At 49.3% G+C, this 140,989-nt stretch overlaps 3 protein-coding genes and 2 long non-coding RNA genes across 14 annotated transcripts; 2 read left to right on the forward strand and 3 right to left on the reverse strand.

Moving 5' to 3' along the window:
• Positions 1–10,836: 10,836 nt before the first annotated feature.
• Positions 10,837–19,686, reverse strand: LOC147999969 (uncharacterized). Of its 2 annotated transcripts, none has more exons than XR_015641435.1 (2): positions 19,424–19,686; positions 10,837–11,912 (listed from the first exon to the last, which is right to left on the reverse strand). It is a non-coding gene; the product is annotated as an uncharacterized LOC147999969 (long non-coding RNA). The 2 variants fall into 2 exon arrangements; XR_015641434.1 differs by lacking the exon at positions 19,424–19,686 and adding an exon at positions 14,935–15,164.
• Il9 (interleukin 9) lies at positions 14,731–17,861 on the forward strand. Its single transcript, NM_001105747.1, has 5 exons — positions 14,731–14,872; positions 14,962–14,997; positions 15,081–15,113; positions 16,349–16,480; positions 17,642–17,861. Exons 1-5 carry the CDS (start codon positions 14,759–14,761, stop codon positions 17,759–17,761), a joined length of 435 nt encoding a protein of 144 aa, NP_001099217.1. The 5' UTR covers positions 14,731–14,758; the 3' UTR covers positions 17,762–17,861.
• Positions 19,687–22,881: 3,195 nt separating the features above from the next.
• Positions 22,882–63,725, reverse strand: Slc25a48 (solute carrier family 25, member 48). 5 transcript variants are annotated; one of them, NM_001432294.1, is given in 8 exon segments: positions 22,882–24,900; positions 26,337–26,467; positions 32,092–32,225; positions 34,205–34,447; positions 50,407–50,665; positions 52,571–52,642; positions 59,627–59,670; positions 63,549–63,725. In NM_001432294.1, coding segments are annotated over 7 exon segments (921 nt in total). In that variant the 5' UTR covers positions 63,595–63,725; the 3' UTR covers positions 22,882–24,900; positions 26,337–26,344.
• A 5,240-nt stretch (positions 63,726–68,965) lies between these two features.
• Gm3045l (predicted gene 3045 like) lies at positions 68,966–76,057 on the reverse strand. Of its 5 annotated transcripts, none has more exons than XM_087591300.1 (5): positions 75,818–76,057; positions 73,691–74,113; positions 72,759–73,118; positions 69,997–70,151; positions 68,966–69,460 (listed from the first exon to the last, which is right to left on the reverse strand). In XM_087591300.1, the coding sequence occupies exons 2-3, from the start codon at positions 74,108–74,110 to the stop codon at positions 72,897–72,899; spliced, it is 642 nt and encodes a 213-aa protein (XP_087447426.1). In that variant the 5' UTR covers positions 74,111–74,113; positions 75,818–76,057; the 3' UTR covers positions 68,966–69,460; positions 69,997–70,151; positions 72,759–72,896.
• A 47,635-nt stretch (positions 76,058–123,692) lies between these two features.
• LOC108348502 (uncharacterized) lies at positions 123,693–138,213 on the forward strand. The gene is made up of 5 exons (XR_015641436.1): positions 123,693–123,952; positions 128,701–128,904; positions 129,825–129,931; positions 133,704–134,640; positions 135,846–138,213. It is a non-coding gene; the product is annotated as an uncharacterized LOC108348502 (long non-coding RNA).
• The last annotated feature ends 2,776 nt before the right edge of the window (positions 138,214–140,989 follow it).

The raw sequence follows: 140,989 nt of genomic DNA on the forward strand, positions 1-140,989 counted from the left end.
TAACATAGTATATATATAATATTTAAGTCAAGGGCTAGTTTATAGGAAAGATTAAAGGAACTATTACTGAACAGCAGAGTGAATGCTTTTTATTTTAAATTTTAGGGGCTGGTGGGCTGGCTTCACAATTAGAGCACTTGCTGCTCCTCCAAAAGACACCGGCTCAGTTCTCAACGCCCAAGTAACACAAGGTCTGGTGCACACCGTAGACTCTAGAGCTCACGAGGCAGAGGCTGGCCTTGTGAATCTGAGGCCAGCCTGGTCTACATAGTGAGTTCAGGCTAGCCAGGGCTACATAGTCAGATCCTGTCTCAAAAGATAAACCGGGGCTGGGGATTTAGCTCAGTGGTAGAGCGCTTACCTAGGAAGCGCAAGGCCCTGGGTTCGGTCCCCAGCTCCGAAAAAAAGAACCAAAAAAAAAAAAAAAAAAAAAAAAGATAAACCAATTGAGTGAGTAGAGCTTAGAATGTAAAAAGATTTTAGATTTTTAAAGTTTTTATTTACTCACAGGGGGTCAGCTGGTGGCACACACCATGGCGGGTTTGTGGAAGCGAGTTCCCTCCTTCTACCACGTGACTCCCAGGGACCCAACTCAGGTCATCAGGCTTGTAGGTACGAGCCTTTACTAACTCAGCCATGTCACCAGCCCAGGCATTTTCCACTTGAAGTCCTCTGTATATTTCCAACTTTTGAAAAAGCCCTAATTTCAAGCTCATCATATTGTGTACCAAGTCACTTGTTTGCGTGCATTCCTTCCTTGCAGCCCAGACCTTTCCGGAAGAAACAGATACCGCCGCCTAGGCGTGTGGTAGTCTCACCTTAACGCTAGTGGTCAGATTCCTAAGACTTGCATCAGCCTTTTGCTTGTCACACACTTGCGGAGCCCTCCCATCGGGAGTCTGCGATAAACACAGTAACAGGATGCTCTCCCTCTCTGCGACCGGTCATAGGTGACCGTGCTACCTGCTAGCGGATACTCACTAAGGCACTTCAACCTGCACACTGTGATAAAGCCAGTTGCCACACTAGAGATGTTGCCATTTCTTCTAGGCTCCGCCCCACAGTTACCTGGCAACGGCCAGGTGTGCCTGACTAAACCACGTGAGAAGCTGTGATGGGGCTCAGATGACCCTGCAGCCAACAGCCAGGGAGGACTCAGTGCGCTCAGTTATGGGGAACCAAATCCACCCACATCAGCTAGCAGAGTCAGGCCCTGCTTCCAGAGGAACCTTCGGGACCGTACTCCTTTGTTGACTCCCGATGCAGAAAAACACACCATACAGCTGAGCCAAGCCTGCCTGCTCTCTGAGAAACTATGTGACCGGAAACAAATATTGCTTTAAACTTCTAGTGTTGTTTGTTACACAGTCACAATAACTAAAAGAGCCGCCGTGTCCCAGCCTCGCTGGTGTAAGGGTCGGGGTTAGAGTCAAACCGTGAGCCATGTCACCTCCCCACCAGCAGCCCAGTAATACTGTCAGGCTGTGAGGAGGTGAGTGAGGAGCAGAAACAAAGTTCAGTGCGTTTGACTCTTCCACCTCAAGTACCCAAAGAAGGTACTGGAGGCTGAGCAGAACCGGGCCATCAAACGTGCCCATGAGCTAGGTCAAAGGGCAGCCAGTCCTCTGGGAAAAGGAGGATTCTGTGAGATCAGAAATGACCCGGTGCCACCTAGTGAGAACTGCTGAATCAACCCCCAACTTGTACAGAAGCAGGTGACAACTGACAGGAGGAGCTCTCAGATCGTACAACCCCCTCCTGAGTCTCTAAGCTGCTAAGGTACACCTAGGGCCCCCAAGACTGACGACTTGGTTCAGTCCCACAGCCCACCACAGGATGGAAGAATCAACTTTCAAAAGTTTTGTCTCTTGAGTTCTACGTGTCAGGGCATGAACAGCCATTCACACACAAATGGGGGAGGCAGGGGGATTTTAAACACACATGTAAATGACCCTCTGTCTTTGTTAAGGATGAGGAGGTTATACTGGAAACATGAAGAGAAATTATATTGATTTACATAATCCCAGCTGGAGATTGTCTCAGCTACTAATACTGGTTTTATTATCTTACTGAGCAAAAACCTATTTGCATTAATGGAATAAAAACATTACCAGACGCATAAAATACTCAGCAGTTTAAATGGATCGTTCAGTGCAAATGACTCTCACTGTAAAGGCTCTTCCTAAGGGGCAGCCCCCATTTATTTCCTTTGCTAATTATAATTCTTGCTGTTACTTTGTATCAATATGGTGAGAGCAGGTTGTTAGGGAACTGAAAACATGTTTAAAAAAGTATCACTGGAGACAAGTCTCAGTGGGATGCTAACCGCGAACGAACCGCAATGAGCAACCCTGGCACCGTCTTCACGCCTCATGCCATTTCTCTGTAAAAGGAACATTCTGTAGAGAAGTGGAAGCTTCTAGGACTGGGGAAGAGTAGGCAGTCTGAGCCTGGAGTATCTCAAGGCAAAAGAAAGAGGGCGAAGGGGAAGAAAAGGAGGGGGGAGGGGAGAAAAGGGAAGAGAGGAAACAAGGAGAGAGGGAAGGAGGGAAGATGTTTCCCTCCCAATACTAAGTTTAAAAAGCCATGCTGATGAACTCAAAGGGAACACCAACGGTCACCTCGACAGGCTCCTGGTGGTCAAACTTGGAACCATGTGAACCATAAGTAAGGCATCGACAAACTAGGAGATGAAATATACTCTAGCCGCAAACGTGTCTTGGTAAATACTTTATTTGATACATCTGGAGACCAATATCCCATGTGGCACCAATATCCCTCCATGGCTGTGCCATCGAGGAGGCAGGGCACAGCCGGTGATGACCTCAGTAAAGCCGGTGTGCAGTGGTTTTCTCCAAAGAACATCTCATGGGAGAGGAGGGGAAGAGTCACCTCAGCACAGAGAAGCAGCAGGACCGACCACCTCAGCTGAGCCATCACGGCAACACAAGGGGTGAAAGGGTTGGCAGTCTATGCCGTAGACATCAAAACACCAAAAAGTCTGTTTTAAAAAAAACACCGAAGTAGGGAATGTGATCTTGAGATTAAATGAGCCAACTACGTGCTGGTCAGGAATAGCAAGGACAGCCGTAACTAGACACTGACTGCATGTTTCTGAATTTCTGTAGGGATAGTCGTGCAGATGGGAAGAATCAGGGTGTTTCCTGAAGAGAGGAAACAACAGTAACTTCCCCAGAGGACAGACAGAATTGAAGAGAGAGACTTTGAACATTACCCTGAGGGGCCAGAGCTGGCTCAGTGGTTAAAAGTGCCTGCTGCTCTTCCAAGGGACTGGAGTTTGATTCTCAGCATTCATGTCTGGCTTCCAAGGGGGTCTGCACACACGTCAGACATCTACCTACCTACACATACACACACACACACACACACGCGCGCGTGCGCGCGCACACACACACACACATGCACACACACATGCACACACATACACACACACATGCACACACACACACACACTGTGAGATCCCATCCAAAGTCCTTTTCAAGCTCCCATTTTCTCATCTTCAGACAATGGTATCAACCACTTCCATGGTGGTAAGTTGTGGACTGATGTCTATATGCAGGCGAGGGTGGGACCAAGATAAGGCAAGGCCTGTGATTGGGCAGTGAAAAAGTAAGGCGGGCACAGAGTTTTGGAGAGAGGAGGGAGAGAAGGAAGAAGAAGAACCAAGACGGGGGGGGGGGGGCCAGAGATGGATGACCAAGATGCATGTGGCCTTAAATGGCCACAGGGAGCTATGAAAATCCTCTAAGGGATGGATTATTACAGGAGAGTTTGTCTTATCTAGGTGAGCAGTTTATGTCATTATCAGTTGGTTGCGACTATAACCACAGGGGATGGATGATGGGAATTTGAGCGGAGTTCGCAGCAGGGAGTTCCAAGATGGCAGCTTCTGGGGACAGAGAGTAGCTTGCAGGGACAGCGTGGGATGGAAATTGGAGACTTAGCAAGTTGGGTTGAGACACTTTGCTGATTGAGATGAAAGTGCCCCGCAGATGCCATGTGGCCCGCTGGAGTTGGCAATAACGCGGGTTGGTGCATTCAATTATTTTTTATTTACCACAGTAAGTGGGTCCCTCACTGTCATGAGGACTTTATATGCATGAATCATTAGTCCTCTCCCTTTGATGGGACTCAGTGGGGACACAGATTCTAACACCATCCCCTTCTACAGATGAGGAAATTAAAGCAGAATTGATACGCATAAAATCACCTTTATACAAAAGCAGCGGAGGCTCTCTGGCTCTGGTTTATACCTATAGCCGCCATGCTTCAAAGGCCCCCTATGATGCCTCACAGGAAGCTATGAGGACTCGGCAGAACGTGTTTTAAATGTGTGGCTGTACCTGCCAAAAGATCAATCGTAGATACTGTTTGTGTAGAAAGCAAAACAAACATGCAATCTACAGAGCTGAAAAAGAAATGGTTAAAAAAAATTAAATCAAATAGATAATAAGGGAGAGACAAAGTATCAAATTATTGTGGTAGTTTGAATAAGAATAGGCCTCAACAGACTCATATGCTTGAATACACGGGGCTCAGTTCGTGGAACTGCTTGGGAAGGACTAGGAGGTGTGGCCTTGTTGGAGGAGGTGTGTCACTAGGGGCAGGCTTTGAGGTTTCAAAAGCCTCACACACTCCCAGTGCCTCTCTGCCCCTCTCTTATGGAGACATGAGCACTGAGCCTCTGCTCCAGCACTATGGCCGTGTGCCAGCCTGCCTGCTGCTGTGCTCCCGTCGTGACGGCCATAACACGCTGAAACAGTTATCTCCCAAATAAACGGCTTCCTCTGTAAGCTGCCTTGGTCATGGTGCCTTATCACAGCAAAAGAAAAAGCAACTAAGAAAACTAAGACGGGAGTTGTCACCGGGGAATAAGCTATTGCTGTGATAATCCTGACTGAGCTTTTTTTGAATGTGGGAACCTTTGGGGTTCTGGATTAGGAAAGCGGTCGGGATGCCGTGAGATAGTCTTAATGGGCCATTCCAGGAGGATCTTGGCAGCAGCAGATCTGAGAGGAATGTGGACCAGGGAGATGCAGAGATGGACTAGAAGAGGTTTCAGAGGGGAAGAATACTAGCAACTGGGCTAGAGATCAGACTTGCGATATTTTGGCAAAGAATCTTATGGCTGCTTTCTGCTTTTTGTCCTAAAAATTTGACTAAGGTTAAATTGAGAAGTATTGGGTTAATTTCCTTAGCAGGGGAAAACTCAAGACAGCCTAACATTGACTCTGTCTCATTGTTACTAGTAGTCACTCTCATGCAGGTATACAGTGAAAATTAAGAAGGTTGAAAAGGAAAGAAAAGAAAAGAAAAGAAAAGAAGAGGAGAAGAAAAGAAAAGAAAGGGAAGGAAAAGAAAGGAGTTGGATGGTGGTGACACACATCTTTAATCCCAGCACCTGGGAGGCAGAGGCAAATGGGTCTCTGTAAGTTCAAGGCCAGCCTGGTCTACAGAGCAAGCTCCAGGACGGTCAAGGTTAAACAGCCTTGAGATGTCTTAAAAAACAAAACAAAACAAAACAACAACAACAAAATCCTCTTAAATTTCTGTAAAGTACAAACTATGTTTTACAAAGTTTTATTAAAGAGAAAAATTGGTATAGTGTGTAATTTGTTAATTTTTATTTTCAACAAATCCCAGGTCATGTGTTGAGGTTTGGTCTATGTTATGTGTTATAATGCTAACTGTGGACCCCAAAGTTTGGTTGTCCCAGAGAGAGAGTCCACACACAGACTCAAGTGATGTTGTGTGACCTTGCTCCCAAATTATTTCTGATTAGCCAATAGAGATGCCTACAGCCAATCGCTGGGGAGAATTGAGAAAGGCAGGGGTGGGGTTCCCAGGTTTGGAGTCAGAGAAGATCAGGAGGGAAGGGAGAGGGTGAGGAAGAAAGAAGACACCGTGGTTAGGAGTCAAGAAAGTATGGCCTTAAGGACCAAGTAGAGTTAAGAGCAGCCCAGATGAAACATAGTAATAACTTAGAGTTATCGATAGGAAATAGATTTTAATAGCATAGAGAGTAGGTATCTGCCCAGCTCTAGTGCTGATTAAGGCTTATAAATATAAAGAATGTGTGTGTCTTTACCCAGGAAATAAATGCTCAAAGGCAAGGTAGAAGGCCACTGATCGAGATTAAATATTCTCTACAACAGTCATGTTCTAGGGAAATGAACATTTAGAAAATTAAGAAGTGGGAGGGCTGGTGGCTAGGAGATAACATGCTAACACTTTTCTGTTGCGGCAGGCTGCATTTGGCTCTAACTCCACTCCTCTCCCATACCCGTGCTTTCTGCTGCGTCATCTTCCAGAGTTCTGAGCAGGGGTCCCCGTCAGTCATTGATCAGCTGTATGACTCACTTCGGCTCTGCAGATTTGGCAGATGTGATTAGCACAGAGCTCGGTGTGACTCTGAGGTTTGAGCTTGATAGACTTACCCTGTTACCGTGGGAAGTACAACCAGCCAGTCTCAGGCCTGTGAGCAGCAAGGACTTCACTCAGTGCACACAAGCTCTACAGATCTTTATAGGAAAACCCAGCTGAGCCCCACAGATGTGTGTAAAACGAATGGATGGCATTAGAATCTGGTGAAGTATGGGGGTTGCTTGTTACATAGCCAAAGCTAACTGCTGTATTTAAGCATCAGAAATAACAAGTTGGAAGACACACACACACCCAGACAGGCACACACACACACACAAGCTCACACTATATGTACTGAAGTAGAAAACACTTCATCTTGTGCTTATACTTTAATACTTAGATATTCTATAAGGCCCACAAATGCTCAGTAAGGCACATCGCACTAAAGCATTCAAAATAAAATATGTTTTGCCACAAGCCCTACACCCTGATCCTGCAACATTCTTTATCCAGCTGACAACCACCCCCATCAACTTCCCTGGTAAAGGCCTTTTGGGTTTTCTCTCCCTTTCCCTTTCCCTCTCCCCCCTCCCTCTCCCTTCCCCCTCTCCCTCATCCCTCTCCCCCTCCCCCTTTCCCTCCCTCTCCCTTTGCCCCTTCCCCTCCCTCTCCTTCTCCTCTCTCTCCCCTCCCCCTCTCCCCTCCCCCTCCCCCTCACCAACTCCACCAAGAGATTCTGGGTTTGATGCTAGTTGTCATGTGCTATCCACAGGCTTCCATTGTGTCTCGCATGACTAATCTCAACAACATCCTAACTGACCTGTGCCTGTAAAACGATCTGGTCTTCTATCCTTGTGTCTCTTGCCTCAGCTATTCACCATGCAACATCCAAAGGGGCCTTCCTAAGTATAGACCAGTTCGTATCATGTCCTTCCCTAGGCCTACTGCTCACCGGGGCTCCAACCTTCCTCAGGGTGGAGTCTGGAATCCACCTTTCCTGCTTGTAGGGCTCATGTTTGCCCTTTTGCCTCAACCACGAGTATCCCCAACCCTTTGCATTAATCTATAGAAACACTGGCTACCTCACTGTCAGCCCCTCTAGCATGGTAGGCACCCTGGAACCATGAGGCCTTTGTGTCACCCATCCTGTTCCTCCTCAGCCAGGAATGCTCTTTCACAAGCTGTGCGTGACTCATTTGCTTTCTTCCAGCCTCTGCCCAAATCACCATCGCTGGAGAGCCTTTCACTGGGAACACAATAGGCCGCAGCTCTGCTCTTCTCCCATCGCCCCTGCCTCTTTATTGGCTTTTGTCTTCCTGGGCACAGCTCGCCACTTGACATAGTACCAGTGTGGTTGCTTCCATTTGTTTCTCATTGTCTTTCTGTGCTTTCTACAACAGAGGCTGCGTGAACCAGGAACTTGGTTTTTGTTCCCTTCTGAAGAGGCCAGAACAATGCTCAGGATATAAGTCCTCAGTAAATACTGTTGAGCAAGTGGGTGAACCTGGGAAGAAACTTTGTAAAAATGCATGGAAGTCATATTAAAAATAACAATAAACCTATAAAATTTAATTGAGGGAGATAGAAAAACACACTCAAATATATAGTAATAACTAAGCTTTAGGAAGAGAGGCCCAATACATGAAAGAGATAATTTCTTCTCAAATACATTTGAATTGGACACATTCCCACATAGTATTTAGTGGAGGGATCATCAAATAGATTTTTAAGGACAATTTAGAAATGTGAATGTTTGCAACTATCTAACTGCTCTGCAGGAATGAAAAGTAAATGCTGGAGATATGTTCGCTCACCAGGTGCAAGGACCTGGGCTGGGTCCTTAGCACAGAAAATAAAAAGGTAGCCATGTGTTCTCTATCATCCATTAAGACATTTAGAAAACCGCAGAAATAAGGTTTTGGCAACACTGGTGTGAGCAAACATTTCATTGGAACAGACTATAGTCCAGAAACAGACCTCTGATCATCAATATTTATTTTCAACTTGAGATTTAGATTCATCTAGACAAACCTCTAGACATGTCTGTGAGGAAGTTCCTAGATTGCATCAACTAACATTGGAATGCCCACACTAAATGTGGGTGGCTCCATTCCCTAGGCTCCGATCCTGGTCTAAATCAAAAGAGAGCAGGCTGGGTATTAGCAGACACTGCTCTCTACTTTCTGACTGTGGATGCAATATAACCAGACACCTGTTCCGGCCCCCATGCCTTCCTTCCATGACTGACTGTAACCCCAAACTGGGAGGTGAAATCAATCCTTCTTCCAAGTTGCTACAATGTTGCAATGGCAATTTGGGACAGTAACACAATTAATCTCTCTAGAATCTGCCTCCATGTATTAGTTACTGGCCTTACTGTGGCCAAACACCTGGAAAAGTAACTTAAAGAAAAAAAGATTTTATTTTGCTTATAGCAGCGGGGGATACAGTCCATCCTGATGGCAGCATGACTGCAGGGGCAAGAAGCCAGCTAGTCACACTGAGGCCACAGCTACAAGTGATGGCTCCTTGTGCCCAGCTCTCTTCCTCGTTTTTAAAAGCATTTTAAAACTTACTTTAATGTGTATGGGTATTTAGCCTGCATGTGTGTCTGTATACCACACTCAAGATTGGCACCCACAGAGGCCAAAGAGGCCTTCAGATCCCCTGGGACTAAAGTTACAGATAGTTGTGAGCCACCATGTGGGTGCTGGGAACTAAACTCCGATCCTCTGGAAGAGCAGCCAGTGATCTTAACATCCATATCTCCAAACCCATTTTCTTCTCTCTATTCAGTCCAGGATCCCCAACTCATGGAATAAGGCGGTTCTTCTCATCTCAGTTAACCCAGATAATTCCTCAAAGACATACCTAGAGGCTTATCTCTCCAGTGATTCTAGGTTCTGTCAAGTTGACAGTACTAACCATCATACCCCATCCCCCATCCACCTTCCACCATCCACCATCCTCCTTGTATGCCATACACAGTGTGCCATACACTTTGGTTACACTGACTTTCTGATTATATTAAGTAGTCTTGGGATATGGAATGCATGGGGTGGGTCAGTACAAATGGAGATTGACTCCTGGCACTGTCCACAAGCACACAAGCTTTGAGACTTGCTGCATTCTGTTCAAGCTGTGAGTTCTGGGACTAAGACATGCCTTTCTGTACCTTGGCACCTATTTCCACATAAATTTATCTGTTTTTCCATATAGAAGAGTTTTTTTTTTTTAAAGAAAAAGGTTAGAGACCCCACTGTGAGTAAATACAGAAGGGTGCTTACTATGAACATTTAACTGACTCTAGGATTTCCTACGTGGCCACAAGAATCAGCAGCTTTTCTGAGCTATAGGGACATCAATAAATCAACCAGAGCAAAGGGGACCCTGCAGCTAAGAGACACAAGTTTCAAGCGGTGATAGACTGTGCTGGCAGTGGAGTGTGAGAATTTCCATCTACGAAGATGGGCTGGGCAGTTGTTAAGTAGGGGTTGGATCTGAGAAAGGAGAAAAGAGTCCTGGGTCTCAGGCCAGTCAACAGGGAACAGTGTCCCCCTGTCAGGCAAAGAAGAATTGGCTTAGAAGAGATTCTGGGGAGCGGCCTACGGTGTCCAGTTAAAAAGCACCCTCCTTTGGAGAAAAGTGTATCCAGAGGGGTTTACCCCCAGATAGCTGATGAGAAATATTGACCTAAGAATAACTATTTGACAAAGAAATTAGTGCTGAAAGATTCGTGGAACTCGTTATCTCTCTACCGTTTAGAGTAAAATGTGGAATGGTTCTGCGCTTGGAAATTTAGCTATTTAAAACAAAAATTTTGGGGGGTCATTTTGTGTTGTGACTTCCTAGAATAAATGGCCATTTTGTTGTAGAAACAATCCATGACACATTAGCCTTTTAATCACAAAATAAGTGTGTTGAGCTTTATCTTTGGAAATAAATGGCTGATTATTGTCTCCTGTCATTTATTGCGAAAGATACTATCTGCACTCGATCTCGGCCTGCATCGTGCGCTCAGCTCCCCAGCCTCCCTGTGGTGATGTCAGTGAGTCATTTTGAAGTTTGGGTTATTTCCTGCCAGCATTTGCATGCATACTTGCATTCTGATGCTGAGAAAAAAATCCTAGAAGCAGAGCTTCGAAAGTTGCACGGGGCTTGGACAGTGCCTGCTGTCTCAATGGTGCGTTCAACTGCAGGGTTTTCCTCTCCTCCTGCCCCTTACTCTGCTCCATTTGCATAAGTGAGTGCGTGGGGGGCACAGGATGGGGGTCCCCACCCCACAGCCCTTCCTTGGGCAGCCTCGATGACAGCAAGCCCAGCACCAAGGGCTCAGAACACAGTCACCTTCTCATTCCTCAAATGCTTCCATGGTCGGCTTCTCGAATGCTTCATCATCTGCTGGAATGATGTGTTGGTTATGTCTAAATTTTATACATGTTTTATAGTAATTTATAGTAATACTTGTTTTTTATTATAGCAATTCTGAGTGGAATGAGATATCAAGTAAAACACGCGCGCGCGTGCACACACACACACACCCCCACACACACACACACGAGTATAACAAGAGCAAATTTATCGATCATTTAGTCAGTGGTTGCTGAGCACTTAATGAATTTAGAATCTGTGTTCCGCCTATTTCTGTAAGAATGACTTTGGTATTTGGATGGAAATTGCATTAAACCTATAAACTACTTTGGGTAGTGTAGACATTTTAAATACATTCATTTTCTCAGTGCACAGGCATACGCGGCGGTTTCCCTTGTGTGTACACAGGGCGTCTTTGGTTTCTGTTATCGGTGGTTTGTAATTTTCACTTCAGGACTTGATGTTATTTCTTCGGTTGAATTTGTTTCTAGCCTCTGGGGCTTCGTGTGTTGCTGGCCCTGAATGGTTGCACCATCTTGTCCTCTCGGCATCCCAGGTAGCAGGCACTAGGGATTTGCACTGCCACTCCTGGCTCATCCCGGGGCATTTATCTTGTCTTCTTTAACCTTACTTTTGCTGCAGTTGTGAATAGATAGAATGCCTCTCATATCTTCCGAGGAAGTTCATTATCAGTGTATAAAATACGGCTGGCTTTTATGTTGGATTATGAAGGATTTTTATATCCTCCAGTTTCACTGAATTCCTTTACCTGGGTCTTTTGGTGGAGTTTGTAGAGTTCTGATTTTTTAAGTCTATACATCATGTCATTTCATAACAGGTGATTGAATTCCTTCTCTTCCTATTTGTATGCCTCTGATTTCCTTTACTTGATAATCTCATCCCATTCAAAACTGCTATTATTTTTTTTAAGTAGTAAATGTTGACTGGTGAGAGGCGGGTAGAACTTGGGCGCCATTGGTGGGAAAGCAGATCAGTACAGAGAGCTTAGTGTCAACATTTCGAAGGATGAAGATCAGACTGGCCAGAGAATTTACAATCCCACTCCTGGTTCTGCTGAAAGGAAATGACTAGATGCATACAGCGAGCAGAGGATGGCGCTAGTACAACGACTCAGATGTGGCATCAACGTCCAAGTCTGTGACAGAAAAAGAGAAAAAAAGAAAATGTCTGCGCTTGTACATGTGCGCATATGAGCATATGCGCGTGCACAATGACATAACACTGAAATTCTGCCACCTGTGGTACCACGGACACAACTGGGAGACAATATGGTGAAATAGGTCACACAGAAAAGCAAGAAGCTCCCACTCATGGAAACCAAAAACATTGGTCTTAGAGCAGACAAGAGTAGAATAATATAATCCTGGAAGGTAGGAAAGGCTGAGGAGACGAGGAATTAAAAGATGTTGGATAACAGGTACCAAGACACAGCTGGATGGAAGGAGGCCCGGGTACCAGCACATGATAGCCTATCAGGAGGAGATAGTATTTCCCCAAAGCACCAGAACTCAGGGGTTCCAAATATGGGGATATAGAGATGACTCAGAGGTTGAGAGCATTGGCTTCTCTGGCAGAGGACCTGGGTTTGAGTCCCAGGACTCACACGGCGTCTCACAACCATCTGTATCTCCAGTTCCAGGGCATCTGATGCCCTTTTGGGGCACTGCGTACATGCAGCAAATTTACACACATGTAGTCACATATATAAAACAAAAGTTCTGTTAATAAAATGGCTTTAAGGGGCTGGGGATTTAGCTCAGTGGTAGAGCGCTTACCTAGGAAGTGCAAGGCCCTGGGTTCGGTCCCCAGCTCCGAAAAAAAAAAAAAAAGAACCAAAAAAAAAAATAATAATAAAATGGCTTTAAGTGTACGCATGGGGTAGGAGGTAGAAAGTGAGTTGTCTTGGTTGCCAAGGACACATTGTAGTCACCCCCTGAAATTCCAGCACCAGGTGTCCCACAGTTCACAATCAGTATGTATCGATTTTAAGGAGATCTAGATACACGCAGTTACAATAATTCCTGTGCTCAGGGAAAGCCTGGAGAATGAGAGCAGGCCCTGTAGGAGAGAGCTGAGGAGGGCCAGCCAGGCAGAGCTCAACAAGGTTAAGGGCAACAAGACAGAGACAGCAACATGTCTTGAGGGGGGTGAGTGCCTGGTGAGACGGGCCCACATCAGACCAAACGCCCAATCCGTGGCTAACTGCTGGACAAATATTCCAAATCGAATGTGTTTCTGGGAGGAATCCCCGAATGGATGATGCCCTGCCCTGATTCCGTGGGACTGGAAAAGTTAGGTGACCAGCCTGAGAGGCACCCCTGGGTAAGGGTGCCATCTATGCACCATCTCTTCTTGGTGGTGGCTGGATGGTGACCCAAGGACGATGGGTCAGGGCAGAACTTTCCTAGGTGATGTAAGTAGCCGGGATTAAAGTGAGATCCCGCTGCAGCAAAAATGTGAGGAAAAAATAGGTCTTTACCTAGCTGTATTGCCACACCAAACTCTCCCGAGTCCTGTCAGAGAGAGATGTGGATCTGAAGTGGAAACTTAAGGGTTCCTTGGGGACTCAGTTGTGATGGATGGTGTTTTGTTGGGACAAACACGTGAAGGAGTGTTTTCCTGAAGTGGACACAGGTGAGAGGATGTTTTGCTAAAGCAAACAGGTGAAGGAACGTTTCTTGAAGCAGACACAGGAGAGGATGTTCTGCTAAAGCAAGCACGTGAAAGGACACGTGATGAAGGATGCTTCTCTAAGAACATGCATGTAATGGTCCGCCTTACATTGCATAGTTGAGCTCCATTTGTTTGGATTCTATAGAGAGAAACACACACACACACACACACACACACACACACACACACACACACACACACATCAAAAACAAAAACAAAAACTTCTGGTGGCCTGCTGCTTCCCAAAAACCTGCACTTGGAACTTTCAATTCAGAACCTACATAAAGATTCCTAGATGTATAACCTTGGGCCAGCTACTTGCTTCTCTGTGCCTCAGTTTCCCTACATATATAATCCTGAGGATAATTATAGCATTTACATTACAGAGGTCTGCTTTCTGGTCATAGTGAGGACTATAACCACACTAGAGGGCCTGGCAGCTAAAATGTATCCAGTGACTTAAGGGGTCGAGAATGAGAATGGCAACTTAGTATCCACTGGCAACTTAGTTTCCACTCATGGGGTGTTAATTCACATAGAGCACCTGGGACGCGCTGAGAGATGCTGTAAGTGCTCTAGGTGCTAAATGGTACCCTGTTTTAGTTCTGAGCTTTGGTTTGTTTTTTACCCAAGTTGCCCAGTACTTATACACAGTCTGTAAAGAGCCCAAGGACCCTCAAGGCCAAAGCTAACAAGTACAGCCCCAGCATCCGTGAGCTTACAGAGGACAGCCCCTCATATGCTCGCATAGAGTGACCCTCAGAGGTGTATGTGTGAGGTAGAACTTTTGTTCCTACGCCTGACACACTGTGAGTATCTAGCAATCAAGTAAACTGAGGCTCCAATAGGCAGAGGAAAACCCCAGTGAGTGGAAGGTGAGCCTTGACTTCCCCTGGTATCCCCAGGGTGACCCCTTCATTACCATCCCTCTAACTCACCCTCAATCAGCACTTCTGCAAATGCGAAGGGGAAAACACAGACCTGGGCCTTCATGGAAAGTGTTTTCAACCTCACAACCAGAATTCCTGCCTTTAGTGGGGTTTGGGCTAGATCTTTAACTTTTCCTTTAGTATTTCAGAACCCCACCATTTGAAAAGCATCTTTTCTGAGGAATGGTATTTCCTGGCATAAGACAGCCTTTGTCGAGTGACTCAGACTGATTTCTTTTCACTATCATTTGGCCCCAACTTACAGAGAAAAAGTGGGCACTGGGTATCAGTTTGATGTCAGGGTTTTTCCAGGTTTGAAGAGCTTTAAATACAGCTAGACTGGAAGATGCTGGCAGGCTGAGCTACAGACCCTGTCAACATGTTTGTGACATACGTCCTTGCCTCTGCTTTGCTCTTTGGGTCTGTCCTGGGCCAGAGATGCAGCACCTCCTGGGGCATCCAACACACCTCTTACCTTATTGAAAACCTGAAGGTAGATTTTGGGGGGCTAGGAAGAGCCATTCGCTGGGGAATGACAAAGGGGACGAAACTCACTGTGGGTTATCTCTTTGCCTACTGTAGGACGACCCATCATCAAAATGCAGCTGCAGTGCCAACGTGAGTGAATAACCTTAAGAACCTTCCAGACTTCTCTCTGTGTTCACAGCCAGAATGCTCATGCTGTGCTTTCTCTCTTGCAGGTGACCAGCTGCTTGTGCCTCCCCATCCCATCTGTAAGTACAGTCGGGAAAGGTCACAGGACATGGCTTATGCTTTGGAAAAAAAAAAAAAGAACACAGTTTACTTGACATTCTAAATTCTAAATGTTTGTTTAAGTGGAACTGCTAGAGTATAGACCCCACCTTTAAAACTTTTATTTATATATACACATTATACACATCCATATGTCTTAAGTTAGTGTCATACCCTTAAGACATCTGGATATTTTTTCAGAGTCTAAAATTTATTGACTATCTTCTGAGATAAATGGTCATGTACAAAATGAAAAAAAAAATGAATATTGCTTGCTGATTCGTCTGCTGGTGAGTCCAGATTTGTGGAACAAACAAAATAGCAGCATCAGGCATGGCCTATCTAGAAGTCTCTGTCTCTGTCTCTCTGTCTCTGTCTCTGTCTCTGTCTCTGTCTCTCTCTCTCTCTCTCTCTCTCTCTCACACACACACACACACACACACACACACACCCCTCCTTTCTCTGGCATCTTCCTACTCTTTCCCCCTCCCCTTCTTCGTCTCTTTCTCCTTCTCCATTCTCCTGCCGGTCTTCAGTGGCTGCTGAATGATTCCAGCTGCCCTTTGGGAAGGCAATATCTAAGTGCGGTGCCCTGTCAGTGAGGGGAAGGCAGGGAGGCTCTGGTGCTATTCTAACTCCTAGTTCTGATGAGGGAGCAGTCACTCAGACCTGTAGCCACTGCAGGGCTCAGCCCCCCAATTTGGACTGGGGAAAAGTTGAGCTTAAAACCCTGTGAAAGTCGGAAGCCCCAATTCTTTGGGGTCCTATGGCTAGGGAAGGGTCCGATCTATCCCCTCCTTTCTCAATGCAGGATTGTAGCTTGTGGGAAACATGAGCCCTGTGCAATGGCTTGTCCCATCAGCTGGCGTGAGAAAATGCTTTTCCTTTCCCGGGCTTTCAAACTCACAGCCACTGGACCTGGACGGGGCTGCCAGGGGCAAGGCAAGTGCAGCACGGCCTTGCTAGCACACCAGGCCCACATTTCCTGTGTGGAATCTCCTCTAGGAGCGTCCCTGGGAAATTGACCTCACCTCCAATTAATTAATTAAGATCGTTTCCTAGGGTGGCAAGGAAGAGATCTAAAAACAGTAGCACAAGTTTGAGTGGCATCGGTTAAATTAATTTGTCCTTTAAAGTCCTGTTGGTGGTTCTTTCTGAAAGCAGTCCTAGGCAGGTTTTTAATAAATCCTCTTCATATGTCCTTGTTATTTGCCAGGATGATTGTACCACACCGTGCTTCCAGGAGGGAATGTCACAGGTGACCAATGCCACCCAGCAATCAAAATTCTCACCTTTTTTCTTTCGGGTGAAAAGGATAGTTGAAACCCTAAAGAGCAACAAGTGTCAGGTGAGTTTTGTGTCTGCATGTGACACGTGATTTCTGAGTGCATGATGTCAGCAAATGGGGAGGGTCTTTGGGTCAGAGACTGTAGCAGAGAAACTTGAGAGCAATGACTGTCTGCTCATCTCTAAGCAAAGGAGAAAGGATGGGAAAGTTAGCGTAGGTAGGCCCAGGCTGGAAGTGGGGCAGGTAAGAAATTAACCAGGAACAAAATCACTGGAGTAGGTCAGATGTGCTCTGGAGTCTGCAGCTCCCTTGGTTAAATGGAGACCGTTGACACCCAGGTGGCCAATTTCTTCTCTCTGCTTGTTGGATAATGAAAGAATTCACCTTATTGTAAGCAAAAGCTGGACTCTGAAGAGTCAGACTGTAGCTCATGCAGCAGTAAGTCATCCTAGAATTCACTTTACTAACCAAGGATGTGGTAGCCCCTAAGTCAGGGTTTTTGTTGGTTTGCTGAATGACTGAAAAGGTTTGTAGAATTAAAGACATCAAGGTCAAGATAAGTATTTCCACCTGCCCTACCCACTATCAGCATGTACCATGGTTCCTGGGGCAGTGGCCAGCCACTGTCCTACTTCCCTATGCTTAGTGTTCATAGGAGAGCACCAGCTAAGTGCTATGGCTGGCCCGTCTAGACACAGGTATCTGTCCCCAGTGGCACCTGCCTGTCTATGTTACGGGTGCCGTTACGCTGAGCACCAGCCTTAGAGGCCAGTTTCAGTGCTGTACACCAGCTCTATAAGGAGGGAAGCGATACCCAGGAAAGTCTTTTTTTCTGATGCTATTGTATTTAACAAGAGCCGAGGTTGGGACTTAAACATTGGTCTGTGTGAATCCAAAGTCTTACTCAGAATTTCCGTGTTACAATGTTACCTTGAAAAGACATGTGTGTGTGTGTGTGTGTGTGTGTGTGTGTGTGTGTGTGTGTGTGTACATAGACTCCTGGAATCGTGACCCCCCCAAATTAACACGTGCAGAGTCTTACCCAATGCTAGTTAGCCCAGGATTACCCTTCTTGTTTTCTTCCCATCTCACACCTCTCTCTCCCCTGACCATCAACTGGTCCCCAGGTTTGAGGGAAGATGGTTCTAGGCTGCAGGGTGTACACTGCTGCAGAATGAGCTGGAGGTGCTCACCCTGTCCTGTCCACTTCTCTCGCTGCAGTTTTTCTCCTGTGAAAAGCCGTGCAACCAGACCACAGCAGGCAACACCGTGTCATTTCTGAAGAGTCTCCTGAAGACCTTCCAGAAGACAGAGGTGCAAGTGCAGAGAAGCAGGGCGTGAAGACAGATACTATTTATTCTATTTATTGAATTTACAAAACCTTTTCTCCCTAATTGTTTTAATTGTTACAATGAAGAAATAAACTAAGCTATTCTAGATTAGAACCTGTTTGTGTTCTTTTGTTTCACAGTTTCTTTCGGAATAAAGAGCCATTCCATGGGGAGGGAGAAATACAAGGGGACTGGGCTTTCTCCCTGCCTATTCATCCTGTTGCTCAGAGCAGGTAAAGTGTCCAACGTTCAAAGACTTGGTAATAAACAGTGTCATAAGCCTGAGCCCAGAACTGGAGGCTTGAGCCTTGACTGGTTTGGAGGCGAGCAGCTATGGGGGGCACAACCTGAAAGACAACAGCAGCAAAGGCTAAGAACAGCATGAGGGACACAGGGCACCACCAAGTTCCCAAGGGTTTGCTCCTGTGAAGCAAACTGTGGCCCCCAAAGCAGAAAGGACCATTGTTTGGTGAGTCCAAGGGCTGAGAGAAGGTGAGTACGGAAGCTGGAGAGATGACTCAGTGGTTAAGAGCACTTGCTGCTCTCACAGAGGACTCAAGTTCAGTTCCCAACGCCTTTGTCAGGAGGCTCCCAACCATCTGTAACTCCAGCTCCAGGGGATCTGATACCTCTGCCTTCCAAGGGCACCTGCAGTCATGTGGACATGCCCACATACAGATCAACACACCTACACACAATTTTTAAAAAATAAACGTGGGCATGGTTTACATAAGGGTACAAAGGCAGCAGGTCTGGAGATGGGTCTCAGAGCAGGGCCCTTCAGGTGAGAGCTTGAAGCAGGAAAGTGTGAGGTCAACGTGGCCTATTTACCTGGAACCTGCTCAGGGACCGTCCACCATGTGCCAGCCAACAAAATCCAACAGCGCAAGCCCCAGGAGGTCCTTGAATCATACTGCATGACTGGCAGACTGTGGATGTAGCCATTCCCCTCAGCCTAACACTCTACATGCCCCACCCCAATGCCCACTCCTGGTCTCACGATGCTCACAGCCTTCCAAGCATGCCTGCTTCTCTCTCCAGATCACACCCCAGCTCTCCAGGGACCAGCTCTGTTCACTCTTGTACTAGCACTGAGCTGGCCTGCAGCAGGTGCCGTGTGGATGTGGTCTGAATGGATGGTTGGTCTCCAGGGTGCAGGGGCACAACTGGAACTGAGTTGAGAATATGCATGTCTGGCAGATAGATTGGACCCAGAACATTCTGTGGGTGTCTCTGCAACACCCCCAGGCAGGTCAAGGGTTAGTTTATACTACCTGCCTATCCAGTATGGAAGACTTCAGGCCTTCCGTTTGGCCCCTTCAGCCTTGACTGATGGACAGGCAGACACAAGGTCAAAGATAGGGTAGGAGTCTTTGGCAGAGAAAATGGCCCTCTCCCCTTCCACCTGCTGATACAAGAGGGGTGGGGACTGGGGGACAGAAGCCCTGGAATCTGTCTTCATGCATGAAGTTTCCAGAACTAGGCTCCTACACAGCGCCTTGAATAGGGAGGGTGTCTGAGTCTGTGTTGTACCTGATTCATGTCTAGTCTGTGGACCCCCCCAAATGTGGCATCTTGCCCCACCCCTTCCAAACCTACCATTCAAAGTGTGGCACACAGGAGAGGCTGAGGGAGACACCCATTTGCAATCGTCATCAGATCAAACACTTACATTCTGCCTTGCTTCTGTTTGTACCAAGGGGCAGAACCCCCTTCAGTGGCTCACGACTGACAGGAAGTAGACGCTGGTGTTTCGTTTCTATAAGCGTGAAAGTCGAAGCTTTCTAGGTTGGAGATGTTCCCAAGATCCTTCAGCTGGGGAAAACTTAGGAGCAGAGAGCCACTTCCAGCTGGTTCTGTTTGCCACGCCATCCATCCTTCTGCCTACCCTGCTCCGTTGCTCTCCTATCTGTGTAAGATTTCTACACTACTTCCTCTGACAGCCCGAGGGTCAAATGGGTTCACCACAGCCCCAGGGCACAGTCACTTATCCAGCAAGCAAAGGTCAGAAAGGGTTCAGATTTCAGGCTCTTTTGTCCTTTCAAAAGTTAATGCACAATTCACGCGCCACTCCTTACATAACACAAACAGCAGGACCCAGGGCGAAAATTCTGTAATTAAACACATCAATATTCTGCTGCAGAACCCAAGAACATTCACACGGATAGGCCGGGGTTTACAGCCCAACGAGTCACAACAACCTTGAGTTGGCTGAGCTGTTTGGGTTTCGGGATGGAGATAAGGGATTGGGGAACTGTGTGAACAAAACAGCTTTGCTCTGACTTGGGGCTCACTTACGGTCCCTCTGGCTCTGGGTCATCTCCAGGAGGAACAGAGGCGTCTGCAGCTCCCTGACTGGCTGGCTACATGGCAACCTGGGTGGTTTCCCCTCCATCTGGGTTTTCTGAGTCTGACTACTCACTGTGGTTTGCTGACTGCATTCATTCAGGATCTCAGGGAGGGGCGGATGCTGGTGGTTGGGGTGGTCTCAGAAGACAACACTAGCTACTGCTAGGGGGAGGGGCCAAGCAATAGAAACTGAGGCTTGCTGCCACATCAAAACCACCTGCCAGCCTGGTGCTTTCCCTGGCCTGACTGTAAAGTTGAGTAAGAAAAGATTCACTCCTGCAGACACAGTTCAAGAATGGCACACCTGAGGTGAGGAGGGCACACCTGGGGTGAGGAGGGTACACCTGGGGTGAGGAGGGTACACCTGGGGTGAAGAGGACACACCTGGAGTGAGGTGGGCTCACCTGGGGTGAGGAGGGCACACCTGGGATAAGGAGGGCACACCTGGGGTGAGGAGGGCACACCTGGGGTGAGGAGGGTACACCTGGGGCGAGGAGGGCACACCTGGGGTGAGAAGGGCACACCTTGGGTGAGGAGAGCTCACCTGGAGCACTTGTTCCTCTTTCCTGGGCATCAGGCAGAAATAAGAGTGACTTGTAGGATAGTGAGTTGGATCCTCACGTTGACCTCCTGAGGTACCCACTAACAGTTGTGTATACTTCTCACTGCATAAATGAGAACTGAGGCCCAGAAGCACATTGTTCAAATGGATCAGATGCTACCCTGTGCAGGGGGCTAAGCCCCTGGGCAGATTTGTTGCAGGAACCCAGAGAATACAGCAGGGTATCCCGGTCTCAGAATCTCAAGTCACCTCCAGGGGTAAAGGGGCCATCTCGAGTTGACCATTTCACTCAGGATGCCTAAATTTTCCCCAGAAGTGGCAAAATCACACCCGAGACCCACTCCTGGCTATTGGATAGAATGGGGCTTGGTGGGGGAAGGAGAAGTGGCGCGGGCTGGGGGGAGGGGAAGGACAGTTAAATTTAGGTAGAAAATGAAAACAGTTGCACCTGTGTCCCCAGCGCCCAAGGACACGGTTTGATGACTCAGCAACCATAATAAGCATGCAGGGGAAGGTAGAACTGAGGCAGGAGCGCGGAACACCGATCTTTTAAGACTTGGGTTACCTAACCCAGTGGGCCCCTCCATGCCCAGGGGAATCAAGCCCAGTGGGCCCTTTCTATGCTCAGCCAGTGGCCAGAAGCCATACTTCTCTGGATGTACAGCTCCCTGGACTTCACAACTGAATCACGTGCTTCCGGAATCTTCTTTGACAACAGCTTAGCAGAGAGGATTCTGGGAGTTAGAACACGGACCAATAGCCCATCCTGTGTCCGGAGCATGCGAAGATCTATTCAGTATCGGCATCTATCCCATTCCAAAGCATGCTTATGAAGACACAAAGGAGCAGTTATGATGCTCAGAGTTTCACATGGTCCGGGCCCAGGGTACACAGACCCAGCCACCCTTTGTCAACCTCCAGACAAAAGCTAACAGCCCCGGATCAGAGAGGAAGACTGTGGGGTTTTTTTTACAGACGAGGAGAACTGAAGCCCAAGCAGCAGAACGTGTCGAGATCATGCAGATAGGCACCGAGGTTGAAACCCAAGGGAAGGACCACACCCTGGGGCACCGAGAACAAAGATAGGGAGGGAAGTGCCCAGGACCCAAGCTCTCCCAGAACAGTCACCAGCTAGCAGGCACCTCAGGATTTAGTTGACACTCTGCTGCCATCAAGTGGCGATTCTATGGCATATCAGCCAAACAGGCTTTTGAGAAATAATGTTTCCGGTCCTCAAAGCGACCGGCCAGACTGAAAACTAACTTCCAATGACTCTAAGATACCACCTTCCTCTCCACTCTCGTTTTCTCATGAGCACACGGGTTTTCCCAAGGACTGTACAGCACGTGATGTCACAGACAAGCAGAAGGGCTTCCAACTGCCCCCTAGTCATTCGCTACAGAGGTGTGAACTCTCTGCCTAGCCAGGAGTGCACAATGGGAGATCCTGATTGGCCTCTGAAAATACCATTCTTCCAACCCAACTGTGCAGCCTAGGCAGGCACTAGTGCATGCCTGCTTGACACATCCTGGCATGGGATAGAGGAGGCACTCTGGGTCCATCCTGTAACATACCAGGAGCACAGCACCTCACCAAGACCCTCAGTACCTGCCCGTGATGCTGAAGTGGGGGTTGGGCCAGCCTCTTCCTGTTAAGGAGTCTAGTAAACTAGCACGAAAGCTTTGCCGGAGCTCCTCCACTCTTCCCTTCAGTCGGTGCCTGCACACGGCAGGGGCTCAACACAGGTGATCACTAAGTGACCACAAGCCCATCGGCTCAGATCTACCCAAGGGACTTTGAGCTTCAAGAGCTGTGAAGGGTGGGCTTGGAGAGCATTCTGAGGAAGCGCCTATGGTCTACACTGAAAATGGTCATGTCGGCCTCTAGGGGGCAGTTGTGATTTGGTGCTTGGTTTGGGGCAAACCAAGGAAGATCTTAAAACGTTTGTTTTTTACATGGCTGTGAAGACAGTTCCCTCACTGGGGTTTAAGACCACCCTGGACCACATTTCTGCTTGGCTGGTGGCGACTGCGCAGGTGACAATGTGAGGCAGGACTCTGAAGCCACATTCAGCAGTGTGCTGAGAGGGGCTCTGGGGTGCAGTAGGCGTGGCTGCTGCAGGCGCAGAGCCAGAAATGACATCATGGACGCGCGCCACGGAAGAGCAAGGTTATCTCCTATGTGGCTCCCATAGGTGGTAAGGTAGAAGCACAAAGTCACACTGGGAAGCAGACTGCATTTTATTGGGATTTCCACGTAGAAGTTACGCCCACAGAACACCTGCCCCTGCGAGCTCTGGTTGCCATCTGCGGCTCACGCATGACACCAACACATCACCCGCTCAGGCTTGGGAGCGAATCTTTGGATTTTCCTCTCCTGTATATTCCTTTCCAGACACTGAACCCTCCCTTCCCAACTTGAGGACCACGAAGAAAATGACACATGCTAACCTCCCCACCCCTCTTAGTTCAGCTGGTTTCTCTGGCAGCATCTCCAAAGACCTAAACTGAAGAGAGAGGAGGGTGACCAAGGTCTCTTAGAAGTCAGGTAGGGCACTACGTATACAGAAACAACCCTAAGGACTTTTCTGTGCTTTTGATTGAGGAGTGCAAGTCTATGCTGGGTTTCTATCATCCGTGGGCACAGAATGTTTTTGCCTCTCTTTCTCAGGTTCTAACCCAGAGCTGAAAGAGATGATGGCTGCCTGACCCATGTATGGTCTGCTGTTTCCCACCAGCACTTGGACTCGGGAGAGAAAGTCTGCAGTCATGAAGGAAGTGACTCGAAGCTCGGGATGATGGCTGTGTCCCACCTGGCACCGGACGAAGACGGCTGGGTCTTCCTACTCTCCAGTAATGCACCCTTGCTGGCTCTACGGGCGCTGCAATCGCAGCCTGCAGCGGGGTGAGGCCTGCTCAGATTACGGTGGCGCAGAGAGGAGAGAGGGTGCATAAAGAATGCTCTTTTTGAGTTGTGGCCAGCAGGATCTAGGCTTGGACACACCCACATGGAGATGGGTCTTGTGCCACAGTCGGTCAGGAAGGCTGTCTGGGATTGTTTGTAAATGCTCAAACGAGGTGTCACGGGAAGAACGCATCTCCTTTCTTTGGTTATGAAGCGCCTTGTAAACAGAAAGTAGGCTCCCAGGTCTGGAGTACACACACCAGGTCAGAGGATAGAACAGCTCTGTTCTAGGAGGGTTCTGGTACCAGGATCCTGAAGGGGAAGGGACTGATGACTCGATACTCACGAGGAAACCTGAGGACAGCTTACGAGTGACTGCGACCTTCTTCCTCAAGCCATCCCCATGACAAAATAACCGCCCCACAGGGTTCTCACCGAGTTTCACCTCTCTGCTATGAGTACCACAGAAGGAAACAAAACTAGGGGCAGATGGGAAGGAAGGTGCCGCCTCCCCAAACCTCTAGGGAACTGTGCCCTCCATGCTAGGCATATATTTTGAAAGGATTTTTATTGACCCTTGTGCCTGGGCCTCTGGAGACAGTCCTCATCCCACCATTTCTTAGGGCCTGCTGTGAGTGTTCCAGGGTTATCTGAGATACACTGCCTCCTCCATTTGGGGGACCAGATGAGAAGGCTGGCATTGTTGTTCACGTCTTCAGAGAGTTCGTGACTCTGCCACATAGACTGTGGCCTGCTCCAAACCTTTGTAAGTTAAAAGCCAGGCTTGCTAGAGGACCTGGGGTCCATGGCTCCTGGTTAGAGCAGGATATTAAACACCTTGTTCCAGACAATGCTGCTGGGGTCACTCCTTCCCAACTGAGGTAGCGTCTTCCTATTCCCCAACCCCATTACTGCCCTTAGAGGGATTTTTTGGTTTGTTTTTGGTTGTTTCCTAAGGAGACGTGTTTCCCAGCCCTTTGCAAGAGAAAAGACATTCAGAAAGCAAAGTTCTGGCGGGCTCAGCTACAGCTCTCAGATGCCACGAGTTGGCTCTCTGGTAACTTCCCCCAGCCTCCTTAAAGAGCCAGTGGCCAAGAGCGGCCTAGTACGACAGCTAGGACAAGTGCCCAGTCACTCCGGGATCTGAGGTCTGTGTTCCAAAGCCATTTTGTAGCTGAAGAGTTAACCACGGGACGTGGACGTGGTTCTGGGCCATTAGGCAGGATGGCGGTGGCTGTCCTGTACAAAGCCAGCTCTGGGTTTCAGGCTGCAGCTGGACCTTACGGTGAACACAGGGATTCTTGCTTTACTCTTTCTGTTGTTTCTGTGTTTTCCTACAATACAAACATACATTGGCTTTGTTACAGGATTTAAAACATTGATCTTTTTCCCCTTGTTGGCTTTGGGGGGGGGGGCAGGGAATGTCTGGGCACAGCATTAGGCATGAAACTGTGGTCCTGCTCAGCCCTGCCTTGTCCCAGACTTCATCCAAAACCAAGGGTGCTCCACCGAGAGCTTTAATTTTGCGAAACATGTTACTACTCCCTTTTAATTTTATATAAAGGGGGCAAAGAGCCGGGGAAGCTGTGAGTAGTGGAATCCTAGTGCAAAGCCACAGAGGTTTATTTAAGGTTAGCTTCTAGGTCCCCTGTGGTCAGCCCAGCTGACGGCCCTCTATGCTTGCAACTAGGACCTGGCGTGTTGTGCTGCACTTCCCAGCAGCCCCTGGGGCATGGGGTTGGAAGGCAGTACTCAGGCCTCTAGGCTTCCCTGATGGTGGCCTTCCTCCTCAGTAGAATTGGTTATCACAGAGGCAGAGTAACAGGCTTTCTGCCTGATATGAAAGTCCAGTGACTGATCCTTCCATTTTCTGAGGTTGGCAAGGGACAAGTCTGAGCCCAGGAAGGAGCAGCAGCAGCAGGAGGGAAGGGCAGCATCGCCATCAGGAAAAGGGTGGAGAGTGGAGACCTACTGTGTGGGGACATCCACTGGGAAGAACAGAGGGCAACCAAGGCAGCTAGGGGGCCTGTAGTGGGCAGAACACATCTCAGCGAAGAAATCAAGCTGCCTTCCTGGAGGAGGAGACCTACGAGTAGCCTTGGAGGACAAACAGCTAGCGTCACCAAGACCAAGACAGAGTTGGCTCAAGGCACCATGGGAACACACAGGGAACAGGGGGTGAAGGGAGAAGGAGAAGGGGGTGTTCAGGATGAGGGGAGGCTAGCTGGAGGATGAGGTGGCAACATGGATTGATTCCCAAGAACTGCTGAGAGCATCTGAACAAGATGTCGGCTGTGCAGAGCTATACTGATCCTTCCCTGTGAGAAAGGAAAAGAGAAGACCTGTGTTGTAAGTGGCCTGTCCTTCAGAGCTTTGTAAAGGAGTAAATCAGGCTTAGTCAGAAGTTGGGAGACGGCCTTGTGTAGGCACGGGGTGGCATGGGGTCAGTGTCCGCAGATCAGACATCACTATAATAAAGAAAGAAGCTAAACACACTTCTCTCCAAGGTTTGGAAGCTGCGAAGGGGACCCAGAGCAGGCGAACTGGCTGTGAAAACGCCGTTGAGTTAGACCCAGCTTAGTCACTGGGGGCCCATACACCATGTCAACCATAGCTATGTCAGAATTGCAACATGCGGGTGAGAGGGCAGGCCTCTTCACTCCTAGACTTACCACAGGGGACAGAGGGGCACTTTAGAGAACTCATAATGGTTTGACCAGGAAGAATAGAGGCCCAGCTTCAACCCTGGCTAGGAAGAAAGCACACTGACCTGATCGCTCATTTGTTTCTTACGGTGTGGTCGCCACGGAGTGCCTTCAGTGAGAGCTCGTACCCGAGGAACATGGCCGCACTCATGGGAAAGCCACGTACAGCATTCACAGTGATGCCCCTGAAAAAGACCTTTGTGGGGTAGGGGTGGGGCGTTATTCCAGGGTTGACCCTCCAAGCGCCAACCCACGTTCTCGACAACACTGCTTCTGAGGGTGAGGGAGATGATCGCAAGTGCAGGGAGCCCATTGCTGGCCTGACTGGAGCCCAAAGATCTGAATGTGGAAAGATGCTGGCGTGTTTCCAACCCACGACACCTGAGATGTCGCTTGTTGTCATAGGCTCTGAGGTGCATCCACAGACGGCTTCAGCAAACTGAGGTCCAAGCAGATCTATACTGGTATGTCTATATGCACTTATATTTGTTCTGTCTCTCTGTGTGTGTGTCTCTGTCTCTGTCTGTCTCTGTCTCTCTGTCTCTGTCTCTGTCTGTCTGTCTCTGTCTCTCTGTCTCTGTCTCTGTCTGTCTCTCTCTGTCTCTTTGTCTCTGTCTGTCTCTCTCTGTCTCTGTCTCTTTGTCTCTGTCTCTCTTTGTCTCTGTCTCTCTTTGTCTCTGTCTCTTTGTCTCTGTCTCTTTGTCTCTGTCTCTGTCTGTCTGTCTCTCTCTGTCTCTGTCTCTCTCTGTCCCTCTCTCTGTCTCTTTGTCTCTGTCTGTCTGTCTCTCTCTGTCTCTGTCTCTCTCTGTCCCTTTCTCTGTCTCTTTGTCTCTGTCTCTTTGTCTCTCTTTGTCTCTGTCTCTGTCTGTCTGTCTCTCTCTGTCTCTGTCTCTCTCTGTCCCTCTCTCTGTCTCTTTGTCTCTGTCTCTTTGTCTCTCTTTGTCTCTGTCTGTCTGTCTCTCTCTGTCTCTTTGTCTCTGTCTCTCTGTCTCTGTCTGTCTGTCTCTCTCTGTCTCTTTGTCTCTGTCTCTCTGTCTCTCTGTCTCTGTCTCTTTGTCTCTATTTCTCTCTGTCTCTGTCTCTCTCTGTCTCTGTTGCTCTCTCTTCCTTCTCCTTCCTTCCTCCCTCTTCCCTCCCCCAGGGTTCTGGAAGCTGATAAAAAGCACCCAGCCACACATAATGATGGTGACAGGTGCTTCCTGAAAGATCCCCAAAGGGGTAGAGGACAGATCAAGGACAATGCTTAAGATCGTAGGCATGGATAAGGTGACACTGTGGGTAGGTGACAACATCTTTATAGGCATGGATAAGGTTACAGCACAGGTAGGTGACAGCATCTCTAATTATAGATTGTAGAGAGAATCTTGCACTGTGCAGAAGCATCACCTGTCAATAAAACGCCATTGGCCTATTAGCATAGTCAGGAAATAGGGAGGTGGAAGTTCCGGTACTGAGAGAGGATTCTGGGAGATAGTCAGGGCAGGAGATTCACCCCAAACTCTGGGGAGGAGACAGATACATGAAACTGAGAAGAAAGTACCAAGTCATGTGGCACACTTAGAATCAACTGGATTACTGAGATATGCACTACGCAGGGAACAGAGCCAAAGCTACCGGACTAAGCATATATTTATCTATCAGAAGTCTTGGAATCATTACTTTGGGCAACAACGTGGACAAGTGGAAAAACACGAGGGTTACAAGTGTATTTAACTACAATAGTGGCAGCACTGGGCTGCTAAAGGGTATTCTAGAGAACAACCCAGTCAACACTTAATAAAGCCTTTCCTAGTGCCCATTGATCCAGAGGGCACCCAGTGACTGCTCAACACCTGGTCTGAATGGAGTAGCTGCTAGCCCCTGCGTCTGTCGTGACCAATCACATGTGTTTGATCTTCTATCCCTAAGTAATGCCCCCCCCCCGAGTTCCTTGTGCCCCGCATCTTTCTGCTTCATGCCAGGTAGACTCAGAGAAACATGGGCAACTGATAGCCTCTTAGATAAGCGCAGTTGGGAACAATGGCAATATTACCAGGCAATGATAGGAACAGAGAGGGGTCTTTGGAACCTCCCTCTTAAGGCCTTCTCTGACAACTGCATGCTCAAAAGGCAAACCCTACCCAAAGCAAGATCAGAGGGCTGTCAGGATATGAACTGAACCTTCACAGAACCATTTCAAAGTTCAAGACACAGAGTGGCTCATTTTCAGAAAGAGGCAAAGGTCATGTATGTGACCAGGTCTGGGGGACACTGGCAGCCATAGGATACAGCTTGGCCTAGGAGAAGGGTTGATAGAACACATCCTGGAGTCACTCAGGCAGACCCACATGGGATGTGGGTAATATCGGCACTCCTTCCTAAATGCCTAACCATCTTGGAATTCCTCAGGCTCACTCAGAGTGATTTAGGAATAGCAAGGAACTGAGTCCAGCTCCAAGGGGGAAATTCCATGCTGGTGCCAAGACTCCCTGTAACCTTGGCTTGACTCTACTCCAAGGCAGTACCCAAGTGGGCCCAGCCCTAGAGCATAGCTTGCTTCATAAAACAACATTCAAGACGTCGGGGCCAAGATACTCCTCACAAAGCCTCCATGGCTACCTGCTACTGGGACATGTCTATACTCTTGCACCAGTCTTGTATGCTGAATGTCTGTCCCATCTACCTCTTTAGGCCACCTCTGGTCTCCTCTGCTTTGAATGTTCTCCAGACCTGCTTATAGCCTCTGTCTATCCAATCATGGCCACCCCAGAGACAACAGCACCTTCCTAATCACAGGATGTTCCTCATGGACTAGGACTCAGTAGACCCTGACAGGGTAAGGAACACAGTCTGTGGGTGTGGTTTCCCCTGGTCTTGGCACTCATGGGGTTCTCAGTCCTGAGTAGACCTTCTATAACTGCTTGTTAAGTGAGTCTCTGAAAGATGAGGAAGTGAATGGATGACAAGGATGAGTGAGTGTATGAATGAATGACGAAGATGAACAAGTGAGTGGGTGAGAAGGATGAGCAAGTGAATGGATGACCAAAGAACAGCCAGTGCTGAGGGAGTCCAGGCGGTGGTAGCTCTGAATGTTTGAGTAGGGTTAGGACCTCAGACCCCTAAGGGTCAGGACCACCAGGCAAACGACCCTGGCTCCTCATGAAGCTTGACTACCACAAATTCTCCTCACCAGCCATGTTCCAGCTTCACCACACCACTAGGAATCCAGGGCTCAACTTCAGCCTCCTCAGTTCAGGGAATAAAGTCTTCCTTCAGGAGACAGCACATATGGCCCAAGACAACCCTTGGAGTGGGCAGAGAATGGGACCAAAGTATCAGATATTACTTTGGTTGTAACTTAGTGGTTGGTTCCTAAACTATGGGCTTCTGGGTTTCTCCTTTGAAATATGAAGACCAGATCACCTGGTTGCATGAGTCCTTTATGAATCCTTAACTAATAACCCTGAAGCTTAACAGTCCTAAAGCTCCAGTCAGTGAATGGCTCAATTTCTAGTCACCTGTGTGCTTTAGAAGCCCCATCAGTATACTTAACCCACAGGTGTATCCTTCCAGCTGTTGATTACTACCCAGGAGGCCTTCAAACTACAGACAGGGGCTCAGGGCTGCATTTGCTTCTCACATTGCCAACGTATGCAGGTGAGAGCTTCTAGCACAGTGGTTCTCAACCTTCTCAATCCTTTAGTACAGTTCCTCATGTTGTAGTGACCCTCCAATCATAAAATTATTTTCATTGCTACTTTATAACTGTAATTTTGCTACTGTTATAAACCACAATGTAAATTTCTGATATGCGTGATATCTGATATGTGACCCCTGTGAAAGGGTCAGTCAACCTCCAAAGGGGTTGTGACCTACAAGTTGAGAACCACTGACTTATCTATTGCCATCCCAGGGGGTACAGTCTGGGGAGTTTTTAGAAGAATGAGGCAACCTGACCTGTCCACAGACTATAAAGCTAAATATAGACAGCAGAGGGCTCTGGTGTGTGTGTACACACACACACACACACACACAGACAGAGCAAAATAAAGACAGCTCTAGTAGCCAAGAAACGCTCAACTAACATAGGGTAAGCAACAATATAAACCATAGGAAAGACAAGTTCCCAAGTTCAACTAGCCCTCACTTCCATGCACAAAACTGCAATGTCCAGTGTTTACAGACCATCGGGGCAGCACCACAGAAGATATGCAGGACTACTGCACACAGAGGGGATAAAAGACAGGCTCCATAAGAGAGCTTTGGAAAATAATAAGTGACAGAAAAGAACAGATGAAGAAAGGAGAGCTAGGAGAGAATCCATCGTGTCCAACACAGTGAACCAGCAAAACCCCCATGACTAATGAGGGAAACACAAAAGAACAGACAATAAGCCAACCAATCAGAAAAATAACAACAAGATGACAGGAGTCATTAAGCTCCTCTAAATATTAGCCTTAAATGTAAATGCCATCAACCCATGAATATAGAAATTCAGACTGTCGGACTGAACTAAAAGATCAGCCCAGCTGTATGTTGTCTGCAAGAAACACAGGACACCCAGAGTCTAAAGGTGGAGGACAAACACTAGCTGGCATAGAATGGAAGATAAAAATCAGCTGTTCTGACATCTGATAAAGTAGATAAGACTATAATGCTGAGGTCACTGCATTATAAAGGAAGGGGATAGTTCATCAAGAAGACATCGCAATTGTAAATACAGATGCACCACATGGTACACAATCTCTAAACAGGAAATTACAGGTCATGCAGATTTTGATAGTGGGTAACTTAAGTAGCCCACTCTCAGCTAAAGATGAACCGCCAACCTAAAAGTAAACAAACAAAAACCCTTCACCTTAAATTACAAGATAGATTCAATGGATTTAACAGATATCAATGATCCAACAGATATAGAATATATATTCTTCTAAAGAGCCTGAGGAACCTTCTCTAAAAGAAAAGGAAGACATACCACCAAATTCACCCTACAGAAGCAGCACGGCCCTGATACCAGCAGTGGCTAAAGACAACCAAGAAGAAATTATAGATATAAAAATTCTCTATAAAACTCTTGCAAACTTAATTAAAGAACAAGATGAGCTCATACACCACGACCAGGTTGGCTTCATTCCAAGGACGGCTTGATTCAACACATGTGAATAGACAGAAATCACATGACCATCTCAATAGATCCAGGAAAGGCCTTCCCAAAGTTTAACATCCCTTCATGATAACAGCCATGAAGTCTTCCTTAGAGGAAACTTCGGGAAAAGGAGCACACATCAGCACACTAAAGGGTATATACCACAAGCCTGTAGCCAATCACATCAAATCAGAGGAAACTGAGGACGTTTCTCTAAAATCTACAAGGAGACAAGGGTGTCCACTCTCTCCTCTCCTGTTCAATGCAGCACTTGAAGTCTTCACTGAAATAATATGAGAAGAGAGGAAATAAAAAGAACACAAATAGAAAAGAGAAGAAGTCAAGCCGTCCCTATTTGCAGATTAGCATGATCTTAAAAACCTAAGTACTTTATCCCAAAACTTGATCCATATTTTCAAACAAAATATCAGGGTACAAAATCAACGTACAAAATCCAGTAACGTTTTCATATATTAATAATAAACTTGCTGATAAAGAAATCAGGATGTGGGGGGTGAGGAAGTCTCATCCACAATTGCCTCATAAAACATGAAACACTGAGGAATAAATGTAACCAAGGACAGGCTGGTAACCTCCAGCACCTGCTCTCCCAGTCCCCTCCTCCAGCCAAACCACCAAAGGTCTAAACCCTCTGCCAGGCTGCTGCTGACCCAGGACGGCTGTGTGGAGCTTACCTTAAAGCCTTCTTGCTGGTAACTCTGGGAGATGCAGTCCAGGACTCCCCTGTATTTGTTTAAATAGACCCCATCAGCTTGGATTCGGCTTTTCACGACATCCATCGGTGTTGCTGTCCCCCAGGAAATTGCCCCTGCGTAGTCAGGGAAACCAAACATGTCAGAGCTGGCTGTCTTGGGTCTTCAAGGCCTGGCTTCTTGAGGGTGCTGTACTCCAATGCCCCCTGCTCCCCTTCCCCCTCCCCATCCCTTAAGTGGTGGGGGAAGTAGGCCCGCCAGGACTTCTGATCCCTTCTCTCCAACCACTCATGGACCTAGCAGAATCCTCCCACGCCTCCTCTGGAAACGGGGCATCAGTGCTGTGTTTATGAGGCCTGGGAGAGCCTGGAGCAGGAGACCGGACCATGGCGGCGCTCACACAGCTACATTATCAGCGTGTGGCTAGCAACTGCTTCACAGGACACCGTGGTCTCCCAAGCAGGCAGAGAGCAAAGGTGAGACCTGTGACCAAAGGCTTGCCTGTGGCTGGGTTTAATTTGAGTCTAGGGGCGCTGAACGAAGCCTGTCTATCACAAAGACTGATCGCTGGGGAAGGGCCAGCGTGGGAAGATGGGGCACGGGCTTTTTCTGAGTAAAATCTACTAAGTCTGTGGCATGAAACTGATGAAACTGAGAGATCACGTAAAGGGGTCATCCTCGCTGGATCAGCCTCAAAAAATTCCAGTTTGAGCATTTGTGCGACTTTAAAGGATTGGGGAAATTGGGGTGGTTTGTTTTTGCTTGTTTTTTGTTTTCTGTTTCGGGGTTTTTTATTTTATTTTATTTATTTATTTTTTGCTTTTTGTTGTTGTTTTGTTTTGTTTTTTGTTTTTTTGTTTTGTTTTGTTTTGTTTTGTTTTTGGTTCTTTTTTTTCGGAGCTGGGGACCAAACCCAGGGCCTTGCGCTTCCTAGGCAAGCGCTCTACCACTGAGCTAAATCCCCAACCCCTTGTTTTGTTTTTTACTAACACAGGAATTGGCACGTTCTTGGCTGGGGAGAGACAACAATGCAATATCAAAGCCCAGGGCGCTTGGCTTGCTAGGTTTTGGAGCTGCTGCCTGGCAGCTCACCAAGGAGACTTCAGCACACCCTGGTCCCTCTGCCCGTGCAGGCCTCCAACGCCCTAGCTTTCTGCCCTGGCCTCTGACTGGGTGTTCACTCTCTTGTCTTTGCCAGGGCCGCTGGCTACTTCTCCACATGTGCCTGGGATACTTATCCCTCGGTCACAGTGAGAATGTCACGAACTAAGGTTAGCAAGCCCTTGGTACATGTTCTCTAAGTGAGTGTAGATGGAACTTGGGGGGGCTCTCCCTGGGAATGGCTCCAAGGATGAGCCTCAGACATGCAGGGCCCATGAGCAGACCACTATTGTTTGACTGAGGCATGGGCTTTGTGTACGTTTGCTATGAGCTTAGAACATAGATAGCTTGGAGGAAGAGAAGGGAGAGAAAGAGGAGGAGGAAGAAGAGGAGGGGGAGGAAGAGGAAGATGCCTGAGAGGCAGTAGAGAGCCACATCAAAGTGTGCAAAGCACTTAGTGCACACGGATGTCCCTCTGAGTGAACTGGGGTTGTGGTGCAGCATAGGAGGTAACAAAATGAACAAGTGTGGCTAGCCTTATATTTTTGTGACTGCCGTGCCCCTAGGTATCTCAGGGCAGTGTGGAGACTGACTCCCCCTCCCATACCTAACGAAGCCCAACATTTAGTGAAAGTGAACAGAGACAACAGTTTCTCCCAACGCTCAGCAATGCCTGCCACGGAGAACATGCTAGAATGCACCCATTGCCTCAGAGTCCCAGCAAATTCACACAGGGATTCTCATGGCCCTGGAGGGAAGGACATGAGCCATCAAAGGGTCATTCTCTTCACTAGGTGTAATCCAAGGTCAGTGAAAAGAAGGCCCTGCATATCTGGCTGGATGAGGCCTGTCTCCTCAGGACTGGGAAGGTTATGGTGGCGGCCTCTGTGCTTTACCGTTGCTGTGGCAGGCCCAGAACCCAGGGATGGGACTTCTACAGACGGGGGGGGGGGGGGGGGGGGGGGGCAGGGGATGGGGGAAGTGGGGTGCTTACCAGCAATGCCTCCTGCCAGCCACACTCCATAGGGGCTGGGCCCCGTGCAGGCTTCAGGTGTGATCCAGTCGCTTAGGAACACATAGGGAATAAAGTAGAAGCAATATCCTGGGATGTCCCTTAACAGCATGGCGCTGGCTCCCCGGTACAGTCCTGTCAGGCCCTCTGTCCGCACAATGGTTGCAAAGCAGTGCACCGGTCCCTGGTAAGCTGCCACTGCCCTGGACTTCAATCCGTGGCTGGCTGAAAAGACAGGAGGGAGAAGGTGCCAAGTGACCAGGCAGGTAAGAGACTGGCCAGCCCCTGGCACCACAGCTGGTGCGGCCCATTGACAGTTCCTACTGACATGGCTCGTTCATGTTTACCACACTGTCTGTCACCCTTGGCAACTTACACCAGAATGCCGAGGCTCCAGGAAGGAGCCCTGGCAACCTGTATACCAGGCTAGAGACAATACAAGCCCAAGTTGCCCTGGGATTCTTGGAGCCTTCTGGTCAACCTTCACTGTGCATTTCTAAGTGGCTATGGTTGAAGACTGCTTGGGATCATTGAAGACAGTCAAGTCAGGCTCTCTCTTGATGGGGGACTGATAGTCTTTCTTATTCTATCTATCTATCTATCTATCTATCTATCTATCCATCCATCTATATATCTATCTGTCTATCTATCTATCTATCTATCATCTATCTATCAATCATCTATCTATCTACCTCTGTCTCCCCAAAACTGTGTGTGTGTGTGTGTGTGTGTGTGTGTGTGTGTAAATGAGAGAGAGAGAGAGACAGACAGACAGACAGACAGGGGTGGGGCGAGAGGAAGAGAGAGAATGAGAATGAGAATGTACCCAGTGTGGTAAATTAAAATTTTATTTGAAATCAGTCTGTCATGGATGCAAACCCTCCTCCCCCACTTAGCAAATGTCGGCATTTTCTGCTCTTGTTTTCAAATTCAAAAGACAAGGCAGGTAACATGCCAAGTCCTTGGTGTGGCGACTGGAATAGTGTGGGCTTCAGTAAGTTAGCCCATGGTCATTGATGGGGTCCACTGGCTGGCTAGAGGATGAACATGCCCTGACCCATGCCAGCTCTGACTTTGGCTGTGCCCTAAAACAGCTGTAAGGCAGCATCAATGACCCTCAACGTCAAGGGCCCTGGATTCTATCTCCTTTTGTAACAGGCCCCAGATCTTAGCACAACCTGATTCCATGATGGAAAAGCCATTCAGGCTGCAAAACTCAGCACGTAGGCAGCACCGCCTGCCAAAATGAAAACAAAGACCCAATCCATCAAAGTCCACAGCTTTGGGGAAGTCCTTACATGTATTAACCTTGATGTTTGTCATCGATAGTTCTGCTTCTGGCTGACTGTTCTCGTTAGCTGAAGTATGTCAACCCAAGAGAAGGGTTTTGTGCTTAAAATCTCACCCTGAGAAAGGCTCGGGCTTCAGGAATCTCCCAAACACCGAGTGTAGTCACCAGAGGCTAATAAAGACTTCCTGTTGGCTTAAACCCATGCCTAAGCAGTCTTCTCTGGTGGATCCCCCATGACACTTTCAGGCCTGGGGGTTTATGCTGCCTGGCTGTGGTCTGCTCTCTCTTAGCATGTCTAGGGGTATAGAGAACAGCAGAGCCTTACTTGCTCTGCCAGCCGATCCTCCCAGAGGCTACCCATCATCCTCCCTTGTGGCTTATGGTCAGAAAAGCCTTCATGTACAGACCCAGTGGCGCTCAGTGTTACTTCTGAAGAGCCCTACTAACATGATGTGTTCGGGATGGATTATGAGACCCAGTCACAACCACAACACTGTCTGAGCCAGGATTCAACCCCTGATCCCGGCATCTGATTGGGTCTTATTGCACACTGTAGACAGGAAGCAACCTGTCATCCTGGGAGCTCTCTCCCAAGTCAACATTCTCATCTCTCTCCTGCGAGCATTCAACCTCATAGGCTGTGTAGTTGGGGTTAGAGCGAAGGATGCAGACTTTAACTCACCCTCAGATATCCTTAAGAGCGAGGGGAGGCTACACTGGCCTGAGAAACCTGTCTGAGCAAACTCCTGTGAATGCATTTCCCCCTGTGCGGAGGAAGGAAATTGGAGGGGGTGAGAAAGAGCAGACATTGTGGCCCTTGAGAGGCCCCAAGAGATGGTTCTTTCCCCAAACCATGACGACATGTTATCGTGGGAATTTTGCCTGAGACCAAACAGGTGTCGCTGTCTGGCTATGGAAACACTGGCTGAGTATGCCCTTCTCTAGGCAAGGCTGATCCTGACCCAGGAGTCAAGGCTCCTCTAAATCAGCTTCCACAGGGTGGCTCTCCGGAGTTACTGACTGAAAGGCGGTGTCCAGATAATGATCTGCTAGTTTGGCAGATCAGCCAGCTAGCCCTGTCTGTCAGTAAACCCTTCCAGTTACCCTCTTTCCTCCCCTGAGTTAGCAATAAGAAAATCCTCTTCGTCTCCTAGGCGCTATAACACAAGCAGTGGTTATTGGTTTATAATACTCATTTGTGGCTATTAAAGCAATATATGAGCCAGTAAAACATAGACCACACTAGAAGTTATGACAGGAGTGAAGACAACCACCAGATGCTGACACCCCAACCCAAACTCCAACTATGAACACTTGCTGACTTGGCAGTACTGTAACAAAATACCGGAGGTGATTAACCTCTGAAAAGGTTTACTTTGTCTCAAAGTGTGGAGGTGGGTGGGGGTCTCTCAATGACTTGTTAGCCTCACAGTTCGAGACCTATAGCAAGGCAGTGAGTGCATCTCGGTTACATAAGACAACTTCATGCAAGTGTGTGACATCCTTTGAGCATGCTAGCCCCGTGCCCTGCTGTCCGCCCCTCTCACCTCTTCACTCCATTTTCCCTTACTCAGCCTTACTTCCTGCATGCCATGCTTGATTGTATGCACCTGTATAAAGTAGGAGAGCCACAACGGAGAGAAAACATGGAATCGTTTTTTTCCTGAAACTGACTTAATTTACTTACTAGATTATATCCAGTTGATTCAACTGTCCTGTAAACAACATAACTTTATTCTTTGCAGCTCAAACTATTCTACTGCACAACCAACTACACTTCCTTTGTGTACCCTGCTGTGGCAATCTGGGCTGACCCGGAAGCTCAGCCACGTTGGCCATGTTGCAATAAGCACTGGTGTGCAGGTGGTCCTGTCGGGTGTTCACTTAGTGCTCTAGGCAAACACCCAGGAGTGGTTCAGCTGCCTGGCTTTTAGTTTGTGAGAAACCTCCACAGTGATTTCCACAGTGGTTAGGCTAATTTATGTTTCTATCGAAAACCAACATCTTCTCCAAAACCAACATCCTCTCCAGCCTTTCTTTTTGTTTTGTTTTGTTTCTTTTTGTTTCACTTGTTTGGTTGGTTTTTTGAAACATGGTTTCTCTGTGTAGCCCTGGCAGTCCTGGAACTCTCTCTGTAGACCAGGCTGGCCTTGAACTCAGAGACCCACCTGCCTCTACCTCCCAAGTACTGGAATTAAAGGCGTGCACCATCTGACAAGCTGCCCAGCTATTGTTTTCTTAACACTTGCCTTTCCAACCGGAGCTAGAATTTCAATGTACTTTAATTGGTGTTTCTCTGATGGGTGGATGTTTTCATATGTTTATTGGCCATGTATTTGGCAAGTGTCTACTCATTTCACCAGGCCATTTATTGAGTAGGTTGCTTGATTTATTATCGAGACCTTTTTATAACCCAAGTATTAACCCTCTGTTAGATATCTAGCCATCAAGGATCCACTCCGTTTCTGTGGGCTGTCTCGACACTCAGCTGTTTCCTTGTTTACAGAAACTTTTTAATTTCAGGAAAACTTGCTTGTCAATTGTTAGCATTAATCCCTGAGTGATCAGAGTCCCATCCTGAACGTCTTCCATAGGCCAGCGAGATGGCTCAGTGGGTAGAGATGCTTACTGCCTAGGCTGATGGCCTGGGTTGGATCTCCTAGGACCAACAGAATGGAAAACAGTTCTCATAACTCCTCACGAGTGTGGTATGGCATGTGTCTCTTCCAACTCTAAACAAATATTTAAAAATCAGAAAGTCCTTGCCCATGTTGATATCTTAAAGTGTTAAGAGTTTTCCCTCTAATGCTCCATCTGGAGTTGATCCTTGAATGATATATACATATATACATATATATATATACATACATATACATATATATATATGGAGAGAGAGAGAGAGAGAGAGAGAGAGAGAGAGAGAGAGAGAGATCAGAATTCAGTTTCATTCTCCTAAATGTGGCTATCCAGTTTACCAGCACCATTTGTTGAAGAGGCTATGCTTTTCTCCAGTATTTTTGGTATCTTTGTCAAAAATCAATTGTCCATAGCTGTGAGAGTCTACAGATGGGTCCTCTGTTCTGTTGTTCTTCTGGTCTGTTCTGGTCTGGTTCTATGGGTTTACATAGGTTTTGTTGTTGTTCTTACGACTCTGTGGTACAACTTGAAATCAAGTTTGTTGATTATCTCCAGGGTTTTCTGGTTGGTTGGTTGGTTTTTGGTTTGGGGTTTTTTTTTGTTGTTTATTTGTTTTTGTTTTGTTTTTCCCTTAGTAGTATTTGGCACTCTGGAGTCTTGTGCCTCCATGGGTATCTTTTTGCGTGTGTGTGTGCTTCTCTCAGCTTTGAATATTTTCTGTGCTCTCTTGGTTTAGTGTTGTAGCTGAAATGTGAAGTCAGTTGGTTCTTTTCTGGTCTTGTCTGCTTAGTATTCTAAATGCCTCCTGGTTCTATGGTCGTCTGTTTCTCTGTATTTGGGGACTTGGAGCTGTGGTTTTGTTGAATACATTGTATAAACCTTTAGATTGAAGGTCTAGCACCCACGACTTACGGTTTTTTCATAACTTCTACATTTCATCTTTTAACGGTGTCCAATAGATTTCATGTGTTCTGTCCGTGTTTTATTACTTTATCTTTGTCAATGTCTGGATGTTCTAACATCTGTCTTCCACCCCTGATAGTCTGCCTTCTATTTGATCCATTCTGCTGGTGGGGCTGTATAAAGAGAGGGTTTTTGTTGGGTTGGTTTGTTCTGTTTTTTGACTTAGTAAAACCTCCATTTCTTAAATTTTAATATACCACCGAGTTCCAACATCAACTCCTGTCTGACTCTTTCTTCATTTATTTATCTGGAGTCTATTTCAGTTCATTTGATAGTTTACTTGTATTCCCTGATTTCATTAAACATGTTTACAATTCTTTCGTGCTCCTTACATAGCCTGTGCTAGGACTCAGGCATCTGGGCTTTTGTGAGTTTGTTAGATGTTATCAGCTCGATTATTTCTGCGGAATTAACTGCAATGTTCAAAGTGGGGCCAGAGTATGGTGGGGCGAGTGTGTAATTTAGCAGTTAAACCCTCAATCCATGCACATAAGGCACCAGGCAGCCTCTATTACTCCGAGAGCGTGAGCCGCAACAGCGGGATAGGACCACGTCACACACGTTACAGTGGCAGGTTGAAAAGAGCCATCCATTTGACTTCAATAATAATTGAGGGATGAGAAACAAGGGCCGTGCGGCATCTGCAAGAGCCCTGGTTGCTGAGATCAGCAGTGGAGGGAAGTGGGCTGGGAGCGGAATCTCATCAGCTGAGAAGAAAGTTGAAGCAGCGGCCAAGGAAAGGGAGCTGGGGTAAGTTTAGGGTACACTGAGCTCAAAGATCATTAAAGCCATGGAAGGCTTGAATTAAGACGTGAGGGGAGAAAGCTCAGGGGCGGGGGCTGAGAGAGAAGAAATGACACAGGAATGGAGGAGAGCAATAGCTACTCTCAGAAAGAACCGTGGAGCACTGACAGGAGAGCAGGTGGAAAAACACACAACAGTCATAAAACCTGACCAAGCCGTAATCAAACCCAAACCAGAGGACGGAGACAGAATCGCAGAAACATCAGGATTATACATTAACAAGGCTAAAGGAAACAAAGAAAAAAAAATAAAAACACATCGCCTCAGAAAGTCCAGATCAAAAATCAGTCAGTCCTCCTTCCTTGGCTGGGGTGGGTTTTAAATTCTGTCCCTGCTGTGGTGTTTCGGGGTGGGGGGGGATTGCTAATAGGAGGAATCGCAGTCTGCAAGGATGGTTCAAAGCTGTAAAACTAGGGTTTAGGGTAGGCGTTGAACCAGGACAGTTTAGACAGGCGCCCTGCCACAGTGAGTTTCACGTGCAACTGTGAGGCTGGTGGATCATGGCGGTCTCCGTCTGCCGCTCTCTGGCTCCTGCTCTCACTCTGCAGCTGCAGCAGCAGCACAGGAGTGCGCAAAGGAGAGGGATGCAACTTCTGCCTCAGGTCTGTGTTCACCACCGTCCCCACCCCCATCTATACTCCTAGCACAGCCTTGGGACCCAGGACTTCACAGCCAGGACTGATGTCCTAGACCTTCTACCCATGGTGCATCTGGTCCTTAGTCCCACCACATACAGAGCACTTCTCTCTGGCCGCATGACTTTATCTTTGTGACCTCTTTCAGGGGGGCTGTATGCACTGAATGTGTAACCCTAAACACTTCTCTCGTGCTAAGGGTTGAGACGGTCATCTTGCTAGCCTTAGTAATCGGGTTCACTTGACACTGATTATGCCCTTATCTAATCTATCATCTTTGACGAGGCTGCCGTTTGACCTCTTGATATCCCTGATAGCGTGTTTCTCCTCCACAAAGGTCTTTCCATCTATGACATTCTCATGACGCCGATGGTCTGGAGGAAACAGCTTCTTGCTATAGGACCATCCTCATCCAGGGTGTGTCTGGGGCTCCTTGTTCTTTTAGTGAGGTGTTTGGCTCCTGGTTTCTTCATGTTTTTAACCTTCTTTCCCTGAGTCCCAGTCCGTGCCTCCTCAAGCCTTCTGCCCTTGTTCAGTTTGATTCTAGATTTACACTCAAGAAAAAGCTTAGCTCTTATGACAGTCGCACCCGCCTAGAGAGCCACACCTACCATGATGTTCCACAGCCTGCAATGCTCTCCTAAGGTTAAAGAACACCACAGTGTCATCAAGGAAGTGCTCAAGGGGCAGGAAACCACCTCTGGGGTGGCGCCTGTTTAGCATCCACCTGCACAGGTTCAAGGGCTTTAACACATCAGGACCACAAAAATGTGTCATCACCTGATGACACTGCAGTTTTAGGCCTATTCGAAAACATCACAATACCCACAATTCCCAGGCCAAGGGAGGCTATAAAAGGATGGAGACCGTGCATTTTATTTATCAACTCAGCAGCAATGGTAGGAGCCGGGGAAAACGACGCCAGGTCAATACTCAGCTGCTGGGTAGCTTCTGGGATTTTCTTCCAGGAAACAACAAGAGTTCCAAAAAGTTGACCCTGCAGTACCCTGAGCTTTAGACCTTGACCCCGAGGGTGTGGCCTGGAGTCCCCACCACTGGCTGCAGGAAAGCCCTGGGTGAGAGTCCTCTGTAGCTCGCACGGACTAACTATGGTTGGTGAAGGCGAAATGTGAATGATTCTTATAGGCTGGCTTGAGGTATGATGGGGAAATGGTTCTCGGAAATAACAAGTGCTCGAATTTCCTGGACCGCCATGCTGTCTGCCCAAGGTGGCTAAGGAAAGATTCAGGATGCTGAATCCGTTGCTCAGCTCAGTAAACTACTGATGCCCCACCAACATCTTGAGCCTCCCACGGTTGGTCCTGGGGTAGGAGTTGGGGGGTCCATGTAGATGGAAGGATTAACATTTAACAATATTTTTTTCTAAAATACTTTAATATCTCTGACCATGCTTTTTTACAGTGAGAATATACATTAAAAAAACAACTTCTGATCATTTCTTATCATGAATGCTTCGTCCCTGAGACGAAGCCGCTGAAACTGATACTCTAAGTTAAAAACATGTTACTTTCCCTCTAAGTGGACCTTCCTCTAATTGGTATAGATTATAGATCTCAGAAGGCCCACAGCCCCATTAGCATCAACTCAAAGTCCCCTACACCACTGGTTTCAACCTTCCTGATGCTGCCAACTTTTCATGCTGGGGTGACCACCAACCATAACATTTTTTTTCCTCACTGCTACTTCATAACTGTGAGTTTTGCCACTGTTATGAATTGTAATGGAACGGTCTGACATGTGGGAGGTCTGATAGGCAACCCCCAAAGGAGTCATGACCCAGGTTGAGAACTGCTGCCCTATGCAGAGACTGGCAGGATGTTTGAAACAAGAGAAAGGACCCTTCTGCTACATCCATTTCACCCAAGGTTGGGAGACTCACATTAATCTACAGGTCTACATCATCAGTTTGGCCTGTCATGACTGCTTTGACAGAAGGCTGTGGCTAACTGGTCCTACGGCTCTTCCGGAAGTGTCCTGTTTGCTGGCTTCATCTCTGGCCATCCCTTCTCTGGTCTCTCTCATGCCTCTAAAGGATGCTTTCTGTTTTGCTTGTTTTGTTTTGAGGGGGCCAGATATCTGCATTTGACACTTCTATTTCCCTGTATGCTGTCTTCTCCTTGGGGATGGTTACTTTTTCATTGTCTGTCTGTCAAATTGACACAGGCTGGAGCCGTCTCGTAAGAGGGGTTCTGGATTGAGAAAATGACTCCATCAAATTGCCTGAGGGACAATCTTGATTAACAACTGATATGGAAACGGCCTAGCCCACCATGAGTGGTGGCGGACCTGGTCTGAGGTGGTATAAAGTCGAGCTGAGCAAGCCATGGAGAGTGTGCTAGCCCCTCTTAGGTCAACCTGACACACAAGATAGAGTTATCTGAAAGGAAAGAACCTTAATTGAGAAAATGTCTCCATAAGATCCAGCTGTGAGACATTTTCTAATTGGTTATTGATGAGGGAGGGCCCAGCCCATTGTGGGTGGGGCCGCCCCTGGGCAGTCCGGGGTCCTATAAGAAAGCAGGCTGACCAAGTCATGGGAAGCAAGCCAGTAAGCAGCACCCCTCTATGGCCTCTGCATCAGCTCCTGCCTCCAGGCATCTGCCCTGCTTGAGTTCCTGTCCTGACTTCCCCTAGTAATGGACTCCAAGCTGGAGTGTAAACTGAATAAGCCCTTTCCTCCCCAACTTACTTTTGGTCATGGTGGTTTGCTGAGTAATAGAAACCCTAAAAGACAGAGAGCAAGCCGGTGCTCCTCCCTGGGTCTTCTTCAGTCCCTGCGTACAGTTCCTGTTGTGAAGTTTCTAGCCTCCTGACTAACCTTCATGATGGAATGTAAGAGACGAGAGGAAATAAACGCTTTTCCCCACAAGTTGCTTCGGGTTATTACATTATCATAGCAACAGAAAGCAAACACCCTTTCTGGGACAGGCGGCTTCCTCTTGGTAGGAAGCTGTGGTCTGGGACCCTGAGCACTTCAGCTTCATTCCATACACACGAGACTGGCAGACCTGGGCAGGTCCCCACACCAAGGCCACGGGTTCATCCGCTTGGCGTTCAACAAAAATTGGCTCTGATCTTGGCCTGAGGCTTGAAACACTAGAAATCCCCCGCGTCATGTTCTTATCCACGGGTCTAAGGTAACAGAGGCATCCCACAGGTTCTCTGGACAGACAAACTGCCTTTACCCCGTCTTGGTGTTGGGTTTGGGTAGGAGCAGCTGGCAGACCCCTCAGATCACATGCCAGGAACTTCTCGGCTGGGAAGCCCTTCACTAGCTATTGTCTCTCAAGAGTCCAGTTTCCCCAGGACCTGGGGGTTCTAAGAGAGTCAGGAGCTTCAGCAGAAAGAACCCTGCATTAAAACCACACCAGCATGCCCACTCCTGTTCGGTTATTGCTTCCTGAACAACCATGTTCAAGAGACCAGACTCCATAGGCCTTTGTTTCTTCATCTATAAAGAGGGGACAGAGATGAATGAACTGCTCCGTTCCTTGGCTTAATGACAGAAAGAGCGTTACAGACACACTTCACTGAAGTGAGTGTTCTGAGAACGCACTGTGCTCAAGGGAAACAGTGGGGCCACTCCCACATTTATTGTCCTGTCCTGATAGGAATCTGGATTCTGAAAGGATACACCTGTCAACTTCACCACCTAAATCAAGACGCTGATAACTATCTGGGAACAAGAACGTTCAAGGCCAGCGTCAAGACTCAGGACAACACTTAGTCTTGTCCGTCAATTTCAAAACAGCAGCAGCAAACGCCACGATGTACCTCTGACACATGCAACTTTAACTAAGGTGTTAATGCTCAGTGCACAGCCTCTTAGACCTCCTTCTTCTACTTCTAGGCTGCCAGTGCCCCAGCCCCCACTTCCTGTTGGCATCTCAGAGCCTCCTGGAGAAGCCCAGCCAGACTATCAAGGGTGGAATGTGTCTGGGGTTTTTAAGTCTCCTATGTTCCCAGAGCTCCTGACTTTGCACATTGTTTCCTTATTTAGGAAGTGAGTGAAGGAGCTATCATTAATGAGTTCTCACTTAATAAATCTTAAAACATCTGCTGCACCTCCCAGCTGGAGAAGAGTAGAGTATGTGCGGTGTGCATGTGTGTGTACATGTGTGTATGTGCATGGTGTGCATGTGTGCGTATGTACATGTCTGTGCATGTATTGCGTGTGTTGGCATGTGTGTGTACTGTGGTGTGTCTGTGTGTATACATGTGTTGGCATGTGTGTGTGCACACATGTGTGTACATGTGTGGTATGCATGTGTGTCCATGTGTAGTGAACATGTGTTGTGTGCATGTGTGTGCACCTGCATGTACATGTGTGGTGGGCACATGTTATACATGTGTGTTGGCACGTGTGTGCATGTGTGGTATGCATTGTATATACATGTGTGTTGGCATGTGTGTGCATGTGTGGTATGCATTGTGCATACATGTGTGTTGGCATGTGTGTGTATGTGTGATGTGCTTTCTCGGTGTGCATGTATGGTGTATATGTGCATGTTCACATGTGTAGTGTGCATCTGTGCATGTGTGGTGTGCATATGAGGTGTGCACATGTGCGTATGTGGTATATTTGGTAGCCACACATGTGTACAGCAGCAATCCAGCTATTCTGTGAAAGAGAAGCTGATGTACCCAGGAGTACAGAAGCATCAGATTTGTCTTACTCCAACTGGGGACCTCTGAGGACCCAGTGAAGCAAGAAAACAGGTCTCTTCCCATCTCTGTTGCTACACAGATCTTGTGTTCTAGAATGCCCAAACTGCCTGGGTCCAGTTCTCAGGTGCCCTTCTCTTCTGCTCACTGTTCATCCCCTACTGGCATGAAAGGGCCCTAGCTGTATTCTGGCCCCTGGTCCAGCTCGGTCCCTGTGATGGCACCGAGTCCAGCACACCCTCCGCATCCTTCTTCTCACCCTCAAAGTCTATTTCCTCCTCCCCTCCCAACTTGGAGGAGAAAGTCTTTCCCTTCTCAACTCCATCTCTTCCTCAAATGTCAATCCCCCCAAGGACATGTCCCACTACCACCGTACATCCCCAGAGTCTCAGGAATCTGCTCCTAGATGCCAAGCGTAGCACAGCTGAGTTAATTACCGGTGTCATCTCAAACATCTGGGGAAACACAAGTGAGTCCCACAATCCAAGCACCTGCACCCAATGCTGTGAGATCAGCTGTCCTGTGGCACAGCTCTGGTGGGCTCGCTCTGCCGCCCAAGCTGCTTCACTGAGGGGCAGCATCTCACTCAACCTTGGCTAAGAAGCTCTTCCCAACTCACCCCATGTCTCCCAGAGCTCCTACTCTCCAGATTACTCACCTCGCCACAACACACTAGTTCCTGCTGCTGACCATTGCTCCACACTGCCCCCTCAATGGGAGACACTCCCACCCCAGATCTTAAATGTTATTCAGTACTCGGACAGTACTCATCATGCCTGCTGCCTCTCGAATGCCTTCCTGATCCACACAGCCAGAGTCCAGGGTTCCAGTGAGGGCCCTTGACACATACATGTGTGACTTCCCCAGGACTGACTTCCACATCTCTTCTTTACCTACTCTGAGGGGCTCAGAGGGGCCCAGGAAGTGATTATGAAGGAAGGATTGAGTCCCAAAGTAAATGCCAACGGGCAGAACACAGCACAGTGGACTCCAGCTGGGCCTGCAGATGACTGGGATCATGGCCAATACTGAGTCCCCTCACGTCTGTCAACCTCCTTCTGCTACATATGGGCCTTGAGAGCCTTCAGGGTTTTAGTGGGTGTACAGACCCAAGAGCTTCCAGGTGGAGGAGAGCATCACTGGCCATCTGCTTCTGGGATACAACATGACAGGGCAACAGGGCGACTGAGGGCTTCAACACCCAGCTCCAATTTCCAGTCAGGTCCAATAGGGCCCCCAGGTGGGCTCATTCATGCCACTAATAGTGCTGACAGGAAGGCAGGTTTCTCCATTGTGAGGAGCACGTCTGAGAGAACCCAAGCCATTCCTACTTGCATACCAATGGGCAGGAGCCCCAGAAGACTAGCACGGAGAGATTGAAGAGTCTAGAGGAGGTTGTGGGGCATGCCTGGAGAAGTGTGGAGTGTGTGTAGTGTGTATGTGTGTATGTGAATGTGTGTGCATGGACATGTGTGTGCATGTGTACATGCATGTGTGTGCTTGTGTACATGTGTGTATGTGTGCATTCATGTGAACATGTGTACATGTGTGTGCGTGTGTGAGTGTGTGCATGTGTACATGCATGTGCATGTGCATGTGTGTATGTATGAGAGTGATGTGTGTGTGCATGTGTGTGAATGTGTGTGCATGTGTGTATGTATGCATGTGTGTGTGCATGTGAGTATGTATACATGTGTGTGAATATGTGTGTGTGCATGTGAGTGTGTGTACATGTGTGTGAATATGTGTGTGTAAGTATGAAAGTGTGTGTGTAAGTATGAAAGTATGTGTGTGTGCATGTATGTGTTTGTCTATGTGAGTGTGTATGCATGTGTGTACATGTGTGTGAATATATGTGCCTGTATATGTGAGTGTGACTGTGAGCCTGTATGAATGTGTATGCATTGTACATGCATGTGCATGTGTGTATGTGTGTGTATGTGAGTGTGCATGTGTGAGTGTTGTGTTTGTATGCACGTGCATATGTGTGGTGTGTTTGGTAGCCACACATCTGTACAGTAGCAATCCCTTTCAACTTCAGCAACTGCCAGTGCAATGTGACAAGGCCCTTCTGCGTAAGTTTTACAGTGTGTGCCAAGAATCTTAAAAATGGCCACACCCTTGGTCCCACTCATGAGCCAAAGAGCCCACGCGCTGAGGGAACTAGCCCCAGTGAAGGAGCTGCTTTATAAAGGAGTTGGCTGATAACCTCACCGTTTGGGTCGAAGACAAACAGCAAACCGGCTAAATGGTCACCAGCAAGGAGCGTTTTCAATAGTACGGTTACCAAGCACACAGGTGACGGTTACTTCACAATTTCAACATGCCAGATGCTGTGCCGAGAGCCCCATGGACCTCCAGTCTGTCCTTGCAGTGAGGTGACACAGCTGAAGCTCAGTGGCACCAGGTGAGTCAGGCTAACGGTCTCAGTTTAGGCGAAGATAGGATTGCTGGCAACCTAACTCCAGAAATGGGATTCTTTCCAGAGGGTACTGACTGGCCCTGTCGGTGTGCATGTGCAAGTGCATGTGTGCTCACATGTGTGTGTGTGCACACACGTGTATACATGCATGCATGTGATTGAGAGAACAGTACACATCTATTTAAAGTACCATACCTATTTAAAATAAATGGGAATGACATGTGACACATTTGAATGACATAGAAAGTGTGTCTGTGTCCAAGGGGAGTATGAGAGGGTGTAGGAGCATGTACGTAGTCTGGGTGAATCCTCCTAAAATCCTGAACCTAAGAAAGATTATCAAAAGGAGGCACCTTAAATGAGTCCCAGCTTGTGTCTACTGCAGGTCATGTAGGGACATTTCCACTGTTCTGATCAGCTTTCAGCCATGAAACACCAGCAACATACATTCAGGAGGAAGTCACTGGCTCTCCCAAAAGAGAAGACCAAGCCACCCAACGGACCTCCAGGCCCATCTGTCACATGTCCTAAAGTAGATGACACAGAGTCATCTGGCGGTTAGCTTCAGAACACCCAGCTGCCTCTCCCAACACGTGAGCATTAACCTGGAAGTGGACTGGCCGTCAGGAATGAAAGCCACAAAGCAAGGGGGTCCCAAGTGCTGCTCACACTGTCTGGAAATGCAGCAAAGTGATCAGTCCCGAGGGCCTGGCCTGAAGCAGAGACTGCACACTCCAAGTCAGCCCCAATCCTGTTCTGTCCAGTCCCCATATCGGGCCACATGGTTGTCTCTTAAAGCTTATGTACTTAAAGTACATGACAATTTTCACCTGTGATAGCTTATAGGAAGGTCCATTTTTCCATCTTGTCTTTAAAAACTAGAGTCTCCAGACACATCTGGCTGCAGGAGAGCAGCCATGAGGAAAAAGTGTCCTGGTTATATCATTGGAAGGACACTGCCAAGGTCACCACAACCCTGCTACCCCACCCCCCCTACCCCCCAGCTTTCAGATATGGGTGCCACCCCCTTTTGCCTGGGCTGTAGTTTTCTACCAGCAGAGTGAGGCACGCAATGAGGTATGTCCTGGGTTTGTGTCTTAGTCAGCAAAGGAAAACTGAAAGCGGAATAAGATTGTGTATCATCAAAATGGGAGACGGCATACTTCCGAGGACCTCTGCTGACTGGGGTTACCGCCTTCAGTGCAATCGTGTGACATCTCTCCCTCCTCGCTTGCTTTCAATGCCTGGGATAAGGCCAGATGGGCCTGCCCTATAGCTCCCTGTGTCTCGGTTGTGAATCTGTATCCCTTCCACCCTTCTATATTGCAGACAGACAGACATCCTCAGAGCAGTTGGGCTCCACACCCTCCCTGTGATGTGGGGAGCATCAGCCTCATGCTCAGAGGATTCGGGGCCTGTACGAGACACTACCATGACAGGGGGCTCATGGATTTGGGCCAGGATGCTCTTGAGTGAGCTTGTGGGTCTCCTGTTGTGTTCCACAGTGAACCCCAGCCTTAGTGTGCAGAGGGATCCCACAGCAATCATTCTGAAGGCTGCCAGCAGGGGCAGAGGGCTCATCAAACATGTAATATGACAGGGAAGACCAGCGATCCAGCCCCTCCATTCTCTAGACATGGAGACTGGGGCCGGAAGAGACCAGCACTTCACTGGGATAGAAGAAAAACTGGGAACGAACCACGAACAAAAGCCGAGGTATTGCAATACGCCTCCTTCAGCACCCAACTCCGCCAATACCGACACACAGCCTGTGCCCCTCTCCTTCCCTTCCCCCACCAAAGCTGACACACAGCCTGTGCCCCTCTCCTTCCCTTCCCCCACCAAAGCTGACACACAGCCTGTGCCCCTCTCCTTCCCTTCCCCCACCAAAGCTGACACACAGCCTGTGCCCCTCTCTTTCCCTTCCCCCACCAAAGCTGACACACAGCCTGTGCCCCTCTCCCTCCCTTCCCCCACCAAAGCTGACACACAGCCTGTGCCCCTCTCCTTCCCTTCCCCCACCAAAGCTGACACACAGCCTGTGCCCCTCTCCTTCCCTTCCCCCACCAAAGCTGACACACAGCCTGTGCCCCTCTCCTTCCCTTCCCCCACCAAAGCTGACACACAGCCTGTGCCCCTCTCCTTTCCTTCCCCCACCAAAGCTGACACACAGCCTGTGCCCCTCTCCTTCCCTTCCCCCACCAAAGCTGACACACAGCCTGTGCCCCTCTCCTTCCCTTCCCCCACCAAAGCTGACACACAGCCTGTGCCCCTCTCCTTCCCTTCCCCCACCAAAGCTGACACACAGCCTGTGCCCCTCTCCTTTCCTTCCCCCACCAAAGCTGACACACAGCCTGTGCCCCTCTCCTTTCCTTCCCCCACCAAAGCTGACACACAGCCTGTGCCCCTCTCCTTTCCTTCCCCCACCAAAGCTGACACACAGCCTGTGCCCCTCTCCTTTCCTTCCCCCACCAAAGCTGACACACAGTGTGTGCCCCTCTCCTTTCCTTCCCCCACCAAAGCTGACACACAGCCTGTGCCCCTCTCCTTCCTCCTCTGCCAAAGCCACTTTCAAGAGCAGCACAGAAAACCCCCAAGCAGAGAAAATGAGACGATCACTGTAGTGGACAGGGAAGAGGGCGGTCTTGCTCACTAATAGGCTATGACCAATTGTACCCCAGATCCAGACAATTGGGAAAGGGCCACAGATCCCCAGACACCAGATTTCTCTCCATTGGCCTCTTACCTTCCTGAAATGGCTGTGTTTGCATCTGCAGTCTGATCTTGATGAGGTCCACGGGCCCGCCCAGACCAACAGAGACCATACCAGTCACCATGCTAGCCAGGAGCAGATCAGACAGACTTCGGCCAGGGCAATCCTCCAATTCCCTACAGTGGTACTGGCTAAGGAACCGCTGAGTGTTGCTGAAGACCCCGAACACCACCGAGTTATAGATGGCAACGCTGGCCAGGGGGAAGGACATGCCCTTGAAGAAGCCGAAAACCTGTGACAAGGGTAGCCAATGGGAGGAAGTGTGAGGCCAAACCACTCCTCAGGGTTTCTCTCTGCATACCAGGTATGGGACCTCGACCCCCCCTAGGGTGCCACAGAAGAGCCCCCAACAAGGGTCTAGATGACACAGAAAAGACAGAGGAGGGAGACCACATACAACTCAGATAGTCATCCTAGCCCTAAAGATGAGCCTCCTGCATAACAGAGCCTTGGCCTCAGATGTATGCATGCCCCAAATGCACGCAGTGTCAGAGCCATAAAAAAAAAAAAAAAAAAAAATCAGGCTGTGGCTGCGGATGTCTTAGGAGCCCTGAGGAATAGTGGAGCTGTCAAGTACCAGCACATCTCCTCACTAGCTGCTCAAGGAAAGCGCTCCCCACCCCCACCCCCTGGTTACTTTCCATGAGTCAAACCAATAACAAAACAGTGTTCACCCTCACTGAGTTCATGGTCTTGGGGTAGGGCAGATGAGGACAGAATGGGGGGTTTGGACAAACGGACAGGTGACACTGTCTAAGTCTATGGTGATGGGCTAAGAAAAGGACTTTCAAAGAGTACCAAGGACAGCACCTCAGCATGGGACCCCCTCCATATAAACACATGTGCGTGCACACACACATACACACATGCGTGCATGCAGGTATGCACACACATACACATACACACAGGTAGAGAGGGAAAAAAGGGGGGAGCGAGGGATGGGGAAGGCAAGAAGCAATGTTTCCAGCAGGGTCAGAATCTCCTCTATAACCGAGTTCTCAGTAAGACCACAGGTGCTCTAAGGGAAAGTGGAAAATTCCACAGCCACCGGGAGAGCTGACACGGTACACATGTGCCAACAATGAGCAAGTTCTAAGAAGCCACGTCACAAAGCAAAAATGTAGAAAGCTATGCCACAAACGGGTGATCGTGACGGGAGAGGACACCACACAAACCTGTGGGTGCACACAGGCACATGCACATGCGCAAACGCCTTGTTTCAGCCTCTTCCTCCATTAACTTGAAACACTGAGCTACATTGTCTCAGAAGTAACACCTGAAGTCCCCACCGGAGTCCTGGCACGGGGACACTGGCTGGCACGTACTGCAGGGAATGTGGGCCAAAAAAAATCAATGTCAATCTTTCAGGAGACTGGGGAATCACAGCCATTTACCGAGTATAAGGTTGGCACTACTCACCCTGACTTCAGAGTAGCCAATCAAGAGTTAAAGCCACACTGGCATTCAAGATGAACTCGTCTATTGACAAGCTTGGTACTTGCAGGAGGCCGTACAAGCCTAGGACGTTTGTTACAATGTGGCAGCCACAGTCTCAACTGGCACATTTCCAGGACTCAGGGAAACTACAGAGCCGCCATGAACTGTTTGACTGTTTCTTTAATTTGGACCATTTCTATCCTAAATGTAACTTTTAAAACTGTAGATTCCCCCAAAGTAACCTGCTAAGTCTTAAGAAGGGAGAGGGTGTTGCAAAATATCAGTCCATTTCCTATTTGAAACTCAGCACCTCAGTCATGTCTTGGGGGTGGGGTGGGGGTGGGGATTCCCACTGCATCCAGATAGAGGGAGGCTGCAGAGGGTCGGCTTCCCAGCAATCATTGTATTGGGAAACCAACGGTCCACCTTATTTGTGCAGGAACTTTCCATTCTGTGGTTCTAAATTCCTCAGAGCTTCTCCAGAGAGTTCCTACAAGACTCCTTTCTTCCAGCAACGTACTAGGTGACCAGGGGTAAGCTGAGGTAAGGTAGCACTTGCCATGTGGTACAAGATGAGAAGAAATAGGGAAGCAGCAGGAGGAACAAGCTGCCTCGAGTCTGTGGCAGTGGTATGTGGCCTGGTCCCTGAGGACCAAGGGAGACCCTGGCAGGCACCCTCCACCCAGCCCAGGGTACTTACACTCTCCCTCTTGTACACCATGCGGATGCAGTTGAAGGTGTTTGCATAGCCGACACCAGCCTGCAGGCGAGTCTGCGGAGAGAGGCAAGGGCAGGGAGCCACTCAGAGATAGGTCACAAGCCCCAAAGACACCCTACCCAAGAGACCCACCCAGGGAGGAGGCCCAGGCTCAATCCTAGCCAGCCAGATGCTACATGATCGTCAGGGACACTTACTCTGATATCCATCCAGCCCAGTCTCATGCAGCAGATGGCTGCTTTGAATCAGAGGATGACCCAGATCGGTTGTCTATGTATGGATGATGGTTGCTGGACTCAGGAGGTCTGCCTCTTAGGTCCAAAACAGACCTGGGCTCTGTCCCTTTTGCTGCTGTCTCTCACTTCACCCTTCTAGATGCCTCTGGTGACACCTGCTCGCTTTTCCCAGCAGGCATCTTTCTAGTCTTTACCCCTTTCTCATCAGAGCACAGCCTTAGCCCTAGTGTCTCCCTCTCGCCTCCAGCCCCTCTAATGCCACAGCCAGGCTGATTTTTCTCAAAATCATTGAAATCATGTCACTCTGTTTAAGACTCTCCAGGGCCTCCTATCAAATGCCTCCTATGATTGGCCTGCCTGTTATCCCCCAAGTCATTTCCTCCAGTGGCATCCTGCCTCCATGACAACAGCATCTACACTTCCTGCCTCCAACCTCCATTCTGGTTTGTCCCTGCTCTCCTGTTGGGTCTGTGCCTACACAGGGTAAGCAGATTTTATATTAGATTGCCCCATGGGGCAGGGCCACCCATAGATCTCTCCTCTTGCCCTTGCCTAGAGTTTGGCACAGCCTTGGCACATCTCTTTGTGACTTGTGAGAGGTTACACAGGAAAAGCAGATGGCATGTTCTGAGGAAGTCTGAGTCAGGAGATGACAGGCACAGAACAGTGAGGAAGCTTTCTAAGGTTGTTCAGAATAATGTCTGTCCTGGACTCTGTGAGTTCTGCTTTTCTTTCAATTCTATCACCTGACATTTTCCCCAAGATGCTTTCTCAGTCCTTATATCCTGCACTGTCTGTAAGGAGCTGTGAGAGCCCCACTGAGGTCCTGTCCCCTGCAGTATCCAGTGTGAAGCAAGGTATGAAGACCCTAGAAACAGGCCACCAAGGTGGCAGTCTTCTGGACGGCATCTTTCTGCAGCCCCAACCTTCCATGATATGCAGGGGTATCTTTTAATACATCCAGGTTTTTTTTTTTTTTTTTTTTTGGTTCTTTTTTTCGGAGCTGGGGACCGAACCCAGGGCCTTGCGCTTCCTAGGTAAGCGCTCTACCACTGAGCTAAATCCCCAGCCCAATACATCCAGTTTTAAAGGTAACTCTAAGCGTGCAACTAACAAGGGAGTGCATTATGTCGGTAAGTCTAATTGTAAGTCCAGAGCCTCCTCTGACCCACCATCCTGTCCTACTCGCCTGCCTCTCAACAACAGCATGGCCACTAGCATGGCCGAGGATTTGATTGGCATCCATTAGTAGCCACAGATAATGGAGGGGAAGCGCTATTGTGCTGTCTACAGGTGTTGGGTTTATAACCGGGAAGATAAGTTAACCACTCTGTCGGACATTCTGTTAAACATTGCGAATCCAAATCTGTTCCAAACCTCAGCAGATTCAGCAATAAAGACAGCAAAATCTCAGCCCTCATGGATAACACAGCTTAGTGAGGTTGGGAAAAAGGAGATGGGCTAAAAGGAAAAGAGGGACTGGAGAGGCTCAGGGCTTAAGAGCACTTGCTGTTCTTGCAGAGGACCTGGGTTCAGTCCCTAACACCCATAACATAGCAAGTTCACAACTGCCGGTTAGCTCCAGATCTGAGGGATCCGAGGCCCTCCTTCTGGCCTCTGAGGGCACTGTGTACACACGATTCACAGACACACATCCTGGCAAAAATGCTCATACGCATAAAACCTAAAAAAGAAAAATTAGAGCTAACACAGAGAAGGATGGGGTAGTAAGGTCAGGTGGTTCTGGGAGGAGCTGAGACAGGGGAGTAAATGTGTTCAAAATACATTGTATTTTGTATTCGAAGAATAAATAAACCATGGCTTTTTTAAAAATCATGGCAAAATTGGAATATATAGCAGATAGTGAACCTCAATGCTTTGAGAGGTAATAATTCCAAAATGAAATATATCTGGTAGCTGAATGTTTTATACGTGTGTGTGTGTGTGTGTGTGTGTGTGTGTGTGTGTGTGTTTTAAGAAGTATTAAGAAGGGCTGGGTGGGAGACACACCCTAGAATGTGCAGTGTGGGACTGAGCCCTTGTGTTTGTGTTAAGCCCAGCCAGACAAGTTAACCCTGGGATAGGGACTTCCCAGCCAGGACAATGACAAGGACTATGGGAAGTGTCTGTATCCTATGTATCCCTCACTGGCCCCAGATCTGCCAGAGTGGTGGATGACCATGGAGGAACAAGTCCCCCAAAAGACTGAGGAAGGAAAGCACTGAAGCCCACGAGCATTGAGAGTCTCTTCAGGGCCGTGAGCGAAGTTCAACCAGACACGCTCAGCCCTTGGCTGCAGACGCTGAGGTCAGCCGCCAAGCCAAGGCTCCTGATCCTGGTTCCCCCAGGATCTGGTGACTACAGACTGCATACGGGCATCAGGGAGCCCTTTGCCACACCTTGCAGATGAAGAACTCTGCTGGTTTTAGTTTCCCTCCTTGCATAGCAGCTTGAAGCAGGACAGCATATTGTCTCACAGCTCTAGGAATCAGACATCCCAGTTCCTCACCACTGAGTAGCCAGTAGCCCAGGGCAGGGGAAGGAGCCTTTGCCTGAGGCCAGCAGCCCAGGGCCTGGTGATCAAGGTGCTCTGAGGATGAGTCTTAAGCCCTCAGTCAGGCCCCTGCCTTACCTCTCCTACCCCTCCAAGTTGTCAGGGCAGGTGTGAATCACTCCCTGCTCTGTCTTTGGCACCTCCTTGGACAATCTTCGTATCCACCTCAATCCAGGGAGGTGCCATTTACCCATTATCCAGACAAGAAAATGAGGAAGGTTCAGTACCAGGAATGGGTGTGTCTTGGTTACTTTTCTATTACTGTGAGGGGAAAAAAAAATACGACCAAGGCAACTTATAAAAGAAAATATTAAGCGTGGGGCCATACAGTTCCACCACAGGCATGGGGCCAGTGATGTAAGCTGACCCAGAAGACTGAGTCACAGGGAATCTAACTGGGAAAGGTGTGGGCTTGATTGATATCTGTGGATTGATAACCTATATGCAGGTAAGGACAGGCACAAGATAAGGCAAGCCTGTGATGGGGCAGTGAAAAAGAAAGGTGGGGGCAGAGTTTTTGAAAGGCAGGAGAGAGAGGAGGAGAGGAATAGAAGATGGAGGAGGAAAAGGAAAAGGAGGAGGAGGAAGAGGAAGAGGAAAAGGAGGAGGAGGAAGAGGAGGAGGACCAACCCCCTCTTGTGGCTTTAACTAGCCACAGGTAGCTATGAATTTCTTATAAGGGATGGATTTATACAGGACAATTTGTCTTATCTAGGTGGGCAGTTTATATCACCAGTTGGTGGTGAGTTTATTGTGTGGACATTTGTGGAGTGAGAATTTACTGATATAAATCTGATTGATAGAGTACAAGCTTTAAGAGTTTTGATTTTACGGGCTTGCTGGGAATATGAACAGAGTCCACAACAAGAGAGCTGCAGCGAGATGGGTGGCCATGGGGCCTGGTGCCCTGAATCATATTATTGTATCTTTTCTTTTCTTTTTTTTTTTTTTTTTTCCCGGAGCTGGGGACCAAACCCAGGGCTTTGCGTTTGCTAGGCAAGCGCTCTACCACTGAGCTAAATCCCCAACCCCCTGAATCATATTTTTATTATTTATCACAACAACTGCCAGTGACACACTTCCTCCAACTGGGCCACACCTCTTAATCCTTCCCAAACAGTCCCACCAACTGGGGACCAAGTATTTAACCATGAGGCCTATGGGAGCCATTCTCACCCAACCCCCCCCACACACACACACACACAGAGCAAGTGTTGTGGCCAAGACTGGATTCTTTTATTGTTGTGTTTGTGTTGTACATGGTGGTACATGTGCATGCATGCCTGTGAAGGCCAGAAGACAATCTTGGAGGTCATCTTCATGGACTGAAGGAGTCTTAGAAAAGAAAAGGCAGCTCATACGAACTTCCTTTGAAATGGGGTCTCTCACTGTTCCAGAACTCACCAATTAGGTAAGACTGGCTGGAGAGTGGATCCTCCTGTCTCCCCAAACTCTGGTGCTGTGATTCCAAGTGTGTCCAACCATGCCTGGCATTTTTTAACATGGGTCCTGGAAATCAAACCCAGGTCCCTGCGCTTGCTAGGCAAGTCCTTCGCTAACTGAGCCATCTCACCGGACTGGACACCTATTTAAGACTTGCCCAAGCCTTTTTCAGTTGGCAGGGAATCTAGAGACAATGTTCACCAGAAGGAAAGAGGATGTTCCAGGGCAATCAAGAGCCCAAGGTTAGATCCAGGGCAGACCACGTGAGCCCATTACCATACTGCTGTGTCAGCAAGGGACTCTCAAGCTCGGTCAACACACCTGGATCTTCTCACAGGAAGAAGGGTTTTTCCCAAGATGCAAAACAGAATGGGAAGAAGGTGGTGCCGGCCTTTTCAGGTGTGTGTGTGTTATGAATTAAAGGGCAGGCTTGACTAGACAGGAAGCAAAGGTACTCATTTCCCTAATGGCGTGAATCCAGTGTCTCGTGTCCTTGGAAAGGAGAAAAATCTTTGGCACAGGCCATACGACGGTAAAGGTGGAGTTGGAGTTAAAGTGGTAAAGCCGTGGTCAGAACGACAGCAACAGAACAAGCCAGAGGAAGGAACGGGGCCGAGCCCCACTGAGGCTTCCAGAAGGGTCCAACCCCTTGACTTTGTTTTCTGCTTCCTGACTGCAAGAGTATCTTGTTTGTTTGTTTGTTTGTTTGTTTTTAAGATGTGTTTATTTTGAACTATGTGTACAGGTGTTTTGTCTGCACGCTTGCCTGAGCACCATGTGTAAGCAGTTACTGGGCCTGGAGAGGGGGTCAGATCTGCTGGAACTAGAGTGACAGATGGCTGTGTGCCACCTAATATGACTGCTAGAGGTTTGAACCCAGGTCCTTTAGAAGAGCAGTCAGTGCTCTTAACCATTGAGCCATCTCTCCAGTACCAATTTCTGCTATCTCAAAACAGCCAGTTGGTGGTAATTTACTCTAGCAACCCAAGAAACTAAGACCCCAATCATCTTTTTAAAGGTCAGGTCTTCACACCCCCCCCCCCCCCCCGTTCAATGATAATGTCTTAAGAATCCCCTTTGATCTGGCCAACTAGAGAAACAATGGCACATGGCTGTGTTCTGGTACAGAGGTACAGACATTACGAGCAATCCATGGGCAGTCCCACTGAGGAAGCCACTTCAGAGGAGGACTTTCGAGGTGTCTCCATATTGCCTTCAAAGAGAAATGTGTGCGTGCGCGCGCGTGCGTGCATGCAGGTGTGTGTGTGTGTGTGTGTGTGTGTGTGTGTGTGTGTGTGTGTGTTGTTCACATTGGAGACCTTAAAACACATTCTCTGAATCTGGCTAAAATGATGTAAGAACTGGGGAGATGATCAATTTACATTGATGATATTAAGCTGACATTTCCTAGTTGTAATACCTACTGGCCTACTGGGTATTAAGAACAGCTTTCCCACTGTTAGCCTGCAAGGCAGAGTAAATTAAGCCCTGCTTAACACACTTTGCAAGTAGGAACTGCCCCAGCCAGGGTCTAGACCCACGGCCCCTGCAGTTCCACAGCTCACGATTTCTGGTTTGAACTGTGGTGAGCAATTGATGATTGTCTGTCAGGGGAGCCTCTGGTGCAGGTAGACTGGGAAGGAATTTGGGGAGTCTAAGTGGGGCAGCAGGGGTAGCCATTATCCTCCTGACAAAGCTAAGGATGATAGCTAGGCCCCACCTTGGAGGAGAGCATGTAGACAGCATGCGGATAGTAAACTAGGCCCTAACCTAGGAGGGCCCATTGTCACATGCCGAGGAAGACAGGCAGAAAGGAAATTGCAGACACCTGAGTCAGACCTCCGAGCTGCTTCTGTACAGTCCCAGCATTTTTAGCAAAGGCAAGAACGGTTCAGTGGTCATATTTCTTGGGCTTGGCTGGATCCTGCTCACCACAGATGGGTGGCGGGTGGCAGGGACTCAGAATGTCCTTTTCTGGTATCTTATCCCTTCATCTGTTTTTCATGGTAGGACCTAGGACACGCCCTCCTACTCCTTCAGGGGTACCAATGGCTGTCAGGATGGCTCTGCTGGCTCCAGAGTCCCCTACCCTATGTGCCTTTTTCAGGTTATTCCAACCTAGGTTGAAATCGCCAACCGGACATCCAAGCTCCCCGAGGACTGAGGCCTGACCTGCCGAGATTTGGGTCCACAGCTGTAACACAGAATCAGAAAAACTGGTCCTGCTGGCCTTTCCCAAGCACAGTCCCTACCTGGGGTCCCTGCTTCAGCCCCCTTTCCCATGCTGTCTGTCCCCTAAGCCTGACATGTCTTCTCCAATGACTGGAAACCCACTCCCACACTTCAAGCTCAGACTCCACCTCACATTCCAAACCTTTCCTGATTGTTCAGCTCCCCAGGGACCTGGAGGTGGAGGAGGAAGAAGAGGGGGAGGAGGAAGAGGAGGAGGAGGAGGAGGAAGAGGAGGAAGAAGAGGAAGAAGAAGAGGAGGAGGAAGAGGAAGAAGAGGAGGAAGAAGAGGGGAAGGAGGAGGGGGAGGAGGAGGAGGAGTTGGGGAAGGAGGATGGGGAGGAGGAGGATCAGGAGAGCCCTAGCTCCTTTCTCACCAGCTCATAAGCTCCTGCAGGCATTCAGGAGAGGACAATGGAAACAAAGTCTCCTAACCCACATCACCCCTGGACCACAGAGGGCCTGCCCTGGAGAGTCTGGCTGGAGGGTCTCTAGGAGATCAGAGTGAGTCACCGTCCCAGGAAAGACCCATGTGAGGTACCTCCCCAAGAGGTCATGAAAACGCAGCTACTGTACCTTGACTGTGTCCAGAGGGTAGCCAACAATGACACTGGCTACACCTGTAGGTCAAAGAAGAACACCTGGTCACCCAAACTCTGGACTCCTGGTTTGGCCCTGCCAGCTCCTAGAAGTCAGAGACCTAAGGCACAGCAGGCACCAGTCAGTGAGTCACTAGAGAGCGGTCTTCCAGTGCACAAGGCCTGGTCCAGTTACTGAGGAAGGCAGAGAGAGGAGAGTCAAACCTGGGCCTACTCCAAAATAGGAATTAGTGATATCCTAAGACAACTGGATAACCACATGTTGGAAGAACAGATTTAGTCCCTTGCCCCATACTACCTAGAAAAGGTAATCCAAAATAGACCAAAGGCTTATAACTATAAAGACTCAAGCATGTGGGATATACTTTACAAGCCTGGTTTTGTAACATTTGTAGTTAGAGTAAACACACACACACACACACACCCAAGCACAAGCAACAAAAGAACAAAAGTAGATAGCACAATAGATATTATCATGAAAGTAAAGACAAATCGCTTAAAAAATATAGATATCATTTACAAATCACATTATCCACTAAAGGTCCAGAGTACCCCAAGAACTCTTCCAGATGAAAGAGTGTTTAATGGCCAAAATAGACATCCCTCTGAAAGACATGCCAATGGTCAACAGTACACAAACACACTCAACATCATTAGGTACTAGGGAAATGTAAATCAAAACAATAATAAAATTTCCCTTCCTATCCACCAGGATGGCTGCAACTTTCTAAAGGCAAACAATAAGCATTGACCAAGATATAAAGTAATTAATTTTTAAAAAAAAAATGAATTTACTTATGTGAACGAATGTTTGCTGGCATGTATGCATGCGCCCCCCCTCCCCGCCATTCGTGCAGTGCCCGTAGAGGCTGGAAGTGAGCGTTTCTTCCCAGCAACTGTACCTGTAGATGGTTGCGAGTATGCGTTTGCTTGGAACTGCACTGAAGAGAAGTACTTGACTCTTAGCTTCTGAGCTGTAACTCTAGCCCTGAGACATTAGAACTCTCGTATGTTGTTGAGGAAAACAGAGCCTTTGCTCCAGAAAACTGGTTATTCTTCAAAAAGAGTTGAACACAGAATAACGGCATGACTCAGCATTTCCAATCCTAAGAGCTGAAAGCAAGAACTCAAGCAAAACAAGCACACTCATGGTCAGCTCGGCGTTCACCACATGCCACAAAGGTTGGGAACAGACCCAATGTTCATTAACTGACATACAATGAATAAACATGGTGAATAAAAATGGACTGTTATTTAGCTGCAAGTAGAACTATGTAGCCATTTCCTCCAAATGGAAACATTATATCTTGGAGGATCCTTAATACTCAGGAAGTAAAACTCACAAGTCTCAGAACTACCTGAAACTTATGAGATTTACAGGATTCTTTTCTCAATGTTACATAAACAGTAAGTGCTTCTGGAGAGAGGAGACGGTGTACTGAGAACACGTATGCAGCAGTTTTCAGGAGCCATCAGCCATGCTCGGATGTGTGTCACAGCAGCTGCCTGTGAGTCACCCAGACTCCTGTAACTAACCCTTTGCCTATGCCTCTCTGTATGTAACTCCAGTAACTCACTGACTTGTTAAGCTTTGGTCTGTCACCCATGCTCTGTCTGGGGTCACAAAACAGGTAGGAGTGTAGTATTGAACCCTACTACAATGTGGGCAAACTTTAAAAAAAAAAATAGTATGCTAAGCAAGAGAGGCCAGACACAAAATGCGGACATGCTGTGCAACTTTATTTAAATGAATTATGTGGACTAGGCAAAGCCACGAGACAGAAAACCGATAAAGAGGTTCCAGGCTATAGGGAGGGGAATTAGAAGTGACCACTGAATGGATATGGGCTCTTCTTTGGTTATGTTCAACAGTAAACTATAAAACATTTGTTTAACAAACAGTGAAATAGATAGCTTCAAAGCAGGAGTGAGTGAGAGTGTGTGTGTGTGTGTGTGTGTGTGAAAGAGGGAGAGAGAGAGAGAGAGAGAGAGAGAGAGAGAGAGAGAGAGAAGACAGAAAGACACAGAGAGACAGAGACAGAACCTGGCTACACACATCCTGGTGTAAAATAGTCCCAGATCTAGATAAGAAGCCTCTGTAGTGCCCAGATTTCTCTGGAACAAATCCCTCCACCACACTGAACCATGAGAAGCGGGCTTAACAAGCGGGGCCCACAGGGACACACGTTACTCCGCCTAGAACCTCCTGTCTTCTTCAACCCCCATACCCTGAACTGAGCAGCACAGAGGTGAACAGAAGCAGACAACACCTCACACTGTCCGGCAGGGAGGGAGGAGCTCAACTCCTCAGGGTACCCTGTCTCCCAGCCCACAGCAGGGCAGGCATCCTCAGGTCCAGAGCAGTAGCTGAGAATCAAGTGCAGAGAATCAACCCTGCTCCACTCACCACCTACCGGAAACCAGAGGTGCAAAGTAAAAAGATAGGATGCTGGGGCAGTCATTTCCAAAGCTTGGAGCTTCAAACAAATATGGAGGGCATTGTAGTGAAATGTTGTGGCATGGTGTCATTAAGGAAGATGACGGCTATAGGCAAGTTTGGGGGTTCAAGGACTCTCAAGGCCCTAGGCAGACCCTTAGTGCCCTGTTGCCTGGATTAGACTCCTAAGTGTCAGTAGATGCCCACCTCAGGAAAATCACCCAACTGCTCTACTTCCTCGTCCTATCCGCTAAGTGAGGCTGTAAAGGCAGCTATTCCCCTGCGGTTGCTATGTAATGAGGAAATGGGTATTAGCACAGCGAAGTGTACACACTGCAGGATCCAATACACAATAGCCAAGAAAAGCAAACAGTGGCTGTTCTGAGAGGTGGGGGCCCAACTGAGTGGCAGGGAAGATGAGGCATGGCTAAAAATACTCCGCAACTTATAGGGGTGTTTTACCTCTTGGTGGAGTTACTAAAAGTCATCAAATCATACACTCGGGCTGCAGGTATCTTTAATGTGAAACACAAACCTTTGAAGACACAGCACCGGCACTTCAGCCTACCTGGAACCTGCTAAGAGTCCTGTTCATGGGTTGGTTGCAGGTGACTGGCTATGGGACCCAGCTTGCGGTGAGCCCTAGGCGGAGACTCAGGCTCTCAGCCTCTGAGCCTCTGACCTGGCAGAGACCTCAGGACACAGCAAGCCCCAGCTGGACTTTATTCAGAAACTGTTACTTTGTTAACTACTCCCAGCTTGGTGGCGAATGAAGTAACACCTGAGGTGGTAGAGTGGGGGACCAAAAGGTCCGGAAGAGCTGGAGATGGCCCCGGGGGTGGGGGGTGGGTAGGAGGGCGAGAGCTGATGGCTGACAGCGGCCAGACAGGGATTCCTCTCAGCTGTCTAGAAAGACCTATATCACAACTCTCTACTCCCTGCCCTGCGGGCTCCTCTCCCTTCAGGAGCAACGCCCTTAAGACAAGCTGATCTTGAAGTCCAAGTTCTTGGCCACCCTGAGACCGGGATTCAGCAGCCAAGCCAGGCGCCAACCCGAGCACAAGATACTTGGAGATATGTCACCAAACCCAGGTGAGCCCCGGGGTCACTGAAGGGTGTGCGCGCATTGGGGTGGCATCATTGGTTGTCTGCTCTGACCAGCGGTTTAATCATTATGGGACCCAAGTTCATTAGGGCCTAAGTTGAGGCAAATCAGAGGCTAGAGGAAATCAATGTGAATCTTAAGAGCTTGGCTTCACAGACTGGGAGGGACCTCAGGACCAGCCAAGCGGACTGGGCTAAGGACGCCCGGTGCTGCAGGCGTTGCTCACTCTGGGATGGGATGCGTGATGAACCCCGCAATGCAAAGCGTGCTAACTGAGCACACCGGGCGCAAACAGCTGACAGGGCACCGCCAGGCAGTTTGCCCTGTGGTGCGGGGGGCTTTCGCAAGCACACTCACCTCCGATCCAGCCTGCCGCGAAGTCTTCCAGCTGGAAGCTGCCCATGGCTGACGCGGTGTGCGCCTCGGCCTCCCGCAGCCGGCGCTACGCTCAGTGTGTGTCAGGCATGGCCCCAGGGGACCAAGTGCACAGCAGGGGAGCGACACGGTCACTCTGCAGGTTCTTCTCTAAACTCTGAGTTCCATCCACCCGCGCTCGGGCTGTCAGCGAATGAGGGCGGGTAGCTGACAACCCGCCCCCAGAGGATCTTAAAGGCACCGCACTTCGATGAGGTGTGATCCGGGAGGCGGGCCCCAGTCCCCAAAGGGAAATCCCTTGGTTCTTCCGGCCACATCCTCTCCCCAACAACACAGCCTCAGAGCCTTCCAGGTGAAAGTGCCAGCCGGAGGAGCTTAGGATTTATTTGCAAAGTTGATCAAAAGAGGGAAGGAGAGAAGCTTTAAAAACACCAAAAGTTGTCTGCAATAGAACTCACCTGGGAAGACTCAACTGCGTTAAGGGCAAACAGCCCTGCAATAACTAATTGAAGGTTTGGGGAGATGGATTAGTGGGAAAGATCACCTGCTGTGCAAGCATGAGGACCTGAGTTCGGTTCCCAGAACCCATATAAATGGCAGACATGCCTGGAACTTCAGAGTTGGGGGCGGGGTCTGCAGAGACAGGATTACTGGGGGCTCACTTGACAGACAGCCTAGTGGGAGACAGAGTAGGAGACTTAAGGTTCTCTTCACACACACACACACACACACACACACACACACACACACAGGCACACACACATGCAAAAGCACATGTGTGCCTACATGCAAATCACATGTGCATGCACACATATAAACACTCACTCACATGCACATACATACATATGCATACATACACACACACCACATGTGGGCATGCATATACATGCACATGTACACACACCCACACGTGTGTATGTACATATACATGCAAGCACACACGAGCGCACACACATACATATGCACGCAAACACAAATTCACGTGTGCACATGCATATATGTACACATATACACACTCACATGTGTGTGCATGCATGCATATACACACATATACACAGGCAAGCACACATGTATACACGTGTGCATGCATATACACACTCATAGACATATGCATACACATGCATGCACTGACACACGTGCACAAAAATTGTAACTGAAAAGTATCTACTAACTTGAATTCTCGGTGCTTTGACAGGCTGACTGGAAGCCACGGATGGTTCCCCTGTAAGATGCACACAATTTCCCAGGCCACTTAGAGACTCCCTCACCCCCTCCAGGCCACACAACGTCTGCATGCCCTGGATTGAGAGTCCCATCTACAAGTGAGATACTGAATAAGGTGGTGGGAGGCACCACACCCAGAAATCAGTGTCAAGCCAGCTCCAAAGAAATACAGCTCTGAATGATTTCAAGGTTATCCTGAGCTTAGCCAACACCTCCTCCCTGGCCTGGCGCTTACCCTTTCCAGCAAGTCTGGGAATCCCACTCCACAAGCCAGGAAAGCCTACCGGTATGCTTAAAGTATATAATCTGTGTGCGTCTCACACAGAGATGGTAATCCTTCAGAAAAGTGGCCAGAGCAGAGGATGGACCAGATCTCGGTCTGAACAGATTCCAAATTTTTCCCCTAACCCTGGCTCCCACAGGGAAAAGGCCAGGGATAAGCCCTACCCAGAAGGAAACTCCTGCATGCCCCCTGATGTGGGCACACAGCCCCTTCTTGTGGATAGGTCTAGCCTGAATGGCAGCCCCTGTGTTGGGAGCCTTCTCACTAGAAAGAGAGCAAACATTTCCAGCAGGCAGGCTACGGGAGAGCAAGCCAGCACCGCTACAGGCTAGGGCACTCTCTGATGCCTTGGATTTTATGTCGGTAGAAGCCAGCGGTCTCAACGAATTCCAGATGTTTTATCGGTTATTGTCAGAGGGATGCTAGTCAGATACAGACGACGAAAGACAATTGAAGGAGCAGGAAGATAGCCTTGGCTCTCAGTTCGCAGCATCCCAACCCTCTACAACCACAACATCGGATCACTCAGTAGCTCAGCAGAACCTTCCGTATAGATGACACTTTCCCAGAGAACTTCATGCCCTGGAGGCCTCAGCACGCCCTGGCCAGCCTTCCGAACGACAAGGACAAGGCTGGAGACTCACTCCAGGACTTACCAGGAACTAAGGTGATACAGCTGGCTAGCATTTCCCCCTGCTAAGCAGCTGCCAGAACGGAAGCCACAGATAGCCACGTTCTTCTCAGCCAGAATTCTGAGGCAGGCACCTCTCTACTTTGGGGAAGCCTGCAGGCCCCATGTCCTGATTTCTCAGCTTGGCAGAAACACTCCTTACCCACCCACCCCAAAGCACACCCTATTCCCTGTATTTATGTGCTCTAGAATATCTATACATTGCCACTGTTGCCCCATCCCCATCCTGAGATGGCACTTGGTGGGTGTTATATTGCCCTGGGCTGACCTGACAATGTGATTCCTGTCAACTGTGGCCCTTCCTCTAGCCACGTCCTCTCAGAGAACCCAGTGGTCTGAAGTCTCTCAGGCATAATTGGGGGTTCAGTAGCAGGAGATCCCCACCAGATTCTGTCTCAACCTACATTACCCCAGCCAAAAGATGGTCCTCTCTGCCTCTGATTGCCTCTGTTAGCAGACCACACACTCAGTACTCCCCTGCCTCTGTGGGTGACCCTGTGTTCAGCAGGGTCCAGCTAGCTTCCAGCAGGGATGCAGCACAGGGTCCCAGGCACAGCGCTCCAGGGTAGCAGGAGTGACGGACAATGACTGAAGGAAGAGCTTCTGTTGATCTGCTTTTGTCCCAGGATGGCAGTTTTGGGTCAGTGTGTAGGAGCAACTGGCCAGGCTTCTTTCCCAAGACTCTGACCACTGACCCCTGCTATAGGGTCTGCTGAGGAGTGAGGCTCAGGGTCCTCCCGTAGCCCTATCCCCTTCCCCCATGGGATGTGTACAGAGTTCACTTATAGATTCCAGAGCCAGAGCTGCCCGTCTGAGTGCAGGGTAAAGCAGGAAGCAGGGGTTGGGAAGGGGAGTCTTGCAACATCCTAGGGAAGGGTGAAAAGCCACAGCCCATGGTTGAGGTCACTTCATATGCACATAGTGACCCACTTAGCCACATGGTCATCACTAGCACTACACTCCAAGCTGTACTCTGCTACGCCCATGACCTAAGCCTGGAACCTTTGGGGAGGTGTGAGGTCTGCAATGGGGGACCCTTTGGTGAGTTTACTGTTGGAGTCCGTGCAATGTGAAGCCAGCCAGTTCCCAAAGCCACTCTTGTAGGACCACCTAGTACTTCCTGGCAGATGGCCAACTCCTCAGTCCTGGGTCAGCACCATTAGGGTGGCCTTGAGTTGGTGGGCATCGTTGGTGGCAGATAAGACAGCCTCCCTGGCCCAGGGTACTGCTGTTCTGATTGCCAATGAGAAGAGTTGAAGCCCTCACAGTCCTGACTGCATGCATGAAGCTGTCCTCGAAACGCATCGCAAGAAGGACTGAGAGAGCCTTATATCATGAGGCAGTGTAGAGCAGGGCCCTCAGAGTCCTGAGCCACTGCGGCATGGGACCCAGCAGAACACTGGATCCAGGAGGAGGACCAAAACTGTTGCCCTTTCTGGATTTGCCTCTAGCTGTCCTCTTGGTTGGGACACAGGCAACCAGCTCACAGAGGAACCAGGGTTCTGAGCTAACCTCTTAAGAGATTCATAGAGAAACTGAGAGACTTGTCAGAGACAGAGCAAAATTCCATTCCATGTCTCCCTCAGTTCTTCCACACAGGGAACCAGCAGTGTCATCTGCACAGTAGGGGCAAGTGGGGGGTGGCCCTGGAATCCTTGGATAATGGGGCCCAATTCTGGTTTCTCACTATCTCCTTCAAGGGCAACAAAAGCCAGTCTTTGCTTCTGAGAAAGCAGCTAAGGAACTGACGGTTTGCCTGGGATGCAACAGGGAAGCCACTGTGAAGCCCTGGAGGAGTGCTCTTTCCGGAAGTCAGGAAAGGCTCTCTCCAGCCTGGCATCTCCTCATTGTGCCCGGAATCTACTCAGCCAATGGCTCTGCCTTGGTACCCAAGGACTCAGCCCCTTCCTGTGAGCATCATGTACACCTGAGGCAGCTGCTGACCAGCTGTGCTGAGGGCCTGCATGTGGCCTTATTCACCCCTCCTTTGTTTCCTGCCCTTATGTAGATATGGGGTTCCTTGGAGCTCTGACGGAACCTTCCTGAATTTCCACCCTTGTCTCTCCACTCTCAATCCTCTACTTGACCCCAGGCTTCACTTCTGAGCACAGGACCTCTGCTTTTCTAAAGCCTCCACCCAGGAGACTGATACCTCAGGCACATCCAAGAGAACTCTAACTCCTCCCTCTGCTACCCCCAACCCCTCCCAAGCTGCCTCTTCTATACCCCTCAACTTGGGAAACTGCACCTCCACTAAGCTGCTATGTTCCTCTCTCTCCCCAAGTGCCTCATCCTGCCAGCCGGGAATTCCTGGTGTTCTCCCTTCTCCAACGTCCACTGCCCTCTGACAGTCCGGCCTCTGGCTGTGGCCGTCGCCACCTGAATATGGTGAACATAGGTTCTTTGTTCCCTCTGACCTGGTCCTGGGCCCCATCTCCCAATGGCTGCTACAGCAGGCTTCTGAGGCTTACGTGGCCTCTGCTCTGGCCACCTCTGTGCAGTGCCCTCCGGGGACTCTGTGGCCTTGACTGTACTCGCTAATTCCCTATTAAGGCGTGTGCAGGTCTGCGAGACAGAGTCCAGTGGCCCTTCTGCTCCTTCTACCACCTCGCTTTGTCCAGCTGGAGTCCAGCCAGGCAATGTGGCCTTCACACCCCACATTCCTTCCCTGTGTGGGACTCTATGTACTGGTTCCTTGTACAGATGCCTCCCCCCACCCCACCCCCACCACGCTCTCTGGCTAACCCCGGTGCCTAACTCCTTTGTGATTCTGCTTGGCTGCCACCTTCCCCCCCTCCCCCACCCCCCCACCCCCGCCAGGTCTTTGCTGAAGTGCACACTAAGACATTCTGCCTTGTCTGTGCTGAACGGTCTGTGTGGCTGCCTGTCCACTCGGGCTTGTAGTCTGTCTGCCTTGTCCTGCAGAGGCCTGATGTTCAGTCAGCACTTAGAGATGCCTTAAACAGGGAGGCAATAGGGCAATGACTAAAGGGCGGGCCACCTGATATCAACAAAGAGGGAGTCCTAGTCATAGCAGATCTGAGGAGGTAGCCACCTCACACCTCTTCAAGGGCCTTTCTCAGAAGCCACAGAATCCTGGTTTCTTTCAGGCCCTCCAAAGTGTCAGCTGCTTTCCCGCCTCCAGGCTTTCGCACTGACCACTAGACCCCTTTCCCCACCAACAGAAAGACAGTCGACTGATGGCTGTAACAGGCCCCACAACAGCTTTGGGCCTTTGTTGTTCCTGCGCAGACTATGGGAGGTAACTGGAGGGAGAAAAAGGTCACAGTGATTTCGGGGTTGCTTTGTGAGCTTGTCATCGGGAAAGGTTCCTTCCTCACAGACAGTTCTCTGGGGTCTGCCCAGAGAATGCTCAGAGGATCAGCCTCTCGTCCGCCTGGTGCGACTTCGGAGCTGCACAGCAGAGTGTGGCTGTGGGCTGAAGGTGGGTTGACCATTTGAGGACTAGGCTGCCTGGTCGCCGCGGCAGGGTTGAGGCTGCTGCAGCTGGTGGTTTCGGTCTTTATAAGGTAGGTATGGTGCCTTCTTAGGCAGTGTCTGAGGAATAAAATTGTAGACCACGGGGACACCAGCTGTGTGTTGACAAGATGTGCCAGGAGGGGGCGCTGCAGCACAGCACTCGGAGCTTCCCGGTGGAAAGGGACCGCGTTCACGTAGCCAGAGTGGAGAGGTTTCCTGCCAGGGGGGTGGTAAGGGGCTCGAGATTGCATTTAAAAGGTCCAGAGAGGAGTCTGAGGGCGCCAGAGAGGCTGCTGGTGGTGGTGGTGGTGGTGTGTGTGTGTTGGCGGGGGGTGGGGGGGGGGTGGGGGGTGTTAGCGTGAGCGCCAGAGGAGCAGCTGAGACTTCTTCGGGATTGCAGACTGAAAAGAAAACTTGCTTCAGGATCACTTGACAGCTTGTAACCTGGCTCTGCCAGGCGGCTCCCAGCTTTTGGTGGGTGGTCAGCTCCACCAGGCTACAGCAGGCTTTCAAACAAATTCGCTAATGCCACTCAGTAGTGATGATTGTGAGATTCATCAGCTGCTCCGTTCCAAGCCACAAATGCTGCTTCAGGCCAGGACTCAAGAAAGGAAGTGACTTCCCTGAAGGCTCACAGTCCCACCCTTCTACATAAATGCTGGAAATCCCCTGCCTCCGCTTCTTTATCATCAATAAAACAGGGTTAGCTTGCCAACTGTGCCATACCCTAAGGGCTCCCAGAGGACTCTTACCAGGAGGAGAAACATCTCCCAAAATGCCAGCGCAGGATCCTGAAGCTCCTGTACCTTCTTCTGTACCAAGTTGCGAGGGCCAAGGACTGCCTGACTCTCCTCCGACTTTCCCCTCAGTTGATGGACACAAGTGGGCACAGGCTGGGAGATCTGATCTGCGGAAGAGAGTGTTTAAGAGGCTGACAAGGGCCACCACTGCTAGAAACCTCACTGGGAAGTCAAGAGAAATATGTAGGGGGTATAAATGGGAGGAGATTGGATGACATGGCTGTCCTCAGTGTTGGGGAAGGCCTAGCTGCAGGTTCACCCATGGCTATCCGAAGAGCACAGGCAGGGGGTTGGGGATTTAGCTCAGTGGTAGAGCCCTTGCCTAGGAAGCTCAAGGCCCTGGGTTCGGTCCCCAGCTCCGAGGGAAAAAAAAAAAAAAAAAAAAAAAAAAAAAAAAAACGAAGAGCACAGGCAGAAAGAAAAATCTGAGGGCGATGGGCAAGCTGTGGGGAGATGCCGTAGGTGAGCAGGAAGATGGTGCGGGAGGCAATGGTGCCGTGAGAGCCAGTGGAGGTCAGCAGTCCTTTGCTCCCTGGCCACTCAGGATGCTGATGGGCTGGAGGCTGACTCCAGAGGACCCTGGGTGGCAGGGTCAGGAGCTGAGATGGTCACGCAGAAGGTGGCAACTACGGCACCCACACAAGAATACAGGCTCCTCTCAAAATAGCATTTGCTCTCAGGAGACCTGGTAGGTCTACAACCTCAGTCAACCCTCATCCCAGGGCACACATATGCATCAGCCAATAACCTCCAACTAGCCCCTGAGGGAAAGAGGGCAAGCCTGGGGTCACAGGGCAAGATACCAAGAACTCATAGCTTCCAATCAATACCCAGGTCTGCCCACTTGCTGCAAGTCTTGGATGCGTCTGGTACTTTTTTTTTTTAAAGAAAATATTTATTTATTATTATATTTAAGTACACTGTCACTGTCTTCAGACACACCAGAAGAGCACATCAGATCCCATTACAGATGGTTGTGAGCCACCGTGTGGTTGCTGGGAATTGAACTCAGGACCTCTGGAAGAGCAGTCAGTGCTCTTTTTTTTTTTTTTTAAATGCCTTCTGACTTCTTTTTTTTTTTTTTAAGATTTATTTAATATATATGAGTACACTGTAGCTGTCTTAGACACACCAGCAGATGGTATCAGATCTCATTACAGATGGTTGTGAGCCACCATGTGGGTGCTGGGATTTGAACTCAGGACCTCTGGAAGAGCAGTCAGTGCTCTTAACCACTGAGCTGTCTCTCCAGCCTACATCTGGTTCTTTTTTTTTTTTTTTTTTTTTTTGGTTCTTTTTTTCGGAGCTGGGGACCAAACCCAGGGCCTTGCGCTTCCTAGGTAAGCGCTCTACCACTGAGCTAAATCCCCAACCCCGCATCTGGTTCTTCTATACCCACTTACCCACCTATTTAAAAAGACCCAGAACCTGAGTCTTTTTACCTTTCTTTTTAAAACTTTGAGCCAGAGCCCATCTAAGTTGTGAAGAGCATCGACGACCTGCTCTTCCTGGCTCGAATGGCTCAGAGTAAAGGTTTGTATCACCAGTCCTACAGGACCCAATGTCTTCAGTGTCAAGTCTGAGATCACTCTTGGCTTTGGAACCCACCCCACTACCCACCATTTGCCACCCCAGGGTCAGTGTAAACACCACACAGGCAAATGCCCCCATGTTGAAGAGGAGCAAACTCCAAAATAATTTCTTCTGATCCTATAACAAGTGGGGTGGGGTGGGGTGGGGGAGGGTAAAGAATAAAACCCTAAAGCAACATGGATCTTTTTTTTTTCCCTACAAAAATGCACCTCAGTTTTCCTAAGTGGCAAAATGGGCCCAGTGAGAAGATTGGGGAGAACCAGACTCAGAAGGGGTTCGGGAGCACACAGGGTGGGAACGGGCTCTCACATGAGAGCCTTGCTGGATCTCTTGGCTGTACAGTCAGGCTCCAGCTCCTCCTGACCAGATGATCCCACCATCCCTGCAGCCCCAGCCATGGGCCTCTGCTCAGAATCAGAAGTCCGTCTGCCCACCCCACTGAGCCTGCTTCTTAGTCTGTAGAATGAGATTATCTCAAAGTCTGGCAAGGCAGGCTCCAGGCTCATAAGGGATGCCCAGCAGAGGGAAGGCAGGAGGACGGGGGGTGGGGAGACCTGGTTCTGAAGCACCCCACTAAGGTGGTCAGGCACCCCAGCCTCCTGCTGATGATTTATTTACAAAGCCAATGTGTACTGTGTACCTTCAGGTCATTCAGGAGGCCCCTGGTACCCAGCCACAGAAGCAACAATGAGGTCCAAATGGGGACACAGTAGGAATCCCCCTGTAGCCACTTTTATGACAACACACACACACACACACACACACACACACACACACACACACACACAGAGCCTCATCAGGCAGATTTCCCAACCTAGGAGAATAAGGTGGGGTAGACTGGGTAGGATGGTGACTTTCTAGGCGTGGCACTGGGTGGCTGAATGTGCCACAGGCCTCTTCCTTGGGCTGCTTAATGAGAAAGGCAAGCCTAGGCGTGTGGAAGGAGATACCAGAGCGGAAGACCACGTCATCACCAGGCGCTGATGAAGGTGTGGTGGGGAAGGGGAGAGATGGTTCTTTCAGTGGGGAAAGGAAGATTCCCCCCCATTGGTGGTCTCATAGTAAAAGACCTCTTTCCGCCCCAGGAGGGAGGGACAGTGAATGTCAGAGGGGGCACTCACTAGGCCAGCTGTGGTCCCAGGGCAGGTGGCACGAGCTGTAGGGGCCTCCGTTCCTGTTCCCTTTATCCTTCACTGACCAGGAGGTTTTGGAGCACGAAGTCCCTGCTGCCTTCACTCCTGCGCACCACCAGGTTGGGGTCACTCTCGTGAGCTCCCCAGCACCGAGGAGGGAAGCACGGGACTGGTGTCTAGCCTCTCTTCGGGGCTTCTGTAGTATGGCACGAATCCCGAGGCACCAAGAACGGGGTGCCTAGCGAGAGCGGCATCCTGGCTGTCATCACACGCGAGACCTTCCAAGCAGCAGCAGCAGGCTGGTGAGGGTGAAAACCCAGAGATGAGGTCTGGCCCTGCCAAGGGGGACTGGGTGAGGAAAAAGAGGATGTAAGCTACGTTCATGCCAAGGTGGAACCTGGCCTACAACTCTACAGGGGGCAATCGGGGTTGGGGGTGGGGCGGGACCTAGGCCAGTGCTGCCAAGTGGGGAACCCTTGGTAATGTTGTTTCCTCAACCAGAGGCTGCTATGGGAAAGCCTGATCCTGACCTTTGAACTCAGTCCTTACCTCTGCAGTCCCTAGACCCCATGGCCAGCATGGGTGGTGGTGGGGGTTGCTCATGAGATTAGAGCGGATACAGGTCTGGGTCAGAACCCAGGCTTGGCACCTGACAGCTGGGTGAACTTTGATTTTTCTAGGAGATGTGTCTCACTAGCCCTGATCAAATGAAATGGCTCACACCCAGTGTCTGGGTATCTGACACATTTCAATAAGTAACCAGATGTTTCTATGGGCTCGGCTCCAAGTTCAGGCCTTGCCTAGCTGCTGAGCCATCAGGGACCTGGCCAAGGTCTTATTGGGGTTTGGCCAGGGATAGGTGTCTGGAACATTCTAGAGTCTCCATGTTGCCTGCCCTCCTGTGGCCTCTTCAAACTCACAAGGCATCCATCTCTGGCTGTCACTTTGTGGCAGCCGTCTTGTGTCTCACTTCCTGGAAAGAGGTCTCTAGAGGCCAGACACCAGCAGCAGCCTTGAGGCACGGTGGCACTGGGCAAGTGCTCTTCCTGGGAACGGTAGTACGGGAAGAAGCCACTGGGTGGCGCTGAGTCCTCGAAGAACAGACCCCCTTGGCCGCTCCAGCCAGCTTCCGGGCCTGGGCCGACTGCAGCCTGCTGAGCCAGCTCCTCAAAGGCTGTGGGCTGCTCATATGTGCAGAAGGAGAGGCTGGGAGAGCCAAGTGGCTCCCTGTCCTGTAGACTGGTGTCCCGCAGTTGCTGGTACAGGCATTCCAGGTCCTCCCCCAACAGGAGGCTTGGAGAGATCAAGGCACTTGGCTCAGCCTTTTGGATCTTCTGCATTGTCTAAGAAGAGAGGACTCCATTGGCTGGTGCTGCCTGATGCCTTCCTAGTCCTGTCTATATTTGGGAGATTTCTAGAGCTTACACCTGACCAGGGGTCCCTACTGGGAGAAGTCCAGCAGTGCTCTCAGAAAAAAACTGGGCTCTCTAACCTCATCTCACTCCTCACCCTCCTGGCTCTGTTCAGCAGGATGTGGGCACCCCCCAGACCCTCAGTCACACTGCCTGAGCATCTGCGAGCCTCACCCCAGAAGTCTTTCTAGTCTCCCTGACTACGGACTGTTATAACTTTCAGAAATGCTTCTTTCTCTGCCTACTCTGCACCTGAGGTGGTCGTGTCCCTGACACTTTTGCAAGAAAAACAAAACCAACCAACCAATCAATCAAACAAAAGATCCCAAGAAATTGTTCCTTATTCTAACCTCCTGGTCTCCAACTCCCCTAACTAACACTGCTGGGTGCACACAGGCCTTTGCATCAGGTAGACATGTTATTAGTGCAGAGACAAAACACCCATACACGAGAGGGGGAAAGAGGAAGGAGGAGGGCAAGAGTGAGAGAGTAAGAGAACGAGGATGCCCACAGGCTTGGCTAGTGTCGGAGTTCTTGTACACTGGTGGAGGAACAACCATGTCTGATGAAGAAACAGAGAAGAGAAATGGGGGGTTCCTTCTTGGCCAGGGTGAGGGGGGGACAGAGGCCTGGAGTCTCCATTTCCATCACTGCCCATTTGGACCATTTCCGGCCCTCGAGCCGCTCCAGCTTAGACACTCTGGGCTTCATGGCAACGTTTATTATGGTCTGGCCTCTGGCTTTCCTGACTCTTCTAGAGTTCTTGGCTCTTGAATCAGTGATAGCCCCTAAGTTCCTGAATGTCACCTAACTAACTCCTGGGGACGTGCTGGCCATGGACTGATAGAGCCAGGAAGTGAGTGAGGGATCGGAGCACACATCTGACACTGGAGAATGTTCTAATCCTCAGAAGATCCAAAGGGATGGGCTCACCTCTCCTGCTACACAGTGGTGGAGAAGCAGGCCGAGGGACTGTACCAGGGGCTGAGCCCTATCTGTCCCTCTCGAGCCTGTGCTCTTCACCGTACGGGTGTGCAGTACCTGTTCCCTGTGAGGTACATCCCTAAGCCCTGGCACTGACTACACCTTTCCTGACTTGTTTGATCTTGGCAGATGCAATCATGTCTAGATAAGTTTTACTACGTCAGGGCATGCCTTAGATCGATGACTGGGAAACTTGGGACACCGACACTCAGGGAGCATGATCTCCTGTGGGCAGAGCCAAGGAAGGCCAGGTCGCCAGCCATCGCCAGGAGCCAGAAGCCAGAAGAAGGGTGTAGAACAACTTCTCCCCTGGAGCCCCAAGAAGGAACTAATTCTGTCCCAATCAGAATTAGGCTAACCAGGCTTCAGGTTTCCAACATTGTGTGGGAATGAGCGGCCATCATTTAAACCCACCAGGCTCGAGAGTTGCCTATAACCCTAGGATCCTAACCGGTATCAGAGAACTGGGTGGCTTACTGTTGAGTTAGAGGGCCCTGCTGGTACTTCCTCCAGAAGCCCTCTATAGCGACTCCCACTATGCCTTACCCTTCCTGCCATCGAGGGGGTGCTGATCAGGACTGACTGTTCTGGGTTGGGGAGAGGGGGATCTACTCTTTGGCCTTGCCTCCCAGGGCCCTGTCTCCTCTTTACCTGCTAGGCCTGGATTGAAAGGGAGCAGGTGTGATTTGCTCCAACTCCCCAGGAGGCTCCCCAGGTTAGGGCGCTCACACTCACTTTGCTGCTTAGAGTCCCCGGCAGGAGCTGGCTGGAGCCCCGAGTGCTGACACTAAGCCTAATCCTCAGACTAGAGCTGGAAGGTCAAAGCCTCCCCCACCCCGCCCCCACTCTTCCGTGAGCCTCCTCTTCACCAGGCAACCCCTCCTGCCCACTGAGAGAAGATTCCACCATGAAGTCACAAGGCCTGGTGCCAGGCAAGAAAGCCAGGTGGCTCTGTCGCCATGGAGACTTCTGCCCTACACCCAGCACCTGTGTTCCTCACCTGCCTTTTAATTCAGCTTAATCCAGATGGCCCCAAGAGAGCAGGGAAACAAAGACTGGGAACATCTGCAGCCAGGCCAGCTCTTTTCTCTGGGGCCAGTGAGTCACCAGAGACCACAGAGTGACCCACCCTGGGGTGAAGAAGACAAAGGTTTCTGTAGTTCTGTCCACTGACAGCAGGGCACTCAGGGAGCTGGCCAGCACCGTGTGGATCTCTACTCCCCTGACCTCCAGCTTCTCTGTCTCCTTAGACCATGGCTGAGGCACCCCACCATGGCCCTTCCTAAGTAAAGGGAGCAGGTCTCAGGCTTGATGATACACTGTCTGTTCCCTGTTACAGAGCCATCATCCCGGTTCCTGTAGCCAACCTGGTGTTGCTGCTCAGGGGGAAGGGACCAGCATTGTTGACAGCTTCCTAGAAGTATGCAGCCACGAGGGGGCCACACTGTGTGCTTGCTCCATGCTCCTCTGTGCAAGCTTTTAAGTCAGGAGGGCACCACTGTTGTGACGTTTCAGGAAGGGACTGAGCATAGACAAGAGATAGAAGGCTCTGGAGTTTTCCCTTGGAGCATGAGACAGGAGCCTAACTCCAAAGTCTGTAGGACCCTGGGCTTCCCCTGGGTGTGACCATTGGGGCTCTCTGGGTCACAGGCATGACTCTCCTAGATGGCACCCTACACTCACTCTGATGGCCTCTACTGCTTGCTCATTAGGTGACTTTTTTTTTTAAAGATTTTTTATTTATTATATGAGTACACTGTAGCTGTCTTCAGACACACCAGAAGAGGGCACCAGGTCCCATTACAGATGGTTGTAAGCCACCATGTGGTTGCTGGAAATTGAACTCAGGACCTCTGGAAGAGCAGTCAGTGCTCTTAACCACTGAGCCATCTCTCCAGCCCCTTGGGTGACTTTTTCTTAAAAAAAATAAACTTGACTCTTTAATCTAGCTGGAATTCCCTTTTTCCCTCCATAAACAGATATAGTCCTTAATTTTATAACTGGAATGGCCAACTGACTCAATATCATTTGTAAATATTGCTCCCCAAATTTGATTTGAAATACCAACATAACCCAAACGATTAACTTTTAAAGCTCAAATCAAGGGGTTGGGGATTTAGCTCAGTGGTAGAGCGCTTGCCTAGAGAAGCGCAAGGCCCTGGGTTCGGTCCCCAGCTCCAAAAAAAAAAAGAACCAAAAAAAAAAAAAACACCTCAAATCAGTTTCTAGATTTTTTTTTTTTAAATATGCCTCTCTTTGACTCTCTTGGTATAAATAACATATTATTTGGACTTCTTTCAGACTCGTTTACCTTTAGCTCATGTTATATAGTCAACATAACTTTTAAGGCTAATATCATTAGTAAATCAATACGTCTAATGGAGCAGCCAAGCCCCTTCCCCAGTGCCCTCGGACCCAAGAAGCTACTGTTTGGTTTCCTACCTGGAGTGAGTAGATGTTTGTTCCTGTCTCCCCAAGAATAATGTCACGCATATACCCCCGTCCCTTCCTCCTTCCCTCCCTCCCTCTCTCCCTCCCTCCTTTCTCACCATCCCCAGGAACCCAGCCACTGTCATCACCACACACGGCTTAACCTTGTCTAGAACATGTATGTAACTGAACCAAACTGATTAGTCTCTTGGCCTCTCTTCCTCATACATTGCTCCTGACTGCAGTCCGGATACTGTGTGAGCCACTGGACCCCACTTCTCCGACTGGTGGCGCTGCCCCTGGATTGGACATATCAACGTCCCACTGTGAATTGTGTTTCATTTCTTTGTTCCGATGGAATCTTTGTTTTTAGTAGTTCGAGTGAGTAGCCCGGGCGTGGTCTTCACAGAGCACATCCTCTTGGGGTCCACAGCGCCTCTGAACATAACAGGTCCTGCCCTTTACCAACTCTGGGCCTTATTTCTTCCAGCATTTCCCCAACTCTATTTCTCCTGTTATCTTGGAAATCTAACAACGAACACATTAAGTCCTAAAACTATTTTCCCATTTGTCCCCAAGGCTCATTTTAAAAACCTCCTTTCTCCCTATTCCTCAGACTGCATCATAGTTACTGACGTCCGTGCACCCTTTTCTCGCTGTTGATTCTCCCACTGGACATTTTAAATTCAGGCTTTATATATTTCAATCCTAACACTTCTGCTTACTCTTTTTTAAAAGCAGCTCTAAGGTTCTTTGTGGACACTTCCGCAACCCTCGCTGGATCCGACGGAGCATGCGCACACCACAGTCTCTTTGAAGTCTTCAATAATCCAGTAGCGGTGACTCACCTTGGGATTTGAACGTATTCTTTTCCCTTTCAGAACTGGCCCCGCTTTCCTGGCTCTTTGCATGCTAGGTAGATTTGGGTTATTTTAGAGATGGGAAACGTCACCGTGTGCAGACGTTGGGTTCTACCCATAATCCTCTGTCTGAAGGACATTTGTATTTTGTTCTAGCCAGGTCTTTGGTTTGCTTAGGCTTAATCTCAGGTTCAGCATTGCCTTGTATGGACAGTGGTTCCGGTCTCGGGCACTGTCCTGGTTTAGGGTTGTACATGACTTACAGTTCAGTTTGATCTTCAAAGTTTACCCGTTTGGGTCTGTGATTTGTGGATAACTCAGGGATCAGGCTGAGCCTACTGCTTGTCCTCACAGAACTAGGGGACCGTTTTCTTGTCTGTCTATATTCCTCACACCACCTTTCCAGAATGCTCCTCCCCCCATCAGATTTCTTTGGCTAGAAAGAGGGGCTTTCTAGTGGTGCATCCTTTTGCCTCTGCTACTTCTGAGAGAAGGGGGAGAAGGATGAAAAACAGAAGATGGGTAGGGAGGGGGAAGGGGGAGGAAGAAAAGAGGGGGAGGAGGAGAGGAGCGGTGTGAGGGAGGATCGGTGTGAGGAAAGATGGAGGAGCTTTGCCCAACACATGGCTGCTCACAGATTTTTCTTTTTCTTTTTTTCCCTGCTCTGCATTCACTCACCTTTTAGAGTTATCACATAGCAGCTTGTGTGTTCTATTTAGAATTTCCAGTCACAGTAAGACTGGGCTGCCACAAGCTTATATTATCATTTCAGCCTCATCTTTGCCCGTTTGCTCTTGTTGTTGCATTGTAAACACTCCTTACATATGCAGGATACGAGTCCCTTGTCAAACATTTGCATTGTGAGTATTTTCTTCTTGAGAATGCCTTTCTAGTGTTATTATTGAAGCCTTTCTGGGAAACAAAAGTTTACTTTTTAAAAAAAAAATAAGTTCAGTTTGTTTTTCTTAAAGTGCAGTAGTTCGTCCCTGCAAATAGCCCAAGGGATAGGAAAAGGCTTATGCAGGGTTGCACAATGGTAGACCCATAAGCCCACTACAGGCACCCACACCAAGGATTCACTTAACATGTGTCTTCATATGAGCAATCTGAATCCCAAGGTCAGAGATTCATATCTGGAGACACAGCACTCCAGGTCAGTCAGTCGAACGAGCCTGTACCAGGTACCTCTGACCCAAGTGCCTACATCCCCAGCTTCTGTTCGCCAGGAATTCTGTTCTCTGCCCAGAGAGCGTATAGTGTGGGTGGGAGGGACCTTGGTCCTGAGCACAGTAAAGGTAGGATGTTTGAAAACTCCTGATTTCCAGAAGCATGTGGTCCCGCGGCGCTAGATACAGGCAGGGTTGGAGGAGACAGAGACTCTGAAGGCTAGGTCTGCAGGAGGCAGCAGGGCAGGCGGTGGCCAGGCTGGCTGCAGTCACAGCATCTCTGAGGAACAAATGTACAAGCACTGATCCCCAGCGCGCTGCTCAGAGGAGACCCAGGCCCAGCAGCTCACCGGAACATTGCTGCAGTGCACTTCCGGTCCCTCAGGGCAAAGTCAACGGCCTGCTTCCATGTTGGGAGAAAAATATTTCCCAAACCCTTTGCATTCTCCTTGCGCCAGTTCCGGTGCCAGTCACGTTTGCCCAGAAGCAGCTCGTGGGGTTTGATAGAACTTGTTTGGACAGTACCAAGGCTTCCCGTGGTCCATCGGGAGCAGAGCCTTACCCTCTCCACGCTTCTTAGCATCTCCCTGGCAAGATTTTCTTGTTCAGAGAGAAGCTTTAGTTGCATTTCCGTTCGTCACCATCTCAAAACCCTGTGCCAGGGACCCTGTAGTTTAAGGGTGTCAGAATCAGCCAGATTTGTAAATAAGAGTGTACACAGACCACAGTTCCCTCAGAACTCTGTACTTACCGCCTTGTCCACAAGGGGGAGACTAGTTTCCATTTATTCTAGAAGGTCCCTATTGGGTCGTCATTAATGATTACTTAAGATGATATTTCTGTTTCTTTGTGTGTGATTGTTTCAGAGAAACTAAATCTCCTCATGCAAGGGTGGCGCCATTTTCCTTCCAGCTGACAACTTTCAGATGGCCGTTTGTTTGAAAACATATTTCCGAATCATTTACACACATCTTCCCCGGGAGTTTAGTCACGGGGGTAGGGGGATGGGGTGGGGTCTTCTAACAAATACCACATCTCGACCACAAGAACAGAGTCTTGTGGTCTTCCACCCCCCCCCCCCAAAATCAGGCAAATTATTTAAATTCACAGGAAAGGGGGAGAAGCCCGTCTTTTTGTCAACATCAAACAGCAAAGCATGTTCTCTTTGAACATGTAAATCCCTTAAACGTATTCAAGAATTTTAACAAGCATTCCAGAAAGCTATCCCGTTACTCTTTGAAGCCCTGGAAGGATCTTCTTAAAGTAGTCACAGGCTCCTTGGGGTTGGGAAGCTGGAGGTGGAGTCCAGAAAGGAAAGGCTGTAACCCAGAGCACAGGTAGGCCAATGGAGGGGGGAATCTTCCAGAAAGAAGAGACAAGGGGTCCGTTTCCTATCTGCTCTGCATGACCGGACAGTATGGAGATCTGTCTGCTCATCTACCACGTGGTTCTCCAGGAGGAGCAGCCTCTGGACTCTGGGAACCCATATCTCCCTCAGGGCTTAAGAAACTGAAGAGACGGGGTTGGGGATTTAGCTCAGTGGTAGAGCGCTTGCCTAGGAAGCGCAAGGCCCTGGGTTCGGTCCCCAGCTCCGAAAAAAAAACCCAAAAAAAAAAAAAAAGAAACTGAAGAGACCAACACAGTTCAGCAGTGTCTCCTTTGGAAATGACAATGTGTTTTCAGGGACAGGTTATTGATGGCAGCGTTGTCAATAGCAAGGGGGAAAGTAAAATTAATGAAAGATCCCTTAAGCGCTCAACGATGGAAGATGAGTCAGAAAAAGGCAGCTGGACTCACACACGGCATCACACAACCTGAAAAGGACAACACAGACCTGTGTTTACGATCATGGAAAACGCCAGATCATTCTACTCACTAAGGGAGAGCTGGCCAAGGGAGTTCTCCAAGAGTCTCACACAAGGCAAAGGAACCAGAGAGAGTTCTGGGCCACGAGTCAAATGAGACAAGTCACTCTGGATCCACTGTAGCCACTGGGACCACATGGGGCTCGCAGCGGGAGAGGGGCACAGCAGTGAAACAGAACCAGAAGTGGACGCAGGTAGACACGCACAACTGAGCTGTGTCAGGAGTGTGAAGCCAAGTGTACAGGGCCGGGGGACAGTCTTGACAAAGTTAACAAAGGATGGTGGAACTTTGGTTGTGTATGAGGGGAAAAACCTCAGCTTACATGAAAATCAATGTGAAATTCAATGTAAGAAGTAATACCTCAAACCACGGGAAAGAAATCACTCCTAAGTACAGCAGGGTAAGGGTCTGAGGGCATCAAAAGCGTCATGTGTAAAGGGGAGAGCTTAACTCCATGGGAGTAAAACTGCTCTGAAAAATGTCTCGCTGAAAGGAGGGAAAGCTACATCAAAAGAGGGGAAATAGCAGGAAAACAAAACAAAACAACCAACACCTCCCAGAGCATACATGTGATAAGTCACTACCGGACTGTAGAACTGACTCTGACCAGCAAAGGAACAGCAAAGCCCTCCATGGCTCGATTACAGAGTGGATGAATGACCAGAGGAGACAGACTGCCTACAGGTCACCTGTAAACACCTGAGGGAGGGTTCGGCACAAGCAGCCTTTAGGGGAATGCAAATTAAAACCACAATGAGACGACACACACAACCATACACACACCATATATATGTACACTGCATCAGAAGACAATAAGACACCACACACACACACACACACACACACACACACACACACACCTGGGGCAGAAAGGCTATTTAACAAATGACAGTAGCAAATGCTAGAAGGATCCGTGAAACAGGGTCACTCTGCACTCTGACAATAAAGATTAGGATGGTATATTGATATCACCACAAAGAAACAATACACACACACACACACACACACACACACACACACACACACGCTATCTCCTTGAGGAATGAAAACATTCACACCAAAATCTACATAGCCAGCCATGAAAAGGAACGAATTATTTGCAAATACGCATCCTTAGCGAGTAGCCAGACATTATGCTGAAGAAAACAAGTTAATGCAAAATGCTTTCCTCTGTGATTCCATTTTTACCACACTCTGGAAATACAGAACCTCAGAAAAGTTGAACAAACACTTCGGCTCCTAAACCTGCAAACTGTTGGGTGGTACGGACAGAAGGGAGGTGGAGACGGCTATAGGAAGGACATCCTCGGAAACAAGTCTGTTTCTTTCCGGCAACATCAGTAGAAATATCCCTATTGACTGTATCAAAGCCTGGGTCTTGGGGCTGACAAGATGGCTCAGAGGGTAAAGGTGCTTGCTGCCAACTGTGATTTGGGATGACTCCTAGAACTCATGGTGGGAGGAAAGAGATAGCTCTCCTACCTTGCTTGCTGACCTCCAGGCTGACCAGAAGTCACCGTGTAGCTAAGGGTGACCTTGAACTTCTGATCCTCCCAAGTCCTGGTTTTACAGACTATGCTTCACCGCACCTGCTTTGAGGCAGTTTGGAGGTAGGGCTGAACCCACGGCTTCACCATTGCTAGGCAAACAGCCAGTGATTGAGCCCACTCTACATTGTTAGAACCACGTGTGAATCTCATGATCTCCAGACTCAACCTTTAGTTTAAAAGGACTGAGCATGAAACTGCCCTGAAAACCAGAAGCTGTGGATATATGTCCTAGTGGACCAGTATCTTAGGGCTTCGCCAGAGTCCTCTAGACAGGGTGGTCAGGTCCTAGGTGTACTGTGCACTCCAGGAGGCTCCTGGATGATAAGCCAGGAGAGCCCAAACGCCACTTCAGTTCCCCAAGTCCTGAGGATACTTACTCCCTTCCCCAGCTTGCTGGCCATAGAGAGAGAGGCAAGAGGATAGAAGGGCAGCACCTTCCTGGGCTCTCTGGGAGGCAGCCTGTGGCACTCACACCATCCTCCACAGGTGAGATCTTGCAGCCAGTTAACATCCATCAGCAAGCAGCAAATGAGCAAGCACTGGTAATTAAAACTCACACGTTCTTTCTCTCCAGAGTCGCCCTTTGCTGGGTTTAGAGTCCTCAACAAGTACAGCTTTCTCCAATTAAACCACCACAGGTAGCTTTTGTACAAATCTCAGCTGTCCGCCTAGTAGCCAGAAGGTAAACACGGCACGATTTAGTGCTCCATAAGGCCTGAGAAATGCTATTTGGATCTGTCAGCTGCTCCTAATGAGGACACAGCTATCAGAGATGTAAACAAGCCATCAGTCTGAGGGGACTGTCTGGGGGCGCTGAGTGAGGTAGCTGGAAAAGCTCACAAGGCAAACGGGCTGCAAAGGCAGGCGCCAGAGGAGACAGTGGCATAGACCACAGAGCCAAAGCAAGAGCTCAGAGGAAACCTGGGAATCCTGAGGGGGGGGGGGGGGTTGGCTCTCTGGGGAGGCTCTCAATGGCCCAGTGCTGAGCAGAAGACCCAACCCAGTGGCCTTCCCTTCTCTTCCTGGAACGTAAGGTGCCATATTCTACCTCAGGGCCTAGGCACTTGCTCTGTCCCCTCTTGAGTGCCCTTCCTCCAGGTCTGTACTTAGTGAAACCCTCCAATCCTGCCTTTTTCTCAGAAGCCTCACTCCCTCCAAACTGGCCTCTGGGCCCACCTCCCGCTCAGCTCACGTGCTCCCTGGCTATCTCCCCAGAGCACTTCCTCAGGAGGCATGCTGCTTGTCTGGCAGCTTTCAGAGCCCCTCAAAGTGGAAGAGCTTGTCCATCCATGTGTCTTAGTCACTCCATGTCTCCCAGCTTCACCGAAGGCCTGCAGAGAGCAGGGCAGGGCCACCACCACCCTAGCTAGAGGCTTCATTCTGTCTTGAGAGCTCTGTATTTCCCCTTAAGTCCCTCTCCAGGAGCTATAAAGGCAGAAGCGAGTCCTTCAGCCTTGTGAAGAATAAACCGGGAAGGGCAGGGCAGCAGGCTAGAGGCTGCTGAGACAGACCCTAGGCTTGGTTATTCTGGTACCCAACCTGCCCTGCCAACCTCTACCAGGTCAGGCTGCAGTCACTCCCCCCTTTACTGGACAGTCTGATGCCCAACAGCTTCACCTTTTCTGAGGACAGAGCAGCTGGTCAGCCTCTCCTTCAACTGCAGACGTCTTGAGAACCAGCTCCTCTAAGGGAGTGTCAGAGCCTGGTCACAATCAAGGTCAACAGATCCTTCTGACTCTCCTACTCTCTGAGGCAATGATCTTCCTGATCTGACCCCTAATGTGTACATCCCAGCTACATAACATAACCTTTGCCCTGTCCTGGGCTCCTGCAGGATGGGGTTGGGACTTGCTTCCCCTATAAAGACAGATCCCTTTGTCAGCATTTTGTCTAGGCTCCGCCCCTCAGTTACCTGGCAACAGCCAGGTGTGCCTGACTCACTATAAAAGGGGCTGCTCACCTCTCTCTCTCTCTCTCTCTCTCTCTCTCTCTCTCTCTCTCTCTCTCTCCCTCTCCCTCTCCCTCTCCCTCTCCCTCTCCCTCTCCCTCTCCCTCTCTCTCTCTCTCTCCCTCTCCCTCTCCCTCTCCCTCTCCCCTTGCTCCTGCTCCTTTGCCCCCTTCCCCCTCACTCCCTTTCCCCTCTCCCTTTTCTCTCCATGGGCTGGCTCTTCTCCCCCCCCTTTCTCTGTCTCTACCCCCTCAATTCTCCTCCCCATTCCCTAAATAAACTCTATTGTTATGTAGCTAGTCCCTCAGGGGGAAGGGATGCCTCAGCATGGGCCCACAGAGGCACCCCCCTCACCTCCACCAAACACATCCCTGCCTTCTCTTTCTTTTAATAAAACACAACAGCTTTAGCTAAGGCTAACTGAGGAACCTTCATCTTAAGACCACACCAGTCCCCACAGGTCAAGCTCTGACTGCAGGAGGTGCGTGGTTGGCACTAAGTTTCGCTCACCCTTCCTGTGGGCTTCACAGGAATGAGACAGAGCAAGGCAGGCTCTGGAAGTAGAGATGTGGCTTTGAAGAAGCTGCATCGGCATCCTAAGTCTGCCTCTTCCTCTAACTCCAGTGGCAGCTAATGGGATTAAACAGCCACATAAAAACACTGAGTGCCAGGGCTGGAACAGTGGCTGGACAGATAAGAACACTTGTTGCTCTTCCAGAGGACCTGGGTTCAGTCCCCAGCACCCACATGGCAGCTCTCAACTGCTGTAACTCTCAGTCCCATGGTACTTCACCCTCTTCTGGACTCAGTGAGCACCAGACACAAATGTGGTGCACAGACAAACACGCAGATAAAACACCCGTGCATACAAAGTACATTTTAAAAATAAACTCAGGGCCTGGCACAGGGATGTGTGGCTTGGAAAGATGGTGTTGGTGATGGACAGAGGTGAGCATGAACCATCCATGGATGGAAATGGTCTCGCTTCACACCGAGATGGCACGGAGGCACAGGTGATTTGTGGGAGAGCTGTTAGAAAATGAGGGATGTATTGAGTAGATAAAAACCCCACATAAATGACTAGTGCAGCAAGATAACCCAGGGTGCAGTAGTGGCCTGTATGCCATGGTGGTAACCAGCAGCTCTCTAATTGGACTTAAGACCCACTCAATAAGCGCTAAGCATGTGGGGGCTGGAGAGATGGCTTAGTGGTTAAGAGCACTGACTGCTCTTCCAGAGGTCCTGAGTTCAATTCCCAGCAACCACATGGTGGCTCACAACCATCTGTAATGAGAGCCGATGCCCTCTTCTGGTGATGACAGTGAAAGTGTACTTATATAAAATAAATAAATCTTAAAAAAAAAAAAAAAAGAGCTAAATTTGCTTGGTATCAGAATCCTAGTCAACTATACAGAGTTAGTGAAGTCATGTATCTCTCTCTTTTTTTTTTTTTTTTTTTTTTTTTTTTTGTCTGGGAGCTGGGGACCGAACCCAGGGCCTTGCGCTTCCTAGGCAAGCGCTCTACCACTGAGCTAAATCCCCAACCCTGAAGTCATGTATCTCTAAGGAGAACCTACAACCACCACATTACTAAACCACCATGTTCCCTAACTGTATCCTAAATATTTGTCTTTATACCACAGATAAATGTGGTCCTCACCTCTCTTCAAGGAAGCTTCTCTTTGCAAGGCAGACAGAGACTATTACAGAAAAATAGAGTTGAAGGCGGACAGAGACTATTACAGAAAAACAGAGCCAATCAAAATGTAGCTGTACAAGCCCATCCCATTGGACACATCTACAACCCCTGCAGCTAAAACTCAGGGATCATTTAAGGGCCAGGGGATCGGGGCGTTTGCTGTGAGACTACGTCTTCTAGTAATGTAAGAAGCTATACCCAAAATGTCTCACCCACATGGTTAACTGAACATGAACTGAACAAGGACCACGATAATGGGCGTGTCGAAGCAGGCAGGGATGAGACAGGGGGAGGGCACAGGGCATCAATCCTACATAGAGAAGTACATGCAACTAAGAATCCAGAGAGAGAAAGAAATAGACCTCTCCAAAGAAGGGCAGACCAATTGGTTATCCAATACCACATGGTCAGTGCCGAAAACATAACCTACAAGTAACATAACAGTATGCAGGCTGGGCATGTGGTATGTATGTATCTGGAATGTGTGTGTATACACATACACATACACAAAAACATATACATCCTATACATATGTAACAACAATTAAAGGGGGCCATGAACTTGAAAGGGAGCAAGGAGAAGGGTATAGGAGAGGGTTTGGAGAGAGGAGAAGGAAGGGGAAATGATGTAATTGTAGTATAATCACAAAAAGAAGTGATTTTAAAGAGAGCTCTAGCCTCGCAAACAGCGCTGTACCTGTCCCAGGGAAACATTTTAATGCCAGAAAAACCTAGAGTCCAGCAACACTAAGACATTCTTGGAACGTAGGTGTCCATCCCTGGTTACCTTTAGCCTCTTCCAAGTGAGGACAAGATGGTCATCTGGGAGACTAACCGGAGTCTCCCTGGAGGGCACACGTGGGTCCATTACAGAGGATTTCTAAGAAAGGCTGTAGCAATGTGGAGCTGACCTGTGCCGTGATTGTAGCTGTTTACAGAACCGTCTGCTCGCAAGCAGGCTCTGGGAAGATTAGGAAGGGGAGATTAAAAACAGTTGATTTGGTTGAGTGATGGGATTCGAGTGATTAAAGCGGCATTCTGTTACGGTTGTTACCATGCGGTTTGTGCAAGTTTTTGAGCGGAAAAGAAATGAAACAGTCCTCATACCCCAGGGGTCCCTGAAGCTGCTCCCCAACCCTCTGATTTATCATTAAAATGGGTCTAGCTCCAGCGTGGCTAGCAAAGCAGGGTTTTTTTGTTTTTGGTTTTTTTTTTGTTGTTTTTTTTTTTTTTTTTTTTGGTTCTTTTTTTTCCCCGGAGCTGGGGACCGAACCCAGGGCCTTGCGCTTCCTAGGCAAGCGCTCTACCACTGAGCTAAATCCCCAACCCCCAAAGCAGGGTTTTCAATTAAAAAAAAAATAAAAAATGTAGGGGCCAAAACATTGAATCAGTTACTGCACAAAAGTTTCCAGAGAGGCAGGTGGTAGAAGATACATTTGTATCAAGCTGGCTGATGGTAGCATGGAGGCCAGCTCGCTTGCTAAAGAGCCGACTTCCTAGCTGGCTTGGGGGCACGGTGTAGAAGGTAGGCAAGCCCAATTCATGAGCCTCTTCTTATAGCAGGGTGATCAAATGACATGTGAGAGCAAAGGCCACCATTTCCTCAGGCCATGCTCATACCTGACACAATATAGCTCCTGACATTTCTTACAGTGGACACACTGGGGAGGGCAGCATCTGATTCCTGTGGAAGACCAGGGTCAGGTGAGGTTGAGTGGGATCAGCCAATGAGGAGCTGAGCTTTGTCCTGTTACCAACGGAATAGAAAACAGTCACTGTGAGGGCAAATACACCCTCATGTCCTTAGGTAGAGGCATGGGCTAGGGGTGCATCCCTTCCTCAGGCTGAACACAGTTGGCTACACAGCCTTGTTAGAACTGCAGGTGCTATGTAGCAAGCAGAATGGTTCTGAAAGGGTTAATGGTCATATCTAGAGGTGACACCCTGCGTGCAACCGTGTGAAGTTGCTGGACTCTGCACGCAAGGGACCAGTGATGTGGGAATTTCCAGTTTCATGGGAGACTCGGTTGTGTCATGTGATATCTTTCGGGAAACTGTTTTATGAGAGAATGTTTTGCTGAAGCAGACATGTGACAGGATGTTTTGGTGAGAACAGACAGGTTGCGTTTTTCTGGAGGTTGCCTGGTGAAAGGGCATGTGATGTTCTGCTGGTGAACACTTGAGAGGACCCGTGATGTTTGAAAAGAGGGTAAGTATAACCAGACAGCCGTGGAAGTCACTCTTGCATTGGATTACCTTGCAAACGCTTTGCTGGTCTTCTTTGGACTTCGCTGAGGCTGGCTGACGATGCTGTGTAGTATTGGTTCACCTTGCTTTCTTCTCGGATCTTCATTTGTTGTGACTTTGTAGAGGGAAATGCACCAGAGAACTTCTGATGGTACGCCGGCCGCTTCTTACCACTTCCACTGACTCAAGCCTATCGGCAGAGGCTCACAGTTTCTTCTGGATGGAACCACTGCTGGTGATTCATGTTTAGTGTTTGTTGAGTGGACTGGACTGCCACTGCTGATTCATGTTTGGTGTTTGCCGGTGGCCTTGACCGCTGACAATGAAGATTGGAATTGCCCCTAAGAACTATTTCTAAATAGGGTTACAACCTCTGTTTCCTATGTTGGGAGGTTGAAGCATTAAAGAACCATAATTAAAATAGATCTTGAAAAACCCAAGCCTACAGACCGGGGAAGATGGAGAGACCCAGCAGAGACCAGCCTGGATAGATCATACAGCCAAGAGAAACAAGACTAGCACTGGAGGATATTCCAGATCCTTTGACTGTCAGGAAACTGATGGTGACCTCAGAAATTTTCTATTGGATCTCTTCTTCATGCAATCCCCAAAATGTCATATAATCATTCTGATGAAATTAGACCACGGTGAGCCTGAAGAGAGGAGGCACAAACACCGAGGCTCAACCCAGTCAATTATAAACCTGCACAGGTCCCTCTGCTGGCCATTCAGACTGTCTAACCACCCGGGGGGGGGGGGCGCCTGCCACCACCACTAGTGAGAGAGTCTTGAGACAGGTTCCCTATTTAATTATTCCAGGTGTACAGAGCAATAGGCATCCTGGCAAAGTGCCTTCTTCACCTAGGCTGAGAAACCACACAAGATTTAAAACTGAGACAAGGGGGCCTCTCCCTCTATGGCTGCCCAATTAGTACACATATTTATTATATAGCGGAGTGACGTTTAAATTGTTTTCTGCCCTGGGCACATAGATTCATGTCCCATGGGGTCCAAAGTCCTGCAGGATGAAGTGTTTAGGGGTGCTGTGAAGCAGTCTGGGAGGAGGGAGGTCCCACTTCCCTGGGCTCCATGCCCACCCTGAGACCATCTCTGACTTTCAACAACACGTAATCACTCAAGCACATCTTACAATAATCAAAGAGGAATTCAGAGCACGGAGATCTCATCCTTCTTGGGCGGCATCCAGGCTAATCTTCATCTTCCCCCAGACCCTTGGCATCGTCCCTGCCGGTGAGCATGGCTGTCAACAGCATACCTGGTGCACATGGGGGTTTCTTCACAGCCCTCTTCTTTCCCACAGTAAGGAGCCTCTTCGTCCCTCGGGAACTCCATCTGTCAGCCCTGCCTTCCCTCACTCACTCCCGAAGCTAAGATCTATCTGATGATGCTCTCACACCCACCTGATGTCTTTCAAACAACAGTTGAGCCTTTTCACAAATCGTTAGCTTGTGGGCTCGCACAGGGCACAAAACGGAAGAGGACACCCTCTGCTTTCCTCTGCCATCTGTCCTTAAAAGCACTCTCCTTTCTTCAGCACCATTTATACCCTGCCATGCTCTGGAACACTGAGAAATGGGTAAGCCAACATCAGAGCTAGAAGGACCTGAGCCCCAGCTGCTCCCCTCAGAGGACATAGAGTATGGCTTCTTTACCCCTCTGCACTGGGCTCCTCTCCCATCTTTAAGTGAGCGATCTCGTGCCTGTTCCATTCCGTCTTCCCTTCCATCCCATGCTGCAACCCTGGAGCAAAGGAGTATGGGGGAACCATGGAAGGTGGACCCCCTGTGACTATGCTGGGACTTGTCTGTGTACAGGACGGGTAGATGAGGGTCAGGTGCTAGGTGCCAGGGTATCACGCCCTTGTGAGGGCCCTACTGCTTTTCAGTACCTGTGACAATCAATCCTGGGGTTTCTGGGGTTACTTCTTCCCACGAGGACTCATTTCAGTCCTTTGTAAATATGTCGAGTCACACAGGCTGGCTAGGTCATGGGAGAATGCCAAAGCCGAGTGGGTATTAAGGCAGCCAACCATGTTGCCAACTCATAGCGTCTCCAGATGTGTCCCCTTTCTCCAGGAGCTCTGTCTACACAGAGCCCAGCCTAGTGTGGTGTGAGAATCAAAAGGACACGGCTGAACTTGGTCTCTGGGGCTCAAGGGACCTGAGTTTCCCTATGAAGGTGTCACTCGCCAGCTATGGAATCCTGGGCACTTTCCTGCATGACCTCACCCGACCCACGGCAAGGAGCTGACCCGCTATCAAGGGCAGGGGCTAAAGGGACCTCAGGCAAAGTGAAACGGACGTCCTGACTCTCAACAGATGGTTTGCAGGGTCCAGGTCAGCTCATCCACGAGCCACTTCAGGAGTGCTTCCCTGCCTGACCCCGTCTCTGGTCGGATGGGGCCTTTACCCTTTGAGGTCCATTCCAAACAGTGGATAGAATATGGTGTCTGCCACCACCAGAGTTGGCAACCTTGGGCCTTCAGGAGAGTGCTGGGCGATCCACAGAAACACTGACCAGAGTTTATTTCCAGCCCTCCTGGGGGAGAAAGGTTAAGGACTCAAGCCTGCCTGTGGCCAGAGCCAGCCATTGATACTGCTGTGCTCCCCACCTCTCTGGGTCCTCCTCTGTAATTTTAATCTTTTCAAACCTTATTTTTAATGATGGTACTTAAATGCTTTAACCTCCCTTGTAGCCCACCACCCAACAGAGGTAGTGGGAAAGAAAGGATACAGGGGAAGTGGACCTGTTTAGAAAGGTTCTTTGGAGCAACTCCCATCTGTGCTGTCTGCAAATTGACAGCTCGGTTCACAGGTCAGCAGGCAGCGGCAGCTCGACCCACTCGCAAACACCTCACGGATCCACCAGCAGTCCAGTTGGGTAGAGTCGAGTTAACAACAGCGGTGACCCAACCTAGCAGAGACAGCCAGACCTCAGCCTCAGCTCCAGTCAGCAGGAGGACAGCAGGAACACCAGAAGTTCTGGCTGTGCCTCTCCCAGGGAAGTGAAGACCAGGGAAGGTGTGAGACCCACAAGCATCGCACAGCCAGCTGTACCAACAAGCCAGCTCAGCCACTCCGTGGAGTCCTATTTATACCCTCCAAACGCCACGTGTCCGCCTCGTGCCCTGCCTCAGCACGTGCATCCAATCAGCCTGAGTCCAAGGAGTCTGGACGAATGCAGCTCAACTATGAACTGTAAGGCGGACCAGTGCATGCGTGTTGTTAGCAAGGAATCCTTCATCATGTGCCCTTTCTCGAGCTTGCTTTAGCAGAACATCCTCTCTCCTGTGTCTGCCTCATCGAAACGTCCCTTCACGAGTCTGCCTTAGCCTTTCACACCTGTGACCACTTCAAGAGAACACTCCTTCACATGTTTGCCCCAGCAAAATACCATCTGACACAACGGACTCGCCAAAGAGCCCCTAAGTTTCCACTTCAGTCCCTTCCTCTCACATTCCCAGCAGCATCTGGAGCAAATTTAAGCACATCCCTGCCTTGGGGGTTCTTCGGGTTCGTCACTGACCCTCAAGTTGATGCATGAAGAAGGATGGGTATCCCAAACGCTTTTGCTGTTACTTTGAAGACACATGCCCAGGTGAGAGCACACCCCCTCCCCCAGCATCCTCTCCTGTCCCGCTGCCTCTGTCCTTCACTGTTGTGAAACTCCAGGGGTTCCTGTGTAGTAGGCACACACTGGGGCTTTTTCCCCAGGGCCATTTCTCCAGCCTGCTGCCTGTTCATTATCCTAGCCTGCTCCTAGATGCAACACACACACACACACACACACACACACACACACACACACACACGGTGGTGGTGGACTCATGTATGTATCTTTCAAGTCAATTTGACATGCGCCGAGAAAAACAGGCGTAAGAAAATCCCGAAGGGAAAAATAAATCCTAGACGTATCACTGTGAAGCCCAGGGACCTCAGATTGATTTTGTTTACGTTTCTGTGTCCAAAGCCAATGTTTCTCATGTTAATGTTTTATTTTGGCATGACTGTAGATTTTTATGTCAGTGCATGCCTTATCTGGTGTCCCCAGTGAAGGCAACCTGTGAAACCGTGCCAGTCCATCACAGCCAGGACCACCGTCTCACATCCTGAGCATGCTCACATTACCCCACAGTTGGACGGGTACTGCTCTCCTATGTATGGGTGGGGGGGGTGAGACTGGGGGAGGGGAAGAGAGGGAGGTAGAAGGAGAAGGGAGGGGATGAAAGAGAACCATTCAATGCAGTTTTATGTGTCCATCAATCTCATCAGGATGCAGAACAATTCCAAAGTGATGAGGGTCCCCAAGGTGTCCTATAACAAGTGGCATCCACTTCTCTCCTACCCCCATCAACGGTGCAGCCTAGAGCCAGTGTGGGTTGACACTCAGGCCGCTCAATGCACTAGGAATTTGTTCATGCCACTGAGGAATGGAGAATTTGTTCCCTCTGCCCTGAAGAGGAGTGGAAACATTGTAACACCCAAAGACCAGGATGTCTGCGGAGATACATTTCTTCTGTATAAGTCAACCGCACTGCTTTCCGTAAAATCTCAACAATGTGGCTGCTTAAACAAAATCTAAACAATGATGATACCTGTTGAAGTGCTATCCTGGATGGGAAAAAAAAAATCTCACGTCCCTAGATGAAGCCCTACAAGCAACTGATGGCTGCTAAGAGGGGGAGAATCAGTCTTGCCCAGAAATGAGCCACTTAGGAGGTTATCTGACTCCCGTAGTCAGCCCCAAGAACGTGCAGGTGCAAGCAAGACTAAAAGGACTCAGCAGGTTTCATTTACATACATTATGCATACAATAAACAGTAATAATTAAAGAAAAAGAGAATGAGGATGTGGGAGGAGTTAAGGGGAGGCGTGGGATGGGTATGAATGTGATCAAAATGCATTTAATTATATAAAATTCTCAAAGATTAGTAAAGGTACGTTAAAAATAACTTGTTCCTTCTATTACTCTGAAATATTGCAAAACTCTTCTTTTTTAATTAGTTATTTACTTTACATCTCTACAACAGCTTCCCTCTCTCCCCTCCTCCCAGTCCTTCTTCCCCTTATCTCCCTGACCCCCATCCACTCCTCCTCCCTTTCCCCTCAGAGAAGGGCAGGCTTCGCACGGACATCAACCTACCTTGGCATATCAAGTTGCAGTAGGACTAGGCACAGCCTCTTCTACTGATGCTAGACAAGGCAGCCCATTTAGGGTAAACGGTCCAAAAGGCAGGCAACACAGTCAGAGACAACCCCTGCTCCCGCTGTTAGGAGTCCCACAGGAAGACCAAGCTGCACAACTGTTACCTATGTGAGAGGCTCTAGGTCAGTCCCACAAATGTTCTCTGGTTGGCAGTTCAGTCTCTGTGAGCCTCTCTGGTCCCAGGTTGGTTGACTCTGTAGGTTTTCTTATGGTATCCTTAACCCCTCTGGCTCCTGCAATCCTTCCTCAACCTTTTCCACAAGAGTCCCCAAGCTCCACCTAACGTTTGTCTGTGGGTCTCTGCATCAGTTTCTGTCAGCTGCTGGATGAAGCCTCTGCTGAAAGGATGCTGTCTGCAAGCGCAGTGTCATTAACAGGGCCTCAAGCCGAACCAGTGAGTGATTAGCCATTCCTCCGATGTCTGCTCCCTTTTGACCCCTGTACATCTTGTAGGCAGGACAAGTTGTAAGTTGAAAGTTTTGTGGCTGGACTGGTGTCCCCATCTCTCCATTGTTAGTCTTGCCTTGTTACAGGAGCTGGCTGGTTCAGGCTCCATACCCTCCCCCCCACCCATTGCTAAGGACTTTTAGCTAGGGTTACCTTCATAGACTCCTGGGAGTTTCCTTTGCTCCAGGTTTCTAGCTTGTCCCAAAGATGCTCCCTGTGGCACCACTACCACCACCCTGGACTGACTTTAGTTGTCTCTCCCACTCTCTCTTCCTTCATCCTCCCTGCACCTGACTACTCCTGTTCATGTCCCCACCCTCCCCCACCACCCACGATCCTATTTTTTCTTCTCAGTGAGATTCAAGCATCCCCTGACCCCAACCTGAGTCCTCCAGACTGTAACTTAGCTTCCTTGGGTTGAAGCATGATCACTTTACAGCTAATACCCACTTCAAGTGAGGACACACCATGGACTCACGTATCTGGGTTACCTCACCCAGGATGATCTTTCCTAGTTCCATCACTTCCTTGCAAATTTCATGATGTCTTTGCTTTTAATAGCTGAGTGACACTCCGTTGTGTAAATGTACATTTTCTTTATGAGTTAGTTGGTCGAGGATCATATAGGGTGTCTCCAGTTTCTGGCTGTTATATAATAAAGCTATGAGCATAGATGAACAAGTATCCTTGCTGGGATGGTGGAGCATCCTCTGGGTATATGCCCAGGAGTGGTATAGCTGGTCTTGAGGGAGCTCTATTCCCAGTTTTCTGAGAAACCGCCAAATTGGTTTCCAAAGTGGTTGAATAAGTTTGCATTCCCACCAGCAATGGTAGAGTGTTCCCCCTTGCCCCCCATCCTCGACACCATGAGCTGTAGCTTAAATTTTCTACCTTAGCCATTCTGATGGGTGTAAGATATGTGGGTTGATGTCTATATGCAGGTGAGGGCAGGCACGCGATAAGGCAAGGCCTGTGATTGGGCAGTGAAAAAGGAAGGCAGGGACGGAGTTTTTATAAAGCAGGAGAGAGGAAAAAGAAAGAAGAACCAATATGGAGGCAGAGAAGGACGACCCAGATCTGTGTGGCCTTAAAGGGCCACAGGTAGTTATGAATATTTCATAAGGGATGATTTATATAGGACAGTTTGTGTTATCTAGGTGGGTAGTTTGTATCAATACCAATTGGTTCAGAGTTTATTGTGTGGACATGTTGAGGGGTGAGAATTTACTGATATAAACATGACTGATAAATTATAAGCTTATTGAGCTTTGATTTTACTGGGTTACTGGGAATGTGAACCGAATGTAGCAAGAGAGCTGCGAGATAGGCGGTCTCTATATGGGACTGGCCTGGCAGCTACCCACCTTGGGAACTAGATGGATGGCCGCTGATGGTGCTAGCCATGGTGACAAGATCGCCGCAGGGCCCGGAGAGTAGCCGGTGGCAGCAGCATGGGATGGAAATTGGGAACTTAGCAAATCGAGTTGAGCTTTGTTTATTGAGATGAAAGTGCCCCGCAGATGCCATGTGTCCTGCTGGTGCCAACGGTGCACCTATTTTTAATTATTTACTATAACAAAGATGGGCAAAACTTTACTTAAGTAGATTCCTTGCTGACAGAACCATCGCATGCTCGCAGATATTAGTGTTGTGTCAATGGTGCAGTACTGAACTACTCTGAGGACCTCACCTCCACTGGAGACGGGCACTACTGGACCTCCTGGGACTTTGCCTGGCCCCAAGGAGAGAGGCAGAGGTGAGCCCCAAAGACAAGGATCCTCGTGGCTTATTTTAACCTGTGTGGCTAGGAGGAGTTGGGCCACCTCTCATGTTCTCATGTTAACAATGGCTTTGGCGGGAAGGGTAAGGTTTTCTAGCTTGAACACAGTGCCTGGCTGTTAGTTCTCATCAACACCGGAGGCAGTAAAGGTTCCAGAACATTTCATGAGTTGAAACCTGTTTGGGAGCCAAGGGGCATCAGTCTGCCTCCAACCCTCTCCAGAGCTGAGCTCACTCTCCTCGTGGGGCATGTCAGGCTAGGACTGATTACAGAAAGTTGACTTCCTGTGGGTGTGTATGTGTGCATGCATGCATGTGTGTGCGTGAGCACGAGTGCATGTGTATGCATGTGGTACATGTGTATGTGTGCATGTGCATGTACGTGTGCATGTGTGCATGTGTGCGCCTGTGTGTACATGTTCATGCACCTGTGTGTGTGTGTGTGTGCGTGAGCACGAGTGCATATGTATGCGTGTGGTACATGTGTATGTGTGCATGTGCGTGTGCATGCGTGCATGTATGTGTGTGCCTGTGTGTACATGTTCATGCACCTGTGTGTGTGTGTGCGTGAGCACGAGTGCATATGTATGCGTGTGGTACATGTGTATGTGTGCATGCGCATGCGTGTGTGCATGCATGCATGCATGTATGTGTGTGCCTGTCTGTGTACATGTTTGTGCACCTGTGTGTGTGTGTGTGTGTGTTACCATGGATTGAAACAAGGACACTGACCTACATTCTCAGGCCTTTTTGTTTTTGGAGGCCTTTTTATTGTTGTTTTTGTTTGTCTGTCTGTCTGTTGCTGTTGCTGTTGTTGTTACAGAGTCTTGCTAAACCACTCAGAGTGGTACTGAACTCTCACTGTAGCACAGGCAAGCCTTGCACTGAGCCTCCTCCTGCTTAGCCTCCTTAGAAGCTGGGATTACAGGCTTACAAATCTAGGCCAAGCCAAAAACTGACTTCTTGAATATTCTCTGTGTGGTTATGCGCTCGGGAGATGGCAGGAGGGGAGGGACGATGCATCCTATTTTCTCTTTTATTGTGCTAGCTTCCTGGGTCTGCTGTAAACGGACGCGGCACAGGGCCCTACAGAAATGTCTTCTCTTGCCCATTGTACTGGAGCCTGAAAATGAGGTGTGGGAGGGTTGGACTTCCTGTCCTTGCTCTTCTACCTTGTCCTCTGTCTCCACAGTTGCAATATCACACCGTGTGCGTGCGTGCGTGCGCGTGTGTGCGCATCTGTATCATGCCATGCTTCTCTTTTTTTTTTTTTTTCCGGAGCTGGGGACCGAACCCAGGGCCTTGCGCTTCCTAGGTAAGCGCTCTACCACTGAGCTAAATCCCCAGCCCTGCCATGCTTCTCTTATAAAGACTCTAGGTATTGGGCGCACTCTGATTCAGTATGGCCCCATCCTAACTAATTACATCTGTGAACTAATTACGCCTGATTCTTTAAGTAAGGCAGCACCCACAGGTAAAGGGATTGGTATTTCAACGTATGGGAACAAAATTCAACCCAGCAGTCTGTGAGCTCTGAGCATGGTCTGACCCCAGCACAACTCAGGTCAGTCAGCAAGAGGTCCGTCCTCTCCTTGAAACCCAGGTCATCACAAATCAACTGGCTGACACAAACCGCTCATTAAAAAGCCCAGTGTTTCAGCCATCCAGTCACACGCATAGCAGGAGGAGGTGTGGAGTGGAGTTCTCACATTCGTCAATGATCATGGCTAGCTCGACTCTTTGCCTTTGGGGGGGTCCTACGAGGTATCCAGGAGCCAGGTCAGGTAACGCCATGGGTCACTTTCTCCCACAGTGATACAGTCTAGGGCTCTTGGTCAGCTTCATCTTCTCTGCCAGTTAAAGAATTAGATGGCAGAAATTATCTGGGGTACAACAGAGCAGCAGAGAAAAACACAAGGCTCGACCATTGAAGAAAGGCAGTTCTTGGGGGTGAGGAAAACACATGCAGCAGACACACAGAGGAAAAAGATCCTCTGAAAAGCAAAAGGGGGACCCAGAAAATGGGAAACCCCGATCTCTTCTTGAGGGCTGGGGGTTTTAAGTCCCCAAAGAATTTTCTTCCTCTTAATTTAGGTTTGTCAGCTTGAAGAAAGATAGGATGGTTGATGGGCTGGCAACTATTATGTAACATGTTCTGGTCCAGCCTTGAACTTCTTGAACCTGTGTATCAGCAGGTGGCCTACAAGTGGGAGACGAAGGAGGAGAAGGAGGAGGAAGAGGAGGAGGAGAACAAGAAGGGGGAAGAGGAGAAGGAAGAGAAGGAGAAGGAGAAGAAGAAGGAGAAGGAGGAGGAGGAGGAGGAGGAGGAGGAGGAGGAGGAGGAGGAGGAGAAGAAGAAGAAGAAGAAGAAGAAGAAGAAGAAGAAGAAGAAGAAGAAGAAGAAGAAGAAGAAGAAGAAGAAGAAGAAAGGTGGTGGAGAAACCAGCCTTTGTTTTTTTATCTCAGGTCAGAGAGTGAGGAAGAAAAAAGCTGGCCATCTTGGAAATTCTCCACTTTTATTACCTGGTCATGGCTCCTCTCCCTATCTGATTGCCTACATGGGGTTTGTCTAATTCCTAGTCTCTCAGTAGTGGCACAGAGAGCCCACCAGAGAAGACCACTCAGACACTGTCTATAGCAAACTTTATTCCAGCTAGCTGGGGCTACACTCCAGTATTTGGGGCCCAAGTATAACACCAGCATTTAGAATATGGAGCTTTTAAAGCCAAAAGTCACAGCTCACCCAGCAGTTGCAGGGTGGGTGGGTGAGGGTTGTAGAAGCAAGCAGTTTAACAGAAACTAAGACAAACAGTTAGCTGCACGGGACGTCCTGCCCAAGCAGGCCAAACTAACAGAATGTATTAGTCAGGGCTCTCTAGAGTAACAGAATTTATAGGATGAATCTGTCTCTATATCTAGAAAGGGGAGTTACTAGAATGACTCACAGGCTGCAATCCAGCTAATTCAACAACTGGTAGCTGTGAATAGAAAGTCCAAGAATCTAGTAGTTTCTCAGCCACAAACAAGGCTGTATGTTCTAGCTGGCCTTCAGTAGACACCAGAATCCCAAAGAAGTATATGTTTAATGCCACTGAAGGGACGGGTGGACTAACAAGGCGAGAGCAAGCAGGCAAAGGGCAAACGCCTCTTTCTTCCAAATCTGTATAGTGGTTCCCAACCTTCCTAATGCTGCAAACCTTCAATACAGTTCCTCACGTTGTGACCCCCAGCCATAAAATTATTTTGGTTGGTACTTCATACCTATAATCTTGCTGTTGTTGTGAACTGTAAGTATCTGTGTTTTCTGGTGGTCTTAGGTGACCCCTATGAAAGGGTCATTCCACCCCAACAGGGTCATCACCCACAAGTTGAGAACCATTGGTATATAGGCTTCCAGCAGAAGGGGGTAGCTCAGATTAAAGGTGTGTTTTCCCACCTCAAGATCTATCTTTTCCCAGCTCAAAAGATCTGGATTAAAGGGCTGTGTCTTTCTAAATCAAAGATCCAGATTAGAAGTGCATCTGCCTACTTCAAGTGAAATGAAAAAAAAAAATCCCTCCCTGGCAAGCCTTCCATTTTTTAGTTTCAGATGCAGACAAGGTGACCACCAGAATAGCCTTAACACAGAAGCTAAGCTAGCCAGGGTACCTTGACCCTGAGTTCCTAGAATAGAGTTTGGAAATTTCCCACAGGGCTTCCCATCATGGAGATCAAATTCTAGTGAAGTGTGAAATGGCCTCATATAGAATGCAAGCTGAGGTACCCTACACTGTCTTGCCCTGTCAGAGTAGGAAGCAGCTTTCACTTTGCATGAAGGAGGTCTTGGTGGGAGGGTGGGGGGAAATGACAAAAGTTTTGTCACTAGCAAGAGTTCTACAACGTAAAACATACCACCAGGTAGCAGGGGCAGCAGCCTGTTGCTATCACAAACCTTGGAGACAGACTCTCAGACCGCCCTCTGGGTAATGACTGCTGGGACTAAAAGAGTAAATTATACAAGACCTAACTTGTTCCCAGTAGAACCTGAGAAATATAACGTGAGACTGTCAGACCAGGTAGCAAAACTGTATCACGGCAAGGACTTGTGAGCCTCCTGTTAGCCTCAGAGAGCCATGTCCTGGGCGGGCAGAGCCTTCCTGCTTTGCAGTGCTGGAGTGGATTCTTCATAATGGGTCCAAGCCGGCTGTTCCAAGAGAGAACCACCTGGGTGATCCAAGTTGGATGTTTTCTTTCAGGAGGCATTAACACAGTCCCGAGGGATTTGTAATTTAAGAAATTTGCTTTCGCTAATGAATGCCTTGTGCATGACAATGTACTGTTGCCCAAACATTTATCCGTTTCCTGGGGCCCTGAAGAGTTTCAAGGGGTGAGTCACAGCCCCCCAGCACCACCTGCCCTTGCACAGCAGGCCATCCAGCAGGGCGCAAGCATCGTGGGTAAGACCAGTGAAGAGATGGTAGCTTAGGTCCTGCTGGGGGTGAGGCTGGGGCTGGAGAAGGCCATCAGAGTCCATAGGAGTCCCCTCCAAAGCATATTAGCCACCTTGGCAGGCTTCTAGGAAGAGCCATAGCACCAGGAAAAGCTAGGGGCACATTAACCTGCACTGTAGCAGACGGTTTTCTCTGTCCCAGACTCAGATATCTACCCCTCAGAATCTATCATCTCCCCGTGTCATTTCCCCAAAAACTCCAGGCCCGGGGCCAGAGCACTGAGCAGAGTATACGGTCCACGCCCTCTCTGCCCAGGTTCTCTCGCACCCTACGCAGGCCATGCTGCCTTCCGAGTGGGAACCCCCGGCAGGTGACTGGAAAGGCCTCTCTGCTCGCCAGCGTGGTGTCCTCTGGCGATGGCCCAGCAATTGTGTTTCTTTGCACCATTTGAGAAACATGACGCACGGCAGGACAGTGCTACTCCTAGGGCTAGAAGAAGGAATGATGTCGCACGTGGAAAATGCTTAGAGCAAAGCCCAGTAGGGGAAGTACACAAAGCGTCTAACATTACCACCTTCGTCTGCCTGAGTTTAGTGTCAGAGCATCTAGTTAGGATATGGGTAAAGATGGACCCTGAACTCAACTGCACCAAACTGCCCCGCACTCTGGCTGGTCTCAGTGGTGTGGCTACCCTCAAATGCCAGAGAGAATAGGCAAAGGTTGCTGGTTCTGAGCTGGCCCCAGCAGAGCAGCACCGATGAGCAGCCAAGAGTGTTGGAGATGGCAGACGGTCAGATGGAGAGATCTCTGCCCTTCCGGCCTCTAAGGCCCCAAAGAAGCCGATCTTTTCCAAGGCTAGGCCTGGAGCTGAGGAGTTTATGGAAAGGAAGATGCTGCATCTGCCTGTCTCCCGGAGGCTCTCAGGGGAGGCTCGGCGCATTCCTCTGGTCCAGGTTCCCCTACGCAGACGCCCTGCCCTTCCTGATTACTGTGCCCAGCTGGCGGCCTCTGTGGAGTCCAACTCTCCTCTGCTAATGCATCTCTCTGTATTTGGAACGCATCTAACCAGCTCCAGGTGGATGGCTGGGACCCAACGCCTGCGGGATGGGGAGCCAGGGGAAATGGCTCCAACCTCACAAGCCCACAACCCGGAAACCATTACGGATAAGCCTTGCCTCGGAGCACTTCTGCGCCCCGGCCTTTGAGCTGCTTCTTCAAAATCTGGGTCCTGGGGAGCTGTGGCTGAGGGGATGAGCAGCAGGTGTTCAGCCCGCCACACTGCAGGGTTCCCCCGTAGCCAGCAGCCTCCCCCGGAGGCACATGGGGGCGGGTGGGCCCACGGCCGCACCCCAGCTCCCTGCCCCATTCTATACGGGACCTCACTGTAGATTCAACGTCAGAGTCCGAAGATGATCATGGAGGAAGAGACCCACAAGTCTCCTTACTATAGAGCATCAAAAGATATCTTACCCCAAGGATGACCATTTTAGTCAGTCAGAAATATGCAGAGTCAGCAGCAGGGCTGAGAGGGTAAGGCGTCTACTAGCATGAACCAAGCCCTTTTCGTCTCCACTGGACCCTTAGGTTTTTCATGTTCAGTAGGTTCATGGCCTCCCTCGGGGCTCTGCACTTCTGTATTAGCTATCAATTAAGCAGCTGTGAGAAGCCAGGCCTAAGCGAAGGTATCCTGAGAGGGATCTGCCAGGCCCCTGGTGTTTCCAGAAACTCAGTCCAGTGACTCGAATGACACGCACCGGTTCCTATTTTTGAAAAAGCTTTTTTTTAAGACGTGAAAATGTCAGAATACTGACAGCGTCAAATGCCTAGCATCGGAAGTAATCGCGCTACAGAGAGGGCAAGAGGGCATAGTCTAGGTTTCCACACTTCACATTGCACCTTGCTTCCCGCCGACCACGCACTGGCACGTGCTGGTCAGTAGATCTGGGTGGAGCCTCTGTTTCCAGCCAGCTCTCGGTGTCAAGTATCTATAAAGCCACGCTTTGGATAGTAAACAATGATGCTAGTGCAGAGCCTCCTGTCCATTAACCCTAAAATACAAGTCAATCGATCCGATTAGCTACCTCACTGCAGGATTTGATGGAAGTGGAACATAAGCCCCTGAGACGAGGCTCTTAAGGGAGGACTGTATGTCTCTACCTGTCTGTCTAGACATGGATGCTGCAATTAGCTACATAAAGATAGCTAGATAGATAGAGGGACGGACAGACAGACAGATAATAGCTTGGTAGATAATAGATGGATGATGTGATGGTTTGCCTATGCTTGGCCCAGGGAGTGGCACTATTAGAAGGTGTGGCCTTGTTGGAGGAAGTGTGTCACTGTGGGGTGGGCTTGGAGACCCTCCTCCTAGCTGCCTGAGGATGCACAGTCTGTTCCTGGCTTCCTTCAGGTGAAGATGTAGAACTCTCAGCTCCTCCTGCACCAGGTTTGCCTGGATGCTGCCCTGCTCCTGCCTTGATGATAGTGGACTGAACCTCTCTGAATGTGAGCCATTTAATTTAACCCAGTTAAATGTTGTCCTTTATAAGAGTTGCATTGATCATGGTGTCTGTTCACAGCAATAAGACCCTGACTAAGACAGACGGATAAAGAATGACTTGTGGGTCTATAGGTGGCATTCTGCTCTTCGGATGAGACATAAGGGATGGATAAAACACTTAACTCTTCCTCAGTGTTGTTGGAGTTAATGTTCTGATAAGCCCATATGAAAGACACGGTCCAGATATTTTGTTTATAAGCCAGATGCCTGGATTGCTCAGATCTAGGGCTTTTCTAGCTTATTCCCCATCTAAAACCCCTTGTCATTTGCTACTCCTCCTAGTGATGCCGTTTTAATGCACTGCGGCTCCCTCCTCCCTGTCCACCCGCTAGTCCCACCTCATTCCCTCTGTTGCCCAGTGACAGGCTCTAGCATTTTATTGACCAGATGAACTGGGGAGAACCTTAACTTTTTCGTGTTCACAGCATCACATGAGTACCTGAGCATCTGCTCCTCGGGGGCAATCAGACATCAGGAACCAGTTTTAGCTATAGGATACAAGCAGCATCAGGACGACCCACCACACCTCCATGGGATGTGCAGTGTTCCCTGGGGAGGAAGATGTCCAGGTGCTACGGACAGGTACAGTTTAAGCATAAGTCTTAGATGTCTTTTGGCCGCCTGATCTTTCAGTGGGGTCTGATCTGGTCGCACAAGGGAAGAGTGCCCTCAAGTCAATGTATCAAAGGTGAGCCCAAGGTGTGGGACTGCAGTAGGTCAGTCCCCTGGAGCCTGGTCTCTTCCTTGGGCTTTCTTTTTTGGACCTCAAAAGCAGCAGCCTGCTCTCTTGCTATGTGCTACAAATCAGGGACAGGGTGGGAGGGGGGCACCTGAAAATCCTGTTCTTTCCTTGATGAACTCTGTTCCCAAAATAAAGCCGACACACTCTGTCAGCAGCTGGAATCTTGTCTTGCAGAGAGCACCTCCTGGCAGTTGACTTAAGCGGTTATTTGTAGGCTGTAATTTTCAGGAAAACAGTAGGGTGTGCCTGGCGGGAGATGTTTTCTACAATCAGAAAGAAAACAATGAGAAAACTTTGGAACAAAGAACGCTCAGACCCTCACAGAGAGTTCAGGATCAAGGCTTAGCCAAGACAGGCAAACTTTTCAAGTGACTTCCCTGGAGTTAGGGAATCGTGCTTCAGGAAGCAGAGAAAGACAGCTGGGTAAGAGAGGTTGCCTGCTAGAGGGGACAAGGGGGCCAGAGAAGACCCAGGGTTGTCCAGGGGAGGAAGTGCAGAGGTTCCAGAAGTGACAGCAGTGAACGGGCAGGTGAAAGCCACCAGGGTGAGAAGTTGGCCAAGAAACAATGCAGTCTTGGATGCTGCCCATCCCAAGAAGCTGAAAGGCACAGTCCAGGCAATGAGAAAAACACACAAAGACACATGTAATTCTGCCATGAGGCAAAAACTGGGGTCTGTAGCAATTTTAGGGCAGCCTCCCTTCCATTTTCATATTTAAGTTCCCCATGCCCCTGGTCCTACAGGGAGAGAGAAGGATAAAGCAGATGAATGTGGGCCTTGGGGAGAAAAGAAATTATGAGAACCTCACCTCTCAAGGTCTCTTTCTAGTGACTCTTCACACCCCCACACACACACAAACATGACACATGTAACCCGAAAACCCTTTTGGTTAGTTCATACTGACACATGTGGCCCAAAGCCATCTGCGAGGCAGGTGGATCCCCTGAAGGTTTGATTTCACTTCCCAGAACCAAGAGACACTGGCAGAGATAACGTCAGCTTTAAGCAAAGCCGTGCCTCTGCATATTGAACTCCTTTCAATATGAAGAGCAGGTGAGTAGAGGGGCTGTGGGAAGGCCTTTGCTCTTTATTCCAAACTAACCCAGGTGCCTGCAGTGGCTTTGAAGAGATGTAACTACGTGTCATGTCTAACATTTCTGGGTTGGTCATACACGGTTGTCTGAGAATAGCATTTAATGATGCAGAACTCAGCCTCCGACAGTGGGGCTCACATTTGAATCCACTGATGGCTTCCCACTATGCTGGTGACATAGCGGTACCACAAGAGTCTAGGACCTCAGTGGCTCTGGAATACTGGCTCTAGAATACTTTGAGCAGTTCCCAGGTTCTCTAAAGGGCATTGTGTTTATACGGTGCCTTAGGATTTACTAAGGCTAGCTGCTATAACAAAAGTATTGACAATCTGAGTAAAAAGCCTTCGCAGTTGACCCTTGAACCTTTGACCTTTGGACCACGCAGACTGTGGGTACCTTCTCCCCCTCAAACACATCCAGTTGAGAATTTGCATAAAGCATTCCATTGGTCAGAGACTCCCCACTAATAGCCTGCTTTTCACAGAAGCCTTGGTGACCACAATTGGCTTATTCCTACTTTGTATCCCATAGACATTAAACAGTAACAAGTGCGCAGAACCCGTGAGGGACCACCTTTTTGGGCAATGAGTTAATCTGTTTCTCTCTTGGGGACGGTTAGCATATATATGGTAGCATTTTAAGCAGGGACCAGCAGCATGTGAGCCAGTGCCCACAGTCACAGGGGTTACAGGGTGTGCTCAGCAGTAAACTACACAGCTACCGTTTGCGCCAGCATTTTCACACCTTTCTCAACAACAAACTGCCTCTCAGGTGTGCACCCAAGTTGGGAAGCTATGAAGTTCATCTGTGCAGGGGAATTTCCCCCTAGTTATTTGATTGGCTGATACGGACGACAAGAAGCCAATCACTGGGCGAAGAAATGGAGGCGGGATCTTCCGGGCAGAACAGGAAGAGAAGGGGAGAAGAGCTGGATCAGAGGAGGAGGACAGAGGGAAAGAGGATGGGCTTTTGTTTTTTTCCAATCTGTCACAAACGTCAAAAAAGTAAAACCCTCACATATGCAGATGTGTGGATATACGGTCAAGCCTGTGTTGTTCAGAGTCAGTTGTGTCTGTCGTTCCTGGGATATCTGAGGAGCCTCTGTTCTGCATGGCGCCGTTACTGGGAACTTAGGTCCTTCTGGCGCCATTGTCTTTGAACTGTTCATCCTTTTAGAACGCGCCTGTAAGTTGTATGTCAGCACTTAACACTTGCAGTGTCTCACGTGTCTGATAGATGGACATTTGTTGGCCTCACAGGTCTAAGGCGTTTTAAGAGTGAGGAGTGTCTGAAGAGGTAGCCGCGAGATAAAGTCTAGGGGGAGCTAGCTCACATCTGAAACCAAAACATATCAAGAAATTCCTCCGGATTAAGAAAATAAATAAACAAATCCACATGGGGGTGTTTTATAGGAAGAAATTTTTATTGTTGTTTTGGTTTATTCTTTGAGGCTGTGTTTTTGACAGCTCCTCACACAGACCACCCTTGGGCTAGAGGAACTCACCATCAAGTAAACTGCTACCTCAAGTGTGCTAGGCTGTCTGCTTTCCCATTGAGCTTCCCAGCCCCTAGAACAAAGATGGCTTCCCAGGAGGAATCAAAAATTGTCTTCCCATTCATTTAGCTAGCTTTTCCCTTCCACACTTGAGACAAATGCTTACTTCACAATCTCCCTGGGAAGCAGAGTGGTTGGGAGAAGTGGCCTGAGGTCACACCACACGGGTCCTGTCTCGTGGCAGTGCACAGATTTGATCCCTGACAATCTGGTTCTAAGACCCACGCTTGTATGCTTGACCACTGTTTAAATTTTTAAAACAAGCAAACCCAGAAGGAGCCAGAGGACAGCAGCCAGAGGATAGCACGGAACCCTGAGCCCGCCGTGCGGTTCACAGCAAATGGGAAATGGTAGGCTCGGCCTTCTCTACTTGATGACCAGTTTTGGCTTGGCTTTCCAGAGACTGTAACTGGAGGTCACAGTCCTTATCTCCTGCATAGCTATGGCACACACAGCCTGCCAGGTATATTCACCCTGGGCCCAAGGGCTACACGTATCTCAGGACACCAATACCTATTCCTAATACAAACATGAGGCCTTTAATGTGATCCTTTGTGTCTGTGTGTGTACCCTTGCATGTCCACAAATGTAGAGACCAGAGATCACTGTCACATTTTTTGAGCTCTCTCTGCTCTCTCGCTGACCTTGGAGCTTGCTGATTTCCTCTAGCCCAGGTGACCCCCAAGCCCTAGAGACACCATGTCACCACCTCCCCAGCCCTTGTTTTACAGGACATATTCATGCACTCGGCATTTTTTAAACATAGACATTAGGAATCAAACTTGGTCCCTCATATTTTCCCAGTAAGTATTCCACTGGCTGAGCTATTTCCCCAGTCCGTGTTTTCAAGTACGAACTTTTCGATGACAAAGTCCTGTCACAATGTCAAATACCCCAACCCTCCCCTTGCAGCAGAAGAGAATAACCACTTCTGCGCACAGTGAGGCAGCAGCCAAGGTAGAACTCAGATGAAGGACACCTCTGGCGGGATGTGGAAGCTTAGCCTGTGTGGCTCTGCTATGGAAAAGATGTAGATTTATTCCCAATGGTTTCAGTGTCATCACATGGCAAGCCTTAAATTGGCCTTGCTCACGAGGTTTAAGCCACAGGAATGAACAAACTCTTCAGAGTATGTGCTTCAAAGTATGTGCTTTGGGGTGAGACCCAAGAATCTAGATTTGTGCTGTGTTTTTCCCCACCCCCTACACCCTGTGGGTCTTTATGTGCACCATGTGCAGTGCCTGCAGAAGCCAGAAGGGGGCGTTAGCTCTCCTAAAGCTGGAGTTACAGGTGGTTCATGAGCTGCCAAATGTGGGTACTGGGAACTGAACCTGGACCCTTTGAGCCATCTTCAAAGCCCCCAAGATTCTGATTGGGTATCATCAAGATCTCTCCTGAGTTTCCCGGTCACAAAGGTGCAAATCTAACCCTGAGCAGGGACTCTCCAAAATGTCTCATGCAAATTAGGAAATCTAGTCAGAGAGAGTTGGGCTTGCACTGAGGTGGGCTTGGAAGAACTTAGAGCCCACGTCCAGGGAGCTCAGTCAGCTCCATCCTCAGCAGTAATTAGTGATCGGCACATGACAACACAGTGACAGTCCTGGTGGAGCCTGGGTGCCCCTTGGGGGCTGGGTGTCTTCGGAGGCCTCTAGGATCTTTGTATGGTCACTGTCGTGAGGCTAGTCAGTTAAGATCTCAGTCTGGGGACAGGTTTCCACATGTGCCCTTCTCTTCCTCAAATAGTTTTCCACCTTTGATAACAGTGCGAACACCTTGGCCGAAACCATGCAACCCCAAGAAAACCATGCCAATGAAATGGCATTCTGCCACTTCCAAGAAGAGCAAAGCCATCTTCTAAAGCAGAGGTAAGGACCTGAGGTGTGAATCCATTGGGCCACGCCGTGTGGATGGTTGCCTAGTTTCCCAGGGATGGCCCACCCACTGGGAATCAGGAGAGCTGACTCCACTGTTTCTCCACCTAAAGTCATGAGGGGTGGCCCTCAAGGCTCTCCCCAAAGTACCCCAGGTCCTGGCTGGCTCAGGAAATATTCCTTCCATGGCTTCCACCCAAGCCCCATTGTCCCAAATCACCCAGCAGCAACAACACAGAGTCCGACCCAGCTGTGATGAGGCCACCTTGGGACAGCTTGGTCCTCACAGCCTGTCTGACAGTCAGGCCCCACCCACCATTCAAATCCAGAATGAACTCCTGTCTCTCAGTGACTATAAGATCAGCCATCTGGACCTCCGTGGGAGTATTCAGCAGACTTCTGTGAGGGCTAATCTTAACGAGAACAGACAGCCCGGAAGACTCAGGGTGCAGGGCAGAGCAAAGAAACTGGGACAGTCTGGGAAACATGGCCAGGGAATCTTTCTAACACACACGCACAAACACACACACCCACAAAACCACCACACCCACAGTCCCTGTGTTAGCTTTTGAATAACCCTCCTGGGTGAGTGAGGTGCAGAATAGGCAGACTAAAGAAAATGGCTCTTGAAACTGAACGGTGAGCAACCGGGTGTGGCCACACTGCTTCTGGAACCGTGCTGATGTGTAGACGTATCTATAATAAGAGGCAGAGGCCTTGACTGGCCATCCCCAACCCTCCTCACCCAACACATAAACACATACTTACTATCCTCTATTTCAGGAAACCCACGCCATGCCAGGCATGTCCGGCAGTAAACACGGACATCATGGACCTCGGTTTCATAGTTCATGAATTCACATGTGAGCTGAGGGGAAGCAGACCAAATTAACACGAGGATAAACTGTAAAGGCCATTTCAGAAGGAGACAAGCCGGGAAACAGAGGAGCAGGAAGGAGCAAAGGGTGGGAGGCTACGTGAGAGTCGTGAGAGCCCTCCATGGAGAGGTGATGTGTGCAGACCTGAGTATCAGGTGGGAACCATGTGTCATGGGGCAAGTGTTCCAGGTGAACTGCAGATGCAGATGCACTGAGCTGGGGTGTGCTAAAAAGCTAGGGGGGGGGGTGAGGGCAATGAAGCCAGGAGCAGGATCGGAGGGGTACTGGCAGAGCCCAGCAGGAAGGACTTTCCAGGCCTCTCTGGGAGCTTTGATGTTACTCTAACAGGAGGAGCAGAAATGTTATAAGACACCGATTTGCAGGGGAGCCATTCAGAAAGAATGGGGCCGGGGACCATGGGATTTTCAAGGCAGGAGCTAAAGACAACTTGGATCAAGATGGCGGTAGGCAGACAGAGGGGATGGTCAGTCTCCGTGTGTACTCCAGGACAGAGGGTTTGCTTGTGGAGTTGGTGAAGGGATATGGGAAGAGAAGACCCAGGAGAGGACCCTGATCGGAGAGCTGACCACGCCGTTGGAAGAGGAGGATGCTGAGGGCCCGAGGGTGAGCTAGGAAAGGCAGACAAAATGTAATCGATGTCAGAGAGTCAGCAGGAGGCAGGGCCACAGACCTTTGGGGACTGTGGAGCTGCTGATGAGGTGGTGTCTAGTTCCAGGGGACAGGGCCACCTCCCTCCTCTGTAGCCCATGGGTCACAAGTTCAATTTCTAACCACAGGGGTGTACCCAACAGGGCATGAACAAAAGCACTACCCATCACCACCACACACAACTGCTTCAACTGTAGGGGGCCCTGCTGCCGTCCAGATTCCTCCCTCCACACACACCCTACACATTTTGTATCTCCCTGGTACCAATAGTCAGACGGCGGCAGTTCTCAGACTCTTTTGCACGTTTTAATTTTCCCTCCACCCACTGCAGTCACGAGAAGCTCCTGATGGCACACACCTGTCCACAGCCTCCCTCAGCTCTTGTTTTAAAACTTCTCCTGGCACGCCCATCACACGGGCTTGGCTAGGGAGATGAGCATGTCCACAGGTTGGAGGCTCGAGGAAAGAATGTGGCCCTTTCTTCTCTGGTCCTGCTGGGAGCTTCTCCTCTTCCTGAATGTCCAGACAGCTCTAGGCTCCTAGGATCCCACAGTGTCCGTGGCTTGCCCTGGGTTGTCCCTGTGCTTGTCACTTTCTTACAAACAGGGCACTGAAGGCTTGTTATTACATCCCAGGCTAGTGCTGAGAACATCTCCTCCCCTCAGTCCTTTGAGGCAGGGGATGTTGCTCACCCAGGCTACAGGTGGTAAAACTGAGGATTAGAGGACTTACCCAAACTCAAAGGCGACTCACAGTTGCATAAGAATCTGAGTGGGGCCCGGGGTTTGTTTCATTCTATCAGAATCCACACGTATTCCAGGACAGAGGTCTAGGACCTCTTGAAGCCCCAGTGCAGGGCAAAGCATGGCAACATCAGGCACAAGTCCCCAGAGCCCTGCAGCTCAGAGCTCCCCTCTTCTCTCTGGCTGCCCAGGCCTATCGAGTCACTGCCCTGCAGACACTGCCTACAGAGTAGCCATGTTTACTCAGGTGCCAGGTGTGACGGGCAGGGGCCCGGCCTGAGGCTGGGCAGCTTCTCACACACAGGCTTGGCAAAGAAAGAGCAGCAGACAGAAGAGTTCAAAGCCACCCCTGAGAACAAAGGTGGAGAAGATACAGCTCAAACACACCTGTGCTCAGCCAGATCTGTCTGTCCTCAAAAGCAGCTTCCATTGGCTGCTGCTGTCGCCGGCAGAGAGCCTTTGTTGCACAAGGCCGGCTAACCCGTCAGAAGTTGCTAACATTCCATGACCTGTGATGGCCTGGTGTCCTGTGAGAGCCCGGCTCTACCTCCCAGGCATCTCTCTGTAGGCAAACTGCCTCAGAGTGGATGAGCTCAGAGTCCCTATGAAAGCTGGGCAGACTCTTCCTACACAGTTTTATGCTGGTCTCTTGGGCAGGTTCTGAAAGATTCTCATACAGTTTAGAAAGGACCGGGACCTAGCGCACACATGCATCACGCATCATCGATACCACTGCCTTCCTTACTGTCACCCTCACCAAGCCTAGGACAGTATATCCTCCAGGTACTAAACCCTTTGCCCCGATCACTGTATCATATCAGGACTCCTTGTGGTTGAGGCTCCACATTACCAGTCGGCAGAGTGGCCCTCTTGCTAGTCCATGGGGGTGACAATGACCATATAAAAGCAGCAGCCCATTCTCCACAAAGCTGGACAGGTCACAGAAGAGTTCCCTGTGATGTCATCTGCATGCCATTAAGAGTGCCTGGCAGCCCACAAGTCCACTCTAGCCACACTGGCCATACCTGATTATATCAGAAACTCCCCTCTCCTCCCCTCTGCTGCTGACTGTGAACTGTCAGCCCAGAAAGACACTTCAGCCTGCCTGATATCAGGGAATCCCCAAGATGCTTGGAAGCCACCAGAAAAGTCAGTGGGACGCACAGCTTGGCCATCAGTCAACAGCCAGTGCTGGGTCTGAATCCTGACTCTGTTGCTCTTGGTAGTTACCCAGCTCCTGCCTCTCCATTCCCCAATCCAGAGAATGGGCGTAAGACTGCCCTTGGCAAGGTAGGAGAGGAAATAACTACTAATGGAGAACTGCTGGCTACTAGTTAGTTAGAGAGCAACGATTCACATAACGGTCTTAACAAACTTCCTGAAGCGAACACAAAATCAAACAAACAAACAAACAGAATTTGACCCAACCTGAGCCTTTATTACAACATCAAAATCAGGAACAAAACCCATCTGGCAGCCAGAGGCTCCAAACCTCTGAATTTAGCCAAAGAAAGGCTCTTCCAGGTTCCGGATCTCTCTGACCCACAGTGGGGATGTTGCAAGCATCCTGGACCCCAACTATCCTGGACCCTATTCACAGAGGGTGTCTGTTGCTGTTTGAGGAAACGATTTAGAAAACTCCAAACCGGGGCAGGGTGGGGGTGGGATTAGAGTTGCCCTGTCCTCTACCCAGTGAACCTGGAATCTATCGTTCTGGTCCAGGTGGGCCTGGGTTTGGGAGGCAGCTTCTTCACCACCGACACGCATCTTCAGAGACTATCACATAGCAAAGCTGCCTGCATCTGCAGCCAGAGGCTGCTCCTCCCCGCACATCACAGCCTAGCCCTAACCAGCATGCAAGCCATCACTGAGGGCCTGGGCTGCTTCATAACCTCAAGCCAAGTCCCAGATGGGACGTGGTAGCTAGAACACCAACCGAAGGGAGCAAACTGACGCCAACATTGCTCCATGTCATGATGGAAACCTTTGCAAGAGTCCGCGGCCGCTGTGGATGCCAAGCACAGCATGAGGCACTATAGAAGGCTGGCTCACGGCGAGGGGCTTCCACAGACACTCCCCTAGACCTTGTGGGGCTGGCACAGGGCAAAGGGATGGTTGTGGGGCACTCAGAAGGGAGGGCAGATGGGAACAGGACCATGCAGTCCTCATGTCATGGTGAGATGTCACTGCCTAAAGAGGGGCATCAGGGTGGTGGAGGAGGGTAGCAGGGAGAGGGGTTAGCGAAGGCTTTCTGGAGGAAAGACATGGGTACCTGGGTACCGAGAAATGAAGCAGGTTAAGGTAGTGGGACAAATGGCAGACAGTAGAATGCCACAGGAAGGTGACAGGCACTGCTTCACAGAGCCCAGCCAGGTCAGTCACTACGGGGTGGGCCCAGGAAATGAGGCCCTAGCACCTGAGCAAACATGTGGCTCTCTGTCCTCAGGCCCAGACACCAGCACCCAGGGTAAGGAAACGCCCATGGTCCCAGGGAGACCGGGCAGAGTGGCCTGTGGACACATCACAGAGACCTTCTCCGCTGGGTAAGGGACACAACTGAGTATCCCTAAGGAGTGACCGAGGGCTTTGGGGATGCCATGAGCAGAAGCCAACACAGAGCTCTTCTCCATCGCAGCCTCCTCTTTACCCAGATCAAAGTGCTCAGGCTTGCACATCTGCCTCTCCTGTCTCTGCCTGTGGGCTCTGTCTGATACTAAGTACTACCACCTTGCTCGTGGCTCTCTGTGAACGGCACATTCATAGGCATTTCTGTAATAATTAACTCTCTTGAGGTCTTTCATGTCTCGGAGTTGACGAGAGTGACAGGGGCTGTCAGGAATGATGAATAAGCCAAGCAGGTTTTGTCAAGAAGTGGCAAGAATAGAGCCAGCAGGAATGCCCCGGTGGTGCCGGATGGCATTTCTCCAAGTGTGCGCCATCTGGCTGGCTGGTGTGCTGCTGCGAGGGGCACCCAGGTCCTGTTACTTTAGAAGACTCTTGCTGACAGGGTGTCGGACAGCTTTCTCAGCTTTGGACCTTCCCAGCCCCTCCCCCATGCAGACAGCACTGAGCCCCAGCCCCTAACCTCTATATGGCCTATACTGTCGCACTGCAAGAATAAGGCAGTGTACACAGGAGAGCCTGGTAATACAAGCCAGGAACCCCAGCTACTCTGAAGGACTTGACAAAAAGTCAAGGCCAGCCTGAGAAACTTAGTAGGACTAGAGAGAGAGAAAGAGAGAGGTGGGAGAAGGAAGAAAAGAGGAGGAAGAAGAGGAGGAGGAGGAGGAAGAAGAAGAGGAGGAGGAAGAAGAGGAGGAGGAGGAAGAGGAAGAGGAGGAGGAGGAGGAGGAGGAGGAGGAGGAGAGAGGGTGGCTGGGTGTGTGTGTGTAGTTCAGTGGTAGGCATTTGCCTAGCATATATAAGACCCTAGGCTCAATCCTGAGTGCCACAAAAAGAAGACAATGTTAAGACACATTGCAGCCTGTGGAGCTAGCAGAGCAAACTCTCAGCCGCCTACTGTCGAATGGTAGGTGTGGCTCTTGTAGTTTGGTGTTAGAAACGCCTGACTAAGGGCCTTGGCAGGGTCCTGCTCCCTCTGAAGGCTCTATAGAAGGCCTCTTTCTTGTCCCTTCCTGGCCTCCATCGGTGTGCAGCAGCCTGTGGCTTTTCTCAGCACTTGAACACATCACTCTCCTGTCTATCACCTTCCTGGTGTCTGCAGGTCTTCACTGATAGCCTGCCCTAGTCCAGTGTCACGTCACGTCAATGGGGTTATACCACTCACATCCCATTCTAAATATGAGCACATCCACAGGTCCCCAGGATCAGGGCTTGGACACTTGTTTTGGAGGAGCAGGGGTGACAGTAAGCCCACCGTGGAGTAGAGGGAACAGAAAAGTAGAAACAACAGGCAGGCTCAGCACATTAAGTATCTGAAGCCAGGCTACGTCTCTGCAGCCTCTGAAGGGATTTATCACAGGCTCTCAGGGCTCATCTTTGGAGTCTGTATGGAAAAATCCTAGCACCAACCATGGAGGACGGTCGTAGGATGGAGATTATAAAATCTACACAGGGCCCAAGCTTCGGATCTCAGTAAGGGATCTGTTTTAAAACTCCTGCCGAAGATGGGTGTTACATATACAATCTCTGTCACAAAACCAAATGGAGGTACAAGTCTACAAAGGTCACCCCGGGAAACCTGTGAGTCTGTCAGGATCACAAACAGAGCTGTGGGTAAGGGGTTACAGGCTGCCACACCACGAAGTCTGCATCCAGCATGGGGGATAATTCCCCCATGGCCACACAGAGGGAGCCCCCTACCCTCGTCCCTCCAGAGTCATATATGCTCTGGCCTAGAAGTTTTCAACCTTCCTAATGCTGCAACCCTTTCATAGAGTTCCTCGTGTCATCATGAACCCCAACCATAAAGGTATTTTTGCTGCTACTTCATAGCTGTAATTTATAACAAAACTATTATGAATCTTAATGCATGTATGTGTGTGTGTATGTATATATATATATATCTGTATTTTCCTGTGATAAGGTGATTTGAATCCCAAAGGGGTCACAACCACAGGTTGAGAACCACTGCTCTAGCTCCTCTCCAAAACCCCAAGGCCATGTGAAATTAGGGCAGAATTGCATACAACTGTACAACTGGCTGGGAGATAGCTTGATTGCAAGCAAGAGGCCCATGACCTTCCTTTCACTCTATGGGGGTGGGGGTGGGGTGGGGGTGGGGGTAGCAAGAGGGGAGCAATCAGCAAGCCTAGCTTAATGATCTTTTTGAGAGCATGACTGAACTTCTGAAGGTGGTGGCCATTTGTCTCTGAGGAGAGTCCTCAACAGTGTGGAGGACAGGTAGGTGAATACAAGACTTCTGTCTCCATTTTGATGGGTCCCATCTTGAGTACATCTCCTAGCATCTAATCTGGCCAGACATGAGAAGCAGCAGGCTGTACACTGGGTAAAGATTTCCTGAGGAGCATCAAATATGGGCTGTCTGTCCACCCGAGTATCAGCTGAGACGCCATCACGAGACATCAAACAAGTTGCCAAGAGTTTGGGGCTGCTGTGTTCTTCTCTAAGTGGGACGATGGTTCCTCACTCACGCCCTGAAGGTTAATATGGGGAATGAAGTAAAAATGCAGAGAAAAGCTTTATGATAAGCAATTCCCTGTCCATATGTGTGGAGTGGGTGAGTTTGTCCCTCAGTGCACTGCTCCTCTATTCTGGTGCCAAGGCGTGTGAGAACGAGACGGAGGCCATCCTCCAGAACTGTACATACATGTGCCTCAGCCTGTGAGGACACAGGGGGCCAGGCTTAGACTTCGGAACCTTGCCATGTAGTGACGAGGGACAGTGCAATGGGCTGAGTGACCATGTTAGCCACCCGGGAGCAATCACTCCAAGGTCTTGACTGGGGACAGATGACCAAGTGCTAAGGTCAGGTGATCATGCCTCTGTCCATCTCGGCTGGAGCACAGAATGCAGCAGGAGTAGAGAAAAGTGTGGGTTCCCAGGTGACCACAGCGCAGGTGCAGCGAGAAGCCTCCGATCACAAACCTCCGGGCAGGACAGGGCCCAGCAGAAACCACCTCCCTTTCCAAGGCAGGAATGTGAGTTCCCTGGGGCCTGGTTCCTCTAATTTATGGGGCCCGTGATGCCTCAGCCTGCACCAAACCCACCTTTAAAGGTGGGAACAGAGACAGGTCTAGCCTCCAGGCCATGAAGCATGTGCACGAACACAGGCAGTGGGTGCAGGTGTGTCCCCCAGAACCTGAGAGATTTGGGGTGGGGGGGAGCTGGCACGGGTCCACAGGCACTGGGCCTGAGGGAGTGTCAGAACTCCCTCTCAGACTGTCTATGCAGTCTGCTTCCACAGCCAGTGCGAGGGGTGGGTATCTATACCAGCAAGGAAAACATTTCCATCCTAGGACCTTCTCTGGCACAAGGTGGAGTCTTAGAGGGCCACACAGGAGAATGTTTTGGGTGTTGGGGTGGTTGGTATATTAACTGGCTATTACAAGGTGCTGTTGTGTGAGGTCCAGCCCCTAGCACAGTGCTTAATGCTCAAATGGATCCTTGCAATGCTGAGGTTCATACTTTGGTCAATAGTATTTCCCAAGTGCCTGCAGGACATCTGGCAAACTGGTGAAGGGCCTAAGGTCACAAATTGAGGGCCAAAGGGACACGTATTGAAATAGGTCCATGGTCCCAGGAGTTCTGGTTCCGTTCTGAGTACTCATGGCTTTGCAGCTCCCTCAGAGACTCTTAACTCCCCATTCCCCGTGAGACAAAATGAGGTCTTTGTGGGTCCCTCCCACTAGGCGGCTGGGAGTGTTGTCTAGACCACTGCTTGTGAGGTTGGCCACCACACTTGCACTTAAGGTTTCCAGTGTTGGTTACAGACACTGTGTTTTTAAAGTTGTACTTTGTATCAAATTAAAGCACAGATCTTAGGCGCTGTTGTGAACCATGCGGCCTGTACACCCATCTCCAGAGCCAGACAGCAAGACGACATTGCTCCCAGTAACCCTGGAAGCCCCCTGGTGACCTTCCCAGTCAAGCCCTGTGTCCTGGTTGGCAGCTCTGTTGCTGTGACTTGAAGAGGAAACCTCACCTAGCAGGAAACAGTCCATCAGGAAGCAAGTTAGGGCAGGAACCTGGAGGCAGAAACTGAGGCAGAGACTGGGGGAGAGTTGCCTATTGGCTCATTCTTCATGGGTTCGCCCAGGTGTCTTTCTTAAGCAGCCTAGGACTATCTGCCTAGAGATAGCACCATTCACGTGGGCTGGGCTCTCCTGTCAATTAGCGATGAAGAAAATGTCTACAGGCCAGCGGGGTGGAGGTAATTCCCTAATGAGGCTAATTCCCTCTTCCCTGGGGTGTCAAGTTGACAGCAAAACTTCATCCTCACCTGGCTCCCTTGTTCCAGAGGCGGCCTCTTCAGAGTCCCAACATCACAGATGAGCTGCATCTCTGAGGCCCCATCCTTCCATTGTTCAGAATGTCCACTCACGCTGTTGTGACATGTGCAGCTTGTTCTTTCTTTCTCCTTGGTATGTAGACTCTTACTAAGTACTTACTCTATATTCCTGCTGATAACCGTTTGCTTTATCTCTAGTCCGGGGCTGTTATAAATCAGTTCACCGTAAACAACCCCCTGTGGATATTTCTTCACAGGCACCCACTTCCACATCTTTTTAGGGTGGAATCACCAAGCCACGTGATCGACAGAATATATTTGTACAGAAAAAAACATTTTCAATAAAAATTAAAGTTATATTGTTAAACAAGGAATGCCTTCATTAACTACTTTTCTATCGCTATGATAAAATTCTAAGACAAAAGCAACTTATAGAAGGATTTACTCGAGCTTATGATTCCAGAAGGATAAGAGCCCATGGTGACAGAAAGGTACAGCAGCTGACGTAATCATCACAGTAGGAAGCTGAGAACTTACCCCCTCAACTACAAGCATGACCCAGAGAGACCAAACTGGAAATGGTGGGTGATCGGAAACTCTCTAAGCCCACCCGAAGTGACATAAGTCCTCCAGTAAGGCCATACCTCCTAAATTTCCCCACATGGCACTACCAACAGCAAATGAGTGTTCAAACTCCACAGACCACGGGAGACATTCCCGAGTAGACCGCCACACTGCCAAACTGTTTTTCCGAAAATAACATTACCGCCGTACACTCTCGCTAGCAGTGCACACGAGCTCGAGACTTTGCACGTCCCCAGCACTGGGCCTTCCAGTCCCTGGTTTCAAGCAATCTGTTTCCCTGCGGCACTGAATGTAGGTTGCTGTCCACTGAGAGTGTAAAACGCGCTTCCTGTGCTTGTGGTCACATGTTGGCTTTTGTGAGGCCTGGACTTTCTTTCGTAAACCTGGCTTATTTATCTTCCAGTTTTAACCTATCAGTAGAAGTATACCAACACTTTGCCTATGACTGGACCAGTCTACCTCTTGACAGGAGAAACCACCTATGTCATACTTTCTTCAGGAGTTGGTACAAAGGGACCATAAGGAATAAGCCAGGCCTCGGGCTCCGGCTCACGGTGCATGCACCTCAAGAGATTTTTCTATCTGCGTGTGACTAGTGCGGCATTTGCTTTCTTAATGGAGTCTTGGAGTGGGTGCTTTCTGTGTCTTGCCCAAGAAAGTTCTGCTCACCCCAGGGCAGTGAGACTAGGGCAGGGTTCTCTTTGCTTGTTTTCTGGAAGCTGTTTTGTTTCTAGGTTTTATAGTCAGACCCATGATGCACTCATACTGTTTTGTTTTTAAGCTATGGTGGTTGTCTAGCACCATAAACACTGAGGAAACACTCTGGTTCTTTGCAGGATTAGACCTGACTTCGGCCTCGGGCTAAAGATGTCATTTCAGTCCTAAGAAAGGCTCTTTGTACCATCATGGCTTCCGCCCATCCCCAGAGATAAAACCAACTGACCGCAGGCTGCAAATGGCTGGCTTCACACCCACTAGTCAAACGAAATGCTTTCACCTCTTCCCTGGATCCACCCCTTCCCTGGATCCACCCCTTCCCTGGATCCACCCCTTCCCTGGATCCACCCCTTCCCTGGATCCACCCCTTCCCTGGATCCACCCCTTCCCTGGATCCACCGAGAAGCACCAAAGTTTCATTCGCAGTCCAACTCTGATGAGCACAGTGTGTCCAACAGTGGCCCAGGAAGCCACGATATTAGTCCAGCTGGCTGTGTCCCAGGGTCCTCTGACAGCTGGGAAGATAGTATGGCCATGCCGCCAGATACAGACAGCTCCACGGACATCAAGGCCTAATACAGCGGGCTTAGAACTTCCACCACCAAGCTAGCAGGTGCAGAGACACAATGGTGTGGACAGAGTCAATCAATGTAAGGACGTGAGTGGGCCTCTCATGATCTCAAAAGGAAACGCCTTCTGCAAAAGCTGTGGCCCTAAGAACAAATACTGTCAACCTAGCCTGGCAGCTAGGGACCCATGAGCCATCATGTTCCTTCTACCCACACAACACTTGGAGATGGTGGTACACTTAGATTTTCCAAAACCTACTTAATAAGGGTTCTTAACCGCCTCAACCTCCCTTCTAGCCCACCTACTAGAAGTAGGGGGAAAGAAAGGTTAATAGGAAATAAGGGATGTGTGTTGGCATTCTGTCTAAGCTCCACCCCCACAGTAACCAGGCAGCAGCCAGCTGTGCCTGCACTCTAAAAGGGGCTGCTTGCCCCCTCCTCTCTTGCTTCCTCTTGCTCTCTTCCCCTCTTCCCCTCTGTCCCTTCTCTCCCTATTCCCCTCCCCACTTCTCTCCACGTGCTCATGGCCGGCCTCCATTCCTCTACTCCTCCACTCTTCTTCTTCTCTAATCCTCTCTTTTTCTCTGCCCCTACTATCCTCTTAACTCCCCTCCCCATATCCTGAATAAACTCTATTCTATACTATACCGTCCATCGTGTGGCTGGTCCCTCAGGGGGAAGGGATGTCTCAGCATGGGCCTGCTGAGGTATTCCCTTTCCTCATACTTCCCCCACACCTCCATTGAACATATCCCCCCTCTCTTTATCTTTTTATAAATACATCATTGTGAACCTGTTCTTTGGGGGCAATTCCAATTTTCATTGTTAGGATATCAGCAGTCCAGTCCAAAACACCAAACATGAATCAGTAGCAGGGGCTCGACTCAGGACAAACCACGAGGCTCCACTAAATGACCATGAGTCTTCGGAAGTGGCAGAAGAGGAGCTGAAATACCACAGGAAGTCCTCTGGTCTGTTTCTCTCTACGAATCCACAACAAGCAAAAGATCAGTGAAGACCAGCGGAGCATGGCAAGGTAAACCACTGAATTAGTGTGCACTCGCCCCCAGTGGGTTATATCCACACTCTTTCCAAGCATCATGTGTCCTCTCAAGCATCTGCTCCAGCAAAACCGATAACCTCTCACAAGAGAGCTTCCAGAAAAGCATCACGTGACACGACTGAGTCCCCAAAGAAACCAGAAAGTCCCACTTCCGATGGCCCTTCTGGCCCCAGGGCTGGTCCACGTTGCACGGGAGGTCTCACCTATACCTCAGTACCCTGAGAGCCCTGCTGGCTCTGCGGGCACACTGACACACCCCCTTGTCACCCGCCTACACTGTAAGGACAAAAACACTCGAATCCTGGAGCTGCTACTTGGGACTCACAGATGAGCAGTGCTTGGGTCTTGAGATCTGACTCCTCAAGAGGGAACAGGGTGTCACAGCCAGTGAGCTGAGTGGGCAGTCTGACCCCAGAGGCAAGAGCCACTGGTCCAGAGGGGCCTGGCTACACCCTCGGTCTCCTAAACACAGGGCTCAGAGTTCAACGTTCAATGGTGACCACATTGTACGGAGCGGGAGAGCTAGCTGAGTCAAGCCAGGCCACACTGCAGAGGAGAAGGCCTTATGTCACCTCTTTCCTCAAAAAAAAGCATTACCTGAGGTGACCTGTGACATTCTGGGTTCATCTGTGACTTAAGAGTTTTTTTTTAAAAGCCAAGTTTCTTTCCCTGAGTCTCTTTCAAGAGAGTCATCCAAGCGTCGTTTATAACTCAAATGATTCTGGTGTCAATTGTGTGTCTTTAATGAGCCCAGAAATTTTCATAATTATCCTTTTTTTTTCCAAAGACATAATTATAGGTTGGAGTACATGCTACAGACAAGACATTTAAATAGAGCTTTTTACACACTTAAGCATTCTGCCTCTCCCTTCAAAAAAACATTTTGAAGAGGGTTCCCAATTATCCTTCCCCTGCCTTTCTTCCTCTGAGTAAACACGGGGAGGTAAGATGGTCATTGTCCCTTGGCAGTGAGTGTCCTATGCTGGCTAGAGTACCAAAACTGTCTCCCCTGTGCCTCTCTCTACTGAGCACAGAGACTGGCAGGTGGAGGTGGCAGGGGTGACTTAGAGTTCTGTCCTGTATGGGAAGTCCAGGTTAACCAGAAGCAGTCTTGGTGTCTCTGATGGGGACAAGGCAATGAATGTGTTGAGCTCTGATTGGTGCTGCCGTCAGAATCTGTACCCAGTGATAACCCAGGACCTCATTAGTTCCATGGTTTGAGTTTGAACTGGCAGGTTTAAGGGTCTGAGACAGGGGGTTGGGGATTTAGCTCAGTGGTAGAGTGCTTGCCTAGGAAGCGCAAGGCCCTGGGTTCGGTCCCCAACTCCGAAAAAAAAGAACCAAAAAAAAAAAAAAGGGGTCTGAGACAGGACAGAGAGACTGAAGACATGGGTCTGACTGAGACAAGGGGTTTGGGCTGTAAAGCACATAAACTGCTCTGACACATCCTGCTTCTCCAAGCTCTCTCTTGCTGACTGACTAAAACTGTCCCCCACCCCATTTCTAGAGCTGCTGGGAATGTGTTTACTTCTAAGCCCAATAACCAGTATTCTGGGGAGAAGTTTGAGGAAAGAGCAAAGTCACATGGGCCAGCTTCAGAGGAGAGGCTCCAGGGACCTCTGTCCTCCAGCTGGAGTCCAACAGGAAACACAGATGCCTCCGGCACAAGTAGTTGGAAGAAGGTGCCGGCCCAGCTGCCCAAGGTGTGGGGCCAGCCAGAGAGAGGTCCTGTGGGTGGAGAGTGTCCACTCATGTCCAGCAGAGGCTCCGGGGAAAGGGCAAGGCAGTTCAGGCAAGAATTTGACATACCAGCTGCAGGGAGACTGTCCCCATTACAGACCAGCACCCTGCAAAAACCTTCTGGAAAGCTCAGGAAAGGAAAGGGATCCTCTGGCTTGCGAGTTTTACCAAAGACCATTTCACAGTAGCATACTGATTGACAACACATTTTTTGTTGGCTAAAAGCCTCACCCTCGTGTACATCTTGAGTTCCTGGGAGAGAGAGGGTCTGACAATAAGCAAAGAAAAGATATGAGACGATACCAGATTAAGTAGGAGAGAGCGTGATTCTGTGGGGGAAGGCTTCCGTGTGGAGGAATTTTTGAGCTGACCCACCCATGACATCAGCATCTCCCCCAACAAGACCCTAAGGGAGAGGGACAGGCTGGTTTACCCACCCAAGGCTAGAGCAAAGAAGGGCTCTGCAGAGCAGGAAGATGCCAACCATGACGATGGCGGTGAAAACAGGCAGGTCTGCGGCTGTCAGCTCATAGCCCCGGACCCCATCTTGTGAGAACTTGGAAATTCACAACAGCGAGGGCCCAGGAGACGCCTGGCGAGCTCGGTTCTGAATCATTCTATTGTCTGAGCGGAAGTCCAGCCCGGCAAAGTAATGGAAGGACACTCCTCGTCTCAATTTTGTTCATAGATGTCTCCAGCAACCATTTCACATCTCTAACCACACAGGCGTCCGAGCTGGTGAGCGGGCCTTATCCTCACCGAACGTACGAGAAAGGCCACTCCGGTAGTTTCTGTCTCTGCAGCCTCCCCCGCCCTGCCTGTGTGGGTGGACACATCTGTGGACGCAGCACTTCAATAAAAAGCCTTCGCACGGCACACGAGGCCGCCCAGGAGACGCGGCGCGTTTCATCCAACTGCCAAGAATCTTCTTTAAAGTCTCCCCTGCCTTGTTGAGGGGCCAGCCACTCGCTCGGGCCGCTGTTGTTATGGCTGTCTCGCTTCCTGAGACACACTGTCTGGGAACAGACACCCCTGGCAAGCTGCAAAGGTGAGATGGTGGCCTGAGGTTCACCGGCCCTACTCTCCAAACAGCTTTCAAGTGACTCTCTGTGACCGCTCCGTGTGGAGGTGTTTTTCTAGAACGTTCTGTCCAAATGACCCTGGAAACTATCAGGACAATGGGACCAAGAGGCTTTGGGAAGCTAGGGAGGCCCCATCACTCCACATGCCCGGAATTCCCTCCCCCTGCCATGAGACACAGGGACAGCAGCGGTTTCCTTCAAGACGTCCCTCGGTAGCTCTTTCTTCCTTTGCTCTCAGGAAGACAACTGTGCTTAGCTTCAGGATCCAGGCCCTTTACTTGAAAGCAGCTACTGTGAAGACAGTGTTAATGGGGCTTTTAGATTATGTCCTGGCTCAAAGGTGAGAGAATGATTGATTGGTGATGTCTGACTGGAAATAGCATAGACCTTGAATGCGTGCTGCCATTTTAGCCCCTTCTAGTCAAGGCTGGTAAGTTTGGGGACATCAGGAAGAGACCTTGCTCCACTCTGTAAGTGGTTTCAAACCCAGAATCCTCTGGGGCAGTTCTCCATAGTAAACGAGACAGGTTTAGATCCCTGATAATAAACCAAGGTAAGTGGTAAGCATTTTAATTAAATATAAAGTTTAAAATAAAATAAAAAAAAAAACACAAACACTTCAAGTCATTAATGGTCCCCTCAAAAATCACATAAGCATGCCAATTTACTTTTGAAATTCAAGACGATTCAGTTTGGGTGTTTTGTTTTTGAGACAGGGCACCACTCTGCAGCCCAGGCTAGCCTTGAACGTGTGGCAATCCTACCTTAGCCTCCCCAGTGCTGGGGTTACGGGAGTGAGCACCATTGCTGGTGTTATCTGAGCACTTAATTTAATTTAACTTTAACTGGTATATAGGTCCACTTTAAAGGAGGTCAGAGGACCAGGAATTTGAGACCAGCCTTGGCTGTAAAGTTGTTAAGGTGAAGATAGCCTGGGCTAGAGGAGACCCTGTCTCCAGATGGACAATTTAAAGGCATCTGGTGAGTTGTTACTCTGGGGGCCTTACATTCTAAATGCAAACCTCCACTCTTGGGGCTTCAGTTGCAGGAAAAGACAGCACAGGCAGATCCAGCTGACCGGAAAACAAACGTGCATCTCTTTGCTGACTGACAGACTCGATTAGAGCCTCGTCTCTTTAATTGCTAGATTATCAGCAAAGACGGTGGATGATTGCATAGCATGTAAATGCAGAGTGAGATTCTACTCTGAAACATCATCCAGAGATTCAGACCTGAGGAGAGGGCTCAGAGTTCCCTGGGCACGCACAGCTGGGCTTCCTGTCTGCCCAGACCGTGCCCTATCTCCTCACCCTTCCGAATCGGTAGCCCGTCTGAATTGTTGTTAGCTTTTTTCTTCTATTTGGATGATACAGGTATTCTAAATTCGTTCATAGAAAACCAAGCCAGGCATGGTAGTTCATGCTCAAAATCCCAGTACTCAAGAAGCTGAGGCAGGAGGATGCTGTGAGTTTAAGGCTGTGAGATAAGCCTGGAGTATGTGAGTTCCAGGTCAGCCTAGACTATAAAAGAAAGACGGAAAGAAGGAAGAAAGGGAGGAGGGTGGAAGGGAGGGAGGGAAGTAGGTTATAAGTCCATTCTTATCAGAACATCTTGTGGTCCATGACACAGGGCCTCCTTGCTAGCTGCACTGAGATGGACCCTTTGCCATATAAATAGCTATCTTGGGCTATCACCTACATTTTTCCCAAAGATGTTTTAGTTGAAGTAGTGGTTTGAGCTGCTCTTGGGAGGCCCTGTACAAGGACTTACAGCCCCTCTGGGCTGCTTCAGGAGGAAGGGGAGTGAGCACAGGCCTATCCCTGGGCTCTGCAGCGGTCCAGCTGCCTTGCCTGTGTTCTTGACCTCGGCTTAGGGTACACCCACCCCACTCCACCCAAACCATGTCTAACCCCCAGGGGTGTGAGTCTGGAGCCACCCACTGCTCAGCTGCGAGCATTGACGCCTGAAGCCAACACTCAGCTCCCTCTGAGTGCAAAGCTGTTGGACAGCAGACACTCCCATCAAAAGACCAAGGCCTCATAGAACAGGGTGCTTAACTCACTCCCCTTACAATCCCACTTTACCCAAGAAAATCTTAGGATGTCCTGGTTATGTAGGCATGTAAAGTTATCAGCAAAATAAAAGCGTTTGCTGGTAATAAATCACAAGGAAAAATGTAAACGGTTGCTTAATATATTTATATTTGTGTATTTATATTTATATATTTATTTATTATATATAAAACAAGTGGCAAGATTTATATGATATATATATATATATATATATATATATATATATATAGAGAGAGAGAGAGAGAGAGAGAGAGAGAGAGAGAGATGTACTTCCTCCCTTAAGGAATTAAATCTCGACAAATATTTAATACTGCTGGAGAAAGAATTTTTACATTTCTCTGAGTCAGTCAGAATATTGCTTTAGAATCATCAATGCCAAGGATGTTCCTCCACATAAATATCTACCACGACACGACAGAGAGCGTATGGGGATGATTTGGGTTTTTTTTCAGGAATTCCATCCTAATCCTAAAGACAAACTTTATTTAATGACCTTTTTAATGAAACTCAAGTCAGAAACTTGAGCAGCAACTTTTAAGGTGAACGATCTGACAACAAGACCCAGAGGCAGACTTACACGAGACATAAATTATTGTGGCCCGTCTCGGGGTGAGCTCCACTTAGGGCTGAGCAGGGAGTTCCAAGCCCCTGTCCTCTGGCAGCTTGAATGGGACAAGTTGTCTATGTTACTGAACCAAGGATCAGATAAGGAACGGTCTCAAGCCCCAAATTATTCATTAGATAAGGCTGTGTCCTAAACCAGGAATTTGGGGTAATCCCTGCCCTATGGGAGGAGCGATCAGGAAATGTCTCACGACGTGGGGCACATCACGTGTTGATGATTATAAAATGAACATTCTGAGCAGCTCAGAGAAATAAAAAATGCTTCATGCTGGGCGTGGTGATGCACACTTTAATCTCAGCACCCCAGTGCAGAGGCAGGAGGATCTCTATGAGTCAGAGGCCATCCTGGTCTACATAGAGTTCCAGGCCAGCCATGGCGAGATAGTGAGACCCTGTGTCAAAAACCTCAACCTGGACCCCACCCCCGCCCCAATGGTTCGTCTCTTACTTAATTGTTATCCTCTTATTTCCCATACTTAACACGCTGAGGAATGAAGACGGGAAAACGTCTCTCTTCCCTACAACTAAATTTATAAAAACCTGGATGTACATTAAAACCTCCTCCATTCATAACACACAATAGTATTGTCCCTGTTTCAGTCAGCATCTCCTGGCTGGCATGGCGTGCCAGCATGCAAGGTGCAGAGGGCAGCTATGACACACGCAGGAGGCTGTGATGAAGGCTGACGCAGCGCAGCTGAGCTGACAGGGACATCCAGCACTCTCTGCATCGGGAGGGTCACTTACTGTGTGTTTAAAACCTTTTGCCCTCACCCATTCCCTGCCCAGCCCCACGCTCAGTTATAGTACCCTATATGAGGTTGTGGCCCACAGTTTAAGAAGCTGGCATCTGGGGGTTGGGGATGTAGCTCAGTGGTAGAGCGCTTGCCTAGAAAGCGCAAGGCCCTGGGTTCGGGCCCCAGCTCTGAAAAAAAGAAAAAAATAATAAAATAAAAAAAGAAACTGGCGGGGCTGGGGATTTAGCTCAGTGTAGAGCACTTACCTAGGAAGCGCAAGGCCCTGGGTTCAGTCCCCAGCTCCGAAAAAAAGAACCAAAAAAAAAAAAAAAAAAAAAGAAAGAAACTGGCATCTGAAATAATGTCTGGGTTTGGTGTCTACATATGGGATGGATCCCCAGGTAGGGCAGTCTCTGGATGGCATTTCCCTCAGTCTCTGCTCCACTCTTAGTCCCTGTATATTTCCTCCCATGAGAAAGGACTTCTAAGAAGGACTGAAGCATCCACATTTTGGTCTTCCTTCTTCTTGAGCTTCACACGGTCTATGAATTGTATCATGGGTATTCCAAGCTTTTGGGCTAATACTGGTCCTGTGAAGGCTCATTTCCCCAGTGTAGGGGAATGCCAGGTTGTCGAGGCAGGAGTGGGTGGGTGGGAGGGGGAGCATCCTCATAGAAACAGGGGGAGGAGGGGCTGGGGATTTAGCTCATTGGTAGAGTCCTTACCTAGGAAGCGCAAGGCCCTGGGTTCGGTCCCCAGCTCCGAAAAAAAGAACCAAAAAAAAAAAAAAAAAAAAAAAAAGAAACAGGGGGAGGAGGGATGGCAGAGGGGGGAAACCAGGAAAGGGGATAACATTTGAAATGTAAATACAAAAAAAATATATCCAATTAAAAAGAAGAAGCTGGGGGTTGGGGATTTAGCTCAGTGGAAGGCCCTGGGTTCAGTCCCCAGCTCTGAAAAAAAAAAAAAAAAGAAGAAGAAGAAGAAGAAGAAGAAGAAGAAGAAGAAGGAGAAGGAGAAGGAGAAGGAGAAGGAGAAGGAGAAGGAGAAGGAGAAGGAGAAGGAGAAGGAGAAAAGAAGAAGAAGAAGAAGAAGAAGAAGAAGAAGAAGAAGAAGAAGAAGAAGAAGAAGAAGAAGAAGAAGAAGAAGAAGAAGAAGAAGAAGAAGAAGAGAAGAAGAAGAAGAAAGAAAAGAAAAGAAGAAGAAAAGAAGAAGAAGAAGAAGAAGCTGGAAGTTAGGTCAGCCTGTCTCTCTTGGCTTGCCTGAGAAGTCCTATAGTAGGAATCTCACACCTTAGGATACCCTCCAGGCCTGGGAAAACCAAGACAGCAGTAGGGCCTCTGTCTAAACAACCAAGAAGGCAGAAACACGTAACCCTACCCACACACAGTGTGTCGTCTCTCGGGATGGAACAACTCCCCTACCCCTGTTCCCCTGCAGAAGCCCAAACCTCGTGCTGGTGCCACACACGACTTTCGGGCAAGGGGCAAGCAAACCTGGCAGACTCCAGCCCTGGGTGAGGAGCCCTCTGTCTCACACTCCTCAGCAGAGCCCCGGCCTCTGAGAAACGGGGATATCTGAGAGTGAAATTTATGAGCCCTGCTTCCCCTGGATTCGGCCTTTCGACCCCAGGAACGTTTAATTGCCTTTTCCAGCCTCCCTTTAATAACCGGCTCCGCTCTTGGCCAGTCTTGGCTGAATTGAGAAACATCGGCTGTGCGACGAGAAATGGAAAGCTCGTTACTTGATACTCGGTGCAGCCTGCGCCAAAACCTTCACTCATTCATTTTATCGCCGCAGCGTCTTCCCATACCGAAACCTGTGTCACAGCAGAAGCTGCAAACTTCGAGGGCTGGGGGGTAAGCCTGTATTTCGATAAGAATGCCTGCCCCTAACTCCTGAGTGAGTCACAAAATGACTTGTAATTCTTAGCCCCTTCCAAAGGATTCCAGCCTCTCTTTTCGGGGCTCCCAGCTCCAACCCCTCCCTCTAAAGCAAGCACACAGAGTGAGGTGTAGACATCTGGTTCCTGTTTTTAGAGTCAAAATTGATCTGCTGGGTGACTCTTGGCAAGTCACTTAACCTCTCTGAGCTTAAGCTTCCCTAATCCTGGCTCACCAGACACCTCTTAGGAGGAGGGGCTGGTGGCCAGCTAATGAGCAGGTGTTTGGGGGAGGGATGGCCGAATCCCAGGGGGAGAGGGGACCAAAACGGAGGGAAGCTGGAGGGGTCTTAAGGCATAAGCCAGCAGTAGCTAAGCCTGCAGATTGAAGTGGAGATGGCCATGTGTCCAGCCCGCCTCACTTTCCGCTGATGCAGTCCTGAGCGTTTGGGGCCTTGGCAGTGCACTGGCCTCCAGGTGGCCTTCCTCATGTTGGCTTCACCCTATGAGGAGTTTCTCAGACCCGTGAGAGCCTCATCCCTCTGAGGATCCCCGTCCTTATACATGGCCTTTCCTGTATTAGCCCCGGAGTTTTCCACCACCCCCTCGTTTTGACAGAAACTTGCTGGTGCGAACACACAACTCTTGAGATGCCTCTCCATCCCAGACGAGCCCAGACAGGCATCCAAGCAGCAAATGAGTGAGTCTTTCCCAGTTCCCAGCATTTTTGACTCCTCTCCTCTCTGTTACCATGCTCCAGGAGGACTTGAACTCCCAAGAACAGAATCTTTGCTATTTGACAGAAGCCAGGCCAGAGGGGATTGGGATGGGTTGAGGGGGCTGGAAAAATGAATAAAACCTTTAATGACCTTGCTGACTGCTCTTGTTCCACTGTAGGACACAATCCCAGACAGAGCTGGCAGCCTTCAGAGAACATCTCTCCTTTCTTATCAGCAGAGAAATGAAGAGTCTTCATGGTGGAGGACATGGAGCTCACTTGCATGGTTGGCTCAAACCCTTTGGCAGTTTAGACTGGTCTGATATGTATGTATGCTGCCACCCGGGGCTGATACCACTGAAAACAACCTTAGCTGACCAGCCCTCTCCTTCTCTCTCACAGCCATGAGCAGCGGGGTAGGGTGGATGGATGGGTGGGGACAAGAGCTAAGAGGGAGCTGAAGACTTGGATGGGGCCCACCTTTGAGACAGAGATGATGACCCAAGGGGTTGTGAAGCCCCCAGCTTCTTGCTGCTAAAAGACAGCGGGAGAGCACCACCACCTTGTCTTGCTGATTTCAGAAAGGGCAGGGAGTCAGACGCATCGGTGCTGCCAGGTTAGGTTTCTAGAGGAGCTTGGCACACTTACCAGCCATGTGGCACAGACCCAGAGAGAATTCAGCCAGGTGAGGGTGGCAATGGCTGGCAGAGAGAGCATCTATCCTACTGCCCCCCATGCTGCCCACCTCACTGGCACAGTGACAGCCGGGTTGGCTCCTCCAAGGACTCAGTAGGCCAAAGGACCAGACTAATCCCCACTGCCTCCAGTGTATGGGTTGAGCGTCAGCTTCTCACACCTGGAGTCAAGCAGAGGACTGGAACTACAGTCCCTGAAGAGTGATCCTTTGGTCCCTCCTTTGGCTCCTGAGTGGTCCTTTCAGACATGTATAATTGTGGCCCAGCGGCAGCAGAGCAGCAGATCCGTCCATGACAGATTTCTCTACTGTGTCTGGGCCTCTTCACATGCTCACACTGTCCCAGGCATAGCCAAGAGGCCTGGGTTCCAAAGTCATGTCTCCTACAGGCAGGTCTTGGTTATGCAGAGCCAGACCCCAGTAAGGCCAACCTTTCAATGAGGCACAGAGGCTGTGAAAAGCCACAGAGACACACGGAAGTGATACAGTGTCGCTGAAAATGGACAGCCAAGGACCTCACACCCAGTGGATCCCATTTTAGAGAGGAGGGATATCGGAAGCATGCTACGTGTGTGTGGATGAGCCCTGAGCACATTGTGCTAAGAGAAAGCCTATGTGATCCCCTCTCCTGAAGCTCCGAGAGTAGCCAAATTCCTAAGTAGAAAGTAAAATGGTGGGGACAGGACCTGAAGTACGGAGATGAAGACTTGGTGTTGGATGGAGATGGAGTTAAACTTTCCCAAGCTTTGAGGAGTAATAGAAGTGGATGGTGGAGGTGGATGGTGGAGACTGATGGTGGAGGTGGATGGTGGAGGTGGATGGTAGAGGTGCATGGTGGAGGTGGATGGTGGAGGTGGATGGTGGAGACTGATGGTGGAGGTGGATGGTGGAGGTGGATGGTAGAGGTGCATGGTGGAGGTGGATGGTGGAGGTGGATGGTAGAGGAGGATGATAGAGACTGATGGTGGAGGTGGATGGTGGAGGAGGATGATAGAGATGGATGGTGGAGGTGGATGGTAGAGGTGCATGGTGGAGGTGGATGATAGAGGTGGATGGTGGAGGTGGATGGTGGAGGTGGATGGTGGAGGAGGATGATAGAGGTGGATGGTGGAGGTGGATGGTGGAGACTGATGGTAGAGATGGAGGTGGACGGTGGAGATAGATGGTGGAGGTGGATGGTGGAGGTAGACGGTGGATGATAGAGATGGATGGTGGAGGTGGATGGCGGAGGTGGATGGTGGAGGAGGATGATAGAGATGGATGGTGGAGGTGGATGGTGGAGGTGCATGGTGGAGGTGGATGGTGGAGGTGGATGGTGGAGGTGGATGGTGGAGGAGGATGATAGAGATGGATGGTGGAGGTGGATGGTGGAGGTGGATGGTGGAGGAGGATGATAGAGGTGGATGATAGAGATGGATGGTGGAGGTGGATGGTGGAGGTGGATGGTGGAGGAGGATGATAGAGATGGATGGTGGAGGTGGATGGTGGAGGTGCATGGTGGAGGTGGATGGTGGAGGTGGATGGTGGAGGTGGATGGTGGAGGAGGATGATAGAGATGGATGGTGGAGGTGGATGGTGGAGGTGGATGGTGGAGGTGGATGGTGGAGGAGGATGATAGAGATGGATGGTGGAGGTGGATGGTGGAGGTGCATGGTGGAGGTGGATGATAGAGATGGATGGTGGAGGTGGATGGTGGAGGTGGACATGAAGACCGATGGTGGAGGTGGATAAGGAACTAGAGGTAAAGGGTTGTACACAATATTTAACACCACTGAGCTACACACTTAAAATAGTTAATGTGATAACTTTGTGGGGTTTATTGCAATTAAAAATGGGAAGGAGTTCTGAAGTATTGGTCAGGGAATCCATACACAATAAACCCCCACTCTGGGTAAAGACAGATATCCAGCCATGTGCATGTCCTAAGAACCGAAAGGAGGAGAATCAAGAACAAAAGCAAAGCAGACGCCATTCCATACAAGGCCAACTGGGGCTCCACGGGGCACTGTGCTCCCAGAATGCTAGACTCTAGGGGGAGACGCTGCCTAGAGCGGCAACCCAGTGCCACTGAGGAATTGGGACGTGGGCCCATGTGCTGTTGACCAAGAGAGGAGAGCAACACTGAAGCAAAGCTCTGAAGCATCACTGCCCTCGTGGGGACCACGGTGGCAGGTGCTCAGAACACAGGAACACGGCTGTCATGTGACCCAGACGTCACTGTTGAGTGCGTGCCCAAAGGATATGAAAACCCGACCTTAAGGAGACGTTTAAGGGGATGAGGACGCAACACAGTGGCAGAGCATTGGCCTAGTACATGAGAAGGGACCTGGGTTTGGCCAAGAATGTGGAATCAACCAAGACCTCTATTAAGATGGAGAATGTGTGAAGAACAGAGTGTTAGTCGTGGGAAGAATAGAATCTATCGTTGGAGCGGCACGGGTAAAACTGGAGGGTGTTACACTAACTGAAATAAATAGGTCTCGAAAATCAAGATACTGTGGGGCCAGCAAGGTGGCTCAGCAGGGAAAAACACTTATTCTATGGACCTGAGTCTGGTGACTGGCACCTACTGGGCAGGGAGAACCTACTCCCACGAGTCGTCTTCTGACTTCTACAGCTATGGCATGTGGTGCAATCTCTCTCTCTCTCTCTCTCTCTCTCTCCCTCTCTCTCTCTCTCTCTCTCTCTCGCATGCCCACCACACACACACACACACACACACACACTTTTTTTTTTTTAACATAGAAAGAAGTGAAGGACGCTCACAAAGGCCTCCAGGTCTTCCACAAGTGAGCAGCATAAACCTCTGTGTGCTGGCTGGTTTTGTGTGTCAACTTGACACGAGCTGGAGTTAGCACAGAGAAAAGAGCCTCTCTTGAGGATTCGCCTCCATGAGACCCAGCTGTAAGGCATTTTCTCAATTAGTGATCAAGCAGGAAGGACCCAGCCCATCGTGGGTGGAGCCATCCCTAGGCTGGTGGTCTTGGGTTCTATAACAGACCAAGCTGAGCAAGCCAGGGAAAGCAAGCCAGTGAGTAACATCCCTCCATGGCCTCTGCACCAGCTCCTGCTTCCTGACCTGCTTGAGTTCCAGTCCTGACTTCCTTTGGAGATGAACAGCAATGTGGAAGTGTAAGCTGAATAAACCCTTTCCTCCCCAGCTTGCTTCTTGGCCATAATGTTTGTGCAGGAATAGAAACCCTGAGTAAGACACTCTGTAAGACAACATCCCACACCATGGCACTGGAGCCAGAGTTCACAGTCATTTGTCACCTGGCCGCTGACAATGCAAGAAAGGTGTTGGGGTCCTGTTGTTGATGATGATGATGACGTTGTTATTGTTTTTCTGTTTCTAAACCTACAGGACATTCAGTGTCCAGCCAGGCTGTGAATAAGAAAGGGTTCCTCCCTATCTGGGAAACTCGCAGGGATGTTTCCAGAATCTAAGATGATGGAAAAGCCTTTGCAAGAAACCCACATTCCTATAACAGAGGCATCGAAGGCACGGGTAGAGGGTCCTCTGGCTATGAGTCCTGAGAGACAGCAAGCCTCACCCTCTCCCGAGCTAGTTTCTGGGAAGATACTGAAAATCCGACCTTGCCTTGCCGCCGCCGACCACCCAGCCCGTCAGCACATACTTGGCACGTATGTGTTCTTCCCGAGCTTCTTCCAAACCAGAGTTGCTGCCCTCACAACCTGCCAAGCCCTTGCTTCCAGAAATTTCTTCCTTACCCCTTTTGTGGCTATGAAACTGAAATGTTCCAAGTGGGGAAGGATCTCAAAACTGCTCAGTCATCAAGCATACCAGCTGGCCAAAGGCGAGGCTGGGTGTGGAAGTACTTCCCAGATCCTCAGACCTGGGGAGAAGGGGACAGTGAACGCCAATTCCAGTCCTGACCACACGCAAAAAGCCTTTACAAAGCTTAAATCTTCAGTTACTAGATTTTGTCTTGTTCACAGACCTTTTGGCCCCGCCCTCTTTGCACTCCAGTCCTTGGCCAGAGCTGAACCCCCACACAGAGCTTTCTCCATTCTTACTCAGTCAACAGTCATGTGTGTTATCAAGAGGCCTGTCTAGGCCCATGGAGACCTGACATCGGTGCTGGGACTTCAAACTGTGTTGGCAATATAGGGATTCCTTGGGCCAACCTTCGAGGACTTTCTCAAAACGATATCAGCTCTTGGGAGCAGTCATAACCATCCAGTGACCAGACTCTCTAGGCCTTCTTCCAGTCAGCCATTGAAGCTTACACTCAACTCCCGACCTGAAACTGCATTGATCGCCTGGGAAGGAGTGTGAGGTGAGAATTGGAGGGACAAAGTCACCTTTGTGGGTGTGTAGGGGATGGAGTCAGGGTGTTGGGATGACTCATTTGTATGAGGAAGAATTCTAGGTGTTGCTAGATGTGACCTTACCAGGGATAGGAAATTTAACCAGGTTACTGGCTTCCTGATTTCCCCTGCTGGGGCAAAGGTGGATGTGTAGGATTATGTGCACCAGGATATGCAGGCCCCAGGCAGGGGAGGGAGTGGCCCCACTCTTATCTCTCCCAAGATGAGATTTCTGGAGTTGGACATGACTCTACCGCACTCACACGGCGACTGACTCCTTCCAGTTCCACAGTTCCCTGGGCCCACAAGCCGTAAAGCGTGTAACTAGTTATCACAACTAACCATATTAGCAACGTTGACATGTTGCACCTCACTGTGAGATTGTGGGTAGAATTACATGTTTCATATGAAAGACTGTGTCAGGGCAAACTTTGTTTAAACACCCTCCATGCCCTCCATCGTCCCATGCTTCAGACTGAGTAACTTGTTTATCTTAGAAAGAGACAGTCACCAGACCATTTCGAGGACCACAAAATATTTTTTAATTGTGGTAAATTTTAATTGGGACCTACATTTTTGTCTCTCCATAGTTGATAGGTGAAAACTGAAGGTTACTGGAGTATTTGTTCATACACAGATATGTACACAAACATAGTCATCATACATGTACATACTATAGAAACACACATGTGATTCCTCTGTCATATCCTGGACCAAGGTGAAAAGAACCAAGAAATGGCCTTGACAATGAGTAAGGCCAGAAATGATGGATGAAGAGAATCAGACCTCTGTAGCTGAGAGCTGAAATGATGGATGAAAAGAATCAGACCTCTGTAGCTGAGAGCTGAAATGATGGATGAAAAGAATCAGACCTCTGTAGCTGAGAGCTGAAATGATGGATGAACAGAATCAGACCCCTGTAGCTGAGAGCTGATTATCATGTGCCTGAAGCAGCTCTCTAAGGCCAGAAAGAACCTGCTGCCAGTGAGGAATGCACATCTGTGATGGATCACCCAGAGCTAACAGGAGCTCATCCTGCCACGATCCAGAGTCAAGAAGCCTTTTGTAGGCTATCGGGCAACATACTCAAGGTGGGCATCAGCCTTCCACTAGAGGCTGTTCTGGCCTCAAGTAACCAGTCTTTTTTTTTTTTTTTTCCTTTTCTTTTTTTCAGAGCTGGGGACCGAACCCAGGGCCTTGCACTTGCTAGGCAAGCGCTCTACCACTGAGCCAAATCCCCAACCCCTCAAGTAACCAGTCTTAAAAAGAAGTCACTAAAGGATTGAAATGGCCCTAAGTAAGATATGTGGGTTCCAGAATAAAGCTCAAGGGTTGAGGGGTACAGGCCCCACCCTACCCCACCATCTGGCATCCTATAACTGTCTGCACACCATCAAGGCCGAAAAGTCAGTCAACACCAACAGACCTAGACAGGAGGCAGAACTAGCAGACAAAGAAACAAAGGCTCATCTGACACTTTTACCTCAGTTCTGGGAGATGCAGGGAGGTGCAGGCTGTTAAGAGGAGACGTGCAAGATGTCCACATGACCTACACTGAACTTCTACATATAAAAATACAAAGTCTTGGACTGGAGAGATGGTTCAGTGGTTAAGAGCGCTGACTGCTCTTCCAGAGGTCCTGAGTTCAATTCCCAGCAACCACATGGTGGCTCACAACCATCTGTAATGAGATCTGATGCCCTCTTCTGGTGTGCATGAAGACAGGGACCGTGTACTCATACAAATAAAATAAATTAATTAATTTAAAAAAATACAAAGTCTTTAAGACACGTGCCAGAGAAGGTGAACAGAATAGAGACAGTTCAGGGCAGGGAACGTACCTCAGTGGCGGCAAACTCACCGACACCTGTGAGGCCTGGGTTCTCTCTCCAGTCCTGGGAAGACAGTGTCAAAGAAAAGATTAGTGAACTTGAAGACACACCAGTGGAAAGTATCAAAAGAAAAACAGGAGAAAGGGCTGTGGGAAAAGGGCAGGAAGCAGAAGGCTGTGGGACGGCTTTAGTGGCTGAGGGGATGCAGCTGTAGTTCCAGAAAGACGACAAAGCAAAACAAACAAACAAGCAACCTCCCCAACCTGAAGTGAATATTTAAAAGTGTCTGCATTCTACAACGAACTCATTTATAAATTCATAGTAATCCTGATTAAGTTCACACACACACAAATTCCCATAGTGGGAATGGTCAGGTTTAATATGTATAGAAATGTAAAAGGCCTACTCTATACATAAATAACAAAAAAAAAAAATACTTCGCAAAAGCACAATGTTGGAAGATTCACGCCACCTAATTTCAAGACATAATTGTACACCAATCAGGCAGTGTGGTGTTTACATAAGGTAGATATACCCAAAAGTGAAGCATAAAAACCCACATGCAGACCTACATATGAACCTCTGACAGACTTTTGATAAAGAAGAAGGCTCTCCCCAGGTCACGTGAGAGCAATCAAACAGCTACAGGTAAATAGCAGTGAGAAACATCATGCTTACCTCACACCATGCAAGAAGATTTGAAACAGATGGCAGCCCCAACAAAAGAACTAACACCGTGAGATCCATGGAAGGCAGTATCAGTTAAAGTCTGACTGACTCTGGGGTTGGGGAGGATTCCTGAAACACAGCACACAGACCGTGAACCATTTTTATGAAGAACTTAGACATCGCCAACAGTTAACATGTTTGCTCACCGAAAGATTTCTTCATGGAAGCAAAGGAGGCAATCCGCCAATTCAGGAGAAAAAAATGTAAGACATCAGACTTCTACTTAGAAATCCTTCCTTCCTTAGAACCCTTGGGATTCGGTAATGAGAAGAGAACCTAGCTTCAAATGACAACAGGTTGGAACCAACATGTCACTAAAGAAACACCAGACGCACAGCAAGATACGAACCGTGCTAGTCATCAGGGAGACAGAAGCTGAAATTGCAACCGGCTGTCACTCCACCAGAATGACCAAAAGTCAAGTGTCCACACGGAGCTTTAATGACCGTGTAAGTGAGGACTGACCCTCCCATGACACTCAGGTTGGGGGACGGTAAGGTGCAGACGCTTTGAGCCGTGGCCGAGCCATTTCCCTGGAAGTTCCATTTTTCCACTTAGACCAGCTACCTATTTCATCCGAAGAGAGATGAAAACTCATTTCCACACAGAGACTCTTCCGAGGATGTTCATTACAGTTTTACCTGGAATAATCCCAAACTGGAACTGAGCCGAGCGCCCATCAACAGTCAAATGGGCGAGCGTTGCGGAAGAGTCACGTAATAGAATATGACTCAAAAGGAACAACGCTGGGTGCGTGCAGCAGCTCGGCGAACGCCGATATAATTACGCTGCCGAGAGAGAAGCCAGATCAAAAAGGTATGTCCTCAGTCCTTCCAGTTATTAAAGATTCTAGAAAACTCAAATGCATCTTTAGAGACGGGAACCAGATGATCATCTGCCTGGGGGATAGTGAGCTGGGAGGAAATTTATTGACGAGAGCCTGAGAGAACTTTGAGAAATAAAGAGTGTAATTGTCTTTTTCGAAAGGTCTTTTTTTTTTTCGTGCATTTGTCTGTATGTGTGTAACTCTAATTTTTTCAAAACCTATTTTTAATGATGGTTCGTAAATGCATTAACCTCCCTTATAGCCCATCACCCACCAGAGGTAATGAAAAGGAAAGATATGGTTGGGGTCGGGGGGGGGGGGGAATGGACCTGTTTAGAAAGGTTCTTTGGAGCAACTCCCATCTGTGTTGTCTGGAAATGGACAGTTCAGTTCACACGTTAGCAGGCAGCAGTGGCTCAATCCATTCACAAACATGGCTACACCAGCAGTTCAGCTGGGCACAGACAGGATAACAAACACGAATCAGCTGTGGTGGTAGCATGACCTAGCGGAGCCAGCCAGGCCTCAGCCTCAGCATAAGTCAGCAGGAGGAACCAACAGGGACATCGGGAGAAGTTCTCAGCTTTGCCTCTCTCAGGGGAGCGAAGATGAGCAAAGACCCACAAGCCAAGCTCTGTCTCTGTCACTTTGTAAAGTCCTATTTATACCCTCTAAACGTCACACGTCCTCCACGGGTCTTGCCTCAGCACATCTCTCTGCCAATCAGCCAGAGTCTCAGAAGCAGCAAGAAGCTGAGGCAGACCGCCGGAAGTTTTCTGGTGCATTTCTCTCTACGGAGTCCCGACAAATGGAGCTCAACTACGAAATGTAAGGCGGGTGGATACATGTGTGTCGTTAGCAAAGAATCCTTCATCACGCGTCCTTTCACATGCTTGCTTTAGCAGAACATCCTCTCTCCTGTGTCTGCTTCAGGAAAACACTCCTTTGTGTGCTTGCCCCAGCAAAACACCACCCAACACAACTGGCTCCCCAGAGAACCCCTAGGTTTCCACTGCATATATGTTTATGTGTATTACTTTAATGCAGATACGCACCAAGGCCAGCAGAGGCCACGGGATCCCCTGGGACTGGTATTATGGGTAGCTGTGAGTTGCCCGGGACAGATGTTGACTAGATCTGGATCCTCTGATGAGCAGTGAAGTGCTCTTAACTAATGAGCGCCAGTGTTTGTTATCTTGGTTGTAGTTGTGGTTTTCACTGGGCTACACATCCACCGAAATTCATCAAACCAAATATACTTTAAATACGAGTATTTAGCGCATATCCACTCCAATAAAGTTGTAAGCAACGATAACTTTCTCAAAACCCTAAGAAGTAAGGAAGCAGATCGGGTGTCCACCCCCAGCACACCTGCCGGGATCCGACTGGCCAACCCCACTTTCCCATTCACACCGCGCCAACCCAACCGTGGCTGGTCTCAGCGGTTAGCAGCTGGATCTGTGACCCTAACACTTCAGAACTTGACACCAGAGACAAGACCACAGGCTGCTGCAGCAGTGGCCAACGGTCCCACACTCTGACGGGGAGACTCTCTTCCTGTCATTTAGCCTACTCGGGGACAGAAAATAACGTGAGAGATAAATAAAAGGAAGGAGAGACAAGGACAAGGGGGCCAGTCTCAGGCATTGCTGACAGCTGTACGGAACGATGCCGGGTTTATGAGGAGTTCAGCACGGTGGTCCGCATCTTGCTCTTTCCAGCGCCCCCGCCCCCAATGCATCCACAGCCCTGAGAAACCCTCTTCCTTCATAGTCTCCAACTCCTCCCTGGCACCTCTCCAGAGGGGCTATGATTGGGTTACAGGCAAGTTTCCGAGCTTGCAACTTCCTTTCGCTCATAAATCAGCTCCCGCACACTCAGTTTCTCCTTCTTGTTCTGTAGTATTAATAGCCCCAGGTCCTGGGAGCATTCGAGAACTGTTCCAATTTTGGTTTGAAAATCAATTTAGAAGCTAGTGATTGGCTTTGTTCAGACTTCCGATTCCCCCGGGGAAGGCTACTTCCTACAAACTGACCAAGCCGGGGGCAAGGGGCTTCTCTGAAAACTCCGAATACCTTGGTTGCAGTGTTTTTCTTCCACTCTCTGCCCCCCAAAATTTAAAAGTTAACTTGGGAGAGAAGAAAAATAGAAAAGTTGGTTTTTTTGTAAAGAGTTCGTATCAAGGTAGGTCAGATTCCATTACAAAAACAAAAGGATAAATAAGAAATTCGGTGGCATTCGTTCAGAAGTTTGTTTTAGAAACATCTTTCTCCTAAATTAGTCCTGCTTCCTCTATAGCTGCTGGCCTCCTGCAGGGAAAGTGAGGCAGTGTCAGGTCTCAGCAGATGCTAACAAGGGGGCGGCTCCCCAGCAGGTGGGAGCAGAGAGTGCTGGCTAATAGGTCCACAGGCCTGCCCCCGGCATCAGCCAGCCCCATAGGCTTTAAAGATAAAAAAACAAAGGGGCCCTTGGGTGGAGGCCAAAACGGATCCTCACCTACACAAAACACTCACAAGTCAGGAAAGACACAGCCAAGGGCAGCAGAGCCGGATTTCTAGGGAGCCTCCATCGTGGAGAATATGGCTACCATAGAGTCCACTGGTACTCCATTAATAACCAACCTCCCAGGTCCAGGCCAAAGCTAGCCTGGTATCCCAGGCTCGTCCACGTGGGCACTCAGGGCATCCACGTGTCTCCTGACTGAGCCTCAAACCAGTCCATAGTACCTCAGCCACAGGATCCCTCCCCACCTCAGGTAAACAGGGACTCTGATCTACCAGGGGTGGGTGAGCATTTCCCTGCTGCCCCCCCCACCCCCCACCCCCCACCCCCCACCCCCGCTCCGAGATACTTAGCATTTCAAGAGGTCAATAAATACCTGCATCTGGAGAGGGAGGTCATTAATCTATTCATTAGTGAGAAACAATGTGT

This window comes from Rattus norvegicus, chromosome 17, assembly GCF_021556685.1.
Source record: "Rattus norvegicus strain SHRSP/BbbUtx chromosome 17, alternate assembly SHRSP_T2T, whole genome shotgun sequence".
NCBI classification, from domain to species: domain Eukaryota; kingdom Metazoa; phylum Chordata; class Mammalia; order Rodentia; family Muridae; genus Rattus; species Rattus norvegicus.

Bases quoted from the DNA above. Each gene is read 5' to 3' on its own strand.
- Gm3045l (XM_087591300.1), bottom strand. From the start codon at position 74,110: ATGCAGAAGATCCAAAAGGCTGAGCCAAGTGCCTTGATCTCTCCAAGC. The intron at 73,119-73,690 runs GTGAGTTTGAAG...TTCCTCACCCAG, and splicing joins CAGCCAGAGATGGATGCCTT to TCCCCCTTGGCAGGGCCAGA.
- Slc25a48 (XM_087590938.1), bottom strand. From the start codon at position 52,591: ATGGTGTACAAGAGGGAGAGT. The intron at 50,666-52,570 runs GTAAGTACCCTG...CCCTTGTCACAG, and splicing joins TGGTGTACAAGAGGGAGAGT to GTTTTCGGCTTCTTCAAGGG. The intron at 32,226-34,204 runs GTAAGCACCCCA...CTGACTACGCAG, and splicing joins GCTGGCAGGAGGCATTGCTG to GGGCAATTTCCTGGGGGACA.
- Il9 (NM_001105747.1), top strand. From the start codon at position 14,759: ATGTTTGTGACATACGTCCTTGCCTCTGCTTTGCTCTTTGGGTCTGTC. The intron at 14,998-15,080 runs GTGAGTGAATAA...TCTCTCTTGCAG, and splicing joins AATGCAGCTGCAGTGCCAAC to GTGACCAGCTGCTTGTGCCT. The intron at 15,114-16,348 runs GTAAGTACAGTC...GTTATTTGCCAG, and splicing joins TGTGCCTCCCCATCCCATCT to GATGATTGTACCACACCGTG.